This window comes from Topomyia yanbarensis, chromosome 3, assembly GCF_030247195.1.
Source record: "Topomyia yanbarensis strain Yona2022 chromosome 3, ASM3024719v1, whole genome shotgun sequence".
NCBI lineage: Eukaryota > Metazoa > Arthropoda > Insecta > Diptera > Culicidae > Topomyia > Topomyia yanbarensis.
In genome coordinates this window covers 272929265-273073443 of record NC_080672.1, presented here as the reverse complement: position 1 = coordinate 273073443, position 144179 = coordinate 272929265, and the positions used below count along the sequence as shown (strand labels likewise).

General features: G+C 37.4%; 2 protein-coding genes across 4 annotated transcripts in view; one reads left to right on the top strand and one right to left on the bottom strand.

Annotated features, from left to right (window-relative positions):
• The window catches only part of LOC131689906 (facilitated trehalose transporter Tret1-2 homolog), a 64042-nt gene extending 13236 nt beyond the window's left edge, over positions 1-50806 (bottom strand). The window contains exon 1 of one of the 2 annotated variants that reach the window (XM_058975293.1): positions 50771-50806. The gene's annotated coding sequence lies outside the window, so the exon portion shown is untranslated. Of the gene's footprint in view, positions 1-2058; positions 2633-50770 lie in introns of those variants that run through there. The other variant, XM_058975292.1, reaches the window with a different exon arrangement.
• Positions 50807-76415: 25609 nt separating this feature from the next.
• On the top strand, positions 76416-140748 carry LOC131689903 (uncharacterized). 2 transcript variants are annotated; one of them, XM_058975289.1, is made up of 8 exons: positions 76416-76626; positions 76903-77116; positions 115913-116215; positions 126856-127105; positions 134062-134189; positions 134404-134460; positions 134607-134713; positions 139456-140748. In XM_058975289.1, the coding sequence occupies exons 3-8, from the start codon at positions 115925-115927 to the stop codon at positions 140594-140596; spliced, it is 1974 nt and encodes a 657-aa protein (XP_058831272.1). In that variant the 5' UTR covers positions 76416-76626; positions 76903-77116; positions 115913-115924; the 3' UTR covers positions 140597-140748. The 2 variants fall into 2 exon arrangements, with proteins under 2 accessions (XP_058831272.1, XP_058831271.1); XM_058975288.1 differs by having other exon boundaries at positions 76416-76813.
• Positions 140749-144179: the final 3431 nt, after the last annotated feature.

Genomic DNA, 144179 nt, shown 5'->3' with positions numbered 1-144179 from the left:
AGACTGCAGGTTACTGAGATTTGGAACAGTAACCTTGCTGATCTTGCTACCAGTCATACGCGATTGTGGTCACCAATGGTTACATGGGGTGAAGATATTCTTGCTCCCAGCGATATTACACTCACATGTAGTATTCCTTGTAGAACATTCCACGTGAAGATTTCCTCTTGAGAGGAGTGGCTGTCTGGCGAAATGGAAATACAAGAACAAACGCAAGTGATCTGTTACACTGACGGTTCTCTGATGAAGGGACTTGCTGGTGCTGGTGTCTACTGTCGCGAAATGAGATTGGAAAAATCTCACTCTCTAGGTAGATATTGTGTTGCATTCCAAGCTGAAATCTTCGCGATTATGTTCGGGGTGCAATCGGCCCTTCAACTGAGTTTGTCCGGCAGAGTTATAAACTTCTGCTCCGATAGTCAGGCTGCAATCAAGACCCTTAGCTCAAATAAATCACGGTCTAAGCTAGTGCTCGCGTATCAAACCCAAATCGAAGAACTAAGCATTGTCAATATTATCAAACTTGTCTGGGTGCCCGAACATTCCGGTATTACTGGAAATGAATGGGCTGACGAATTGGCCAGGGCAGGTTCAGCGATTGACTTCGTTGGTCCTGAGCCCGCCCTACCAATTTCGACAAGTTGGATAAGAGAAAAAATACGGTCCTGGGCTTCGTCCGAGGACCGCAATTATTTGAGAAATCTACAAACGTGTCGCCAAAACAAAGGCGTTTCTAGAACAACCGTTCCCAGTGGCTTCGAAAAATCTCCCACATTTTTCGAAGTTCCACTGCAGCATGCTGACCAGGGCTGTAACCGGCCACTGCAAACTCAATTATCACATGGCAACTATTCAGCGCGCCGAATCTTTTTCATGTGATCTTTGTGAAACCGACTACGGAACCTCATATCATCTGATATGCAACTGTCCAGCGGTAGCGCAATTGCGATTTCGAGTTTATGGCTGTCCTTACATAGACAACACCATGTTTGGACGACTGAAAATCAGAGACATACTAAAGTTTCTTATCCAATGTGGTAACGAGCTTTAGGCTTACTCGTAGGCGAGTTGAGCTACTTGTGAGTTCAATTTACCTGCTATTTGTTTTGGTTTTTGCGATGTTATTTTTACTACCCTTCCAATTCTACCTTTCCTTCCGCTCAGGAAATGATGAAAAGACACGGCAAGGAACAAATCGCGAACACGTTCAGCTAAAAATTGAAATTAAAATAGTTTTATCCAAAGTTATTTCAACAAATCTTTAGAACTCACGCATGTACTATCAAAGTGCAACCAAAATATAACTCTGATTAAAGAAAAATATGCGAAGAGTTGGGAATGTTAGCATATTATGGCAGAGAATGCAATCCTAACATAAGATTTTGTAAATTCAATTCATCGTAACTTTTACTAAGGTAAAAAAACGATGCATTCTTGAAAATTTCATCTTTCTTTCAGGATATTGTCATAGGATTTTGAAGCATTTCACGCCAATCCATCCGTGTTTCGAGAATGTAGGAAATATTCTGTCTGCTGATTATTATTAAGTTTACCTGGTGGTGGAAATAATTATTTGGATACATTTTATAGTAGATCATCCGACAGTATCTATAAATAGGAATTCACTGAAAAGAACATGTTACGTTTCTTCTGATTGCATCTGAGCCAAACACATTTATGACACAAATAATTACATAAACATTACTTCCATATGGGTAACAAGTCAAAACACGAAGCGACATAAGCTAATTATATTGCAAGCGCAATTTCATACCACTTATGCCACGCGTTATAAGCAACTTATTACGGTATGAACGTTTGACTTCCATTTCCTCATGTTTCTCAGAAAAAACAATCAATCCGAAGCAGGATATACAATCAACATGCAGCATATATCATGCAAACGAAAAGAAAAACTCGAAGTATAAATTTTTTGATTTTGAATCAGTAACCGACACACAGATTCATTCCAATTAAACTCTTACTACTCCTTACTACTTACTCTTTTTGAGTACAACCTTGAACATTACATTCAATTATGATAGAGTTATTGCTCACCGGTGTTTATTCAATACCGCCAATTTCATCCAACTTCAACCGATCTAGGTCAGTCGGTGAATATCTTCCACCAAAACACGTTCCTCAGTTTCTCAGGTATACAACCGGCGCCGCTTCACTATACTATCGTTGTATTTACGATAACATCTCAGCTCACCAAATGCTGTTTCTTCCACGAGGTCATTCAGTGCTACAACCGCACGTTTCGCACGCCGTAACGCAGCGAACCAATTATGCGCCAGACGACCTCTTAAACTGCCCGCAAACTCACACAATTTCAAGGTCACGCAAGAAACCGTTCTTCACACAACATAGCACACGCCGACCTTTACCGAATATTTCAACTGTCTGAATTCACTTGCAGCGGTGCTGATTCTTCACTTTCACTAGACGCTATTTCGTCACTTTCGGTTTGATCGTTTGCATCATTTGCTCACACTGCATAGACATGTTAAATAATCGAAAACTCCCGCTCGCATCTCCGGGGAAGTTAAGGGTGTCCAGAGGGGTGGCTGGCGTCTTGAGCGCGGTAAAGCGACAACCACGATCAGTTGTTATGGTTGCAGCTAGCGCGTGTTCACGACGGTGATTACAGCTACACGCGCGCAGATTTCCAACCGTTCGACCACGCGTTTCTTGAGGTACTGAACGATCGATGCGTTGAACGAACCAACGCACGGGTTGTCTATTTGAGACGGAACCTGCGTGAGCGCAGTGGGCTTTCTCCGAGCATCGACAACTGTACAAGATGCACTGAGTTATGGATGGTCAATATCAATGAAAGAAAGGGGGACTGGACTTGTAAGAAATTTGTGATGCAGTTCTGAGAGATCAAACCTGATAGCTGTAGCCACAAATATATACGGGAAATTTATATTTATCCTGTTTTCTGATGCAATTACGCATCACTAAAAAAAATTACAAAAACGATTTGAAGAAAACGTTTTTGCCTTCCAAATTATGTCAAAGCTATTAGGGACTATATAATATTCATATAGTCGTTAATTATATTCAAATAGAAGCATTTTCTTGAACCTAAACAGTGACAATTGATGATCTTCAAATGTAGGGGAACTGTGCTTAAGACGGACACCTTATGGTTTGTAACTTTTTTCCGTAAGCTTTGAGCTATTTTAGTATCTCTATCACAATGGGATCATGATTCAAACAAACAACAAAGTAGAAATAATTCCTAAAAAGCTAAAAATTCCATGTTACTTTTGATTGGACAGCTACGGTTTGTATAACGGACAATTCAGATTATTCATCTATTTAGAGCAATTTGATCGTAAACTCGGAATTGTTCTATAAAGAAATCCGTCGGGTATCAATTAAAACACAAATATGCCATAGCTTTCAAAATGTTTAGTATTACAACTTAAGTGGTTATAAACAAAGTTGGAACTCAAAACATCGAAAAAAAATTATAAAATATCTGTGCGAAATTTCATCCAGATCGGAACACTAGATTTCAAACTACAGCCATTCGCAGCGCGCTGGTTCTTCCTTGCATGAAGTTAACACAAAAATTTAAAGGCAATTATCTTGGAACCAAGTTGTTTGTATAGTACCGTTGCGGTGAACGTGATATCGCAAAAACTATTCATCCGATCTTCATATTTTTTTTTTAATTGTTTGTATTTACATTCTCGTGTACTTAAACGGTTCCTTTTTCATCCAAAGATTTTTGATTCTTTGCCATGAATTTTTGTTTAAAATTTTAAACAACACAAAACTCAATTTTTTGGTTAATATGTTTTTTGGTTAATATGTTTTTTTTGCAGAAAAAACAATTTTAATTGGGAAACCGTTCTGTTGAAGTACACCACAATGCATTTTTCTTCAATAATCTTTTTACTTTTTTGATTTCAGTTGGCGGTTCGGCTTGGAGAGCGTTCACCGCAAACCTCTACCCAAAAAAACTCGCTTCGGGGGATGGGCCATAACTCCGTCAACCTTCAATATTATTTTAATTCAACTTATTTTTTCGAACTTCGATAGCGCTATCGACGAGCTGTCTTTTGCTTTTTCACAAAAAAAAAACTTAGAATAAAACGCTTTAAAAAAATCACAAACTTTTTCGCCACAACTTTCTATATAACACCCAACCTACTACAGTGAAGACCCGATTTTATCAGCCCCCCATTTTATCAGCATCATATGAAAATTGATACTTGCTAGTTTGATGGGCTCCAGCAGACGAACCACGTTGAATTCGCGTAAATCCTTTCTTAAGCATTTTTTTCTTATCTTAGAGATCCAAAATATGCAAAAAAAATCATTTTTTTTTTAATTTTGCGCTGTCAGACCCCAGACTAAATAATCAGGAAAGGTTATGAGACTATGTCTAGGGACTAAAGAAGAATATTTTAAGAGCTTCGGTTTCTTGAAAAGAAAAAAAAATGTGTCCCCGTTTTAAATTCGCCAAGGAGCTGATAAAACGGGTCTTCACTGTATTAAGTAGAAAATAGGAATACATCATATAGCTAAAATAATAACGCAAAACAGGTATTACCAATGAGTTAATATTATGCATCCAACGATATAAGGGGCCGTTAATATACCACGTGGACAAAAAAAAACCTAAGTTTTTAATTCCCTCCCCTCTTCGTGGACAAGCGCGGACAATTCCTGTACCACTGTCCCCTTTCCACGATGCCCACGTGAACTTCCTAAAAAAAAATTTGGGTAATTTTATTGAAATGGGTTTTTAGAAAATTTTCCAATGTATCAGACTACCATGATACAGAAGTACCTTACGAAAATCGTTCAAACTTCAACCACAGAAATTTTAGCCACAAGCTTTGAAATCCAAAATTAGTAATAATTTACCAAGTTAGTTTTTGATGATAGTTATCGCCAATGTTTTCAATTTTCACACTTGCATTCACACTCTTATACTATGCTATTATGGTCGACAATGACTGGGCAGTGCGCAAGCCTCTTGTACCTGAAGGCATAAAATAGACCCCACTTGCGGTCCTTAGCTTCCTGCCCAGTAACTCCTAGCCCTGGCCTCTTCGTGGCGTCGACTGGGATACGAGTAACCTTAGTGAAGATCGGGTAACCAACTCCGGTGGGAACTTTGGTCGTATGCTGGCAGGGAAGGGGGGGTTACCCTTCTTCGGAAGGTGTAAACCTGTCCTGGTGTCCAGGTGGGACCTTAATCAGTCCTGGCACGACGGCCCACCGGCGAGACAGGTGGTTGGCGTAGGCCCTATAAGCCGCCCCTTAAGAAACCCACATAACGAACAATACAGAAGAGAATACGACCCACAACAATCGGTAACGACCCAGGCGACGAATAAAGGATCACGATTGAAAACTCGGAACATGGAACTGCAGATCGCTCGGCGTCGCAGGATGTGACAGGATAATCTACGACGAGCTACACCCCCGCAACTTCGATATCGTGGCGCTGCAGGAACTTTGCTGGACGGGACAGAAGGTGTGGAAAAGCGGGCATCGAGCGGCTACCTTCTACCAGAGCTGTGGTACAACCAACGAGCTGGGAACCGGCTTCATAGTGCTGGGCAAGATGCGCCAACGTGTGATCTGGTGGCAGCCGATCAACGCAAGGATGTGCAAGTTGAGGATCAAAGGCCGTTTCTTCAACTACAGCATCATCAACGTGCACTGCCTACACGAAGGGAGACCCGACGACGAGAAAGAAGCGTTCTACATGCAGCTGGAGCAGACATACGACGGTTGCCCTCTGCGAGACGTGAAAATTGTCATCGGCGACACGAACGCACAGGTAGGAAGGGAGGCAATGTACAGACCGGTGATCGGGCCTAACAGCCTGCATCCCGTATCAAATGACAACGGCCAACGATGTGTGAACTTCGCAGCCTCCCGTGGAATGGTAATCCGAAGCACCTTCTTCCCTCGCAAAGATATCCACAAAGTCACCTGGAGATCACCGGACCAAGTAACAAAAAATCAAATCGACCACGTTCTAATCGACGGTAGATTCTTCTCGGATATCACAAACGTCCGCACTTATCGCAGTGCGAATATAGATTCGGACCACCACCTGGTTGCAGTATGCTTACGCTCAAAACATTCGACAGTGCATAGCTCTCGTCGAAGCCGAACGCCGTGGCTAAACATCGAGGGGCTACAAGATGGCAGAGTGGCTCAAGAATACGCGCAGCAGCTAGAAGTGGCACTACCAACGGAAGAGCAGCTAGGTGCAGTTGCCCTTGAAGATGGCTGGAGAGATATCCGATCCGCCATAGGTAGCACCGCAGCCACTGCACTAGGTACGGTGGGCCCGGACCGAAGAAGCGACTGGTACGACGGCGAATGCGAGCAGTTAGTCGAAGAGAAGAATGCAGCATGGGCGAGAATGCTGCAACACCGCACGAGGGCGAACGAGGCGCGATATAAACAGGCACGGAACAGGCAGAACTCGGTTTTCCGGACCAAAAAGCGCCAGCAGGAAGACCGAGATCGCGAAGCGATGGAGCAGCTGTACCGCGCTAAAGACACACGGAAATTCTACGAGAAGTTGAACCGCCCGCGCAGGGGCCACGCACCACAGGCCGACATGTGCAGAGATACAAACGGGAATCTTCTCACGGACCAGTGTGAGGTGATCCAGAGGTGGCGGCATCACTACGAAGAACACCTGAACGGCGATGCAGCAGACGACGAGGATGGCACGGTAACGCACCTGGGAGCGCGCGCAAGACACTACACTACCGGCTCCGGATCTCCAAGAAATCCAGGAGGAGATCAGCCGGCTCAAAAATAATAAAGCCGCTGGGGTTGACCAAATACCAAGCGAGCTACTAAAACACGGTGGCGAGCCACTGGCTAAAGCGTGGGTGATTACCAAGATTTGGGAGGAGGAGATTTTACCGGAGGAGTGGATGGAAGGTGTCGTGTGTCCTATCTACAAAAAGGGCGACAAGCTGGATTGCTGTAATTACCGAGCAATCACCCTGCTGAACGCCGCCTACAAGGTACTCTCCCAAATACTATGCCGTCGACTATCACCAATTGCAAGAGAGTTCGTGGGGCAGTACCAGGCGGGTTTCATGAGCGAACGATCTACCACGGACCAGGTGTTCGCTCTTCGTCAAGTACTGCAGAAATGCCGCGAGTACAATGTGCCCACACATAATTTGTTCATCGACTTCAAAGCCGCATACGACACTATCGATCGAGATCAGCTATGGCAGATTATGCACGAGTACGGATTCCCGGACAAACTGACGCGATTAGTGAAGACGACGATGGATCGGGTGATGTGCGTAGTACGTGTCTCAGGGACGCTCTCGAGTCCCTTCGAATCACGCAGAGGGTTACGGCAAGGTGATGGTCTCTCGTGTCTGTTATTCAACATCGCGCTGGAAGGTGTAATAAGAAGAGCAGGGATCGACACGAGTGGTACGATTTTCACAAAGTCCGTTTAGCTACTTGGCTTCGCCGATGACGTTGATATTATTGCACGAAACTTTGAGAAGATGGAGGAAGCCTACATCAGACTGAAAAGAGAAGCCAAGCGCGTCGGACTTGCCATCAACACGTCGAAGACAAAGTACATGATAGGAAGAGGTTCACGAGAAGAGAATGAGGACCGCCCGCTTCGAGTTTGCATCGGTGGCGACGAAATCGAGGTGGTTGAAGAGTTCGTGTACTTGGGCTCACTGGTGACCGCCGACAATGATACCAGCAGAGAGATTCGTAGACGCATCGTGGCAGGAAATCGTGCCTACTTTGGCCTCCGCAAGACACTTCGGTCGAACAGTGTTCGCCGTCGTACGAAATTGACCATCTACAAGACGCTGATTAGACCGGTAGTTCTCTACGGGCACGAGACCTGGACCATGCTCGTGGAGGACCAACGCGCACTTGGTGTCTTCGAACGGAAAGTGCTGCGTACCATCTACGGTGGAGTGCAGATGGAAGACGGCACATGGAGACGGCGAATGAACCATGAGTTGCATCAGCTGTTGGGGGAGCCACCCATCTGTCATACCGCGAAAATCGGACGACTACGGTGGGCCGGGCACGTAGCCAGAATGTCGGACAATAGCCCGGTGAAAACGGTTCTCAATTGCAATGCGACCGGTACAAGAAGACGTGGCGCGCAGCGAGCACGATGGATCGACCAGGTGGAAGACGATTTGCGGACCCTTCGCAGACTGCGTGGCTGGCGACGCGCGGCCATGGACCGAGTGGAATGGAGGAATCTTTTGTATACGGCACAGGCCACTTCGGCCTTAATCTGTTAATAAATTAAAAAAAAACTATGCTATTATAAACACTTTGACTATTTCAATAATTTTTAAAAAAATTGAAGATTCTCAATTGGTTCTGGTCAATAACGGAGTAGCAACCACGAACGATCTCTTATGCTTATGCTAATTTGAAAAAAAAAATGAAGATAAGTAGTCGCACCAATGAGGAGATGAAGCTGCTTGTCATAGTGCACTTGAATGTTTCATTTTATACCCCTGCGATGGTATTTTGTTTTCAACATAACACTCGGGGAGAATCGAGTCGACAAACAAGTCAGCCACGATATGAAAGTAAAAAGCTAGTACTTTCAGCACGTTATAATGCTGTTTGCTCTTGTTTGCTCCTTAACGGGTTATTTAAGGTGGAAGTTACCCTAAAAATATTGCAAAATTTGGAATATCTTTTTGTATACAACAGATCGGAAGTTACTTTGTTCCGCAAAAATATGTGATTCGGCACCGCAACTTTGCTGAAGACACAAAGTTTTTACCTTAATTAGTTCAGGAAATAAAATTCGCATATCATCTATAGGTGAATTTATCACTGAACGATATATTCCTGTGAATGTGCAATCATAAAAGCAAGAACCTCTGCAAACAAACTATACTCCTAAACTTAACGATTTAGACGGTATTAATTTTGCGCACGAAAACAACGTTTTAAAACATCGTGGACAGGGGCTTAATTGCGAAGCATGGAGTAGGCTTCTTTACGAACCCTTTGCTTCAGTTAGTGAAAATTCTGGTTTGCAATTGCATTCAGCACAAATCGAGGTATATAAAAAATCAACTTATTTTCCATCAATCCTCCTTTCGAGCCTTTCGTCGGAACTACTCTTCCAAACTTCGATCTTTTGAACGGGGCTCGTTTACCTGTACGCCTTTTTGAGCCGCGGGGCATGAATTGCCGTCCTTGCATCAATTGGGCCTAGACTTCAACTCCTACGGTATGCCAAGGGGTTGTCTTCACGATGATAAGCGATATATCTTACTACATGATATTTGCGACAATTTCAATATGGCCATCTTGAATACGGTTGACATGAAGCAAATTCTTACTCCTCCATCGCGACCAATCGCGTTAGATTTATCATTGTACTCGACCTCGCTACAAATAGTGTGCCACTGTATCCAAAACAATCGAATCAAAGCGAAAAAATCCTCCAGTGGAAGCGTATAAGGTTTTGGCTGGCTTGATGCTCGGTACTGCGATTAAAGGTCAGACGAAACGAAAGCCCGTCCGTTGTGTTCACAAATTAATCAGAATTGAATGCGAAAAGATCCTATAAGGTCTTTTTGAACAGCGGATCGCCCGAATATTTCCGAGTATACGCGACGTTAGAAACGCAAATAAACTCGATGAAAGTCGAAAAACACGGTTATTGGCACCGGTTCGTCGACGGATTAACGAGAGAAACAATGTTCGCCCTACGTTGTGTATTCGATTCAACCTTTGATCGGAATATACAGAACCACGAATTCTATTTCGGCGATAGCAGCATTCCATGCAGATCCACATTCCAACAATAGACGTTTTGCGATGAAATGATAATACTTTATATAAACGTAATGATTGTTCTTTAAACAAACAAATTTATCTGAGAGCAAAAATGCTCGCGCTAAGCATTTTAGTGCTCATATAACCGTAACGTCTGCCAGTTAATGACAGCTATGCATCGCTTCTATGTTCATTATTATGACGTAGTGGTGAGGGCAATCATAAATGAGGCTGTGCCGCGAACATTCTCCCCACAAAACTGATGGTTTTATATTTACCTATTATATCTACAGTTTCAATTAGGTTCTTCGTTCGATGGAGCATGGAAATCACTTCTTGTATTGCCTGGGGAAAACAGGGGAGTTCCTGAGTGCTTTATTCGAAAAATTATACCAAATTACCTTAGTTTGAGTTCTTTCGAATTGCTCCATTCCAGGTAATGAGAAGGTCGGAGGACGACCGGAAATTGGCAAATTTCGTTGAACAATAGAAGTTTAGGAATCCCAAAAATATCAGCAATATATCTCGGGTCATGTCCAATCTACGTTGAATGTGCATCTTCAGCGTATTGGTGTCGTGTAAAGCGGTCTCTACGGTTGTGGTGATGGTTATCGTGACATTGAACATGTTGTCTGGTCGTACGTCTAGTATTCTAGCACCAGATCTCCGTTGAACGAATCCCTTCGGCCTCGTTCCAAAAGGAGATGTACTGGCTATCCTACCTCCTACAGCTACCTGGTATTCTGGCCCCAAAAGTGTTCCCAGCGGATCGAAGGAAGCCAGCCGTATATTCGGCTTATGATGTCCTGACAGTGATCTTCCGTTTGCCAAAAAGCTGCAAGTTTAATTTAGTTTTTGTTTAAAAATTAAGAATTGTATAATATTATATTAGGGTAAAGTGCCTATTTTCACCATACTAAGCAGGGTGCCTTACTAATTCATTAATTTCTCGGCCTACAATCAATGGAATGCGTAGAAATTGACATCAACAGTTCGTTGTTAATAACCAATATAATAACATTAAAGCGCTGAAAACAGCGAAATGTTTGAGCGCAACGAAAACTCGAATCGAGTGCCCCTATTGTTGTGCTACCATTTAACTCAACGCGTTGAACAAAGGTGGCAGACACTGCTCTAACCAACGGTTTCAAATGGGAAGGGTGATAATAGAAACATGGCGAGAATAGGCTCATCACCCTATCTAGTCTTTAAAAATATTTCTAACTGCATCCTCTAAGCTACTTCTTCTAACGATGTTGCTGTTGCCGCGTTTGAAAAGCTAGATCAAAAACCCGTAGTGAATATGTTTTGTGGCATGTGTCCTGTCGCCTCGTGTACCACCCATTAGGGTGGGACAAAAATAAGATACCTGTCCCGAGTAACTTTTGGGTCCTAGAACAACCGTGCAAGGTCTAGCTCGATCCGTAAAACAATATTTTTGCGCCCGCGTTTTAAAGTTTACTTGGGATTTCGTATGGCGAAATTGTTAATCGTTAGAGCAACAATCGGTTTTTGCTTAATAACTTTTTTCACAAGCCTCAAATCGTTTCGTGTTCTTCAACACTTGGTTTCCTTAAAAAATTTCAGAAAAAAAGCCATGTATCGATATATTTTTAGGAGCCAATGGACGATTTCTGAAGGAATTATTTTGTGAAAGTCGATTTACCCATACACGATCCCATGTAAACTTTAAAACGTGGGCGCAAAAATATAACAACAATCGAGCTCAAAATTTGCACAGTTGTTCTAGGACCCAAATGGTACGCAAAAAGTTTCTCGGAGCAAAATTTTCTTTTTTTTTAACCGTGTCCCACTCTACTACTCATACTACCCACGTGATCCACCGGCCCTAAAAAACTAAACTTAATGTTGTGATGGTACAGGCAATTATTACTCAGGTTGCTATCGTTTTGGTATTTTTAACAGTTAAAATCGAGAGCATTAAAAATGTTCTATGAAATTTATTTCTGCTTTCATTGAGAGTAAATTGAAAACTCATTGTGATGTTGGAAGTTTTCGTTGATAACAAAATGAGTATTCAATTTGATGGTTTCCCGAAGACAAAAAAAGAAGCTCAAAGCATCTTAATGGGGGGTAAGGGTTTCAGAGTAAAAAAACACTTTTTTGGGAATTTATTTAGAACTTTGCGAATTGATCAAACCTTTAGTACATTATAGTGTATCATTTCAATAACATTGTGTAATTTTTCTATGTAAGAATATCGACAAATGACTCGGTAGCGAAGCTTTTTGTCGAACGTCTCTAGAAAAAAACATGATTTGCGGTGGTACCTGCCATTCAAAAAATACTTGGCCGATTTCTTTCAAACTTTGCATACACATTCTATGTAAAAGAATACCTAACCCCTACGTTGAGTTTTCGAGATAAATTTTCAATTTGGGGGTTTTTACTCATTTTAAATAAAAAATTTCATTTTTCACGAAAAATTCCGTCTTTTTATGAGTAAAAACCTCCTTAATACAGCAAAATGAGATTAAAATTTGAAGTCATATTATAATTTTTACTTACTGTAATTTTAATGTTAAATTTTACTCGGGCATCCCTTCCCAATTACTGCGAGCTCTCTACATAAAGTTTGACAAGATTTCGCTACGTTTACTTCGGTTTTCCTTACATCTTTTTTCAAACTTTTGAGTCCCTTAGCATCATGGGACGACCGGAACTTCCCTAAATTTGACCCAGCAAGTGTCTTACAAATGTTTAATTGGCCATAACCTGTCGAAACAAAGTTCTGCTTTATAACGTATATCTTCACCAGCCCGAATCTAAAAAAGAATGGTTACGCGGAAAGTTTTCATAGATTTGAAGTGACTCGAAAACTGTGAAACACGCATGTTCAAGTTAAATGAAAATTTGGGACGAGCTCCCAAATTTTCAGCAGAGCATATTATTTCACATGAACACCTCTAGCAAACTTTTTCGGCTAGCTGCCGAAAACTAGTGGAAACAAATTATTCCGCTCCGCTCACCGCACAATGATCGAACATTTTGAGAAGAGCATATGTATGTACTTCTAGAGAGGCATCTGTCGTTACAGAGTACAACAGGGACAATGCTTCGAAATATCCATAAGTGGCGCTTGATGGCGCACCCGGAGGTCAGTTAGGTTTAGGTTTAGGCTTAGAAAGCAAAGTAGGACGCATTCGGTCATTCGGTAAAACCGAAAATGAGACGAATGACGTTTTTGGGTCAATATGTTGATTAGGTTAAAAACCCAAACAAATAGTTTCGTAACCGAATGAAGTATGATTATGAGACTGTTTGATTGTGTGACTGTTCATGAGCACATTGCTGGAATCATCAATAGGAAGAGCTGCCTTGCAATATTAGGCTCCTGATGTCAGTTTTCACGCCTCGTTCACGATTTTGCACCTGCGAGTGCTGGTCACTTTACACGTTATTTGTGGAGGCGGAAACTCTGCGATTCATGCTATCCGGAAATGATGAGTGAGTGACTGAAAATTACGATACTGTTTCTAATAAAATTGGAATTCCGAGGAATCAAAAAAACGATCGACGCGTGGTATACCCTATGATCACGTTCGAATATCTTTTTGGTGTGGTTTTCTGTGTTTCCGGATTGGCGCTAGCTCTAGAAACGAAAACACTATTTGAGTTTCTGAGCAAACCGCTGGTCCAGCGCGATGTTTCGCAAGAAATGGAGTTCTGATTAAGCTTATGAGAATTTATGGAATCAAAACTTGGTTTGGCTTAGCAGACCAATACAATATGCCTTTTTTTCCTGTTATGGAGAAACGTTTAGTTAAAACTAATTTCTCCGCTAAGGAAAAAAAGACCGTTAAGACTATAACAAGGTTGGTGTCGGATTATGATGATATGAAAGTCGAAATGCAAATTCCATAACTAATTTAAAATTTGGATTTATCAAACTTTTGGATTGTTCTAAATCAGACCCATAAACGATCAATAAGTGGAATCATCGAGACGGCAATATACTCACAGCAAAGGCACATACAATTCGACACCAGTGAAGCGAACGAAGGAATAATTTCCAAACAACTTTCGATATTAATTGCATTTAAAACCTGACTCTATAAAAAGAAAAATTACTAGCTTATGCTGAATCCACATGGTTTCTGAGGCGCATTGATTCCTGTTCATGCAAAATATATGTGCGCAGAATTCCAACAGGTTTTATTGCAAGTGTACACTTTTTATATTGATTTTACACTTGTGATTCACGGTCTATGTATTATGTTCAAGGTGCACTATACATACATAGGTAAATGCATTCCAATAGCCACGAAACCAATCGTTGATACAATTAGGCGTTAAATAAATTCTCTTGTAAGTTGTCACATTTTCAATTTATTTCAAATGTACTTGCAAAACCAGATATTGGTGGTAGGTAGGTTCATTGGCATGTCTACGTACGTAGGTAAACGTGTAAGATGGAAGTCTTCATTAAAAGAGATTATAAACTATAGAGGACGTATACTACTGTTAGCACTGTTTGGTCATCGCCTCGTTGTTTTAGATGATAGGTCGTGGGGAAAGTAGGTAAAGACGGACCTTAAGACTAAATTACAAATTCAACTCATCCATTAACGAATCATAATATAGTAACTCCATTAACGAATCATAATATAGAATCATAATATAGTATAGTAACTAGTTATATAAGAAGAGATTATAACTACTTGAGATCGCATATATCTGATAATCTTGATGGTTTATTATCTCGCTCTTACATATGATAGGCCCATTAATTTGAAAGTTATTGGCCCGGGACACACAGGGCAAAGTAAATTGGGTAGGTGACAATGAATTTTAAATGTATTTACAGTAGCTTTCTACAAAATTATTATTATTATTACTATTTATTACAATTACATGATATTCGATTTTTTTTAGCAAAAATAGGACTTTTGGCTTCAAAGTGGTACGAAAAAATCACAAATTTAAAATTTTAAAACGATTGGTCCAGGAGATCAGCTTTTGAGTTATGATGCACACCGCAACTCAAGTTTTCGACGAAGTACTTCAGGAGATTTACTGTCACTTGTCCAATTATCAGAGTTTGGCAATGTACTATTGAGGAAATATTGTTCAATTGAGGCGTTATTAAATGGAAATTTAAGGAATATACTACCGTCATGTCGCCGTGCGTGCACTTTTCACCGTGCAGTTTCGAAACCACGAAATTTACGGAACTAGTTTCCTTAAAACCACAAACGCTATCATTTTGGCATTTTATTGAAACATTCTAAATAAAGTTGAATCAAAATTTTAAATACACGGTTAATGGATCCCTTCACTCCAGTCACCGTTAATGGTGACATATAACGGTGACTTGAGATTCCCAAGTAACAATTAGAAGGATTTACCATTATTTTATCTTGATTTTAAGAAGGCACTATCGAAGCCGATGATTTTATTATGGTTTTAAATAGGTGCCATTAGATTTGCTCCGTAATTATTCTATAAAGCTTTGTTATGACTTCAACCGTATAACTTGAACTTTAAAGTTTTATTTGTGGTTGTAAAAAGGTTCTGTGCACTATTTTAAACCTAAAATAAAACTAGCATAAAACAAGCAATTAAGTCATAATACAGTTTAATTGTAAACTATTGCAAACCTTAAAGTTGTTCCATTTCTTTAATAAAACTAATAATAATAATTTAAATAATTTATTCAAAATAATTTATATAATTTATTCAAAATAATTATTCTTACGAAAGGTATAAGATGCATTACGGAGTAAGTGAGATAACAAGGATGAGATCAGCATATCGCATTTTATTCTAAGGATTTCATAATGGGACATGAAGATTAGGAATGTGCGTTCCCCTACACACAGAAAAAAAAAATATTGGTAAAAGTAAATGTGTTCCGCTCTTAGCAAAAAACAACCAACGCCTACTATTAGGTTGAAAATAAAACTTTTAAATTAATCAAGAATAATAATCAAAATAAAAGTTTTCCTTTTAAGCTAATAAAGAATAGTAATCAGAATAAAAGTTTTATTTTCAAACCAAGAGTATGCGTTGGTTGTTTTTTGCTAAGAGTGAAAAACTTTTATTTTTACCAACATTTTTTTCTGTGTGTAATAATACTGAATGTGCAGTTAGCAGTATACTGACAGAAATGACAATAGTAATTTTTAGTAATTTACCAGTCGAAATTCGTTGTCTAGCTCTCCAAAGAATTCTTCGTAAACTATTGTAGGCCGTTTCCATAATCAATGCGCACGCTTGTCCCGGTATACAACGGATCCATCCGTTCCGCTTCTAGTCTCCTACCCAGCTCACCTACGGAAGCTTCGTGCGTCGAATCGGGCCTGCTTCGAGATACGAACATCAACCTTTACTTGACTGAAAAGATCAAGGTTGGAGATCCACCTGGCGTATTTCTTGCGGAGTTCAATAAGCTGGCTTGCAAATACGGCAACCATCTAAAACTGTACACCAACGGATCCAAATTGGACGATCAGGTCGATTTCGGAGTACATAGTCTTGATATTGACCTCGCCCGCAAACTTCCAGCGAGCTGCTCAATTTTTTCAGCTGATACAGCCACCATCTTGTAAGCCACTCTCAAGAAGACCCGTGATATTCCAGTAGTCATCTTCTCTGACTCACTTTCAGTGCTTAACGCACTTGACAAAGGGATATCTCGTCATCCCTTCGTTCAGGCAATTGGAAACGCCTTGGATGCGTTAACCACGTTATGTTGGATCCCCGGACACGGCAGGATTAACCGCAACACCCAAGCCGACCGGCTGACATGCCAAGGCCGCAACAGCATAATTTATTTTTCAAAAGAGAAAGGACACCGACTTATTTAAACAGAAAGTTGTATCACCACACCGACGATCTCCTAGTGAGCTCCAGCTCGGCATTATTTTCCTTCAAGCATACCCATTGTTTACTTTTTTACAGCATGGAGATCGATTAATGGAAGTTCTTCCGACCGAAGTTTGAATGATGAACGCAAAAACAATAGCAATATCATTTTTTAATAAAATCATTGTAAATTTGAATGACCCTCGGGGTTAAAACCTAACAATTTACAACAACAACAACTTCTTCAATATTACGACATCTATTATATAACAATATCTATTGGTATTAGATACCAATCTTTATTGATAGATTGACGAACATTACTAGTTTGGAAGTCTATCGCTAAAGTCTCACACTATTCGATACATTAAATGCAAGAATCCGACATTATTCCATCGTGAACATGTAATCGACTCGAGGAAATGCACGCAACGATTTTGAGAGTGTCTGAGACAAATCTAATGCCACAGAAATATACAAACAATGAATAATCCAAAATTGGCCAATAAATCTCTTTTTAGACAAGACTGAAGTTTTACGGTGTTTCGGCCAGATTTGGCATCGTGCCATTATGCGAAATCAGTGTTGGAGTTTCAACACCGCCTCTAGGCGGCCTACTTATTTTAAGGCTTTAATGAAAAATCCATAGCTTACATGAATTATTACAATATTTTCGTTTTTCTTATCACGAAACCCACCTACAAAAGTTTTTTCAAGCCAAATAAAAATTATGGCACTAGAGGGTTAAGGACAGAATAGAAAAAAAAACAACCGTCGAACTAATGTTGTTTACGAAGTACCATGCGGTGTCTGTAAAGATAAGACATACATTGGACAAACAAGTCAATTTTTGAAAAAGCTGTTGGAACACCATATGAACGATATAAAAAATAAAAGCGTAGGAAGTACGGGGCTAGCGCAACATACAATCAATGAAGGCCACCTTTTTGATTTTAAAAATGCTAAAATATTGGACGAGGTACCTAGGACCGATACTCGGTTGATAGTGGAAATGTTCCAAATAAAAATTAAAGGCGAGTCGAACACGTTCAATCTACAACGGGATTCTATTAAGTTTAGGTCTGCATACAACGGCTTAATAGAGAAGCTAAAGTGCACCGTGCGTCCGAAGAAAGCACCAACGGAGATTCCGTGTACAAGACAAGACAGCAGTTGACAATGTGATTGTTCATTGTGTAGACGTTGTTAGCATGTAAGCGATGTTGTTTAAATTTGTGTTTAGTGTTAGATTTTAACAAATATTATATTTTAGTAAGCCGCTGAGGATGACTGAACATGTCAGTAGGTCGAAACTTCCGGTAAAATGCAGTTTGTTTAAATTTTCACCGAAAAAAATCGATGACTAACTAACCCCAAAAAATGACACTAAATCGGCGTAAATGAAAACGTTTTTTTTTTTCTACTACAAAAATAAATTAAATTTATTGAATAGATTATTAAAAACGATTACATAATACAAATTCTTATAGCGTTTCACCGACTACACCGGTGTAGTGCACAATCAAAAACGAAAACGACATTACTTACATAGTGAAACAACTGGCATTTAAACTAGTATTATCGCGAGTCACATTTCCACTGACAGCACGAAACGCTAACGGCAACGGTGCACTGAGGTACAAATGTACCCGACGCCAACTTTGACTCCTGCTTCTACGAAGTCCAAAAACAAACTGGCTTTACTACCGTTTCCAACTCTTACTATGAACTCTAAATCGAATTCTCGTTTTCATACGGCTCCAAAGATGGCGTACCCCAGTACAATGTTCTAGGGTTAAGTGTTTCAAACATCACTCCTCGAGCATCGGGAAAAACTGCCCCATATGACATGTCTAGCTCAATCACCCGATCTAAATACCATCGAGCTTTTTTGGGATACAGACTTATGATCAATGCAAACAATCAACCATAAGCATTTTTCGCAGTGTTCACAAGACATGTGTATAAATGAGAAAACTCTTAAAAAAGCACATACCGTATGCCAAGAGTGTGCAAATTAGTGATCAATGCTGATGTAGTATATTTCAATTAAGCCAAACTATAAATACACCACGAAAAAAAAACAAGTTTCAGCCAATTCAGAATTATCCCAGTGCAATCAACTTAGAAAATAAAAATGATATCAGCTCTTTTAAATTACATTTTCAAAATATTCCTACCTATTCACGTGGTATAAATTGGATGCCAAGGTATTCCAATATTTTCAGGTTTGATGCACTTCATTTCTTGGGGAAAAAACCTTTTAATAGACATTTCAGTATCCTAACCATTTATGTTACATGTACACTAACGCAAAGTCTTTCTATTCTACCTCGCTAAAGGCACGAGTTGTTTATTCAAGTTCTAATGCATTATTTCACATATACACTAACGCCACCGAAATGATAAAGTTTAAAATCAAAATGGTTGTCATCCACATGACCATGTCCTGATGAACAACTTTGCTGAAGACACAATAAAATTTAAACAAGTTGAAGTGCACAACATAATAAGCCCCCGTAATGACAGAGTTTGCTTTTCATAGGGCCTTGGTTTCAAAAACAACTTTACTGAACATACCAACTTTCTAGGTAATCGTGATCAATTCACAATTCAAAAGCCGTGTAGTGTCCGGCGGGCTGAAATCTTTTTGCACTATTTCAACCAAGAATAGAACCTCTGGGAACTGCTCCCATGTCGTAAGAGGCGACTAACAACATGCTAGGAGTTCCTAGGCCGACGTTTTGCTCCGTACCGAAGACTTAATCTGGACGGACCTTAAGGTTTTCCATATTACCCTCTTTCCAGTCTGTATTTAGTGAATCACTGACATATACTCACCTTTTCTGATTCGCCTTTCTTGATTGTGTACCAACGTTTTAAGTTTCTTCTGGCGGTTGTATATTAGCCGTAAATGACGAAATCTAATTCTACACTAAGTAACAGAATATATTAATATACCGGCACTTCCACGCCAAGGTTTAACTTCCAAAGCTTTGGTTTAAAAACCGTTTTTAAAAAATGGAAACTTTCATGTAGGAAATTTATTGAATTGGCCTAAGATGGAGCTGTCGAATTTCACAAAAAGCTTTTTATGTTGCAAGTGATCTGTAGTTGTGTTAAATTAGGTATTTTTCTATTATATTTGGAACCGTCTACTGACAAATCTACATTTACGAATACCTCCAAAAGTGACTCCTTGAGGTCTCATGAAGGCCTGACACTAGCTTTATGATACTTTTGCTTTTCTAAACAGTAATAAAAATCTCAACATTCAAGAACTTCACTTTGTCAGAAAATGTAGGGCCATCGGAAGCTAAAACTTCGTAAAATCGCACTCCTGGTCCTTTTTTCAGTGCAGTACTCTACGTCACTCGTTCAAATTTGCACCGCTCTTATGGTAGTCGGTATTTGCTAGTATTACTGTTCTCCCATCCATTCTGGTAGTCAAACGGTGGGATAGCAAAATTCTTACAAGTTTCCTATCTCATGCCTCCACGCGAGTCTAAGTCTATTGATGATATTTGGTCCTTAGACCGCAGAATGAGAGGGTGCGAACAGAATGAGAGGGTGCGAACAGATCTAGTCGAGAAAACATTGCCGTAAAAATGAATAGTTGATCGGAAATTAGCCCCAATACGACTAATCTGACTAGTATCTATGAACACGGGTCAATACGTATTGAAAATTCGCCACGTCTGTTTTTATGAACCTAATTTAAAGCTCCGTTATTGCTAACAAGCCCGTGCATCAGGTTAACAATCCTTTATATTTCCCTTCAGTGTTCGGTATTATCGCTCGTATACTTGTATTCCACAAACAATCCGATATGGAAAATAAGAAATACTTTCCTTGATTTATAACATCTCTCGCTATTTTTGCCTGTATAATGTGTTATCACTCGGTAGTTTTCAAGCCAATAAATATATCGTAGAGAAGAAGTAGCGAATTCTGTCCAAATACTGTTGCAATAAATAGTGATCCGGCCCATTACGCGGATAAGATTAGCTTTTCTAGGCAATACTCCCACGGTCGGCCGTGTGGAGTTCAAATTGCTTTTGTTTAGGGAACATAGTATACTCTCGGTAGCCGGCTGCCCAGAGTTTAAAAATAACCAAAAACTAAACAAGATCATCTCTTTTTCGAGTGATCGTGCACTCGAAGACTAACTAAACAACTACCTAATAAAACATGCTTTACAGGTCGCATCGTTTGCTTGGAGCGAATCCTAGACCTGATACCCTTCCAAACCACCAACTCCGCGACACCTATGGAAGAGTCTGATGAATCGTCGTCCTTCCGTTAAGTAGGTGGAGCATCAACACTTCCCGTCTACCTTATCCTTTATCCTTCCCCGTGAACGATGGAGATGGGGGCGGCCGGCAATGATGGCTATCATGCTGTTGAGGTTTTAATATGGGTCGGATTGGTACGAATTCCTACTTACCACTTCCTAAGCAACTCTTATTAGATAATCAGCAGTCAAACATGATGAAGTCAGTGTGCAATCCGCCAAAATCATCGTCACAACGCAACGCAACGCAAATCGTGATCAATTCACAATTCAATTTCAAAATCCATTATTTGGTATGTAGATATACTAGCGCTACGGGATGACAGAGTTCCGAATTAAACCGATCTTGTCACTCTATACAACTTCGCCGAGGGCACGAATTTTCTAGGGCATTAGAATCCTCAGATAAAACACATCCAAAAATGTATTATTTCACATATACACTAGATTTCCAAATTACAACAATTATCATGCTATATGCTGGAGCGGGAAAGCATAATTTGACCAGTTAATGCATAGGGACACTACCGCTTTACTCCTTCTAGAACTCAAAGCTGTACTTCAGTATGTCGTACTAATGCATAACCAACGGCGTACAAACAAGGATGCCATATGATTCGGTGAGATGTCGGTTAAAGTTTATTGAAAATTGCCAGGTGGTAATGTAAATCCTAGTACACATTAGACTATTACTTATAACGTACATCGAAATATACACACCAAAAATAAGAATTTAATTGTTGGCATAATTTTAAACATAACACAATTTAACAAATTGAAATGGCGAATTAGAACCGTGCTCCGTTTGACTTTACATGAAAAATGTAATTTCCATGTACAGTGACATAAAATTACACTTATTAACTATCAGAACAAATGCCATGTCTTTTTTTATGTTAGTATGTGTCAGGGTCGAAAGACATAAATTTACACGATTTTTTCTAGGTGTGTAATACAATATTGAAGAGTAATGTTATTCAATTAGGTGTTATACCACTAATGTATAAATTACTTTCATCCAAAATTTCTCTTTAGGAAATAAATTAGCATAGCGCTTTGTGTTAATTCGCTAAACGAATACAAATTTCTATATGTCACCAGCAAACTAGAACTTCAGTACTTCTCGAGTCGTTAGTTGTTTAAGTGTTCACACAAGTCGGTTCCCCTTTGGATAAGTGACTAGCCAGCAAAAAGAACAACCTCTATTATGCTGTCGATAAGAAGAAGTCGAAACACGAAATCTGATTTTATATAACTATTCGCGTGCTGAGAGTATTGTATGGAAATTTAAGTGCTTTTGGAGTTACCTTTTTAAAAATCTTTAATGTCTGAATACAACTACATTATCAAAAGACTGCAAATGGAGCTATATCTGCAAATCTGGGATCCCTGTGTACAACCAACATTATTTGTATGCAAACAACTTGCAAGCAATGTCAGTTCCGTTGTGCCATCTAGTGCGGAGTGGCAAAACTGCTTTGTATGCAATTTTTGAAAGCAATTTTTCCTGTGACGTTCCAACATTCATCGGTGCACCGACATGTAACCAGACCTGCCGACAATCTGAGATTGCTGAGCGTTAAGGAATCTTGTACGCAGAACTTCTTATTTTATGAAGGCTATAATTTGGCAATCACGCATTTCAGGAATATGCCAAGCAAACCAATATCCTAAGAGAATGTGAACAGATCTTCATGATATTTGCGAAGTAGAGGTCTTTGGATTAATAAGAGAGAAGCCGGGACAGGATATGCACGGAAGTGAAGTAAGATTAAAGGAATCTCTCATGAGTCATAACTGTATTTTATCAAAATTTGGGCCATCCCTGCAATTCACTCTTGTATGAATGCTTGAATGTCAGGACAAGTTTCTTCCAACAAATTGCATACAAAGCAATCACATCACATGTTATGCTATTCGTTGGATCTGCCCAAACTAGAACCGTAAGCAGTGAAACAATTTTGTATTGCTATTTTTATTTTTCTGTTATTGTGTTAGGAGGTTGATAAGCGAAAGATCAGATGATGCTAACAAAAATTGATAATAAAGGAATTGTTGACATATCGTCGCTGTTGTGCTATCTTATGAAAAGCGCCATTTTGGGGTAAACTAGAAATGCCACATTACTTGTCTAAAAAATCTCTACAAAGTGGCGTTTACATAATTTTGATATGCTACTTAGTTACTGAGATATAGCGGGAAACGTTCTGAGAAATTTATAATTTTTGGCTTCAAATGACTGTGTCTGGGTGTAAGGAGTTTTATATGTAAAACTATCTGAGAAACACAATGGCATAATCATTTTCAAAACAAAAATGCAAGAATCGTGAGAAAAATGCAATTTAAGTTATAAACTGAAGTGTTGATTAAATATTCTAGATGAAAACGAAGATCGAATTGAAATGCTTTTTAACATTGTTTTTTAAAGAGCGTTGGAAGTAGAAATCGCTGTTAATTGACCGGTAGATGGGTCTTGCACGGTAGATTCTTAAGAATATATCTGAAATTTTTATAGAGGTCTAAGCAGTAGAAGCAAAGTTATGGCGCTGTTCACCGTGAGCGGAGGGCGTGGCGCGAAGCTTTAAACGTGAATAATCTCAAAATCATGTTTTACCAAAAACCTTGTTGCAATGACTAGGATAGCCGAAACATCTTTCGGATGATTCCAATTTTTGTTTTAAATTCTGCGTAACTTATTTACCGTGTCCTTAAAAAGGCGTCTGGTGCAGCGGGTAAAAAACGACTTCTTGTTTATTCGCTTAATTGTTAGTTATCCGCAGGAAAATCTAACAAAATAATGAGAAAGCAAGTTACGCAAGATATGGTTTCTTTTGGAAGGACAACATCAACGATTGGATATGGGACTATTTCTATGGATGTTGAAACAACGAAAACTGAATCGTAAGCCCTTCGAATACACTGATTTTAATAGTCAAGATATTTGCCCAAAACCTTAACGTGACAGATTCTTTCAAGTTTAGTTTTGGGTGGTTCAACAATTTTAATAAACAGTACGGGTTACGTAAAGTGAAACTGTGTGGGGAAAAATTATCCATTTGACCCAATGCGTTGAACAAAGATGGCGGACGCTGCTCTAACCAACGGTTTCAAATAGGTAGTGTGATAATAGAAACATGGCAAAAATAGGCTCATTACCCTACTATGATTTATTCTTTTTGACTAACTTTAACTTTTTAATACGTTTTGTTAATATAAATACATGGATTAATCCTTAGATGTAATTTTTTGTTTTGTTTTGAATATATCACGCTCCAAATATATCACGCTAAAATACAGACCGAGTGTGATATAATCGAAACATTACTGTACAGCCAAATAATAAAATTTCATAAATTTGGACGTAAAACTTTACGTTATATACACGGCATTTACGAAAAACAGCGATATTCCCAACCTAAACTTAAAATAAATACTCTGTAGCTTTATTAACAAGAATCGAATTAATTTCCCAGCTATTCACTACATAAAAGTAACACCCCACAAAGTAAATAATCATTAGTTCGCTAAAGAAAATATTTACCCTTCGTGACTTGGCCCCTTTTCCAACACTACCCCCGACTCTACCTTATTCCAAACATTTTCCATCCAACACGGCAACGACGACAATAATCGTATGGTTGACAGCATTTGTTACTCCTTCGCACACCGATCCTAAAGCTAAATGCACAAATATCGTGCACATGATGGATATAGCTTCTACCTCAGAATCGTACGAAATGTCACCTAAATTATGCAGATTAATAATTTATCCGGGTAGCGCGAGTTAATCACCACCCTTGAAGTATATGTACTTTTGCATATCTCTGCTGCGGCGAGGAATTTTTATGGATAATATGCAAGTTATGAACCAGTGTCGTCATTAGACTGACTAACCGGGATTTCATATGGAATCTTTCGCAGTAGCTCGCCAAGGGTTCACCCATAGGAGATTTTTTTTGCAAAATTCAGTGGCCCAGGTTTATGTGGCTTCGATCAACTTTTGAATTCCAGGTGTTGACTAAATGACAAACTAAATAAATGAGAACATTATTTAAATTTGCTCAGTTTTTGGCTACGTTTTCATAAGAATTTTTATCTTTATTCACTAACTTGATAAAATTTGTTTTTTTTTTCGGTTTTCCCTGTAAATTGTAAATTGAGGTATTTGAAATAAAATAGGTTTAAACGATAGTGCAAAATAGTTATAGAGAAACAATTAAATTAGGTCACCCCGGTCTTGTAGGACAAATGAACTGATTTTAGTCGGAAGTTTATAATGTTTACAGCATTTTTTAAAACACATAATCTAGACGTGAACGTTAAATGCATCAAATGAAAAAGTGTGGTAATGCAAATATCAGTGATCGTTATATGATAATCATCGTCAAAACGGTATGTCAGAAACCCACGTTTCCTATGTAATCTTCCATAGAAGTGGTGACAGCATACAACCTTGTGGATATCCGCAGACACTCAGTTTCCTTATTTCTACTTGTCTTAACGATGAGCACAAATGTCAGTTGCTAAGCATTGGATGTATTCAGTTCATATATATGAAGATACTCCATGACCTCGAGCTGCTTGCAAAATGGATTCGAAAGACACGTTGTCAAAAGCACCTTCAATATCAAGAAAAAACTCCTAAACTTGATTGCTTTTGCGAAAAAGCTTTATCAATGTTGTCGATAGCACTGCGCTGATATGAATGCTGCGGCGCATGCAGCGGGTGCTCATCCAAGCTAACATTGTGAATTTGGTGGCTAATTAAACGCTCCATTGTTTTGAGAAGGATGGAGGTCAGACTAATCGGCCTAAAGCTTTTTGCCTCCTCATAAGTGACACGGCCACCTTTGGGAATGAATTTTACAGTTATTTCCCACTACGTCCTATTTTTGTAGTATGCGCGATGCATGGTTCTTCCAGCAACTGATGCAACTCATGGTTCATTCGCCTGCGCCACGTTCCGTCTTGCATCTGCACGCTACCATAGATGGTACGCAACACCTTTCGTTCGAAAACTCCAAGGGCGCGTTGGTCCTCGACGAGTATAGTACAGGTCTCGTGGCCCTAGATGACCACCGGTCTAATCAGCGTCTTGTAGATAATCAATTCCGAGCGGCGGAGAATATGTTTCGACCGGAGCGTCCTCCGGTCTCCAAAGAAGGCACGATTTCCCGCCAAGATCCGTCTCTGAATTTCTCTGCTGGTATCATTGTCGGCGGTTACCAGCCCAAATACACGAATTCGTCGACCGACTCGATTTTGTCATCGTCAATTCGAACTCGGGATGGAAGGTTCACATTGTCGTCTCTAGAACCTCTTCCTCTCATGTATTTTGTCTTCGAAACGTTGATGGCAAGTCCAATCCTACTGGCTTCAACTTTTAGCCTGATGTACGTTTTCGACATCGCCTCAAAGTTTCGTGCCATTACGTCAATGTCGAAGATCGATCGTGCCACTCGTGTCTATCCCCGGTCTCCTTATTACACCTCCTAACGCAACGTTGAACAGCAGGTACGATAGATCATCACCTTGCCGTAAACCTCTTCGAGATTCAAAGGGACTCTAGCGTGTCCCTGATACTCGAACAACTCACATAACCCGATCCATCGTCACTTTGACTAATAATGTTAGCTTATCCGGAAAACCGCACTCGTGCATTATCTGCCACAGCTGATCTCGATCGATTGTGTCATACGCCGATTTGAAATCGATGAACAAATGATGTGTGGGCAGGTTGTATTCGCGGCACTTCTGCAGAACCTGCCGAATCGCGAATATTTGGTCCGTGGTGGCGCGGGAGCCCATAAATCCCGCTTGGTAGTGCCCCACGAACTCCCTTGCAAATGGAGGCAATCGCCGGCAATGAATTTGGGAGAGGACCTTGTAAGTTGCGCTAAATAGTGTGATCGCGCGGTAGTTGCAGCAATCCAACTTGTCACCCTTTTTGTAGATTGGGCAAACGACACCCACCATCCACTCCTCCGGAAGAATCTCCTCCTCCCAAATTTTGGTGATTACCCAGTGCAGCGCTCTAGCCAGTGTTTCACCACCGTATTTTAATAGCTCGCTGGGTAGTTGATCTACACCGGCAGCTTTGTTGTTTTTCAGCCGACCGATCTCCTCCTTGACTTCTTGGAGCTCAGGGGCCGGCAGCCTATCATCTTCTGCGCGTGCTCTTAGATCCGTTGCCATACCACCTTCGTCCTCCGCTGCTTCGCCGTTGAGGTGCTCGTCATAGTACTGCTTCCCCCTCTCAATCACCTCACTCGCGTTCGTAAGAAGGTTGCCGTCTAAGTAAGTTCATTATTCAACTAAGGTGTTACTCTAAAAGCACGCATAACTCGAAGCGGATAACCTCTTGGTATGCTACTATTATGAGTGAGTTTGTTTTATCCACGACCTCATCCAAGTCACTTGGAGATTCAATCGACGGAAGAGACCCAACCGCTCGTTGGATACTAGCCAGTTGGCCAACTCATGCAAACCGTCTGAGCAAAGAGTTACATCTAACACCTCTTCTCTGCCAGCTCGTGCAAATGTTGGGCGGTTTCCTACATGAAGTATGTGCAGATTTGTACTACGTAAGTATTCCATCAATTCAGTACCTCTCAAATTGATATCTGAGCTTCCCCAATTATTAAAATGAACAATTGCATCATCGCCGATTATAAAGGGAAGCCCATTTCTGCCACCCTTTTGAAATCATCAGAAGGTGATGGTTTATTATGAGGCAAATATACCGAACAATAGAGGCAGTTCCTGTTTTTGTTATCAACACTCATATTGGCCGTGACAGCACGAATATCGCGAGTTGGGGTTCGGATTTAAGACATGCGCTACTAGGACTAATCGCAACAATACACGCACGAGGCGTTTCACGTGAATTTTTCATGACATCTTTGTTGAAAGCTACAAAGACGGAGTTAAGCACCTTTCCAACATAGAAGTTTTCTTTATGACAATACTGCTCCTGAACCAAAGCTATGAAAGCATTTCCTTCCTACACAAGGCGGGATAGATTCATAGTTGCTGTACGTTTATACTGAAGATTAATTTGTGCTACTCTAACCATACTCGATCACAGCACAACACATTTCATCATCAGCACTTGTTGTACAGCAGCTAGAAGATACCAAACATTTTGGCTTATAATCGCATATAGCGAACCTCGAAAAGGGTATTAGGGACATGACCATCATTTGAATCTCACAATTTGCGAAGAAACAAACATCCACTGTGTCAGAGATTCGCTTAACACAGCAACGGTAAGATCCACGACACTCCGTGCGTGACTGGCATATTTTAGTCCTGCCAGACATTCGTTCTTGGTACGGAGAAACACCTTGACTTGAGGACTCCTATTGTCAGTCGCCTCTTACGACATGGGAGCAGAAACATGGTGGATCGATTCTTGGTTGAGATACTTTAACCCGCCGGATGCCACACGCCCTCTAGGCCGTTTTTATCCGTTTTTTTTAAATCGGACAGAAATCCTTCAGCATAAGAATCACTTGAAAAGTTTTCACCCATAAAACTCGGCAAGGATGAACCTCCAGTATAAAAATCGTATTAAAATAAATAAATCGCTCATAGGAGCATCCGTATATTTGATGTTCAAGATTGAAAGTCAATTAACAAAAACTACTTTGTAAGAATCGGATATATTTCTTTCCGGTTTTTTACTGAAGGTTTTTTTATCCGACTCTTACAAAGAAATATCCCAGCCCGATTTTTATGCTTGAAGTTTATATCCGGTTTTTATATTCTAATATATTTGAAACGGGTTTTAAGAAGCATGTTTTGTCCTTGCGACTTTTATTTTCGGTCGCTCAATTGAGGTTTTATGGTAGTTTATACCCTCTCATAAAACCTAGATTGTACTTGTAGTGTGCTATAAAACTTCAATTGTTACTTGGGTAGAACATAAATGTTATTAAAAATAGAGGATTTTAGGGATAAAACGTTCCAAAATCTAAACTTACATTAAATGTAATTTTTCCTCATATTTCAACCGAAGCGGACGGAGATCAACATGCAAAGCCCAAATGATGTGAAATTTGGCATATGAGTTCGCTTTGACATTTGTTTACAATATGAAGAAGCCTTTGAGAATTATGTTTTAAAAATATCCGAACCTGTTACTGTGTGAACCGATCCGGAGATGGCGCCCAACTTAACCTACATACCTTCACATCCACCCTCGCAGGGTTTCTCCTCTGTCTTTGCGCTACTCAATTCTATGTTTCTGGTTGTTGGTCGCCACTTTCACGTGAGTTCTGACAGTACCGGGACGTCCAGGCAAAGATCGTCACATTTTATGGTGGGTTATCTGCAAGTTTGTTCCTTGCATTCAATTAACAATCGTGTCAAACGACTCAATTTCCAACATTTCCATGTCCTTTAAATAAGCTTATAAAATGAAATCAAATTTACATAATCGTGATATTCTCGAAACCCTACGAAAAGATGAGAATGGCATAGTTTTTCATCAAATAATTTTTTGAGAACTTTTCAACAATTTAAACAATACGTCTAAATGGCGCCAATTTCCATAAAATTAAAAAAAAACAAGAAAATCTATTAAGCAATTAAAACATTACCCCTTTATTAGAGCATAATGATTTGGATTGAAAATTTTTAATGAATATATTCAATTTTTATAATTCAAAAATTAAGGAACCTGAAACCCGATCTTCTCTAGTCAATATGTTGAGTAGGTGTTTTACTCACACCAAGTTTCTCATCGATTCCATTCCTATTTGTTAAATCTTGTGCTCTTTGTAAACTATCATCGCCAGTATCGCGAATCCACTGGTTGATGTTACTTGTTAGTTCATCGAAGCTACACTGCAGGATTATTTACGCTGTGTTACGATAAACCCGTCAATCCGTGGGAACTTCCTCCTGTTTGGGTAGACTACATCACCAGTTACGTAACGTAATACAAAACCTTTATACTACACAGTGATTTATTTTCTCCAAAAAGTCAATTATTTTCCTAAAATCGAACTTTTGTCCGTCTCGGCATGGTAATGGCGAACAAAAGCACATTCTCCATGTAGATTTTCCTTCTTTCGTTCCTGCGATTCGTTTGCTAGAAGCTTTTGACCGAAAATTACCCCCACAAAAGACCGCCGAGTACATAGGTATAATAGCGTGCACAGATTGGTGCCCGGTTGCCGCGAGAGGCTAAATATCAAATTGATTTATTCCACGTATAAATAACATGAATTTATTCTAGAAGGAGCTAAATTTTATGCATTCTAATCACGGAATATACATGTTACCATGAATTTGCATAAAAATGGGCGCCTATTGCTAGGGGGCCTATGTATAATTGTATACCAACACTAAACTGGTAGGCAGACCAGCTATAACGTATATTGGCTGATGAATACAGCAAACGGATAAGGTTCTAAAACGGAAAATTGGAGAAAAAGCTTATTTCACTAGCGCCTTCGAGACTAGTACGGCAGTACCCAAGACGTCGATATAGAAAGGTGGTGATATTTTTACGAGCATGAGTTGGATCATAAGATTTTTTTTCTTTTTCCGCGAAAAATGAAGATGTGAAAGAGAAACCATAAATAAGTGAACACTCAATGCACCTCCGCAATTTCTTTACTATGGTGTAGTTCGCGTAGATATTTTGAAACTTACTTTTTTGTTAATCTCTCACCTCTCTCACTCATTCAAAAAATTAAGATTGGATTGAAGTGTGTTGTGCTCTACTTCATTCTGAAAAATTAAGCAGCTTTTGTGGCTGCCATATTTATATGCACTACGTATTATAAACTTAAGATTGGACAGAGAATGGGTAAAAAATCGAAAACGAAAAAAGCAGTTTTTTCCACACCATGTGTTAGATCTTCAAAAAATCAATCAGCTTATGTAAAATGTTGTTACAGTACTGCTGATTGATTTTTATGAAGATCTAACACACGGTGTGGAAAAAACTGCTTTTTTCGTTTTCGATTTTCGCGCTTTCTCTGTTCAACCTTAAGGGGTTATATACAAAGTTGTGGCAAAAACAGTAATCTAAGTTCGTGATTTTTTTAAAGCGTTTTATGCAATTTTTTTTAAAGCAAAAGACAGCTCGTTGGTAGTGCTATCGAAGTTCGAAAAAACAAGTTGAATTAAAAAAATATTGAAGGTTGTGGAGTAATGGCCTCCCCCGTAGCTAGTTTTTTTGGCAGAGGTTTGCGGTGAAAGCTCTCCAAGCCGAACCGCTCAACTGAAATCAAAATAAGGAAAAAGATTATTGAAGAAAAATGTATTGGATGTAATGGATCGGTTTCCCAATAAAAAACGTGTTTAATCCACCTAACAGTGTGATGAGACATTTCTTATAACTCTTATCACTCTTCGGATATTATATCGTTTGAGAGCATTTAGAACTTGATGCTTCGCGATGTTTTTGATAACACATACTACATGGGATAGTGGCAGGACTCAGAGAATCGCTCAAATCAGCATAGGACAACATCAGTGCTAGAAATCTCAAACCAAATCAATGGGAAAGTGAAAAAATGGCCCTTAAAATAGACATACCAACGAATTATTGTTAATGCTCTGTTAATAAAATATCTAAATTGTGGTGGGAAAACTGAATTTTCCTAAAGGGGTTATATATTGTACTGAAACAAAAAAAACATTTTTTTTTTGAATCGATTTGAAGTATATATTTTACTCAAATTTCCAACGCGACTGAGAACTAAGAAATCAACGCTTTTTCTTGAAAAGGGCGATACTAGCAGTGATACCATTCAAAGAAAATCAACAGTGTATATTTCCAGACTTGGTTTTATTTCCTATTTAAGAACTATTGTATTTTTTTGCATCCTAGATTGCATGATTCAGTGATCGAAACCCAAAACTATATAAAGTATTTGAAATTATTAAATTAAAATTTGTTTTTGCTATTGAAATTGACAAAATGCCCCTTTGGCGATTGTTTACTTTTTCGGTCCCATCTATCAGCATTGAAGTATCGCCCTTACGTTTTTTTACAATAACTACCGTTTTACACCACCGATTTCGTCCGGCTTTTTTCAATAGAGATCATTGTTACTATTTACAGCTGGTATCAGTTTGATAATCCTAAAAAATACGAAAATAACAGTTTCGCCTCTAAACTGCTAGCAAAAAAAGTATCGCCCTGTTTGTTTGCATGGAGCATGGAGGGCGAAACTTTAAATAAACAAACAAAAATACAGTTTCGCCTGTTGTACTTTTTGCTGTAGTTTAAGAAAGCAGTATCGTAGAATCCAAATTTTTAGGTTAATTTGTTGCGTTTCAAAGCCCTCATTCGCATGTAAGAAAAAAGCCCTATGTTTACATTTGTAAGTATCGCCCTTTTCACAAAAAAAAGCGTTGAAATGAAATCGCAGCTCCTGATATCACGCTATCTCTGAAGTACATGCGTGCATAGTTTCAAATTTTACTTCGACATCGACTTTTTCTAAAGGTGACTTCCCAGTAGTATTCTTGATTTGAATTATTATCGCTAATCCTAATGCAAAAGAACAAATAAAAACCTCACGAAAACGAACCGTTTGCGAAAATCATCATCATTACTGGAATTTTCATTTTCACGAAACTTTTCGATAACCTTCCGTCACTTGCGTTAATGCACTGGGTGCACAGTAGGGTGACAGGAAAAAAATAGCCCCTATCGGCCCACCTCTGCGTCGATTCCTAGTCCCACCAGGAGTACTTGCACCAAATTTGAAGCAAATCGGACAAGTCTAACTACCGGACCAACGGGCCTGAAGTTTGTATGGGAATTTTCAATAATAACCCATCAGCACGCATTTTCGCCGCTAGGTGGCACTGTATGCATCGTATTATCACTGTAAGTGAAAATAAGAAGGATAATTGAATTGTCTACAACTTAGTCGAAGACTGCAAGTAAATCCGACTTTGTTAAAAGAAGTTATTAAACTTTTAACGAAGTGATGTCTGAGTCAGTTTTGCATGGGGCCTAATAGCGCATGGTTGTGTATCAGTACTCGATTCACACGAACTTTTTGTGAAATAATCGTTAGGTTTAGCTCAATGGTATGTTCAGAAGAATTATAGTAAATATTACGAGTCATGCTTTGATTAGAAAATTTTAGTTCCACCTGTTACCGCATAGAGGGCGCCAACACTAACTTTTCAACGGAGAGAGATAGAAATTTGGTGTCTTCTACAAAGTTATAGAATAGGCATTTTTCAGTATTTCTTCTGAACATCTTGATACTCTATCTCTCTTCTATGAAAAGTTAGTAGTGGCGCCCTCTATGCGGTCACAGATGGAACTAAAATTTTCTAACCAAAACATAACTCGTATTATTTACTATAATTCTTGTAAACATACTATTCGGCTAAATCTAACCATTATTTCACAAAAATATATAGTTCGCGGGACTCGAGTGCTGATACACAACCATGCATTGCTAGGCCCCATGCAAAACTGACTCAGACATCACTTCGTTAAAAGTTTAATAACTTCTTTTAACATAGCCGGATTTACTAGCAGTCTTCGACTAAGTTGTAGATAATTAAAATATATTTCTTATTTTCACTTACAGTGATAATACGATGTATACAGTGCCCCCTAGCGGCGAAAATACGAGCTAGTGAGTTTTCTTCATGTAAATTGTTGAAAAATCCAATCAGGCACGTTGGTCCGGTAGTTAGACTTGTCCGATTTGCTTCAAATTTGGTACAAGTACTCCTGGTGGGACTAGGAATCGACTCAGGGGTGGGCCGGAGTTTTCAAAAATTCATCATTTTTCTGGGCAGTCTAGTGCACAGTGCTCTAAAAATCTAGCGAAATCGTCTTGGGGCACCAGCGGGTCTGTAAAGAATACTAAAAATTAATTTCTATTCCATAATTTTCAGTTCAGCAATTCGAGAGATCGTGCTCACCGCAAGCCATGAAAAATAGACTACGTTGTGAAGCGATGGTCACTATTTATTAAAAAATCACGGTTGAATAAAAAATAAAACTATTAAAAAATTTCAAATAGTTTATAATTTTCACAAACTTATTAGGAAAAATTGTTTAATAAGCTTTCGTAATATTGCGTAGGAAAAAAGCTGAAAATTTGAAAATCAATCTGAGGATTATGATTGATTACAGAACTCTGGAATTTTCTATTGGAATGTTTTCAGGCAGGAATTTGATATTGATGCTATTAGACAACTGTGAAATCAAGATCAATAGATTAGTTACATATCAGGACCCCATTCCGACAATTTATCAAAAGTCCTCATGATGTTTACAACAACAGGTTATCAATCTACGGATCAGATAATTGTTATTGTAATATTGAATTAAATCAGTCAGCATCAATAAATTTTCAACTCCAATCCAATATTTTTTTTGGTGTGGTGGGGGGGGGGGCTGTATGGTGTTAAACCCCAAAACCTTCTCTTGGCTACGCCGTTGCTTGGAGTTATTTATTTCGCTTTTCATTTTCCGAAAGGTTTCAGATCGATCCGATGGTCATAAGTTAGAAAAATTGCAGTCAGAAGGTTCGCACAAATGAACATTTTTGCACTGATAAGTTATCAAGTTCCTTCCAGACAACTTGGAAATGTTCGGTGATTATTTCTAGCGGTTGTAGATAGAAAAATGAAATACAAAATTCGATTTATCGAAATAATGTTTGGCTTATTTCAATGGATTATTACTATATTGAACAATAAATAGGCGACGAAGAGTAATCCACAAACAACAAGCCATAACTTTTAAAGTATTCAAAATAGATATTTGAAGTCTTCAGTAAAGTTATTCGCAAAAGTAAGAGCTACAAATTTGCTGAAGGCATCATTTCGATATAATCACTTCCAAGAAAATTTGTGAAAATATCTCACTCATAGGGGGATTAATCAGCAACAGCACAATACCAAAAGAAAGGGCATATTACCTCCATTAAATTCTCCGAAGATACTGTTGACCTAAAATAAGCCGTTTTGGCGTTAATAATAGATTACATGTTTTTGGTCATATTTCTGGCAATGGAAAATGATAAAAATCTTTCGTCCGTATTTAATGTTTAATATCTCTTTTGATAATAGTCCGATTTCAACAATCTATAGCTTGTTCGAAAGGTATTCGTTAAAGCTGTCTAAAAACATATAAATTGGTAATCTGTATTGTCAATTCCGGCAGATAATTTAAAAAAACTGCAAAAAACGCCATTTTTACGCATTCAAACATTCATATCTTAAAAACTAAACATCAGAATCAAAAACAAATTAATAGCGTTCATACTGTTTTTTAGTTCTTTCATTTAAAATTGGTTTGGATAAGATCGGTTCAGCCATTGCTGAGAAACACGAATGAGAATTTGTCCGTTACATACACACACACACAGACACACACACACACACACAGACATTGTCCCAAATCGTCGAGCTGAGTCGATTGGTATATAAGACTCGGCCCTCCGGGCCTCGGAAAAAATCTTGAAAGTTTGAGCGAATTCTATACATTTCTTTTATAAGAAATGTAAAAAATCGTGGAAAAAAGACGTGTTAACCAAAAAATTGAGTTTTGTGGTGTTCAAAATTTTAAACAAAGATTCATGGCAAGAATAAAAAGATTTTGGATGAAAAAGGAACCATTCAAGTACACGAGAATGTAAATACAAACAATACAAACAAAAAAAATATGAAAATCGGTTGAATAGTTTTTGCGATATCACGTTCACCGCAACGGTACTTTTCAAACAAATTAGTTCCGAGATAATTGCGTTTGAAGTTTTGTGTTAACTTCATACGCGGAAGAACCAACGCGCTGCGAACGGCTGAAATTTCGCACAGATATTTTCAAAAGTATGTACTTTCAGAATATTCAATAATTTTTTTTTAGATTTTTTGAGTTCCAACTTTGTATATAACCTCTTAAAACAATAAACGTTTCAGCCTTTCCATTGCTACATCTTGGGTAGTATCCTTCGTATACATAATGGAAGTCAGTCGTTTTAATTATTTTGTTTGAAAATGTCTTACTTTTCATAACTTATTTTGTATCAACCCAAAACTTGACACTACAACCAGTCACGAAACTTTTGTTTGCTGATAATTTAACGACCAGCACAACGATACTGTAGTTCAAATGACACAAACCCTGATCAATTATTTCCAATCAAACTAAAATATTGCACAGTTTTCAGTGGCGCAGCCAGAATTTTTTTTTTTTTTGTCGGGGGGCAGGGGGTAGGGCCTTAGGTTGATTAAAATGTTGATTTTTTTTTAAATGATGAAATTTAATGAGTTTCATCAATTATTGAAAATTCAGAAGCATAAATAGACTAACAGATGCCATTCCAGTCTACAAATAAGGAAAACCAATATAGAACATTGTTCATACCTCCATAGATTGTTTTCTTGTACAATATATCAATGAAGTCAAAGTCAAATTTTCGAAAACTTTCTCATCAGTGAAGATAATATTATTTCGAAATCATCAACTTTGAAGGTTTAACAACTTTTCCAACTTAAACAGCGAATCTTTTGATATACAAATTCTAGTGATTAATTCTCATAGAAGTAATCGTGAAAAATTACCTCTTTAAAACTGGTTAGTGAGCAAAGTTCTTGATAATATCATTTAAAGAATTTTGTCGAAAATATGAAGGCTATATGGATGTAGCATATCGAGATATAAAACAATATTTAGGAAATGTTTTTAAAGCCAGTTCTCTTCAATACATCTTTTTTTGAAAGCTTTAGGGACTCATACCTTGAATGCAATGTGACTTTTTTTGTTTGTAACCCGCGGAAGAGATTTATCAAATCCAGTAATATCAGAATAACTTGTTTAAAAGGTTTTCTTTTATATATAGTCTATTTCGATACTCTGAATATGTAAAGCATTCCTGTCTTCAACAAAGTTGTTTGAAATAGCATTTTCGAAAACTTTGCTGAAGACATTAAGTTTCGAGCTCAATTTTTTTGAAGATTAAATTCTCTAAACGATTAACCACCATAATTATTATATCAGAAGATGTGCTCTTTTACGTTGTAAAATGCTTCAATGCTACTTAACATCGAAATTTGACGAATAAAAATGATCGTGACCGCAAAAAAGCTATCGAGCATTTATTACACTTTTCTTCACTATTCAAGCTCACAACTTGACAACGAGCCCGAGTACATAGTACACAAGCTTGAAATACTTATATTGAAATTTTTATTAATTCCAATTTTGCTTAGCGGCTATCGTGACTACTCAATAGATTTTCAGTGTCGTTTGTGAAATATACATCGATTGTTGTTGTACGAGTGGGGGCATGAAGTTCATGTTTTCTGTCAACGCGCTACGAACGCCGCGCGGGTTTTCTGTTCTGTTGGATTGTATTTTTAAGAGTTTTTTGACTCTATGTTCCGTACTACTTAACCGATTTCGATAATTTTCTCTATCATTATTTCAGAGAGCGAGTAAAAGCGCTATAACCTTGGCTCATTAGCCAGGACAGAGCTAATAACCTCTACCCCATCCCAGGAACTTAGTACAAAAGGAGTGACATTAACCCTCCTAGCCAAGTCACTCCCAACGATTTATCAAACCCCCATCAAATTGAAACGATCGGTACGGTTGTCCACGTTTCTTCCTTATTCGAGGTTCAAAATAATACGTTGATTAAATCATTCATTAAACGAATAATTTGAATCCCGTATAATTTTGAATCATCTTCATTTTTTACGCTGCACGGTTGGCCTGGCCGCTTTAATGAGTGTGTTACATACCATATGTACCACAAGCAATAATATCGACAAGTAAAATTGTACGCGAACGCCTGCAATTTTCCAGGATCCCTACATGTATTGGCTGTGTATGTGTAGACTAGACTAGACTAGACTAGAGTAGACTAGACTAGACTAGACTAGACTAGACTAGACTAGACTAGACTAGACTCCAATTTTGCTTAGCGGCTATTCATATAATATATAATACAACTACAATCAAATGTTTATAAAGCCAATACTAACCTGCTAGAGACAAACTGTTAACGTCAAATATTTTTTATAATATTTAATTAAATTAGTCATTAATATACATATGCAATACTATGATAGTGTACCTACATTACAAGCAGGATTTTTTTTAAAACTGGCTTCTTAAAAAGAAAGAATGTGTTTGTCCCTATTTTATTGGCCGTCGCGGGGGCACAGTGCAATAAGTTGTGCTATCTTCTCGACCATGGTGTTAGACTCATAGGGTCATGAGCCTATTTTCGCCATGTTTCTATTATCACCTTACCCAATTGAAGCCCATTGGTTAGAGCAGCGTCTGCCATCTTTATTCATCGCATTGGGTCAAATGATACGACAACAATTGGGGCCCTCGATTCGAGCATTCATTGCTTTCAAACGCTGTTAATTCACTGTTCTTCAGGCCATTTGTGTTATTAGATTGGTTCTTGACAACGGAGCAAAGCTGTTTATACCAATTTGTACGCATTCCATAGATGGTAGGCCGAGCAATTAATTAGTTTGTAAGAAATTTCATGTCTTTCATCTCTCTCAACATTCACGACTAATAGTAATCGATACAAAAACTGTTTGGTTTGCGTATCGATATTGTTTGCCCAAAATACACCATAAAATGGAAAATAGCTGGTCATTACTGCATTAGTCATCAAAGATTAATTTTTTTTGAACTGCGGTGTTATAAAAATAACGTTTTTTGTGACGTGAGAGCTGGTTTTAATCTCTGTTATTTTATTTTTTAATTATCGATCAGTTTCTGTATTATTCAATGTTTTAGTAAAATTGGTACTGGCGACTTAACGATTCCAACTTGAAAAGAACTGTAGCGACCGCTTTGTTTCACGAAATGAAAGATGCTTTTGGTCACGGATTTTTGGCAAAAATATTTATTTTGCGTCAAATGGCCATAAGTGTGGTCATCATAGTTATGGCTCTAACCCAGATAGGCTGGAAATTTTCACGGTTTGCCGTTTTGGATTTTTTTAAATCAGTTTCAATATTGAAACAACTCTTACATACTTCAAAATTTAATACATGGGTGAGCATTACCACAAAATAACGGGAAAAATGATTAATGCCATTCAGTAAATCAAAAGATATAAACGTTCAAAAACGTCCACACCTGTTTTTCTGAAAATTCAAAAAGGGGCCTCTAGAAGGAACTGTTTTAGATAATGTCTCACTGTGTGGTGGGTTACTCTTTTCATACTAGTTTATCGCTGAAACTCCGCTAGCACTGTATATCGGTCCGCATACCAGTGTATTTAGTACGACGTATATTAAACAACATGCAGCACCAGGTCTATCAATTATCACGCGAGAAATCACTGAATAGCATGCAAATTCGTAGGTATATTGCCAAGGGAACCAGATTCACACACATGTACTCCTAGCATGCGTCGTCGTTTGACCTTTACTTAAAGGCATTAGATCCTTTGTTAATTTAGCTGATAATTGCGAATACAGTTGCTATTACTTCCATTGTGACAAGAGTTGATTCGTGTCGGCAGAAACTTTAACAAAAGCCTACATCACTAGCCTAACAGTTAAAATATTCGTGTTATCCAAAACTTGAAACAAGAGAATTCAATCAGGTTCAACAGATGGCTGCTCAAGCGCCATCAAACAATATCCCACTAAAAAAATGGTGAATGTAAATAAATTGACATGGAAATATTCTTGGTATGGCCCTGTTTGTTTAAGAAACAGTAATTCAGGAACTTTACGAAATGTCAAAAAATTAATCATTTTCTAAACTTTTTTTACTTTACTTATTATCGTTTAAAAACTAAAATAATACAAGTCAAAATATTATAAATTTATAATTTACTTCCGATTAATTTAGAATCGAAAGTTTCTCTTTGAACTTAAGGAATCTACATTTGTGGGAATAAAGATGTCAAAATGATGGCCAGGATTAGTGTATGTCGCTTAGTCTATACCCATATATTCAAAAGGCGGATCAAGAATTGTGAATAAACAATCATTTGTCTTCTTAGGGGCCGTTCATATACCACGTGGACAATAAACCTTCATTTTTAACACTCTCCTCCCCCTCCGTGGACAAGTGTGGACAATTCTTGTACCCCTACCCCCTCCCTACGATGTCCTCGTGGATTTTCATAAAAAAGGGGGTTTTCAAAAAAATTTCGTTTGTATTAGACTACTATGGCGAAGAAGACCAATTGGCGATTTGCGACAAAACTAAAATTAGTCATGCGACACCTATGATTCAATTCATGAACTTGCAAAGTGATACAGTTTGTGTTTTTTCACTCGCAAGTGAGTCATAGCTTCCAACAAAAACTTTCTATTTCTCGGAAAAAGCTTACCAGTACCAAAATATGAATGAAACGGGTAAGAAAATTTGTTTTATTTGCAATTATTCTGAAATTACTGGCATTTGAAGCTATTTGGTTCATACATTTCGGCGAAATGAAATGGGGGTATTATGGTGGTTATAAACATACTTTCCATAAATAAAGTTTCTACTGGAAACCGAGACCCAATTAGTGCCAATATTTTGGACTACGTAGGAGATTCTGTTAAGCCTATCAGAGAGAAGGATCGGCTGTTTATGATCCAATTAGCCGGATATAGGGTGATGAGCCTATTTTGGCACCATTATGGAGAGGGTCGCACTATTTTTTGAACAACTTAAAAAGAAGCCATATTACCTATAACCTTTTTCAGAATAAAGTATCAGTGCACTGTTTCTTAAACATCTGTATAATGCTTATTTGGCAGAATTGTCTCAATTTTCAGCATAAATGAAAATAAATGTTCTATTCTGTGCATCTATTCCCACCTGAACGTTCCAATTATCGCATCATGTGTGTGCCGATTTCCACCTCATCGAAAAACAATCTAGTTGAAACGCAATGCCTCATATTTCATTTGCGTCGATTCTAACTAGGTATCCAGATCATGGACGCCAACGCGATATTTGTAAAACGAATTATTCTGCTTTTTTCAGCCGATCAAAACAAACGTCAACATTACGCACACGAAAGAAACTCATCAGCTGTTAGTAGAAGAGCGCCCAGAACTGCGCATGCAGGAAATAACCATGCGAAAGTTAACAACTGGAATATAAAGTTCACATCACACATTACTTCCTCCCGATCCAAATTGTATGTGCAGATGAAAATAAAATATCTGCGATCAACAATTAGTTGAATAACTTGAAATAATTGATTACTTATACCTGAAATTGCATAACATTATGTTTTCAAGTTCATGTTTTGGTTTGGCCGCACTGGTGATTCTTTTCTGTATGATGGATGCAAAAAGTTGGTTTTGATTGTGGTAGTGTATCAGCAAAACATGCCAATAATAGGAACCCCTGTATTTAGTTTTATCCTATTATAACACTAGGCCTATTCTAGTGTTTGACGAGTGCTTTTAAAGTGAAATAATCGTAAAAAGGTTCTCCAGCTAAAATAAAGGTATGTATCAGTGCAATATTTAATATATTTGTGCCGGAATAACGAGATATGAGGCGGTAAATGCTGGCTCGAAAGTGTTTATTTTGCTAAGCGCCGTTGCGTCCTGTTTCGGTTCACTACGCGAGTGAGGCGGATCAGCAGATATTTCAATAAGGTGATTTTGTTTTAATTAAAAGTTGGATTTAGTGGATAGTTCTTAATACGTATGTGCACAACAAATAAAGAATATAACTTGAGCTTTTTTTGCACACCTGTTTTAGCCAAATCGATATTGTCATTATCTCATATGCTTGGTTCGAAACCAAGGGATACGAAATAGGGTCACAATAGGCTCTACTGCCATAATAGGCACATCACCCTATTCTTTCCTCGCGTGATCCGGAGAGTTTCATGAATTTACACCATCTCATGAAGGTTTAGCTTAACTTAGGAGGAACGTGAAATGATGTTGTGGCGGCTACCCGATCAGAAACGCATAACAAGAATATTTCAAAACTATATCTCCCGTTGTTACTTGTAATAATTTTCTGTTATTTTAACTACTAACGAGACCAAATTTATAACACGATATGTTACGAAGTTTGCATTCTGTTATAATCTTGTTATTTCATTCTGATCGGGTACGGTGCTGAACAAATCACATTTCGGGACAGCACACATATAGCTCTGCGAATAATATTAGAAACCACTATGTTTTACACCCTTGTCGCAAGATGTTAACTCATCATCTTATAAAATGATGGGTTTCCTTCATTGTCATAAACAATTATCAACAAATTGATCGGTGATTTGGTGTTTAAAAGTCATTTTTTTACCAATGTTTACAGAAAATATATGCACTATGACAAAACAGAATCAAATCAACAACACTTCCAGCGCTATCTGTGGGCGGTTTCAACGTAGAATCGCCAATGAAAAACGTTCAAACTTCAACCACAAAATATCATCCACTTCTTTCGTCTTTCACGAAATTGTCATGGAAATATCTCATCTCTGAACGAAATTATAATCATTTATATTTACGTTTTAAAGATTCATCATAATCACATAAAATTGAAGTAACCTATGAATTTATGAATTGGCTCGTAATTTTAACCACAAGCTTTCAAATGCAAAATAAGTAGTATTTAGTATTAATTACAGAATATTGAATCAAATGATTCCGATAGAATTTTATTCTCGAATTTCGTTTCGCACGATTTCTTCTGATTTTTTTTAATGATAGTTGCCATGTTATAGGCACTTTGACCAAAGATAAACCAACTACAAATATATTTGTATTTGGATAAACTCAAGACTACTATGTCCCATACCAGTGGCGGATCCAGAAGGAGGGTCCTGGGGGTCCGGACCCCCTCCCCCCCCCCCGAAAATTTTTAACTTCTTGAGAAATTTTAAAATAGTTTCTATTTTAAATTGGTTCTAAATTCAAAATCATTCCAAACCAGATTCAACCACCGAAACTGATTTGCATTAAATGAGGGTATTAAACATTACGTATCGTACAAAGAACATTTCAACATCAAAATTTCGGACCCCCTCCGAATTTTTTTTTCTGGATCCGCTCCTGTCCCATACAAAATATTTAGAAAACATGGTTCAGTAACCGTGAACCGGTGAACTCAATAATAGTATGCTTTTGCTGGCCCCTCGTTAATAGGCATCAGTGATTATTTGATGGCTACACAATGCTATGGTTACAACAAGGTTGGAAAAATTCTTGTGCAGTATGTAAACATGGTGTGGAATCGTTACGCAGAATGCATAATATGATCACTGAATAGACTGAATAAATAGTACAACTGAATCGCTTTTTTTGGGATAACCAGAACTGTTGCAGATCGGTTTGTATCCTAAATAGGTAATTTACGTTGCAATTGAAAATAAAAGGTGCGCTGAATTGAACCTTCACTTGATTCGTACGCAAAATATAGTGCAAAGCCCTTGTACAAGATTCCATAGAACACGATGGATCATATAGCAGTCGTTATAGATATTCTAATTTTTTTTAATTATCCATATTAGGGGCCATACACTAATTACGTAAGGGCATATGGGGGGAGGGGGAGTTTCAAAATATCTTACAAATTCTTATCTGAGGGGGAAGAGTTTGTCCTTTCTTACGTAGTTTCATAAAGCAAGTTTAAAAAATTAAATCCATAAGGAAAATATTCTTTTTAATAAGAAAAGGGAACTATTTTCATTTGTACCATATAATCCTTGTATATCAAACAATATGAGTAATTTTTTGGCTCTTGGTTGTACATTGTTCTGTTCGGGAACTGGAGTCACAATATGCCTTACAAGTTAAGAAGTGTTCATACCCTTCGTGTTGTTAAACCGACTTTGTTCTTTTCAAGCGTTCGATTCAAACCCGCAAGGTATCTGGAAAATGTCCCAACATGCGTTTGTCAAAGATCTTCAGTGTCGAATATTTCCAGAGTGTGAACTGTATTTTAATTCAAGAAAATTCGAAGATGGTTAACTCGGAGCTATGCGTACGATAAGCATCATAGCTGGAACTCAGAATAAATTCATGCCAGAAGAAATTATAAACTCTTTTAAATTCTACATCACAAGAAAATAGATTCAAAGGAAGTGGAATATAGCAAAGCAGATCATGTGGATCAAATTGCAGTTACTGAACATCTGACAACAGTTATTCTTTCTACTGGGCGAGATTGGCATGCAATTAAAATTCTGCAGATGATTACAGTTAAATTTTGTCATGAGTTTTCTTGTAATAATTCTATACATATCGTTTTCACTATCTTATCATTTGATGAATTAACAATTTGATTTTTTAATTACGATAATCATGATAAGATCTTATGTAGGGGGAGGGGGAGTTCACCCAAATCTTACGAACTCTTATCTGGGGGGAGGTTGAAAAGCTCTAAAAAGCCTTACGTAATTAGTGTACGGCCCCTTAGTGAAAAAAATAAATTATCTATTCACTTACTATCGACTACTTACTACTATAAGTACTTCAAGGTTTGTTATTTTACAGCTGTAAAATCGATTAATATTTTCACAGTAACATATCGTCATAGATACGACGCAAAGATCGACGGCGGTCTTACTCAAAGTCTCGCTTTGATTTTTATTATAGAGCTGACACTCTGACTGTGAACCAGCTTTAACGAGGGGTCTTATTTGGATGGTACATAGGAAAACTCTGACCACTCTAAGCGCACTCACTAATGACAATACACATTTATTTCATTTTCTTATAAAAGACAAAAATATAATGGTAAGTCCACGTGGACATTTCCAACATGACCACCCCCCTCCCCATAGACAAGCGTGGACTTTCTCGTGACCCCTACCCTTCCTTAAATTGTCCACGTGGTATATGAATGGCCTCTTATTAGTATCATCACATATGTAAATACAAGAAACAACGAACAGTTCATCCCGACCCAGTTTAATACACAAAAGAAAACAAACAACAATAATAGGAAAAACTATAAACTATTCCTCAGTGTCATCCTCACAGCAGCGAAAATGTTCCATTTCAGAAGAGGCATCTTTTGATACCTGAAGTATGTGCAAGCGCATTTCCGGATGTCAATCATCTGATTATTCCACACCGGGCACAGAGGAGTAAATAGAATACATTCTTGGCCAAAACTAAAAATTCTAAAATTTGATTTTTGATGTAATTTCTTATTTAGTATATTTAGTTTTTGATTTAATATATTTAGGATAAGCTCACTTTTTCACGATTTTTTGATTTTCCATATAAAATCAGCAAGAATTTTTTTTTTCAGATTTTGCGCAAGCTATAGTAACTTTTTTTGTAATTGTTGGCTTAATGTGCAATTATAAGCATTATTTTCACTTATACTGTGATTATTTCCGATTTTGTGAACGTTGGAACGAAAATAAAAAGTTTTTAATGTCACTGGGGATCCAATACTGATATATGCTCAAATGTACATGTTACAATGAATTTAACGCTTAAAAATGAACGTTATACTATTAATTACTCAATTTTACGAAAAAAAATCTGTGTGACAAACGTGGTGCCCCGCTTTCCACACTAGCAAATTCCCTGCCAATCGTGTATTTTGTAGCAAACTAAGAGTTTTTCTGCTTTCTAGCTTTCTCAGGAACGTCGAACCTTTGACGAGCAATGAAGGCAATGAGCCCAGAAAGTTGCCGAAAATCGGCTTTTACATCAATCTCGTCATCCATGACGAGACAGTGCGATTTCGTCAAGAGCTGAATGTATTTTGGGGTTCATCGCGATTCGGAGGCTTTTGAACTTTGTCAGTGGCGTAGCCAGGGGGTTATACTTCGAATATGAAGCGAAGTTTGATTAGGTTGATTGTCTTTAAAACAAACTTCCTCACCGATAAAAATCGGATAATTTTAAATTTTTGCTTAAATGTATATTTATGAGAATGCGTAGAGTTGACATAAAACCTCAATGTGATTTACAGCGATAATAATATTGTTAAAATAGAAGGAAAATGACGGAAAATTACTATTTTGCGTTTGGTCAGGATCGGATTTTAGGAGCATTTGAGTTTTGTTGTGTAATTTCAAAATATTTGTGAAATTTCAAAATATTTGAGTGTTCAATTACATGGTGTAATAAAATGTTGTATACGAGGACTCGTTTTGGATTTGCGAGCTTTGATAGCGAAGAAAAGTAAAATTGCTGCTCAAAAAAAATTGTTTACGGTCACGATCACATTATTTTGGAACTGTCAACTTGGGAAGTTTAGTATCTTCTAATAAAATAATTTTGTAGGTTAATCATCCTAGAAGTAATTATGAAGTATATTTTCTTCAAACAAATTTAGCTCGAGAGTCAATGCCTTCAGCAAAATTTTCGAAAATGCTATTTCAAACAACTTTGTTGAATGTGGCAAAATATATTAGACTATATGGTCGGTGTTAAGTCAGACCAAACTAAGTGACATTGTATTGGTTTCGAGAAAAACGAGTTTAAAGTTTGAATCGCAGCATCCTTTATATTATCATTTGAAATTAATTTTCGCTATATTTCTTGCTCATTGCAACATATTTCAAATCAGCTAAAAGTTGAATGTAGCTGAAGAAATTATTTATCCAGCGCTATGTTATTTCATTTTTTGAGTTTTTGCGACTCGGTCCGGTCTGACTTAACACCGACTATATGTGAAACAAAACTTTAAAAATGAGTTATTCTGATCTTACTGTAATTGATAAATCTCTTCTGCTGTGTATAAGCAATAAAATTCACATTGCTTACAAGGTCTCTAAAGTTTTATTGAAAAGAACAGGCTTTAAGAAAATTTCTTGAATATTGTTTTGTATATCGATATATTCCCAAGTAACAAATGAAGTTTTATAACATGCTACAAGTGCAATCTAAGTTTTATGAGTGGCTGTAAAACTACCATAAAACCTCAATTGTTACTAGGGTTGCATTTATGTAGCCTTCATATTTTCTACAAAGTTTTTTTTTAAAATGACATTATAAACAACTTTGCTGAAGGCACCAAATCTCTTACTATTTTTAAAGAATTACTTATCCCTAATCACTCATAGGAGTTTTCATCACCAAAATTATTATATAAAAATATGAGCTTTTGATGTTGGAAAGCTTCTTCGAAGTTGTTAAACCTTCAAGCTGATGATTTCGAAATTATGTGATCTTGACCGTTAGAAAAGTTTTTGAGCATTTAAAATTGCACTTTGTATTTCTTTGACTTTATTGATATATTTTGTTTCTGAACTTTCACTAATATATCCAACTTACATTAACTTTTAGCTTAATTTAGTTTTCGAAAAAACAACGATTATCACCCCCCTCCCAGGCCCGTAGCCAGGATTTTGTTTCGGGAGGGGCTTAAAAATTATTGCATAAATGTATTAATTCTGATGACTTGAGATAGTCACTGGAAACTGAACGTAATTATGAAAAGTGAAAACTATTCCAAAACTAAGGCAATAGACACTAAAAAACCCTAAAAGTATGTTGTCTGTTGCAAGAAAGGCTATAGTGCATCGACGAATTTGATTATTATTAATTTAGAAATTTCTCTCGTTACAAAAATGAATTTTCAAGAGTTCAAAGTATTTAGGGCTGCTTGAAAATGCTACGTCTAGATTACACGTTTACAAGGTGTAGAAAAATATCCAAAAACCCGTCTCACGAAACTTTACACGCATTTGCTAATCAGGAGAACGAAACCAACGTCAAGGTTATCTCCATGGATAGGAATATATCAATGTGAAATCCAAATTTACGGTTGCAAAGGATGTCCGCACAAAGTAAATGTCGGAATTTGCTTCAAACCTTCTGATAAGGCAGGCGATTTGTGGATGCGGAAAATAGGTTTAACTCATATTTTCATGATCAGGCGTCTTGCTACTATTACTAGTTCTGTGACTTCATCCGAAGTTTGCGTTAACTCAACTTTATGAAATTTTTAATTTAAATGATACTGATTAGGTTGTAATCATAACAATCCTGAGAAAAACACATGTTTTGCCTTTCTGATATAGAAAGTTGCAATCACTCTAAAAATCGTCAACCTAATCCCGGCCGAGAGAGCCGAGTGTCATATGCCATTCGACTCAGTTCGTCGAGATCGGAAAATGTCTGTGTGTATGTAAGTGTGAGTGTATGTGTGTATGTGGAAAAAATGTCACCTCTGTTTCTCAGAGATGGCTGGACCGATTTGCACAAACTTAGTCTCAAATGAAAGGTACAACCTTCCCATCGGCCGCCATTGAATTTTTTATTGATTGGACTTCCGGTTCCGGAGTTACGGGTTGAAGAGTGCGACCACACAGCAAATTCCCATATAAACTGAAATGAAAATTTCTCAAAGGGGGGAGTAAGGGAAAATTTCAAAATCGAATTTGCATTTTAGATGCCAAATGGCTTTAAGATGCATAAAACGTTGAGATTTGATGAAAGCTCGAAACGAAAATTTTGACAAAAATTGACTTTTTTAGACTGGCATATTTTGCCTTTTTCATATAGAAAGGTTATGCAATCACTCTAAAAATCGTCAACCTAATTTTTTTGACCTATAAAGGCTTAGGTAGGAGTTGCTACTTTAAAATTAAAACTATTTTAAAATTTCTTAACGCGTTGAAAATTTTCGACAGGGTCCGGACCCCCCGGATCTTCCTCCTTGATCCGCCATGCCATGAAATCGTAGTTTGGACAAATGAGAAAGACACAATTGCACCACTAGGTGGATTAAACCAGGTTTTTTTTCATTTTACTCTCATGGAGAATGGGTTAAAGACTGTCTTCGACAATATTATCTGGCAAATGAGAATAACTATCTATTTATTTATCTATATAAGTAGATTCTTTTTAGATACTTTTTATATCATTAGACTTACGAATTAAAAATATCGTAGACTGATTTTCCTAGGTCCCTGAATCTATAGTTAAAGTCAAAATGTAAAGTGAGTGCAAAAAACTACTGATTTCACTACGAAGCAAGAATAAGAACCTTAGCTTTATTGACTTTCAGCGATCTTGCAAAACCGTTGGAACTTGAGAAGAATTTAAAGAGAAGACCTAAATTAAGTTTATATTATTGAACATTTGAAGGTTTTATTTCGGAAATTTCATTGGAATTCATTGGTTTATGGACAATGTAATATATATATATATATATATATATATATATATATATATATATATATATATATATATATATATATATATATATATATATATATATATATATATATATATATATATATATATATATATATATATATATATATATATATATATATATATATATATATATATATATATATATATATATATATATATATATATATATATATATATATATATATATATATATATATATATATATATATATATATCAGAGTGACAGAAAAAAATTACCCCCATCGGCCCACCCCTGAGTCGATTCCTAGTCCCACCAGGAGTGTCTGCTCCAAATTTGAGCCAAATCGAACAAGTCTAGCTACCGGACCAACGTGCTTGAAGTTTGTATGGGATTTTTCGACAATTTACATGGAGAAAACCCTCTTGCTCACATTTTCGCCGCTAGGTGGCACTGTATACATCAGATTATCACCAAAAACTTAAACTTAAGAAGATAATTTTATTGTCTATCAAAACCTAGGAAAATTAGTAGTATTTTTTCTTGGTTTCGGTATTCTTTTCTATATAAAAATCCAGTTAACAAATTTTCTATTGCGATTAGAGCTATGTTCACCTGTTAAAACATGTTAAGATATGTCTAAGGATCAACCTTTGATGATATGTGGGCATGTAGGGCCTATTAAATCAGAGTGTAAGTGATCTTCCTACGGAAACATAGCAAAAACACGATTTTTGATTGGAGACACCTCTAAATCATGTCCAAATTAAGCCATTTTTGGCGAAAGTTCTTAAATTCACACCTAGCACAAAAATTTGAGCTGACCGATGTATATTTCAAAACTTTTTCAAAGTGTGGAGAGGTCTAATATATATATATATATATATATATATATATATATATATATATATATATATATATATATATATATATATATATATATATATATATATATATATATATATATATATATATATATATATATATATATATATATATATATATATATATATATATATATATATATATATATATATATATATATATATATATATATATATATATATATATATATATATATTTCAATGATTTAATCTACTAATGGAAACTACCCAGAATTCAATCTACTAAGCGAAACTGCTCAGAACTTGTTCACAAATCGAAAGAAAATTAGTTTGCACTGATTAACGAATGCTTCTAATTTACGTAAAATTTGGTAAATATAACATTGATGACACCACCAAAATAACTAGAAATTTTAAACTTATAAGCTTAATAATTTCAGCATCACTTGCTTCCGACACATGGAAGAGAACACATCGCACTTACATCTAATTTGCCGAAGAGGCTTTCTTTTAGAGTTGTCAATCATCATCAAAATGGGAAGAGATGTATAACTTCTTGAAGAAAGTTGTAATGTTTGTCTGATTACAGGTTTGTTTTACCACTATTTGGGAAAAAATTTCAATTAAAGTTGTTGCACCTAACGCATCAAAGTTGTACGGATAACGAAGACGAAATGAGAAGATCGGAGCGCAATTCCGAAAGCACTCGTGGTGAGTGTATAAAAGATAAAAGATAGAAAAGTGATCTTGAATCGATTTCGATTGGTTGATTTTTTTCCTCTCTTTTCTCACTTATTTAAGAATATCTCTCTCATTTTATTCCATGACGAGCAAAAACAGAATGAAAGACTGTCACATACTGAAGACATGAAATCGAAACACTTATCCAAACTTATTGGCTTGTAGATTCCATCAGTCCCAACATTTTAGCCGCCCTTTGTGATTGCTTACTGTTTTACCACTTTTTGACCGGTTCACTTTTAAAAGAATTTTCTTTTACACGTTTTTTGCAGATATCACGGATTTATGGATTAACAGTGTATTAGTACGGAACGAATTACTCGTAAATTGAAATGAAGCGTCAATAAAAATGGTATTGCGGTTTAATGACGCGAAAAAAACTGTCTTCTCGGCTTAATCGTTCTCAGACAAATTGAAATACTTTTTGTGTAGCACAATACAGAGTGCACAGTGTGCGCTGTCCTAATACAGAAATTCAAAATTGTGTGTAATTCAAAAACTTATCGTTTAAAAATAACAAACGGGGTCGTGGGTCTGTTATATATTTCCTTATGTAAACAACAAAATTAATATAACGAGTTTAAATATTTGTCTGGCAGATCTCGCGCAAGCGCTTAGTCATTGCACGTGGACACCTGTTTACGAGGCGAGGAAATATTTTTTTTCCTCACCAACTATGTCTTGGGGGGGAGTTGTTCATTTCTATCTCGCTATTGTACATTTCCGTGTCATCATCGTAGTTGCTGTCTTTATGTTCGCGAATATCTGATTCCTTGCTTCTCGCCCTCAATAATTGCCCATCCGAATGGATTCCATTTCTCCCAAATGTGACATTAATCTGCGAGTAAGCGGTATCCGATCTTGTAGAGGAACATTGATTTTCTTATCGTCCATATATAGGAGGATTTCAATTATAGCATTCTCACACACAACCATGTGTTTTAAGTTGATCGAAATGAATGGTTTCGTCTGTGCTAATTTGTTGAGCGCTAAATGCCTGACATCGTAGAACTCGATAAAGGCGGCTTCCGAAAGTCTAACCTCCATTTACACCTTTAGGAAATGTTCCACATTATGAATGCTCGGTCCTATGCGAATCATCAATAATTTTATAATCACCGTATTTGGCTGGAGCAACACTTCTTGCTTCTGCTACTCACTGATCTCGATAGATTACTACAGCAACAATTATAGTAACAGTTTATTTTATTCTTCAGACACAATATAAAAGTTACTATTTTTGTCGTTCGCTTCGCACTGGCTCGAGCAAAAGCATAAAGTACACTGAATTACGTGACCATTGGCTTTGGTGGTTATAAATAGCCTTCTTCAACTTTTTCTCAATAATTTGTTCAAACCAAATCAGCAACAAATTTTGTTAAAAGTAGCCGGTTTTATAAATTTATTTTTGAAAAATTTCGGGAGGGGCTTTAGCCCCCTAGCCCCCCCTCTGGCTACGTGCCTGCCCCCTCCCCGTCTGCTACTAAATTTCTGGCTACGCCACTGAACTTTGTACGTATGTAGCCCGAAAAAGTTACGTGGAGCGCCAAGCCTCAAAATTAATCGTAAAGCCAATTTAATCTCGTAGCATCTAAACATATCTACAAACTAGGGGCTACCCATACGTGTCAAAAAATTTCCGATCTATTGGAGAACAGTGGAGATATAGAAACTCATAATAGCGCTACGAATAATTATGAGGCTTGGGGTTAGGGGTGTTAATCAATCGCTCAATGAACTGTTGCAATTCGGGGAAACAAAATGATGACTTTATTAAACTGCACACCAGAGAGCTCTAAAGTGCTCCGGCACCAGCTAAGTCGTTTTAAAAATACAGTTGAAGCTCTTGTAAATGTTTACAAAACTACACATGAAATTTTAATCATTACAAATGATCAATTACAATCAATCATTACAATTTAATCATTACTATAAATGAAATTTTATTGATTCATAATATTAGTTGAATATTAGTTTCGGTTACAAATAAATAATTAAATAATTTCGGACAGATTTTGCGATCTATTACTCCTATGTGCGACGGTCAAACGTTAGTTGTATCATTTTAAAACACGATTTACCATAGATTGGTAGGTGAGTAGATTCCAAATTGTACCCAGATCTAATTATTATTATATATTTTAGTTCATATCACGGCAAAGTAACACCAATAGAAGTAATAAATAATTATGGCCAAGATTCGATCCCAGTTATTCCCGTGTGCGTCGGCTTGCTTCTGCAGTAAGTGATTGTTCTAAATGTATTTCTGTTCGGTCATATTTTTATTTGCCGGTGTCACCGGCAAAGTTTTTCCAACTTGAAAGTGACTCATCAAATGTCGTTTATGAAACAGTGTTTCGCCACTAGACCGTACAATCTCCGCTTCAAAGCACGAGCAACCTGAGCAGTCAAGAAAGAACACTACACTAGATGTGAATGATCCTGAAATCGTGTGAATAAATTTCATGTTTTTCTTTTCCTGCTGAAATGAGGTTGGCGTTTTGTGATGGATTATATGAGTGTTTCCATTTATTTGGCAATTCGCGATGTATAGCACAGTTATTTGCAAATATATCCAAATCAGTTCCATGAAGCAGGACTGATTCGATTCAAATTAATTTGAATAGATATTTTATTTATTACTCATGCAAACATTACTTTCAATGTCAGCGTTCTCAATTGAAACCTTTTTAAAACCTATCTGTTTCTAATAAATGTTTCCAACTGTTTCAAATTTCTTTTTTCATTCGTCAAATTATACATCCTTGTAGAATTTATCCTAACTACACTGCAGAGCAATTTTTAGCCTCCTTATTGTACATAACAACAATTTTCTGTTTTACATAACATCCCGTAATAACCCATCACTACCGTCTACGAAGAACACGGCGTTGCTTTCTGATGTGATGCCCATTAGTCTGGAGGCATGAAGGTGGTTTGGTTTAATGCCAAAACCAAAAGGGTGCTTGTTGGCTACCAACTAACGGGTCGAATCGAAGGAACGATCAACGGGGTTGCATGGAAATTCTACTCATATCTGAAATTACAATCAAACTTGTTACCGGTTACTAACTTTCTGTTCTTAAACCATTGGCCTAGCTACGTTCTCATTCCAGTTCTTCCTTTTCCACCAGGGAAATGTTTGTGATTATGGTAGCAACATTATAATAGACTTATAGCTAACATTTTTTTCTATTTTTACTGGCTCTGGCTTTGTAAACTAAGGTAAACTATTCGGTATGAATTCGAACTCCGACTAACTTGGTGTGGCCCAAGCTGAAAAATGTATCCTTCTACTTCCCGATCCCGCCATAGGATGAGTTAAGGGAAATTCGTTATAGAATATTCAAAACACGTTGATATGTTATTACTTCAAAACTCTCTTCACAACATTCCCACCAATCATACAAAACATTTATTACTTGTTGGAATCAGTAAGCTGAATAAATATTCCATTAAAAGTTGAAAATTCTAGAAAAACTAAAAAACGGCTTGGCAGTGCCGTTCGGTTGAAGAATTATTGCGACTTAACCTACCTGGCAGTGAGATGAAACATTTTTTACACATATCACTGTGGGATTCATTAGTTTGCAGCACAGCGCTCGTTCATTTGTATTTCAAAATACAAGTTCGTTGAAACTAGAGAACTGTAACTAGCCGGGGATCTGAGACCCCTTGCCTCTTTTAGGGTAAAAAAGAAAAAAATAAACAAAATAAGAAAAAATAAACAAAATAAAAATCAAAAATTAAAATAAATGAATAAAACGAATTAGACGAATATGAAGAATGGCTAACTAATTTGTATGTAATGCAATTTTTAATATTTCCATTCTTTTCGTTTCCGTTATTCTTTTCTTGGCACCACCGTTTAAGATTATCTGGTATTTCTATTTTATTGATTGAACTTTTATGTTAAGTGGTAAGCTGTAGGGTGCTTCGCATTAAAGACAATATAAATAAATAAATAGTTAACAGAAAACTGGAACATTTAATTTGATTTAGAAATGAAAGATGTATATTTGGTGACAAATTTCTATTTATATGTTTTATATTAAATGGTCCACGCGCGCTGGGAAGGTTTAATATAAGCAGACGACTACAATATTTTGTATCATATTTTTGAGAAAAAAATCTGTTTGAATTGATAATGATGTACGACACTCATAAATGGATATTTAAACACGACAGAACTAAATGTTTAAGACTTTTGTATATAATTTTCAGATCCACTATTTTAACGTGTAATTGGAAATAGCAAACACATGTGCTTTCAAGCCCCTTGAACAGAAAGCGACAGAGAGACAACGTGAATTGTGAATGAGACAAATAGACATTTAAAGGTATTCGTATGCAAAGTGAATAGAAAGGAGTATCAAGTATCTAGGCTATGTTGGCAATTATTTTGTTGTCGATAGCACAAAATCCGTGCATTCAATCGATTACAAATGCAGCCTCTTTCCAGCTTGCGAATTGTTTCGTTCTGAATTCTCGTTGTGAAGATTTGGAGAAATGCGTAATTACAATTCTTGAAAAAGTAAGTGGCCAAAGATAGTGTCCCTGGACATATCAACTGCTTTTGAGGCATGAACATTCGTGAAAATACAAGTATTATTTTTTTGCAAATAAATATGTTTAATCACATTGTTCATGAAAACGGTACCTTGGGGTTTTCCGTAACATTGTTGCTACACAATAATGTATATGGCAACTATCTGACCAATTTACAAATTTTGATTGAAACCCTCGCCAATATACTTGAAGAATGCGGAGCACTCAATCGAAACGTGTACTGAATTATACGCCCTTTTCTATACTAATTGTAACTTCCATTGAAACCTCAATTGAAACGTTCTCATCATAGGGCAAATATGGGCAACTGAAACCTTCGCTATAAGTTAGATAAATATTATACTTGCACCCCCCATCGGAAGTTCAGGGAGTCTTTGGCAGACTTTTTGCCGAATCTAATTTGTGCATATTTTTGGACTTTGTTCTGTTATTTTTCATAAAAGTTCATACCAGTACAATGAATATGCATTTTTATTTATACTACCGCAAAACAGGCATTCCTAGTTTCCAAACGACATACTGAAGCAAAGGTTTCATTCAAAATTCAATCAAGATACAAAGAGTTTAAAAAACACAAGTTAAATATCTCTTTTTCAAAATTTTCCTGTTCAAACATTCACCTTACCCAGTAAAGTCATATATTTTTCTGAGATACACAAGGATTTCCTTAACTAAATATTGTGTAAACACTCAGTATAGCAACACTATTGGAGTTGACGAAGTTTACGATTTTTGGTCAAATTCCTCCCCATAGTGCAACGTTTCGAAGGGTTATCCTTTCGTCTTCAGGGAAACCAGGGTTTGAACATAAATTAGTTATAGTTTTCTCATAATACAAACATTTTGCAATTTTTCTCGGAATAAGTTTTCAAAGTTTGATCGAATTCTATATTGCCCTTTTAAGCAATTGTGACGTTAGCGCCAGCCAATAGGAATATTTTCCAGGAAATCAATTTTGTGTTTTGTATTATTTTCAAAAGCACGATAAATGTTACAACTCTCTGTTCTACACAAAAAGTGTACAATTCATCGTAGAATATAGCCAATTGCTTTACCTTTTACTTTTTTGCGAAAACGTTGTAAATTTTAACAATCGTCACTTTTGCAAAAACAGCGATTCCATTTCACTGTTCCTATGCAACTCTGACGAATGTATACAAACCAGCAGTGCCGAATAAAGTTGTGTCGTGTATTCTCAACCATTTAACCCTAATTACCTGTGAATGATCATGAATTCGTTCAAGTTCATAGGCTGTATGTGGTGGTCTGGCCAGAGGTCGATTCTGGATTTATACGGATGATCCATGGGTTATGTCCGATGACCATTTAATACATTTTCATAAATTTTCCAAAGTTTAACATTATTATAATCTGGTATCATTATAAAATTTATTGTATATATCGTACATCTGAAAACTATGGCACCATTTTAATGTCATGTAGGCCTGAGGCGACATTGTAGCGATGAAGCGGTTCTGGGCTTGAGGATCTAGTGAATCCGAAATGCGCTACTCATGTCTGTGAAAATTTATACTTGAAGATATCTGCCATGCGCCACTTTAGCGATGATCTGTGAACAACGCAAATATGTAAAATCTTCCGAAAACTCGAAGAAACTTTACAACTCATTCTGGTGATTCCGGATTCCGTTCTATAGGACGAAATTTTAAATGAATATTCCTGTCATGCGGCACATCAAAGTACACCAACTTGGTTTTCTTGGAACGATACCATAAAATGTAAAGTCCAGTTTTTTGGATGAAATTTTTTGTTGAATGTTTCTGTCATGTGACATGTGAAACCAGATTTCGCTTCTTTGGAATTTTTTTTGTGAATATTCCTGTTACACGGCATATCAAAATACCTCATCTCGGGTGTCTATAAATTATTCAAGCACATTTGGAGTCTTTCGAGCATGCGATTATTCTGCAATCGGTCATAATATGCCCCAGGTGATCTGATGACGTCATATCTGATTGCATTGATTGTAGATCGAGTGTGTCGAATGACAGGTTTATTCAGGTACAAAAGTTTCGCTGGTATGGTTCATACGTCTCTCAGATAGTTTCAAAATTAATTTAGAACCATTATAGATATACAATTTATTTATTTTCATGTTATATTAATACCAGTCTTTAAGTTAAACTTGCGAAAATTAATGAAAATGTCTTAAATTTGCATTGGACAGACACTATGAAATTTCGCATTAATTCGGAGCCGGATATCTGAACATATTAACTCGTACGATATATGTAACTTCAATAAATTCCGGATCATTTGCAGGTGGTTTGATTGGAATTGGTTTAGGAAATTAATAATTGAAGCCAATTTTGCACCAAAATGATTAGAAATAGAACAACAACGATCAAGGTTTTAAAGAAAAGTTTTCACCAAAATACGTTCTAATTTGCACAGGAAGCTTCGTAATAAAATATAAATGGATAAAAGATAAACTTCTATCGACAAATTGCTGGAATTTGATCGTACTCAAAAGTTAATTTGAATAATAGCCTAATTAGAATACCACCCTAGCTGTTTGCATCACAAGATTGCGCTTACCCACAACATTACTTGTGATACAACAGAGTCAACTGTTTTGCCTTGCAAAATACACGTTCCAGACTGTATTGCATTGAACTAATTCATTTTGGTGAAAAAATGATATTTAAGTAACTTTTCGTGTTTTAAAAAGCCATTTTTTAAGACAATTACTCTGGAAGACGTCGTTTTTCAGAAATACGGGAAATCAAATTTGACCAAGGTGGTTCATGCGTCACTTTAGCATATAAGGGCAGTATTCATTTCAGTAGTAGTAAGTAATGTAAAACGGCATGAGAATAGTGAAATAATTCTGTTTGAGCGCAACGAAAACTCGCTTCGGATACCTCAATTAAACAAAGATAGCAGATGCTGCTCTAACCAATAGGTTCAATTTAATAGAGTAATGATAGAAACATTGAGAAAATAGAATCAATACCCTAGGTTAGATCATGTTTGTTCTGACTATTTCACGTGAAGTCGTGTATTCAAACAGACAGTTGATCTCGGTGACACCGCCAGTGTAATATGGATATGAACTATACTGCCCATGAAAGTATAATGTCGTTTTCGATTGAGAATCTGGACACTAACCTAGGTTAGCTGCTCGAAACAAACGTTTTTAATGGAACTGAGTTGGGTTCTCGCAAAACAGCGGTGGCGTGAGCGAACCCGAAATATATTTCAGGTTGGAACCCAACTCGGTTTTCAGTTCAGTGGCGCATAACCTAGGTTCGAAACTGGCTTCAAACAAACGGTTTGACAGCACTTAGGTTCGAAACTGAGTAAATTTCTGCCTCAAGCAAAAACGACATAAGAGTCCCATATGTACTTTAGTCAAAAATGAGTTGTTTGCTGGGTTAAATTACGTAGCACCACTGAACCACAATTTACACATAAGATTACCAGATTTGTTAAGAAAATATCGAGAAAAAAATACCAAAACATGGTTGTCCCATCCATGTTCATCCATATAAATGGTGAATGACGTTTTTCTCGGCTTGCTGTTTTCAATATGGGACTCTTATGCTTCAATGGGCAGTACATGAAAAAGAAGGACTACTAGGAGGATCATATTATAATCTGTGTATTGGTATACATTCAAACATCAAATTCACGGTTAATCGCAATACCTAATGCACGGGTCAAACCAAGGAGTTTTTATTCTCAGGTGATACGATCCTCAAATACGCCGATCAGCCATGTTCGTTTTAGAAACGACAGCTAATAACATTGTTTACTAGTTCTCTTCATATGCTTGCTTGAATTTCAGTGGGTAAACAAAGTTGTTCGCTGTCATTTTTCTTCCCGCAGTCTGCTGTATGCTTGCCTCAGTCCTCACCTAGTTACTGGCAAAGACGAATACCTTAGAACTCTAAGCACCTTGGGTCAAACATTTTAACTTTGGAAAAGGCGTACTCTTTATCTTTGTAGTGAACTTACATATCAATTTTTGAGAAACAGCTCTCATTCATTATTGAGTACATTCTCAAAATGTTTCCGGAAACACGCACGCATCTATTTCATACCACGATATCAAAATCATTTTGTCCTTAAAATACCAGTAAAGAAATATTTTGTATGTAACAGTCTCATTATAGTTATTGAAAATTGGTAAGTTTGAAATATAAATAGAAAATGTTGAATATTTCCGACATTCGAGAACAAATTTTGACAATCTATAGCTTGTTAAAAACGTATAAGGTATAAGCTTTAGAATAATAAATAAGAATAAACACATAGTGTTTTGGCAAAATAATTATATATATATATATATATATATATATATATATATATATATATATATATATATATATATATATATATATATATATATATATATATATATATATATATATATATATATATATATATATATATATATATATATATATATATATATATATATATATATATATATATATATATATATATATATATATATATATATATATATATATATATAGTTTAAAAACATTAAAATGTAAAACAAAGAAATGGACAACGTCAAGCTAACGTAACGGGTGGTAAGATAAACAAACTGAATAAAAAATAACTAAAGTCAAAGATGCAAGTCTCAAATCAGCTAATTAGTCGAGTTTAGATCAGAGGATTAGTTTTGTGAAGTGTGCATAATTCGGAAAATTGAACTTACACTACCCGCGCAATCGCAACCTCCAAAGGTTAGCATCACCTTAAAAGGGTGAATTCAGGATGCCGTCGCTGTTGTGCTATCTTATGACAAGCGCCATTCAGCACATTTCGAGAAAAACGATTTTTAAAGTTTGAGATATAATATCATGAAACTTATAAATGATAAAAACAATTCAAATAAGACGTTGATGCTTCTATTTATTCGGTATTAATGTCTCAAATATTACGGCTGGGATCAGAATTTAGTAACTATGTTTAGTAGTATCTAACTAAGCTCAACTCCTACCAGCAGAAGACAAAAGATTAATCCGTAAGATTACAAGCCTGTTTTAATGACCCTGTCACTACTAGTTTTCCGGTCTGTATATTTGTCATCCTTGCTGTCACTTGAGTACTACGGCTCCAAATTTTCATAACTTTCCCTACATAGTAATCTCTATCCAACTGAATGTTGTTAAAAAATTAAAAAATAAAAATGTGACTACATACTAGTCGAAATACAAAAAGAACTTCACGTTTTGCGGGGCATCGCAAATTAGAAGTCGTTTACAAACGAGGAAGTAGAAATACACAAACGACGACGCTGACTTACACTACCAGTCAAAAGTTTAAGTTCATCCTGCAATGTTAATGTAATATTCAAAAAGCTATGGTTTTCTTCATTTATTGTTATTAATTATAATTATTTATAATTATTTTTCGATTCAATTCTCTACGGTAGACACATAAAATATGTAGTTTTCTTCACTTGGTAATAATGAGATGATAATCTTCGAATTAGGTCAATTTAAATAGATATTTTTTCGACAGTAACGATTTTCAACATAAAAATTTTTCTACTTAACTTTTAATAAAGAAAAATATAAAAAAAAAACAATTAGGAATATAATTTTTGGAGTGACTTCTCGTAGCACTAAGATGTTACGCGTATTATGTACTCGACGAATCAAAAGAATACAACCTGTCATAACAAGATTGTTTGTGATTTACGCGTCACCCAAAGGCGTCAAAACCCCTCCTACAATCTGACCAGTAGCGTGTAGCAACATGATATAGGGAAGATGCACGTGCTTGACAAAGTTTACTGAGAAACCCACTCAATTATGTAAAAGTAAAAAAAAGCAAGTTAACTTAAACTTTTGACTGTTAGTGTATCTACATTTAGAATTACATTAAAGGTCTTGTAACACTGTTAGGTGTACTGAACGCGAGTTTTTTTTGTTTTCATTATCCAGTAACATTTTCCCACGATCTACTTTTAACTGATCCTGTTAAAAGGCAAACTGTCACTGGAGACTGCAACATTTTCCCACTAAAAATTACCATCTGACGTTAGTTCCGAGCCAGTTCAACCTGCAGCGAGGATAACGTGTCCTTGCTATGACCAAAAGGTGCATAATAACGAGGGGGTTAACGCTAGCTGAAAAAAAAATTCAACCATATGTCGGCTGTGTGTGTAGGAATGGCGCGAAACCAACTTCGACTAACTGCGTGAAATTCCCTTACACACCGACATCAGGTAAGAACCAGGAGGGAGACATGAATTAGACACAAGAATTTATGCTACTTTGGTTGCGTGAACGGTATTTAGGGTATCAATTCGAAGTAAATGTTACGCTACAGGTTCCTGTTATTACGATTGAAGTAAAATCAATCGATGACTTGTGCAAGCTTATATATATATATATATATATATATATATATATATATATATATATATATATATATATATATATATATATATATATATATATATATATATATATATATATATATATATATATATATATATATATATATATATATATATATATATATATATATATATATATATATATATATATATATATATATATATATATATATATATATATATATATATATATATATATATATATATATAGTTGCATGCTGATTGATCTTAGCACTGATCAATCACAAACGCTTCTATATTAGATAACTTCAACCTAAAATAACAACACCTTACATACGATTATTACTACATAGAACAGCTGTGTCACGCTCAACACGTGTCGCATATCAAAATTATGGTATGATGATCACCACTACCTGTCTCAAGGAACTTTCCGCCTTTTAAAACCTGTTCGTATTTCTTTTATTTTTGACCACATCCTTTGCGCGCGATCCTTCCTCATCAGTTGGTCCGTCTTTCGTTGTTTCTGCTTACTTTTCCTGTAGCCATGCCCCTATACGATATTTCCGATCGAAGCGGGTTGTTTCCCTCGAGCGACACGCATGAGAAACAAAATTACTGAAAAATAATACCAAGAAAGACAGCCAATCAGTCAATAAGTCAGGTGCATCTTGGAAGCCACCGACTTTTACGCAAGGTGTTTTCCGCTACCATCAATCGGTTAGACGAAGGGGACGAGATACATATGGATACGAAAAATGATGACCTATGCAACAGATCGTAACAATTCTTGGTCATATGAAGATAAGAAGCAGGTGGAAAATGGTAATACAAAAATTTACTATTACTATTTTTAAACAACGTTTTTGTCACTTCAATCGTATGTGAGAAATGAACATGCAAAACTTGACTACTGCTCGTTTCAGGTACATAATATAATAAGAATTAATTCTAGATTCCAAAAGTAGAACATTTGATATTATAAGTCTGATTTTCATACAATAACGAATACTATTCCGCTTCAGAACGTGTATTGAGTTCTTTCCAGTCGAGTTCTCATCCGCATCGGTGGACTTGCAGCCGCCTGGTGAACGTTGAATTCCAACGGACAAAATTTTAATTTTTCGTTGCGCTTCGTTGATTCCTTGCTTGGATCTAGAACGATTAACCTTCAAGCCAATAACAAAAAACGACAATGCCGGTTGCATAGTTGACCGAAATTCCGGCAGCGGATCGCCAACAAGTTGTTATCTATGACTGTTACGGAAGCTAGATCACTGATCGATTCTTGGTGTTTAAGACGTTTATTGTATACTTTTAGGTTTTTGTCAAATCTCATATGGTCGGTGGCAAAACATTTTGGACAACGTTTCATTTATATTTTCCATGGATGTAGAAAGATATAACGGTTTACAAAATGTATAAATTTCTAATGTTTGTACATGAGTTAGGCAACTGTTGCAAAAGAATTATATGGAGAAAGGACGTTCCACAGCATTCTGAACAGTGTCTTTGCAGGATATATCATTGATGAGCATTGGGCAACAAAGCTACTAACAGAGTGTATTATTAATTCTGCGCTAGTCGCGTGAATGGCTCCCTAAATGAGCAGCCGCTGATCCTCATAGAATATTTCGTTGGAGTTTTTGAAGGTATCGTACTATATACAACGGCGCGAGTGCTGAGGGTAAAATCTTTTTTCTTGTTTTAATACTTTGCTTAACATAGTATTGGACAGTACATGATCGCAGAATAAATAAACACTAGCCCATGTACGATACGACATTCACGCATCACACTTTTTCAAGATATATCAACATTTTCATTTCATAATCCGTCATATTTATCATGCCACGCAGTTAATGTCCTCTGAAGTCATCAAAAGTTAGACCTTGTCGTCGTTGCTTTCTTATTGGCTCAAGTCATTAGTAGTAGGTATTGTTTCTGGTAGTACCAGACGACGACATAAAAATCACAACACACAGCATAACACGTCTACACAAGAAAAAGTCTACAAATACGTATTCGGTTGTAAAAGCACTAGAACCGATTTAGATTAACGCCAAGCATATTAAAACTAAACACAAACCGCATTCTATTTACTAGAATGTATATAACTAACAGCTACATTCCACTTCGATAAAGGTAGCTTATAGCGGAGCATGGGGCCGTTCACGATTGGTATCTTTGACAAATGGAAAAATCCATAAGGCCTTTAAGTAGTTGTATACAATTGTACTCGGTGAAACTCATTATTTTTTCGAGATTTTTTTAAAGAGCGCAGCAACAAAAGCGAGTTTATGGTATAGTTGAACAAGACTAGTTCCTTAAAATCGAACAAAAAACCCCTAATCAACAAAACAGCCATGTGAGTTAGGGCATCACAATTTTTTTTTGTATTCTCAAAGCCCCCCCCCCCCAATATGAGATATGACAAATGTCAAAGTAAGCTCAGATGCCAAATTTCACATCATTTGGACAATTCTAGACTCCCGCCCACTTCTCTTGAAATTTTTGAAATTGGTACTATGGGAAAATGTGGAGGAAAAATATATGAAATGCTATAACTTTTGAAGTAGCAATCAGAAAATTACAATTTATACCTCTTTTTAAAAGAAATAATCCTAGTATTAGAATGGAGATACTCCTGTTTCTGGAAAAATACGGGAAAGTGTGGTACTGGGACATTTTGGCCCCAAAACCCCCTATTTTTTTAATTTTTCTGCTTCGTGGTGCAAACCATACATATTTTGCAGTTTTTCTAATGTGAAAAGATCTCAGAAATCGGACGGATTCTTTTGGACCTTTGTCCGAATACGAGAAGTTGAGGTTATAGGGCCTTTCGTCATTTATATTAAATTTTATCATTTTGCCGTGCATATATCTCTATTATTCTTCATTCAATTTTAATAACTTGTACCTTGTTGAACGTGAAAAATTCTTAGGAATTCAACAAAAATAAATTCGATTGCGTTAAAATTCAAAAAAAAGGGCGGGAAAGGGGAGGTGAGGTATGAAGCTGGATTTGCCATTAGTGAAGCAGGTTTTAGCAATCTTTTCCACTTAAGACACCAATCAAACCAGACGTACGAAGTAATCAGAGCTATTTAGCAGTTTAAGTTTTAGTCACTAGTGAAACGTTTCTAAACTAGCGACTGAAGGTACAGTGGAGAATATTTAATTGTAGTTACAATCGAGTCAGGTAACCTAATTGGGAACAACATTCCGGTGGCATCAAAAACCGTAATACCTCCCACATTGTTAACCTCAGAACCCATTAAGTTTCGGCTGGAAGTTTGTCTGGCCAAGTCCCAACATTATATCCGAAAATACCCTACCTGTAAATCACAGTTCATGACACCACGAGTCAGCAAGGTTCGTGAGTCAAACCTAGGCCACGACCACATTTCTGCCGGGAGTCGTCGGCCACGTGTAAAACCTTCTGCCTCCCGCAGCCCAGCAAGCCATCCGGTAACCACATGCTATTGCCACCCAGCGCGGAAAACCGACAAAAGCCTTCAACCGTCACCCAGTGAGCGAACCAGGAATCGTATGTGACCATCCCCCCGCGCGCATGCCTTCAGCAGTCTACTATCGTCACCCGACGTACGCCCAACACAACTACACCACACCCTGCAAGCAAATAAAGTTAAGTAAAAGCAAAAATCAGTGTTTTTGGACTTTTGATCAGTGCTAACAGCCGACCCTGTAAACCAGAGAAAATCCCTGGAAGAAAAGCCTGTTTGGTTTCGTCCGCAGCTATCTCCTTGGCATGCAACATTGTATCACAGCATTGACATCCTTAATCGTTAAACTACAAAAATAATAATATAGTCTCATAATTTTTCCGATTCCTCACTCCCAAACAGTGATTAAAATGCAAGATACAGCAAGGTCGCTGGCATTAGAGTCCCTCTAAACAAGGTGCGTCGAAATTATTAGTGGTAGTGACCAGAGACAGCCTATAAAACGGGGTATTGATGACGTAGACGCTACCATTTGCCGAAGCAACTGTCACACAACTCAGACTTACAAACATAGAAACTTAAGAAATTATGACGAACAGTATTATAAGCACTTTCCGACAAAAATCGTTGCAATCACCAATTGCAACGATTAGCACTCTTTATAGTTTATAAGTTAGTTTATAAGATTTGTTTAGCCCCTTATGCACATGACAAGTAGACAAAATCACTTAACTGCGAAAGACACAGCAAAGTTCCGTTGCACCTAACAGCGAGTGCAATGAATGAACCACAAAATAAATTTCGTCCATTACGGGAGGATACAATCACGATTGACTTTTCGCATAAACGTCTCAGACCTTCAGTGCGCGAGGTGGAACAGTTGATCAAGGTGAAAATGGAACTTAATCTTACAGAAGACACACACATCTAGCTACACCATACGAGACAAGTAGTACTAACAACGTTCAACTCCTTAGTCGAGGCAGAAAGCTTCGTAGCAAGGAACAACATGCAACAACGTCGAATATGGAAACGTCAAAACCAAAATCTCCGTGTATATGGATCTTGATCTAACGAAGATACGCCAGACAAAGTTCCCGATTTTGCGCATGTGATTTCTTTGAAATCGGTTAGTAACTGTGAAAACAATAGACAATTCTGAAAACAATAGCCAATTTGAGCAATTAAATTGATTATTGAAAAGAACCTCGGGGACGCAAAATCGAAACTAACTACACTCAGGCTTTTTTGCGCGGTACTTTTTTACGCGGTTTTTTTACGCGGATTTTGAAATTTACGCGTTCTTCATTTACGCGGATTTTGAAATTTACGCAGTTTTCATTTAAGACTAGCTAGACTGCCGATAAAAATTTATCATCTCTCAGGGTAAAAGGAGAAGTTCAAGGCAAGTATGAACAGCAATAGGAATAGTTAGAATCGTGCCTCCATCAATACAGTAAAAAAATCACGTATGCTATGCTCACGATAGACACTGAAGAGGTATACGGAATTCTCCCAACACACATGTTTTCCAATATATATCATTACTAATAATAAGGGCTGCTTATCCTCTTCGCGAGAAGATAAATGTAATGCCTGTTCCCAAAGGAATAGTGAACCCTACAGATAAAGCCTATATCTCTTCAGGGACCGTCCATAAATAACGTAGCATTTTTTGAGTGATTTTTAATACCCCCTCCCCCAATTTAGCATTTCGTCACAAACCTCTAAGTACCCCCCCCCCCTGGTAATTACGTAGCTTGACTACCGTCTCCCCCCCCCCCTTGTCCCCGGAAAATTTAAGAAAAAATAAAAAACGATGTTAGTTTTTCCCCTTTAAAAAAGCTACGTAGCATGCACATGACCCCCTACCCCCAGTCATCACGCATCATCATAAAATACAAAACTCCCCCCTCCCCCATATAATGCTACGTCATTTATGGATGATCCCTTACCACACTGGACTAGTCACAATATTATATCCTTGGCTTTTAGTTTCCTTGTAGATACGTGCGTCTAGAGATGGAGAAATAAAAATCCATTATCTTTCCAATTGCACTATTGAAAGGCACGCCATCATCAGATCCACAAAGATCGCACAAATAATGCTCAGCACAGCACGTTGAATAGTAACCATGTGATAGTTGCGTTTACTATGTCCAGGCAGTGCCCTGATTAAAATACTGCAATTGTTATAGTAAAATGCAACAAACTCTTCAACATTTTCGGATTCACATCCGTCAGAAACAATTTTGTTTGAGCGTAAGTTAGTAAGTTACGCCAATGGTCGGTAAGTTCGGATGCACCCCAAGAGTGAATCGTGTGTTGTATCTATATTTTCTGAAGACTTATACGCAACAAAACTTTCAGGCGCCGGCGGTTGTCATAATACTACGCCCAAGAATCAGAACTACCAGAAAAGAACTGAAGGTCAGCCGTCAGTGATGGTTCTGTACAACCTGGAAACTGCACACAGAAAAATAATTATTAATCTCAAATAATATGAGGGTTACACCAACAAATTTATCAAGTTGTTCTGTGTTCAATAAAATATGTATGTTGATATAAATAAAACAATTGTTGAAATAACTCTGAATAATTTATTGGATCAAACATGGAAAAAGTTGAATCAAAAAAGGATTTTGTGGATCTCATCATAACCATAATCGAAACAAAAATACAATTTTGTTGTTTTAATAAACTCATTTTGTTGCTTTAAACGCTACAAATATTTAAATCAATGCATATCGAACAATTTTGTCAATTCAAATTGTACATTTTATTGTTTTAAATGCAATAAATGTTCAAAATAACGCATTTAGAATGTTAAATCAAAACCAATTTTGTTTTGTTAACGCAATTTTATTTTTTGCAGGATATCCTGTACTACTGGAACTGTGCATTCCCTAAAGCTTCTATGGGTGCGATCGTCCCTGTTGAATTCATTCGCGCGTCGAAAAATCCAACTGATTTGTCGTAGCATCCGTTGTACCTTCAAACAAATGAATTGTCCTCAACTTATTACAAAAGATCACATTATTAGTGACTTACCACTGAAGAATTTTGTTTTGTTTAGAAGCTTCTTGATTTAAGGTAGAACCACTGTAGACGTACCGGCGCATTCTCGAATAGTCGGCATAGCGACAGTCAACTCACGTAAACCAGCACTTCTCCATGACTTTTCCGCTAGGTTCGTTCCTCGGTCATAGGCTCGCTTGACGTCGAACTCGAACGACCTTTGCTACTTTGGAACTAGTCCACATATCGCTGGAGGGGTACTTGTTCAATATTGTTTTTTTTTAGATTTTTTGTCAAAGTAGCACATCAAAAAAGTAATTCGATTACTTACGATCGTTTGAACACTTCAGAATTTGATCCTCCGGATCTTGACAAGGCAAGCGACCGTAAAGTTTTCCAGTTTTGCCGCACGCGTAATCAACTTTCTTATTGGTTGGAACAAACTTTTATGTCTATGTTTCAATCCAACAAGATTTGTCGAGTTAATGTAGGAAAACCCTTGTAATCAATTAGTAGCATATTTTTGCTTTAATCACTGATTTTTTTGAAATAAATAATAATTTTGTCGCTCTTCGAAAATCACAAAAATCACAAATAACAAAACCTGTAAGATTAATTTAATAAATATTTTTGTTGATCTAACCCAAAAATCCATTTTAGTTCAATAAATGCCTTGATTTAAAATAAATATTTAATCGTGCTTGAAAATAAAGAAATAATTTGTAGAATCAAACATAGATAATTCTTTTGCGTGTGTGTCATGAAGACAATTGAGACTTCATCTTCATCAAACGAGTACACTCAAGTTTTTTTTACGCGGTTTTTTTTCGCGCGGTATTTTTTTACGTGGTTTTTTTACGCGGATTTTGAAATTTACGCGGTTTTCATTTACGCGGATTTTGAAATTTACGCGGTTTTCATTTACGCGAATTTTGAAATTTACGCGGTTTTCATTTACGCGGTTTTTGAAATTTACGCGGTTTTCATTCACGCGGTTTTTGAAATTTACGCGGTTTTCATTTTCGCGGATTTTGGAATTTACGCGGTATCCATCAATGAGGTTCCCTTTATCGCGGATTCTTAAATTTAAGTGGTCTTCATTTACGCGGATTTTGAAATTTACGCGGTTTTCATTTACGCGGATTTTGAAATTTACGCGGTTTTCATTTACGCGGATTTTGAAATTTACGCGGTTTTCATTTACGCGGATTTTGAAATTTACGCGGTTTTCATTTACGCGGTTTTCATTTACGCGGCTCGTATCCCCCGCGTAAAAAAACCTGAGTGTATTCACAAAACTTTTTGAGTGTAACAATTTCGGCATTCCATCAATAGGTTCCTCTAGAATCTCGCATAACTTGAAGCGAACCAGCCTCTTGATATGCTGTCCCAAGATCCAAGTAGTTAAGTTCCTTTTTACGTAACCATCAATAAGCTGATGAATTGAAAATATATCCCGAATCAGTTTCACTTCCATCGTCTTGTTCATAATTGCAGCAACTCAGTCTCAAAAAATTCACAGTTTGGACGAAATTCGTAACATTATTCAAAGATGTAATATTACTCTTAGGTAGGTCATAGTGTATTGATCACACATGATCCCATATACAAGCTCGTAAAATAGTTCGCCAAACCATAATATGATCTAGTTTATATATTGTGCAGTTTCGTACATGATCTTAATATTTCCATTTGAACTTTATCACGAACTTCAGAATATTGTTTGTGGATACATTCCTGCCCGATTAACTGGTTCATAATTCAAAGTATATTAGTTACGGTTCACCATTCTTTCTCGTAAAATAAAATTTCATTAAACCATGAAATTTGTTTTATAATACAGGAAAACAATGATACCCATGATTCCAACCAAACGTTTGATGGCACCGCCATATAAGTAAGGGTGAACTAGTTTTGTAGAAACATAAATAGTTTTATGAACACGAAGTGAATTATTCGTGATGTGAGGAGCTTTATAAACTATGTTTATTTTTTGTTTAATGGCGAATTTTCCATCCATTTTTTTCATGTAAAAATCCCTGAAAAGATTCGTGTCCCCACTGAAGTGACAAAGTCCCTAAATTAAATGACCTGCGTTAAGCCAAAGCGAACTGAGCGCCATAATTTTTTCCTGGTATTTTTAATGAAAAAAATAATTTTTCGATTATTTACCATTATCATAGAAAGTTTAAGGGTACTTATTTGCTATCGATTACTATTTCAGTTCTCAAAAATAAATTGATGTAGGGTGATGAGCCTATTCGCGCCATGTTTCTATTATCACCCTACCCATTTGAAGCCGTTGGTTAGAGCAGTGTCTGCCATCTTTGTTCAACGCATTGAGTCAAATGGTAGCGCAACAATAGGGGCACTCGATTTGAGTTTTCATTGTGCTCAAACACGAGAATTTTACTGTTTTCAACGCATTTGTGTTATAATATTGGTTCTTCACAACGAAGCAAAGCGGTTGATTTCAATTTTTACGCATTCCGTTGATTGTAAGACAAGAAATTACCGAATTAGTGAGACACCTTGCTTAGTATGGTGAAAATAGGCTCATCACCCTAGGTGTTTATAGTGCTACATTAGCTGCGATAGCGATTTTAATGAAGGTACCTCCAAATGGCGCTTGGTCCTCTTTGGCTTAACACAGGCCAAATACACATCTCTTTCTCCGTGATGGCTGATTTATTAGCGGCTGCGGAATTTCATTTGGATCAAATGCATGGTTCTTGTTATGACTCGACTGATTAGCACAAACTTAATCTCAAATAAAGCTACAAGCCAAGTAACAATTGCAACATGATTTAGGTTTGGGATAATTCATAATCACAACATAACACATTTTCTTATTTGATATATTCCAAAAATAATTTCAAGCGCATTTCAATTGGTTATGCGATGTACGAATAAATGAGAAATGCTTAAGTTCACCTCTAGATGAATTAAAACAGGTTTTTAGATTCAACATTTATACATGATTTGGTGGGATAATTAAAGATGGTCATTATCATTGGTATCTTTTGTATTGAACATCCCTAGTTCTCGATACAAACTTTGTAAAACCCTTTAATTTTTTTTTAATTCTTTTACCACTGGTTTTGGGGACCCCAAGCTCAAAGTAGTTTTTGTATTTGTTCTAACTTATTTTTTTGTTTAATGTATTTCGTTTTGTTAATATTCAATAAAAGAAAAAATCAAAAGATGAGGAAATGAAAGGAGAAAAACATTGAAAAAAATCCTTTCGTATTAGGTTCGAGCAAAGTGTTTGAATCTGACGTTTGTTCAAATCTATGAATCTGGCAGCGAGTCACATAGTCACATATTAATTAGTAAACAAATTTCAAGTGCAACGCTTGCAAGAACGGTCGCCCGCTCAGTCGCCCTAACGCGCCAAGTCATTCCAATCGTACTTGACAGTGAGCGGCTAGGTGTCCATGCGTCTTGGCTCATTGTAAAGAGGAAAAACTTATTCGTGATCATATCTATCTCCACATCAAATCGCACATGTCAGTCCGCACACCGCACTCTGCTACATTTCTGTTGTTTTATCAACCCTCTAAATTAAAAAAATACATATATATATGTATCTATATATTGCAGCTCTACTCTTTCTCTCATTCTCTTGTTTTTCAGCTATGTATTCTGGACAGGCCACGCTGAAAAAAAACACACAGGTGAATACATAAAGGAAAACTATGCAGCATAATGGCACAGGTGAATTTTACATAGGCACCTCCGCAACTCAACCATGCACCGGCAACAATCAAACCATCAAAATACAAACACAATCGTCACGTTACACCATTTCTTTGGCGCGAGCCGGCTTAGGGTGGTTCTGCCGGCTCTTTTTTCACTAGTAGCAATCGTTGAGGGCAGAAATAGAAAAGAATAAAAACACACCTGTGAATGAAAGCGCAATTTATACGCGATTGCTGGATGATTTGGGTTGTATCATCGAATACACAAAAACTCGTGTTATTTCGAAGAAATGCGTAAAATAATTTTGATATTTGAAGAAGTCGTGCAAAAAATCTGTAATGTTTTGAGAAACCGACGCGTTATTCCGAGAAACCGCGAAAAGGGATTTTTACTAATAAGCATTCCGATATGGTAGTTGAACATCGATACATTTTCAATGCACATGAAGGTCCGTCAATGTGCTAAAATGGGAAAAATTCACCGTTGATTGTTAAAAATATTTTCAATGGGAGTCTGCCAATGTGTCAAAATTTACTATTTAAAATTTTTCCACTGTAAAAATTTACTATTTAAAATTTTTCCACTGCTGGAAATTTCAAAGCCAAGTTATTGGCAGTTCAAAATCAATAGTAAAAATAATCAATTTTTTAAACTAGGGAATTTTCAATTTGTTGTAGCCTTATTCAGTTTACCTTTACATTGTAACTGTAGAGACCAAGGATTTTTGTTTTCTTTCTTTAGACGCTTGACAAACGCATAACCGATTGAACGGTAAATAATTCAGGATAGAATTATAACCATAGCATAAATTTTCCATATTTCACTCCAATATTTATCATTAAATATACTGCCAATGAAAGCATAAGAATCCCATATGGATTTTTGCCTAAAATGGGTTATCTGGGGTATTGTATTCTGTATCTCCACTGAATCACAATGCACAAATAAGATTACCAGGTTTTTTATAAAGTATCGAAAAGAATATCAAAACATGGTTGTCCCATCCATAAGGCGCAATGAAAATGTAAATCTTGAACAGCGTTTTTCTCGGTTTGCTGTTTTTCAATAGCGGTTGTCGAAAAACTTATGTCTGGTAGACATTGTTTTACTAACACTACTTGAATATCTAGAAGCGTTGTTGGAAAATTAATTGCTGTCATGATCTTCATTTACATACAAAATCCCGGTTTATCTACAGCAATGAAAAAATAAGCCAGGCGTTACATTGAACGGTTCTTTGCTTGGGCGGGTATAGCGTAGTTGGTAAATCGATTACCTTGTAGGCAGCTCACCTGGATTCGATTCCCAGGGTCAGTAATTTTTCTAATCCGAATACAGAGGCGAATGACCAGAGGTTAAAACCTCTATAAACGAAATAAAAAAGATTGGTCTTTGTTAATATTAATGAACGAATTCGACTTTATACTGGAAAATTACGGTGGAAGGGTACTTTTACTTGGTGTGTTGTTAATTGATTATCAGTAAATTGGAATGTTCAATTTGTTTTGATATTAAAAGATGTCTGTTTGACCACAGATTGCTCAAAAAAAAATGAAGATAATTTGAGATAAGATCACATGTGCTTTCAAACCCTTTTAAATAGAGAGCGATAGAGAGTGACTACTGATGAATGAGATACGTAAATATTTCAAGTATTCATATGCATTGAAGTAAATAGAAGGGATGTCAGCAGTTATATATGAGCGACCGAAAATAAAAGTCGCAAGGATAGAACATGCTTTGCAAAACCCGTTTCAAACATATTAGAATATAAAAATCGGAAATAAACTTATAAAGATCATAGCATAAAGATCGGACAGAAATCCTTCAGCATAAGAATCGCTTAAAAAGTTCTAACCCGTGAAACTCGGCAGGAATGGACCCTCCAGTATAAAAATCGTTTAAAAATAAATAAATCGCTCGAGGGAGCATCCGTATATCTTGATGTTCAAGATTAAAAGTTGGCTAACAAAAACTACTTTGTAAGAATCGGATGTATTTCTTTCCGGTTATTTTACTGAAGGTTTTTTACCCGACTCTTACAAAGAAATGTCCCAGTCCGATTTTTATCCTTGAAGTTTATATCCGGTTTTTATATTCTAATATATTTTAAACGGGTTTTACGAAGCATGTTCTGTCTTTGCGATTTTTATTTTTGGTCGCTCAATATGTCGATAGCATAAAAACCGTGTATTCAGTCGATTACAATTTCCAGTAATCCTTATAGCTTACGAATTTTTTCGTTCGGAATTCTCGTTCCGAAGATATGGATTATTGAGTGCTACACAAACCAAAACCACGAAAAACGACTTCTAATTGTGACTGCCATTGAAACTCTAACTAAAGCGTTCTCAGCTTGACGGAGAAATGCGAATAACTTATGAAAACGTCATAGTGAAACAAAACAATTAAGTTGTTGAAACAAAATAAAATAATATCTCGAGAACTACTTCTTACATTTCATAATCATTTCGTTATGAGCATCTTGATTTGAAATGGTGTTTAGAATCATTTTCAAAAAGAAAATTGTATATTTGACTGCAAATAGTTTGAATTATAAAAATATGTCAAAAGTTGTTGCTAGGAAAACATTTTCATTTAAAGCTTATCCATGGTCCAAATAGGGGACTTGTAGCTAAAATTAATAGGGGGTAAAATGAACAGGTAGCCAAATCAAGTCAATGTTGTTAAATTTATAACAAACTACACAGAAACCTGGCCTTCAAGTATTCAAAGGATATTGAGACCATTTCTTTTAATAAAAAGCTGTCGAATGTGAAATAAACAAGATAAAAACCAAAATCGGCACTCATGTCTGTTGCTGAAATTCGGCATGTAGAATATAAGGTCTTTTGAGGTGAAATTTTAATTTTATTCTGAAAATGGTGTTACATCATAGTAATTGAACTTCTTGCAGATATTTAACCACAATAAGCAGTGATCAGGACAAAATGGCTCAATCGGAAAGGATGTTCGAATATAAAATGTCTAAAGGGTAAAATGAACAGGTTGTAGAGGGGGAAATATGAACCATCTTGCCACTCCAAGTACCAAGCCTCAAAAATCAGTCGCAACACTAACCTCAAATTGCTATATCTTCACTGTTCTCCAACAAATCCTAAAAGGTTAATCACCCATGGATAACTGCAAGTTTGTAGATGTTTTTCGATGCCACAGGATTGTAAATTGGTTAATATTACGTGATGAAAATTCATTTTTTTCATGACAAGTTACAAAGGGACATCAGCATTGCTCGGAAAATGCTATGTTTTAAAATCAGAATGTTTGAAAAAATGTGTTTATCTCGAATTATTTTTACCGAATTTGTACAAACATGCCTAACAAGAAACATATAAGGTGATTGAAGTATCTCAATCACTTATTAGTTAGAAAATAATAACTTTGCGTATCGTGTTCATTTTATCACCAGTTCCCTACAATAAAAAAGTTTCATTTACGTCTTTAAAATGATAAACATTAGATTGTTGATATTTTATGATGGGAAAACGCGAATAACTTTAAAAAAGGCATAATTACACGAATAAATTGTTATTGCTGGAGAAAAATTCCAGGTATCTCGACAACTATCACATTTTGGAAGATTTTTATTGAATGCATTTCGATTTAAAATTATACTTAGAATCATATTCTGTAATAAAATTACAGTTTTGTAGGTCAATTAGTATGAAATTTAAAAACATAGATAAAGTTATTGTTGGAAAAACTTTTTTACCAATAAGTTCTCCCTCATGTAATCACATTCAAAATATTTCTTTTCTCTTTCGGTTTTTGTTGACAAAATATAAAAAAATTAAAGAATGTTTTTTTTTTTTGCAATTTAAAATTTTAACATGAAGTTTTGTTTTCGTGGAAAACGACACATTTTAATCGTGCAAAAGTATTCATTTCCAGTAAGTCGTTCTCTGATAGTTTCGTTGCATAAAATACGGTAATCGAACTTTTTTTTTTTTCGAAAATGGCACATCGTCGCTGTTGTACTATCTATAAGCGCCGTTTGCACATTTCGAGAAAAATGATTTTTAAAGTTTGAGATTGAATATGGTAGAAACAATTCAGAGAAGACAATTGATGCTTCTATCTATTCTGTATTGATCTCTCAATTTTTACTAAGATCGGTTGACTATATTCAGAGTTTTTGTCAAAAATGTAGACAAAAGTCGCACTTACACTCATAAAAAAAGGAGAAGTTCGTATGTCTTTTCATTTTTCGACAAAAAATTCTCAAATATTGCTTTGATTTTGCGCCGAATCCAGGAAAAGGTCCCCTTAATGTTTACCATCCTAATTGTCAACACAAAATTTGAAAAAATAATAGCCATTCCATTTAAACTATTGTTTTTAGATACCTTATTCAACTCCTCAAAAAGACTTTAAGCTCTACTAGTTTCTCGCAATGTAGATTTGGTTGTAGATGGCACGTACCTACAACATAAGATTCAAATAAATCATTTTCACTCGAGATCCACCCCACCGATCATGATGTGCTTTTTGTTAGCCCGCTCGCACACTCTCCCGCTTCTTTTGCCGCTACCGGCCGTTTTTTATATTCTTTTTATTCGCTCTGCTTATAGCTGTGTATAGGTAAAGTTTTATTTTCTCCATCCAAGCCCGTCACGCGGACCTCGCGGTACATAAGCTACTTAAATAGTTTTTTAGTTGTTCGTTTGTTGTCAAGGATACTACACATCGCGGTTACCGAAGTAACGCAAAATACAAAACAGTACCAGTCCGTTCGTCTGCTCGTTCGCAAGGATCTACACGGTACTGCTGCCCGTCTCGTGTGTGTTCCGTGCACCGCTAGTATATCAAGTGTTTGAATACCCCTCATTCCATATTCGCTCACCACTAGACTAATCCGGAAGGGGGTGGCCGAGTAGCGCCCTTCGCCAAAGTCCAAGTGCCAGCCGTTTACTGCCCGAACTAGCGAGCGAGTGAGTGAGAAAGTGAGTAGGTAGACTTTAAACCGAGCTCATGACCAATAATCATTTGATTTTGTGAATTACCAAGATTTGGTTCGGATTCTAGCTTTAAAGGATAACGAGCGCTCACCGGTGCCACACACGCCAGGACGAGCCAGAATCGCTAGTGCGCTGGAAAGACCTGCTACTTGCCAGTCTCGCTTCGGAGATGGTAGACTTGAGTGTTCAGCACGTTGCTTCAGTTTCCTAGTTTTTTGAGTGTTCTTTATTGGTTTAGTGTACAGTTAATTTATATTTCAGTTTACCGTAATTTTTGTTTGATATAGAAGAAAGGCAATCAGAAAGAAAACAAAGAAAAGGTTCTACAACCTTAGAAGTGGTAAAGTGTTATAAAAAGAATTAAGAATCCGTAATAACAAGTTCATTCCGGCAAAGTTCACAACGTCTTTGGTGCTCTTCAAAGCAGAACGTTCCCTGCAAGACATAAATTCTTCCGTCACGGTGCTATGATTTCGTAAGTATTCCTTTTACCTTCACACTGGTGAATTGGCCGAGCCAACCATAAATTATTAATGAAAGGAGAATTAATTCGTTTTGCCAAGAGCTTTAACAGTATTATTCAGAATGTATCAGTGCAAGAGAGATCGTAACTTGATTAAGAACACTTCAAAAATTGTTCACCATTAATTTGCATTCGGTCAGACAGAACTGATTATTTCAAGACTAAGGACTTGTACCGTTTCCAAGTGTTCGGACTCCATACGCTAGCCAATATCGTACCTACATGTGCGGCCCATCACGGTTCAGTAAGCCATTCGCCGGTAAACACTAGCAGCAGCACAAAACCCCAAGAGACCGGCCTTACGTGATTCAGTAAATTCGCACCAGATACACTCCATTAACCTAACAAGACAATTTAAAAGTCAGAATAATAAACTCCATTAGAAATCTACTATACGAACGAATTCGATGCTATGGTGTTCTACAACCACCACATGAAACAGTCGTGTCATATACGCGAAGTTTGGTTATTCATCAAAAGGCACCAAATCGAACTAATCTCGACTGTCTTCCGGTTAAATGTTGGCCTGACTGAGCTCCATTAATATTTAATAAGATCAATATATATTTCTACGTCGGACGGATGCAATGTTCATTTTCAATTCAGTTCCGTAAAATTCTCCAAGCATCTCAATTAGGCGAAACCTATTAATATTATTAATATTAATTATAAATTGATATCAACGTCATTTGAGTCCAATGCATTTGATTGTCATGTTTAACCTTTTACTACTTATATTCTACCCACAAAGAACAACATAAACTACGAAAAATCAATGAAAGGTATGCATTAAGTATGAGTAGGAGTTTTCCTCTAGTTTTTATGATAAATACTACCCGTTTCGTGTCGTTATTGACAATCTAAGTGCTACACTTTGAGAGACAGGAAACTTTAGCAAAAAGAATCAGTAGCTGTGTGCTTTTTGAGCATACTACAATACAAGATATTCGTTCATTTTTTCATAATTACTCTTGATTGTCAGCTGTCAGTTTACATTTATAAAACATCTATTTGTTACCACCATTCATGATGTGTATAGCATCCTTACTATCGTTTGCCATGTGACATTTATTTGACCTTTTCCAATATCTTTTTATCGTGAAGCTTAGAATATTCTCCAGCCCTATAAAACTTTAGGATGCGAGGATTCCTAGTAACTCGTGTTCAATTCTCAACCCCCGCACATGGAATTAGAGAACACTAATCTGAAAAGAAGTGAACCATGCCCCCTATAGACAGTAAAGCAACAACCAATGTTCCTTAGCGCGATTTGGAGACTAGTAGCAAAAGTGGCATCACATATAGACATCCGGTTCAATTCGGACCCCCAGCTGTTTCTCAGTCATGATCATCTGGGCATCATTACCTACCTAACCAATCAGTCTAAATCCGTATGCCCATTGCTGTATCAGGATGTCTCCAATTCACTCGGTGTTTTCCACCAGCCTCTCAGAGCTTGAAGAATCCGGTCAAACGTAAGAAGCCAGACGACTTTTTAAACTCGTTTATTTGGCAAATGTTATCAATTATCTATTGGATCTTGGCGATGATGATGATGATTGCAACTTTCTATTGCGCGCGGAGACCTTCTTCCGCGGCGGGGAAACATTCATCTGCTCGCATACTGCGACATGGGGATCACTCGATCCTCTCGTGTCTTCTATTTTTTTAATTCGTTTATTTGACACGGCTCAGAGTTTATAATATGTAAAAATTAAAAATAAAAATATTGAACATTCGTTGGATCTCGTACGCGCAACATATTGTTGCGAGCGGAGAGCTTCTTTCGCGGGGGAGAAACATTCATCTGCTCGCGAACTGCGTCAGGGGAGTCATATAATTATCTCTCGTTTTTCACGTCCAGGTCATCATCGTTGAAACTTTCTTGGTACCCGCGATGAGATGTTCTTCCCCGCATCTTGCACTCACGGTTGACCAGGGTGAACCCGTTGTCATCGTTATAACTATCCTTGCCGATGTTAGTTATAGTTGGTTTTGGGGTGCTAAATGCTTCTTTTGCGGTTTTCTTTATGGTCTGAACAGCTGCCACAAATTTGGCCACGGTTTGTGATTCAGGCATTTGTATTGAAAACTCTGTTTTGAGCTAGCTTGGCGTAGATCAGTTGGCGAACGGCGCAAGGCTGTCTATGATGTGCTGTCTGATTACAGTAGTTAAGCGTAGAAGTTTGACCCTCATGAATGCGTAGCTTAGTTTATTTAATTGTAGTTCCGTAAGTTTCGAGTTTTAAAACCAAGTAACAGTAAGATCTTTCAACTCGCATCTTCACCACAAGAACACCGTTAGGAATACCAGGGAAGAAGTTTATACAAGTTTCAGGTTTTTTTTACTTTACTCATGATGGCAAGAAGCAATACAATGTTTCCTTTGTTCTCGAGTCTTGGTAGCCAATTTCAATTTCTCCGGGTATAGATAGTTTTAACTGCTTTAGTAAAAAACGCATAACTTTGAAAATCCGCATAAAAAACAGCATAACTTTGAAAATCCGCATAAAATAAAACCGCATAACTTTGAAAATCCGCATAAAAACTGCATAACTTTGAAAATCCGCATAAAAAAACCACATAACGTGTGAAATATTTTTCAATATTACCAGTCATAGTACTCAAAGAAGAGCAAGGATTTGAAGTAAGAAAGTTTAGAAAAGCGTGGAGTAGGGTCATATGAGCAAGCTTAGAGTTTCCCGGCTACTTAACTCTTTTTCTTCTGCAACACAGGAGTCAGTATCTTTTGGCATTAAATGCGAATCACCTGAGTCTGCGGCAAGAGTAAAGTCACTTAATGACTTATGCTGTCGGAACCGTGACTCCCCGGAATCGCAAGACTGACCTCGGCACCTAACCAACCAGCATCGAGATAACGATTTCGAGAGAAATTTCAACATCGGGAAATTTCTACGTCGGAGTAGACTAGGCCCATCGGCGGGGACTAGTTCGAGTATATCGGGAAGTAGCTCCGGCAGATGCTCGTCGGGGCGCCTGTCAACTGGAAGTCACCCTCCACCCAGAATCGCAGGACCGACCTCGGTATCTGCCCGGGTAGCATCGGTTTCGGAAGATCTTCCACTGCCGGGGAACTCTTCGTCGGAGTAGGTAAGCTCCACCGTCGGGCACTATTTCGAGTAGTCCGTAGCGAATCGCCGGCTTGAATCATCGGGACACCAGTGAACTGGACGCAATCCTCCACCGGTAATCGCTGGACTGACCCCGGCATTCTCCCGGACTGCATCTAAGGAAGAATAACGTGTCCGTCAACGGTTGCAGCAGACATTCTTTCGTCGGTGAACTCTCCGCCGAGATAGGCTAGCTCCCTCGTCGGAGACTACGCCGAGTAGCACCGAACGCGACAAACCACCATGGTATTTGGGGCACCAGTGAACCGGAAGCCACCCTCCAACCGGAATTGTCGGGCCGACCACGGCATCCAACTGGTCAACGTAGAGAGGAAGGCATGTAGAATATCATGCCGTGCAGAACTGATATGGCGGTTACGAGACAAGCGAAATCTAGCACGACCAGCTAGACCTGGAATCAAGTGAACTACATTAGCAGGCCCCTCCCTAAGTAGTCATTTCAAATGGAATCCGGGGGATCAGGCAAATGTCGGACTTCTTGGTGGAGTTTAAAGGAATAGGGTTCAGAGTTATCTTCTCTGTTCAGAGTCCCTTACTTTGGCACACGATGGACGAAATCGGTAGTATGGCCTAACTACTGAACGTGTGCCGGGTCGGCCACCACAAAGTAAAAAATATGCACGCTCTGGGACTTTTTTCCGATTTCGCCAAACTGAGTCGAATGGTATGAGAGATTCGGCTCTGCGGGCCTCGGTTAAAAAGTTGAAATTTTGACCGATTGCGTAAGTTCTAGTATAAGAAAGGTAAAAAGGTAATTAGTCATTTTCTGTTTTTATTTTCACTGCATCAAGAATGCTTCTCATATCCTTAACCCAAAGACTAGTAATTTATAATCTAAAATAAAAATATGAACATTTTATGTCTTTTGTTTAAGCATGTGCAATCACGAGGATCTATCTTCCGATAAAAGTCGCTTCAGGCGATGCCCTAAAAATTAAAAGGAAGCTGCATAAAAAGAATCGCATAACTTTGAAAATCCGCATAAAAAACCCGCATAACTTTGAAAATCCGCATAAAAAACCGCAGAACTTTGAAAATCCGCATTAAAAAGTCACATAAAAAACCGCATAAAAAGGCTTCAGTGTATATTTAAAAGGTGTAAATAGTCTTTTGAATCCTTTTGGTGTCAAATTTATTTTGCCTGACTGACCCTACGTTTAAAGGTGACCAGAACGCGACTACCTAGTACTTCGAACTTCGTAGACAAAACAATGACGAACACAACAAATCAAATTTATTACAACTTGGAAAATATATTCCGCTATTTGCCAAATCCAATTTTTACATTTCACATTGGTGTTAACATTGGCTGCTCTTGCAGCGATTTTTAACCGTTTTTAACTCAGTTGTTGCAACATTCCTAGCGACTGTGTTGACGGAAACACCGGCATACCGCAGTGTGCTTTCCAGGAGATGATAACGATCTTACTTGCTGCACGTTGGCTGCGCTCTCCCTCTCTTGTTAGCTATGAAGGAGAACAATGCTCGTTCAGGTTATCTTTCACAGCGAGAGTGGCTGGTGTCTGTGATTTCTTTGCGGTTGATCGAAGAAGTGAAATTCTACACCTAACTAAACTGACCCAGCTGCTCATAAACACGCAAAATTTCCAGCTTAATGTAAACTGTGTAAAACAGTATACGTATTAGGCTTTGCAAAAACACTCTTCCGTAAATGTGAATCAATTATGATAAATATCAAACCAATGCCACATTGATACCCTAACGAGTTATAGAAGGGATGAAATAGTGCATACTCTCTTTTGTAATTCATTAGCTAAAAAAGACGAGCAATCGCTTTGATTCGAATTTCTATTCACTCTTGATTCTTTTAAAGCCTACTCATAGATCTGTAAAATTCTCCGGGTCAAAATCTCACCAGAGGTGGCAACCCTATCTCGAGACAATGCACGATGGATCGAAAGGCTGCTAGCTGTCGTTCACTTGGCTCGATTGTAGGTCTACCTCCGGCAGAGGTAGAAAGTAGACTGTAGCCAAACGACTTGCCGTTCCATACTGTAAATTTCCAATTTTTGTCACGTTGATTTTGACCAATTGTTCCAAACCATATTTCTTCCATAATTATTCGTATCGTTAAGGTAGCTTGTTGGCCCTAGGTTACCGGACAAATTGGTACGATTGGTCAACGCGACAATGGATCGAGTTTTGTGCTGTGTCCGAGTACCTCTGGGATACTCTCTAATCCTATTGAATCTCGGAAAGGGTTACGGCAAGGTAATTGACCTTTTTGTACACTGATCACTATCGCTTTGGAAGGTATGTTAAGAAGAATAAGATGGACATTAGTACGATTTTCCGAGAGTCTGTCCAACTTTTTGGCTTCACCAACGATTATAGTATTGTAGCACGTAACTTTGAGACGATAGTGAAGACATACAACCGACTGAAGGTTGAAGCAAAGAGGATCCGACTGCGTCATTGACAGAATACATGAAAGCAAGAGGTTTGAAGGCAGAACCATTACGCCTTCCACCGAGAATATCGCTTGATAATGACTATATGGTCAAGGCTCCGAAAATGGCAACCACAGGCGAAATTATTTTTTATCAAATTTTGCGTCAAACTGTTTGTTTCCCGTATGTATATAACCTCTAATATTAAAAAATATGACTGGTGATCCCAGAAAAAAATTTCATGTCTGTCATTTATGAAAGTTTGTTGATGCTACTTGCATGACCTGAAAATGAATAAAAGACCGTAAGGAGATAAAAAGATAAACAAAATCCACATTTTCACCTTTTTGCTTGCAACCACATTTTTCTAACGTAGTCTAATTTAAATTTGATGATATTGCTGTAAAAAGTTTGATGAATATGGATTATTGCTTATTTTCAGTTGTGAAGTAATGGAAACCAAATAACTTGTAACGTGACAGATCAAAAATTCAAAAAAGTTTTGTGGACCACACCAACAGCATACATACAATGTCTAACCTGCATTTTTTCTTACTACTTAAAGTCTACTTTTTGAAACTGTATTGTGAAAACTTTAAAGTTTTATTAATTTTTAAGAAAACACAGTTTATCTTATGTAACGTGACAGATTTTTTCTGCTGTTAAGCAATTCTATCAAGTTTGATTCAATAACGTCAATATTGGTGACCATCTTTGATTCTGATGAAACCTTCTACGTTTCATGTATATGAGAGACTAAGTATTTTTCAATATTAAACAAACAATTTTTATTCAAGAGTAATATTTAAAAAGGGCGTATGAGATCTTGAATGCACGCTGCTTTCAATATATATTGTTCTAAAATCGCCATTTGGGCAGCAAAACTATATGATAGCGAGTTCTAGGGAATTAATTGTTCTGTGTGAATATTTTTTGGTGAAACTTTCCAAAAAAATTCGAAAAAATGTTAAAAATACAAATACATTGTTTAAAAAACAAAAAAAAGAAAATATTTCCGAAATATTTTGATTTTTTTTTCAACAGGAATATCTAGTAGTGAAAATACGCCCTTTTAATAAATTACTCACAAATACCAAACGCAAAAAAACATAACACGTTTAAAATTTAACCGCAAATAAAAAAACTTTAAAATATAATTTCGTCGTAGAAAAAATAACAATAAAATTTTTTAACATATTTCAATAATTCTTTTAATTTTGAATTGTTATTTAATTATTTTTCTTTAAATAATTTAGTTATAACAATGTATTTCAAAACGGGTTTTCAATGCAAAATGCTCACGGAAAATTATCCTTCAAAATGCAGATGTTTTTGAGTTATTTTGGATTTTCTTTCGACATAATATGTTACTTCGTGAAATTCCGACCTTTTCAAAAGTTTTTCACGTTTGTTCATCAAAACCAATATGTTTTTCAAAATAAACATGAAATTTCCCGTTAAAACTCAGTTCCTAGATTAAGGATGATACGATTGTCTTAATATCCTTGCATCAATGAAAATGCAGAACTGTAACGTGACAGATTCTGGTTGTAACGTGACAGATCATTGAGAATACTCCATAAAATCAAAAAAAAAGTTTTTCTTCAGAAAAACTATATTTCAAACTCTTCCTTGCTTTCTAAGCTTCAACTTAAAACTATTTTCATGCAAATTTGGGGGCCAACGGAACAGACTTTTTCTATTGAGACGGGCAACCTCCAAGCTAACTGCGAAAATTGTGTAACGTGACAGACGTCTCCAAATGACAATAAAGTGAAAACGGTTCACGATAGAAAAAAACTTTCTGTAGAAAAAATATGCGGTTTAGTGACCTTAATAATGTGCAGTTGTGATAGAATATGGTTTTATTGTTTTTGCTGACTTATCTTATGAAATATGTGTAAAAATGTAACGTGACAGACAGAAGCCTTGACCATATCGAGGTGGTCAATAAGTTCGTGTATTTGGGCTTACTGATGAACGCCATTAATGACACCATTAGAGAAATTAAGAGACGAAAAATATTTCGGTCGAAGAAAATACGCTAGAGAACAAAGCAGCCATGAAACCGGTTACCCTCTATGGCCACAAAATCTGAACTATGCTGACAGTGGGCGACCGTGCACTTAGTATTTTCGAACGGAAGGCCGTGCCGATTAAAGACGAAATTTGGAGACGAATTGCAAACGGCTGCTTTGGGAATCGTGCATTATTCGCACTGCGAAAATTGGATGGCTGCGGTGGAATGGACATGTCGCCAGAATGGCGGACGACAACCCGGTAAAGATGGTTCTCGACACTAACCAGACCGGTACTGGAAGCAAATATGCGCAGCAAATAAGATCGACCCAGCTGAACAGCACCGAAGGAATCATTGCGACCGTGATATGGTTGGCGACAAACAGCCATGTATCAAGAAAACTGGAAACGATGACTTGATACAGCAACGGACATCACGACTATAGACTGAATGGTAAGCTAAGGACACTGAACTGAGACTGAATGGTAAAGCAAGTCGTTGGACCTGTTAACTGTCTCGTCGGAAAATCAGTTTTCTTTGTTGTCTTCCAATCATTTCGTTTTTACCGTAGAAGACACTAGTCAGAGCTCAGAAATATTGGCATCCTCAGGTGAGCTTAAAAGAGAAACGAATTTCCATTGATGCTTGTAGTGCTGAAGAGTATGTTTCGGTTGTTCGCCTCGTCATTCATTCATTGTTTACGGTTAATTCACGCAGAAAGGCGACAGAATTTGATATTTCACACCACTGGCAGTAGCACCCAGTCGACTGCGATATACAGAATAAATGTCGTTGATAGATGCACGGGTAGAATTGTTCACTGCTTAACAACCTAGCATTAAATGTGTATTGGTCCTTTTGCTATCAAATAGCTCCAACTTACCAGAATGTAACACTGGTCAATTGTCTTGTTTATTCGACTGGGATATCATTTTCATAAGATTTACTTGCTAATTGCCTTTAATTTTGTTTGCTACCACTACAAATTGCATTATATGGAGTTGATGGATATTATTTTACACCTGATATATTGCTTTTTATGAGCAAATGTGAATCTATTGCCTTAACAAAACCGACAAATAGGGTGACCCGAATTGGTTATTACATACAATTAATTCAAGGGATTTAAATCGGATAATTAATAAAATGAATGTGAAATGTTTATTTGTACCGATATGACTAGTGTCATCAAAGCCATTTAGACAAAACAATACGTATTTTCCACGACTAATCAACGCCCCATTGTTCCTAGTTGGTCAAATATACTTCCGGAAGTCAGATTAGAACACATATTACTCCATGTTCAGAAACTTCATATGAGAATTAAAAGCTGCTTGTCAATAACATGATTTCCGGAGGAAAACACGAAACAAACAAATCAAATATAGTTAGTTTAGTCGAAAGTTATGCCAGCTCGATGAATGTTCTTCGTGTATGCCAATGCTTCTCTCTTATAAATGCAAAGGCTTATGCTTCACAAATATCTGAAGAAATTATAGCCTTTTTAAAATAAGGAGTTCTGCGTACAAGATTTCTTAGCGCTCAAACATCTCGGATTGCCAGCTTCTCTGGTTTCATACCGGGGCACATCTCTTCCGTACACAACAGTGCTACACAGATACTGCGGCGTCATTCCATTTATTACTCTGAAGATCAAAACAAGTGTGTTATGTTCAATACGTTGCTGAACTGACATCCATTGTAAACAATTGAGCATAAAATGTCGCGGAGTTAGTCTGTCACATCGTAGTAACTGTTGCATTACCTTGTTTTGGAGGATCCGCATTCGCTTACGCTGTTTCTTAAATGCTAAGAACAGAATAATCAAAATGAGGAGCTAAGATGGTCTTATAAACAGTTATCTCTGAGAAAATTTTTGAGAAATCTCTTAATCCTACAAAGTACGCAAAACTTTCTGGCAACTTTCCGGTTTGTATAGTGCACGTTCTCATCAAAACTCAGTTTTTCGTTCAATGTGACGCCAAGATATTCGATAGTTGCAACTCGTTCAACCATCTCTCCAGCTATTTCAAGTGTTGCAGAAGTTTAACTCATCTGACGCGTAGTTTCTGTCATATGTTTGGTTTTGGAAATAATCAGTTCGGTTTTTTTTTTACTTGAACCACGGAATTTTGTCAGATCAATAGCCTTATTTACGAAACTATTACCGATGATAAATAAAATTGTGTCATCAACAATAAGCGACATTTTCCACATCAAAAAAAAAACATTTAAAAATTAATAGGAAAACCCGAGGCTATTCGGACCTACCTAAGCGAATCGCCCTTTTTGGTTAATTAATGTGAATGAATTTATTGGTTAAAGGTCCTAATTATTTGTTTGGAACCTCAGCTACATTTTGGTGCCATAAATGTTCCTATGCACCACTCCATGGCAGCGCTAGGCGACGATTTGCAAAACTCTACGTTTTTCGATTCTTTTACAATTCGAACCTCCCTACGCGGTAATTAAAACCGCCATTTTTTTAATTTTTTTGCAAAGGAATTATATACACCTACGAAATATTTATTGGAGAAACTCCTTACGAAGCAAAAAAAGTTTTTGTGTTACAAAAACTTAATCTGGTTGGTCACAGCTGTCGATTCATGTATATTCATTACTGTGGCGTGTGCAATCATGTACATAGCCGCAAGCCACTGAACGGTGGTTGATGGAATAGGGGGTCCGAATAGCCCCGTACACTCGTTTCGCAGAAAAGTGGTAAGCGAAAATATCTATGTTTTCACCCAAACAAAAATCATTCCATAAACCTCCAGCTTTCTTAAACATATACGTGGTATTTTTTCACTTTTATAGCCAGAAATTTATTACGGTTTAACCATTGTAATAATTTTTGTTTTGAGGATGACAAATAAATGATATCGTTGTATATCCTTTCTAAAAAAAACAAAGAATTAGATTCAGCTGTCAAAACTAATGTTTTAGGATAACGGTTCCACGAACATGTACGACAGTCTGAAAGTCTTAGGATTTTCTGATAAATCGAAGGGGTCTGAATTACCCCCACTGTCTTAATAGCTCCGGGTCCCCCTATAATTTGAGCAAATCGCTGTGATACAGAACTACAAATAAACGAAATTTCTTATCACGTTTCTCGGTATATCTCAGTAGCCAAGCAGAATTTTAAAATTCAGAAAACGATTTTTAGACAAGAAATGTGGCATATCTAACTAAGTTTACCCCAAAATGGCGTTTGTCATAAGATAGCACAACAGCGACGATATAGTACCGATAAAAAATCTGATCGTGGCTGAAAAACTCAATTATTCGACTTTTAATTCGTTTAATTTTTAATGATCCTAACATGCTTCCAAACAGTGTATGAGAGATTTCAAAATGAAACATGAAGGATTTTTAAAAATACTGGTTCATTTGCGCAATTACACGATTTGAACCCGATTCAATTTCTTTGGGATGGACTCGATAGAGATGTCCGAAAACTGCAATCAAAAAATCAAACCGATCTCTGGAACTGTCTTAAATCAGCATGACAATCTCAAACTGCGAAAAATGTTGAAACCTATCGATTGTGTGTAGCAAAAACTGGACCAATGATAAAAAAAATCAAGTTTTTGACAATATAGTCACATTTCATGTATACACCTTTCTAGTTTTCTTATACCTACTAGTTTTCTTACATATCTACTAAACCGGCAACAATTTTGACTTGTTTTCGGAAGACTGTTAAATCAAACGGAAATTGGCTTCACATACCATTTGTCAAATATGAGCTTTTTTCGAAAACTCTAATTCACTCACAAAAGTTTTTAAGTTTGTATGTGAAAATATATGAAGAATAGGCAATTGAAACAATAAATTTAGTAGAAAATGCCAGTATCGTCTTGTGCATACCAAAATCTGCAAATATATAGCTTAAAGTGTAAGGATCAACATCGGTGAAGACTGGAAATTGATTCGATTTTGCAGTAAAAAGATATTCTCATATAAAGTTATATGTCGCCTCTCTTTCTCGCACATGCTGAGAATAGGAAATTTTGTTTTACCGAATCTCAATTTTTATCGCTTCTTCAACCGAGTTCTAGAGAGCCGAGTAGTCAGCAAACAAAGCTTTTGTCGAGATATCTGTAGAGATGACGTTTGTTTTGCTCAACCCAATTTGATTCCAAATCTACCGAATTTGTGTTACTTGTACAGATTAATCCAATAACTTAAGGTTCAACTGAGAAAGCCTATTGATTGATTTTCATGAAACTTCTGCTGACGATATGCAATAAACGGCTTTTTTCGTTTTCAAATATGGTCGCTTTCCGATGCTTTCTCAGTAGAACCTTAACACTCTTTTCTCGTAAATGACCGCTTAAGATATGATGTCATGCACATTAAGTCCTCTACCGTGCACCGAAAACGAATTTCGCTGAAATCCATGAATTAAAACATAGAATTTTTATAGATCCGAATAATCTTTTCGTTTCGTCGTGAAAGCAATTATTTATCTTGAACGTTGTACTAGTTGTACGTAGCGAACAATATACCAGAAATTAGCATGATATTTTTTTAGTATATTTGATACAGTAAAACACAGTTTGGCAGAGTTAATGTTAATTTCAAAGTATTCCCCGTTTTAAACAGTTTTAAAAGTCATGCCAGTATAGATATAGAAGACGTAATCAAGTCAGTACTACACAATGTTATTCCATCCTGTACTACCAGAGCAAAACTACATTAAATACTCCACGCTCACCCTCTGTGGATTTCGTGCCGACAAACTCCTGATTTATTTATATTATGACAACCTTCCCGCCTGACTGTCGTGACCACCTATGTACAAGCTTTTATTCCGAAAGGGGAGGATGTCACCTCATCCTTAGAACCTCGACCGCGCCAGACCACACCTTTCCAAGTCATCGAGTTATCGCTCTCATACGGCACAGCCAGTTCCAGTGAACGATTACGTTTCACGAAAGGTAAAAGCGCTTTCACTAGCCCACCCTTCCGTGAACGGCGACATCAACAATCAAGATCCATCAAATAGTCAAACTTAGAAAGAAAAAAAAGGAAAAACCCCAAAACTCATTCAGATCATAACGAAGATAAACGACCGCACGCAACACTACTCCCTGCTGCAGTCGCAATCAACCCGACTCAGTCAGTGCGTACTTTATGATCCACGCGACAGTGATAATGCGTCATTAGGGTAAGGTAACTTGAAGCAGTCGCTTCCCGCCGGCGGCGCCCCAGCGGATCACCCCTATAGAACAGTAATGTGCTCAAACCGGCCACGTCGCGCCAGTCTGCGAAAGAAATACCGAACCAATTATGGACCTTGGCACTGGGAGAATTCACAGTCGCTACTCGCTATCATTCTGTGGATCTTTTCGTGCCATCGTTTAAATTTGGCCAAAATCAGCGACGCGTGCAAATGCCACCTACCTACCGGCTGCCATCAACAACAGTGACATCCCCTGCTAAATATATGATGGAAACCCAATTCTACACGAATGAGTGCAAATGTGGTAGAAGTGACGCTGCTATATAAAATAAGTATAATGGCAAGCTCAGATTAGTTAACCGTAAACACCTAATACGAATAACAATGAAGTGACGTATGAAAAAACTTACCAGAATGTAATTCCCGGAGGAGGATGAAAAAAATGTGTAGTCGAATGCATGTTCCATATGCATAAAATTGAACAATTGAGTAAACAGAAATTCAACGGGAAATTAGGAAGTGCAGGCAAACATTTTTTTGATTGTCCGACGTTGACCTAGTTTTTGAATCCAATATCCGTGCTAAGAAATTAACTTCGAATATACATATCTCAAAAAGTTACGAATATAGCCTCGATTTTTTTTGCAAAGTTTACAGTTAATATTCTAAAATGTAATATCAAGGAATTCCTTCGGTTTACATTTTCATCGAATCATTTAAAATATAAATAGTTACAAGTCTTAGCTATGCCAGATATGTTCACTAGAGTGGCTCGACAAATATCATTTTTCAGCATAGCACTTTTTGAGTTCCTTTTATGGTACCAAATGCCTCTGAAAATTTTTCACTCAATATGGAAAACAAGCGATCTTTAGGTAAATACAAAATAATTCCCATATTAAATCCCATCCAAACTTTGAACGCAATGCGCAAACTCGGGGAGCAACCAACCGCTCCCAACTTTTGCAGAGGCATTTGGGACCACAAAATGACTCAAAAAGTTATGTGCCCGCTGGTTTAAATCATTTTCAAAGTTTTCCCATACAACCGCGGGCCACTCTAACGTTCATAAAACATGTAAGACTAATAAACGATTATTTGAGCACTGATGTTAGTACTATAAGTAGAACTTAAGTTATTGCAATTAGTCGGATTGAATTTCGGTAGTACAGTGCTACCAGGGATAGGTTCAGTAAATGATATATCTTCAGGCCCGATGAGAGGGAGGGTCAGCCAGGGCAATTGCCCTGGGGCCCGAGTCGAATTTGGGGTCCCGCGTTTTTACCCGGAAGATGGTCGAACACGTCCAGTATTCATAGAAGAGCAATAAAAATAGTATTATTAATATCTTTGTAATCATTCGCCTTATTAAATTGTTATGTGATGAAAGTGTAAAAAATGAAAACTTTATTTGGTGGTTGAAATTTGTTAAAACAAACGTTCTTAAGGGAGTTGTCTAGTTTATGTACAAGTTAAAAAATGAGTTTTATTGCTTGAATCGACGGAATACACTGTAAAATATTGAGAAACCAATTCAAAGAAAGCAATGGAGCGTTAAACAGAAATGTGACGGCACGGACAAACACATCCGTTCACTTGTACGTTCGCTTATTTGCTGGTGCTATCGGTTGTTGGCTTGGAGACACTGGGCGCGATTGTTGTTGAGTGAATATTTGTTCCTGTTAGATCCGTAGATATTGGTTTTGAAGCCGATTGTGGTTTGGCATAAGATAACGGTGTACTGTTTACAGTTACAGTAGGCGGGCTTTTTCTAGCTGCTTTTACACAATGTTTTCCGTGGTGCAGTGTCTTTTCGCAGAATTCGCGCCTATGAATCTACCATGGGTGCATAAGCAATGTTGTCTGATGAATCGTCCCATTTTCGGTTGATCTGCATAAAAGGTTACGTATGAAGGAGCAGGTTTGTACGGAAGTATTCTCACCACAAGAACAACGTTAGGGACACGAGGGAAAATGCGGAGTTTCATCTTTTATGGCAACCACTTCACAATTAGGCGAAGAGAATTTTGCGAATACCACGATAAAACTGCTGATATCATGAACATTAGTCATATTACTTTTCGTGTCAAATTTGGAAGTAAGTTCTAAAATAAAATATTACGATAACATGAACAGAAATTACGAAAATCATGACTAAGATCCAGAAATTATGAACATGAATTACTCTATTTATGACTCAAATATTACGATAACATAAACAGCAGTTACAAAAATCGTGATTAAGATCCTAAATTATGAACACAAATCGCACAACTCGTTACAAAAATACGAAAATCATGACTAATACCATGTTCACACTACAGAGTTAAAACATGTTATAATAATTAGCAACAAGAAAAATGTCATCAAGATAGCGTTAAAACACGTTTTAACTCGTAGTGTGAACTTAGTATAAGATCCTGAAATCATGAACATGAATCACTCTACTCATAACTAAAATACCATGATAACGTGAATGTAATTACAAAATTCGCGACTAAGATCCTGAAATCATGAATCTTGATCCCGCTAAACTCATGAATAAGATAGCACAATAAAGTAATGAGAAATCATAAGAATCAACATTTGACTGTCGGCTGTGTGTTCCCAAATCATGAACTAGAATCACAACAAAAACTAAAAATGTCCAGGGAACAACAACAGTAACCTAACCAAGCATTCTAATGTAACGCCATGTATATATTCGGGGCGAACTAGTTCTTTGAAAACACAAATAGTTTCATGAATTCGAGGTTTATTATTCATAATTTCAGGAACTTGGTCATGGTTCTCGTAAATCGTTCAGTTCATGCAATCGTGACCTTTTGTCCCTTTTGTTCTCCGTGTACGATTGCATGGCTGGTTATGTCCAACATAATGGTGGTAATGTCCATTACATATTCAGTACGATTTGCACATACATACAATGGATTGACAGCCACGAACTTGAGAAGCTATGTATCGAAGCTGAAACACTTGAACCCAGCAGTGGATCCAGGAGGATGGTTCGGGGGCTCCGGACTTCGCCAAAAAATTTCAACTTGTTAACAAATTTTAAATTAGTTTCAATGTTAAAGTAGTTTTCAAACTCAAAATCATTTCAAACCTAGTTTTCACTGGTTTAACAGACCCACTAAGAAAGCTTATTTTGGAGGAACTAAAAAATTTTCTTCGGGGGAGGGAATTGATGAGGGAAGGTGGGATTAGAGAATGGTGGTGTGTGATTGGGGGGAGGGTGATGGTAACCCCTCACCGCATGCCCCTACCTACATCTCTGTTAAACTACAGAAAACCTATATTAGTCAAAAAAATTAGACCGGGATTAGGTTGACGATGTTCTGAGTGATTGCATAGCATATCTATATGAGAAAGGAATAAAAGTAAGCTGAACTTATAAATATGGGATATCACTTTTTTCACCTTAACGACTATAACAAACGAACAAAACACCCAGGGCTTTTAAATTTCGAGAAACATTGTTAATTAAGCTTCAAAACAAATGCTAAAAATTTGGTGCAATTTGTTTAAATAGAAAAAAAATTATTCTGAAAAATTAGGGTGATCGTATAAATGTGGGACACACTGTATTTTCCCATGGAACCAATGTCAAAAACTTCAAGTAAAGTGGGCGGAGGTCTAAATTTGACCAAATGATATGAAATTTGGCACCTGAGCTTACTTTGCTATTTGTCACAAGAGGAGGCCATTGAGATTTCAAAAATGAGTGTTTTTTTGCAATGCCCTAATGGGGGTGCGAGGGTTGCCAAGGAGGAGGGGGTTAATGAAAGATGGAGGTGTTAGGGTAAGTAGTGGGAGGCGATACTACACCCATCTCCGAGTAACTGATGCGTAATTGTTGGTCACACACATACACACAGAAATAGACATATACAAATACACACGTTTTCCGAACGCAACGAAGTGAGTCGAATGGTATAAGGGTTTCGGCCAACAATTTCAAGCAATTTGTAACTCACTTTAATTATTTTTGCATCATTTATACAGATACTGATTACCGGTTTATATGGGAATTTCGCTTATGGCCGCATACCCGTAACACAGAAACCAGAACTCCGATTCAAAGGAAATTTAATAGCATTCAATAGGGATGCTCTAACTTTCATTTGAGACTAATTTTGTAAAAATCGAGTTAGACATTTCTGAGAAGCAGATATGAATTCAACTCAGGAACATAACTACTTTCCCGAAGCTTCCGGTTCCGCCGAAGTTGTCCAATGTAGTCAACGTGGACTTGATTGGGCATCAGTGAGCTGAAACTATAAATCCAAACATTTCCGAACACATTTTATGAAGTTTTGTATCTATTAGATACAATGCTGATTTCGATTTATATGGGGATTTTATGCGTGACCCAACTCTTTAACCTGTAACTCCGGAACCGGAAGTCGGAATTAAATAAATTCAATAGCAGCCTATGGAAACGTTGTACCTTTCATTTGAGACTAAGTTTAAAAAAATCAGTTCAACCATCTCTGAGTAACCGATGTACATATTTTTGGTCACATACATACATACATACACACACATACGCACACACATACGCACACGCATACGCACACACACATGCACATACGCACAGACAATTGCCTAAATCGACGAACTGAGTCGACTCAGCCCTCCGTGCCTCGATTAAAAAATCGGTTTTCAAAGTGATTGCATAGCCTTTATATCGGAGAAAGGCAAAACGTGAATATCTCCATACATACCAGCGATAGCAAATTTTCGTATATGGGCAAAGTAATGCAGTTTAACAGTCCAAACAATGTTCTGGAACATTTATATAATGGAAAAAAGTCTAAAAGAAAACTTATGATGAAAAAACTGTTTTAGGGGGGCCTTTCACAAATAATGCCCCATATCTAAAAAAGCTTAAAATATAGAGAGTTTAAGTCTTTAGGTAAATTATTTGTAACAACTCTACTACTTTGCTGAAGAAAGTATTTGTCTATCTGAATCATTGAAGAAAATAAATTTCGGAACTCACTATTAGGGGGATTAATCATTAATCCGATAAAATGGAAAGAAGGGGAGTTCTATTCCAACAAACTTTCTCGAAGACACCACATTGCTAAAGTCAACAGTTTTGACGCAATCCAAAAAAACCCCTTTTTTGCTCTTTGGGACCATTGTGCCATGGCGTGATAAAAAAAAATCCGTATCTTCCACAATCTTTCAGATTTCGCCCTAAAATCTTATATGCGAATTTCTGACTGTATCAACTATAAAATACTGAAAAGAAAAAAGTCGATTTTTTAACCGGCGAACCTCCTCTTAAGCTTTCTTAAACCTTTCATTATACAAAATCAAAACTAAACCATGCCAATGAGATTATCTCCCAGTATGCTTAAATAGCATGGCAACATTGTTTCCCACAACTATTGTTGCATAACACTAAACTTTTCACAACTATTAAACCATAACCAGCTGCACCTCCGACAGAGCCATGCCGTACTTATCACTAGACAATGGTCGCAAAGATAATTCAAACATTTCACCTAGTAAACGACACAGTAGTATCCCATTCGTGCAGTATAAATATCTTTACGTGCTATGAGTAGGTGATGATGCTCCAATCTGCGAGGTGCCACAAGCAACAATACAGGTGGACAGTACGCTGCTGATGGGAACGAAAAAATAGCAACTCCGAGAAGTCAATGGCAATACAAATGAAAAGTGTGTAATTTCATTTTCTCGGTGCGCTCTTCTGAGGCTGGGCGTTATTAGACTGCGGCGATCTTTCTGCAAACAAGTAATTTCCAGAGCAAACATGCTTCTCTCGTGCAAGCAAAAATAAAAACAAATTGAGAAAAAAATTGTGAAATTTTTGCGCGGTTCCCAGAGAAAGATGTGATACAGCTAGCGAATAAGAGGCAAATGCACCGCCAATTACTATCTTGCACATTTTGTCGTATCATTTCAGAAGCAAAAACATCTCTTAGCATACATACATATAGGCAGATCTCCGCCCTAGAAATCTCAGCGAAGCAATTTTCCAATCATATATCATATACGAAGCGTTTAATTAAAGTCCGCGCCGCACTTTTGAAATCGATCGCAATTAGTTGCATCAATACATTAGCTGCCAAACAGCGAACACGTGCGGTCGAAGAGGGAGGAGATGATGAAGATTTAATTTGAATGCTTACTCGTTTTAACTCGTAGTTATACAATATCGATCAAACTAACGTCCTACCTACCCTGCCGTGCCACGACGTGAGCTGTTCAGATTCACTTTTCAAAGCCTAGTAAACAATTTTATGCTTACACAAAGTTCGTCGTTTTTCCCCATTTCTACTCTTTATACCGTTGCATATAATAGCTTTGTGGCCTATGGATGCGAAGGGCGATTTCGCCATTTGGATTTGGGTACGACTTTTTTCCACACAGAATGGTTACTATAACCGAGTGAATTAAATGCAAGATTAATTAATTCACTCGTCTAGTAATTAACAAGATTATAATCATAATCCTTTTTCAACTTAAATTATCCAATATAGGATGTTAGAGATCTATTAGGGATTTTACCGTGTTATTTAACACGGTAAAAAAAGATTCCCAAATTCGTCAATAGATTGCCATAAATTCTGGAGCAGTAGTTCTCCAAATCATCAAAGCGTATTTCTGTCCGTGAACTAATTCTCTATTTTATGAACATTATTTATGAACCCAATGTTGCAGCGTTTATTCATGGTTTTATGAACATTGTTTGTGATCCGACACCTTGGTTATGTTACAATTTTCCTGGTTGCGATTCGTTATTTTCTTAATATTTTCTCGTGAACTATTTCTCTAAGTGCAGTATATTGTTCATAAATCCATGTCAGCCTCGTGAACTTTTGTTACAATTCATCATTCATGTATGTGACATATTTCATAAAACCATGAAATAGGCTATCACTTTCATGATCTAGTTCATATAATATTCAATTTTATGTATGATCCTGATATTTTCAAGTTAAAATTTTAAAATATGTCTCCACTTTCATTACATAGGACATAAAATATACGATTTTGTACATGATCTTAACATTTTCATGTGAACAATTTCACAAACCTCAGAATATTATTCATTGATTCATGTTTGGTACGTGAACTGGTTCTTGATTCATAAGATAACAATCACGATCTATCTAGTAACTAGTGCTAAAATGTGTCAAGGAAGTTTTTATATTTTCACGGTACGGGGTACGGATGTGGCAAACTAAGTGAATGTTGTATGATCAGCATCCAAATTGAACGGGTGCATTCATGGACGATAAATCGTCAAATTTGACTTCAAACAATATCAGCGACCGAAGTTTTATGTATCCAGGGATCGCGAAAAAGAAATTAGGTTTTGGGCACAAGTTTGGCGTAAACTAATGATTTGGCAGGGAATCTGTAGCTGTGACTGGAAAGCTCTGATTTTTATTACAACCAACAATATGTACAAATAGTTATAAATCAAGGAATGTCCGAAAAACGTTTATTGCCGTTCATTATGTTCCACCGGGGCATCGTTCAATTTGGCCTTGTTTGGTAAGTTGCTAACACCGTGTGAATGGGTAATAGCGATAATGTCCATAGCAGAGAGAAATAAATATTTTTTTCGGAAATGCGACTATACTGTTGCGACTGGTTGCATAATTAAGTTAGTATGTGAGTACCTACCTGTCCACCTCTTTAAGTTACTCGTGCGAACGCGGCCTTAGAGAGGAATGATACGTTTCGAAACGTAGCATTGTCTTTTTGGTGTAAGTTGTAGAGAGAGATGGACAGAAATCAGAAAGAAAATTATAGTAAAAGAATCAATCAATGGGATTTAACCAAAACGCGCTTCATTCATCTTTTCCATACCCTCCTGCTTTCGAAATTGTACTCTCCTCTCCTCTCCCTCCTCAGAACCACTTTTAATAAACCCCACAAACCCCAAAGATATCAAGACTGGATAAACTAATGAATATGAGTCCAGCAACGCTTAAGACATGAGTTTTTCACTAAAAACTCCTGCTGGGGAGAGATAGTTCTAGTTTTAAAATTTTCAGTTTTATGTTATAGAACTATCTAAATTACAAAATTAACCATAGCATTTTCGTTTTGACGAACGAATCGTCGCATTTTCGTACTCGTTCGTGTTTGCAAAGCTTCGCATGATAAATTTTGCACGTAGCAAGGAAACGGATGCATATAGTACATCGTTTAACAGTGTACAGGCCACCACTGCTGAAAATTTATAGCGTCTACGGCTTATTGTATTGTCCGAACGATATAGTCATGATGTTGCTCGTTCGGCATGCGAGCATCGAATGATTGAAACACGCGACACCTCTATTTACAATTACACGTGTTGGATTGCATAACTTAGATGCTCCCTATTGACGGATGTGCCCGGAATAGACTGATAAGTATAAGACATGTATAAGAATTTTCCCGTTCTTCGAGATTTATTTATTTTTACGGGATCTTCAATAGTGTACTAATGAAATATATGAAATAACTGTTGCAATATTCCGATTCATGTAAAATCATTTCACCATTTTATAGGGAATAACATGATATATGAGCACTTCAAAAAATTAATTACTCATGCAGATATGTCCTTGTCCATACAAAGTTTGAAAAAAAAATTACACCATTAACCTCAAATTTATAAATTACAAAATATTTTTTATGAGAAAAAGGATTTTTCATTCCAAACTTTTAAAATTACCTTAAGTGATCGAAACAAGTATAACAATATTTCTTACAAAATTCTAAGAACCGAATAGCAGACGTTGTTCCTAATTGTATGTTCCCTTATATACTTTTACCAAAATTGTTCATTTGTTAAGTGTCCGTAAATAGTTACTTTATTGTAGTACTTCACGAAGTTTAAGTAATAATTCGATTGACCATCTTTTTCCAATGGCAATTTTTCACATTACCATTGATTCAGTAAAATCACCAAGACGCGCTACAAGGACGTTTACAGTGGTTGTTTTCGTTATGCAAGGTTTAGGGTTAAAATAGACGGACAAGCGAATTATTGGTTATGAATGAAATATGTACCTAAATTCTTTAATCAGTAACAATTTAACCGAACCAAAACAATTCACACAAAATCGCGAGTGGCTGAAAGTTCACGTGGAAACATATCCAGCCAATAGTCAATCCATTCAGTAAGAATAAGCTGCAGCACAACCTCAAATCGCTACACACTTGATTCAACAAGACCCTGAGCTGAATATAGGAAATGTTCTTTCTCGCAATCACCACAAAAAGTGTTAGCAAATTCCGGTTGAAAATTCTACAATGATTAACGCTCGCTCCGGCACAACAAGTCGATGAATCATCATTTGCTTCTGTTGCCACTTAAATGAACAGGCTTTTTAACACGTGCATAAACAACGCCGCCGCCGGTTAATCCAACACCTACTGCTCCACAGATCAACTAGAGCGGAAAAGTGCATATGTTTTCTTTACTTCCATCCGGTTAATGTGTTCATTGCTATCGCAACCACGCGTTGCGTTGTCTGAAACATCCGAGCGCTAAAATCAGCCAGAGAAACTTTCATCTATCAACAAATCGAAACTTCCCACATTCAGCGGTGGAAGTGGAAAGCCCATAATGCACATTGGGCGCGGTGGGTGAATTTATTACAAGTCTCTTTGCGCTTCAGCTAACCAAAGATAAGCAACATTAATTGCACGGCTTGCATAACGCTTTACTTCCGCGCTACTCCTAACTAAAATCGAAAGAAAAAGGTTGATCTCGTGTTTCATTTTTGACTGGGCTCGTCGCTTACTTATGAGTAATGCATCACAAGTCTTTTAATCGCTATGCTGTGTTAATAAGCTTTTTCAATTGACTCGGTCCATGAGGCGCTGTGGTAGAAAGCACTTATCTCAAATTCCACACCCTATCTTCCTTGTGTCCAAATTCCCCGTGATTGAAAGGGAGAAAGGCAGAAATGTCCAATATTGTTACTAAACTTCATGCGAAATCAAATAAGTATTTTATTCTGTATACACGATAAAGTTTATTCGTAATTTATCACGATAATTGTCTGTGTATGAATAAATTCGAACGACTAGTGCATATATGATTATATGATTGTCTCAGCAAAAGTTGAACTGACCCATGCCGTTTAAATAATATTAAAGTAAATTTGTGCTAGATTCTGGAATTTCCATAGTTCCTAAGCTATTGGAGGTTTTGTCTAAAACTGCCTGTACTCGCGAAAGCGTCAGATGGATGTTAAATTTAAAATTTTAAACTTCGCGCAATGGAAAATTATGATACTACATTAATTTAAAGCGTCGCGTAAAATGAGATTTGAGTGTGTTTACCATTTTCAACAGCAAGAAATGTTACCATTCCATGCAACTTCAACGATTCTCGATGTTGTGTGATTTTTTTTTTCAAATGCTGGAGAATTTTAAAAATCCAAACCCGACTAGAAGATATTTGGATAGACAAAGCTTTCAATGAAACATTTTGATTTTCACACGATATTGAGGTTGTTCTCGCTACAGTAATATGCCATATTCATAGAAACAATATATGAGTGCAAAATATTATACAATATTTGCAGTACGAAAGAGTAGAGGCGATGGGAGAATGATGCAGCGTTTGCGAAAAAATGAATAACTGAATAAAAAAATAGTCCAACAATTTTATTTAGATAATATAATGATACAGTTAGGAGTGTTAGTAAAACCTAAACCCTCTGTTTGTTTATTTATTTATTTATTTATTTATTTATTTATTTATATATTTATACATTTATTTATTTATTTATTCATTTATTTATTTGTTTATTTATTTGTTTATTTATTTATTTATTTATTTATTTATTTATTTATTTATTTATTTATTTATTTATTTAGGTATATATTTATTCCTTCTTGTTTGACACTTTGTGCCATACAGACTGTTTCTTAAAATAGTCTAACTCAACTTGATTATAAATAATAATAACACAAATGAAGAAACAACATACAACACTAAGCAATATATCATAACAAAGATTTATAACAAGCATTGCGGCAGCTCTCAAACTTCGAATTGCTCGTAAAATTCTCGGAAACAGATTCCTATTGGCCACGTCGATGGAGAAAGTGCAGCGTCTCTCAATCTCGCGTCGATTCCTACCTTGAATGAAATATATGGCATCGATGACTGATCCTTCCATTCAGGTACGAGCATTTTCACGATTGCAGTATTTGTCCCAAGTGATTTGGCGACCAAGGTAGAAATTAAAGGCTTTAACGTTCAACCTTGAAAAGAGAAAAAAGAGTGATTTACATTGGATTTTTTTTTAAATTATTGTTATTGTTTTGTTGTAGTCCGGAAGATGCCTCGTTTGTTGTGGGTTTGCAGTCGAATGGAATATTGTTTAGCCGACTCATATTGTTCTGCCTAGGCCGCGGAGAAACCTCCCCAGCACTCTCCAGAGTGCGGTGGCGGGCCCGCGGTAATGGTATTGCAACAGTGTGTAACTGCACATTTCTCTGCCGCAATGTTGAAGCCGATTCCACCCAAATGCCAACAGCTCTGACGGCAGCTTTAAGTTAGATTCGTACGCACGTCTTATGGTTCCCGGTGACTACCAAGACAATGTCATCCACATATACAAAACGCCCTTCGGTAAGGTGGCAAACAATGAGTTCATCCCGATGAGAAAGAGCGGCACCAGCAGGACGGAGCCTTGGTGCTTCTTAGACAGAGCTAGATCGACTTCCACCTCTAACATGAGCATGAAAACGTCTGCTACTCAGGAATTGTTGCACGAAGAACCCTAAGTTACTTTCAATGCCCCATTTTCTGAGTTGCCGGAGGACTCCTTCGTGCCATATAGTGTTGTAGGCCTTGGAAAGGTCTAGAACAGCGATGTCGATGCGGTGACCTTCGTTTGGGGCCTGGGTTGCCACTTCGCCGAAGGATCCCAAATGTACTCCTGCACCGAGGCCTTTGCGAAAATCAAATTGTCTGAGATCAAGCAGTTTACGATCCTCCGGAAGCGTGGTAAGTGTTCGGTATACCATCCTTTCCGTCACCTCAGATGTGCACGAGAGAAAACTTATTGGGCGGAAATCACTTGCTACCGTGTCGTTTCGCTTTTGGGATTCACGCTGGTTAGCTGGGAAGAGCCCACCTTCCCAGATTCTGTCGAAGCTGAGAAGTAGTGCACCCTTTCCGCTTAGTGGAAGGTGCTACAACACATCAATTAAGATCAACACAGCTAGTAAGAATATTCCTCGACACCGAGGAATATTCTTACTAGCTACTCTAAATATGATGTCGGTGAGTTCATCAGTATCATAGTTACGATCAAAGTCTAGGCTTTTCGAAATTTATTCTGCAAAGACCGGGCAGTCGACGAGATCTAAAATGCATTGTCTTCGGCGTGTGGTTGCTGATGATAAGTGTTTATACGATATAACGACTGGAAAGTGGTCACTTTTACCCATATCCGACGATACCTTCCAGCCGAGTGTTCCGGCGAGAATGCTAGAACAAATAGTCAGATCTATGACCGACGACGTACGGCCACGAAGAAATGTGGGACTGCCGTCATTTAGTATGATGGTGTTGGTATCCTCGGTTACCTCGAGGTGGCAACATTTTTCTGAACCCCAAGAAATGTGGTGCGCGTTAGAATCGTGGTAGGTATATACTATATACATTAGCTACCGTACAATTGAAAGGATAAGTGATGCGACTAGCCGTGGCAATCAATTTGGTTGTCAAAGGAATGGGTTCCAAAGGTATATCTGCTCTGATGCCTACGGCTTCTTGGTAGAGATTAGATCCTCCAATTGTTTCCTAGTGATAACGATTGCTGAAGCTTGGGACTCAATCTACATCGCTGTTGGTGTGGGTTTCTTGGATCGCGAGACAAATAGGGGAATTTCAAGCAATAATAATCTCTAGCTCACCTAGAACTCCGTTGGTATTCCTTTGAAATGCTAGAGTAGAATCCTTTTCGTTTGGTCTAGATGGTGGTGTGCTGAGGCTAGAGTATCTCCGGCGGGATGCGGTATTTGTTGGACTTGGCGGTATGTTAATTTCGGACACAACTGGACATACCCGGGAGACTGAAGAAGTGTCCACTGGACTTGTTATGCTGTGTCTTTTGTCCATTGGGCTTCTATGGAGTTACGGCGGACTAACGGACGGGCTTCCCAGGGGTCGTAGAGAGTTGCTGTGTTCAGTTTTATTGGCTGAAAAGTAGGTCAGGGCACTCAACTGGTCCTGGTTAGGGAATATTGTGAGGTGAATTACCCGGGTGGGAGCCGGGCGCTCTGAGCCAGCAGCCGCCGAAGGCTAAACGACTAGGTACGGAGCATTCACACACGAGGCCGCTGCAAGGCAGAAGGCTTTTTCCCTGGCAGATCTGGTTATGTATTTGTCAGTACTGGCTATGCTGTATCTTCGATCCGTCAAGCTGCTGTAAGGTGGCATCGATCTAAAGGATTGCCTTTCCGAGAACATCAAGAGGTTTGGCGAGAGGACCACGCTGGTTGGGACTTCGAGGTTTATTTGGCGAGTTCTGCAGTTATCGGTGAGCCATGAGCCCGCAATAGGGCTTGGGAATGGAAGTGTTAGTGTCAGCGTAGTGATGGCAAGGTTGTATTTCGTCGTCTCTTTGCTGAGTGTTGTGGAAGTTGCTGTATTTTGCGTCGAAATTGTTTTAACTGATGAAAAATAGTATAAAGTGCCGAAGCGGGTGAAGGAGACAAAAAAAAATCTCGTTGTTTAGATTGCTCCTTAGTTGAGGTGAGGTGCATGAGGCACGGAGGACCTTTTTCTGTCCCGGAGCCCGCTGGATAATTGTCGAGGTGTCTGCTGTGTTATTTAGTTCAGTATCAGAGGCTGAAAAGTAGACCGGGGAAAACGTCTGGTCTTGGTTAGGGATTATTGTTTGGAGACTTACCCGGGCCGTGCCCCTGCATTGGCAGCCGCCGGAGGTTCATCGAATGGGCGCGGGACATCCACGAACGAGGCCGGTGCAGGGGAGAAGGCTTTTCCCCTAGCAAATCTGATTACGTGTTTGTTCTTGCTGGCTGTGCTGTGTCTTTTGTTCTTCGGGCGTGTGTGTGGTGGCGTCGGACTAACGGATAGTCCTCCCAGAGATATCAACGAGTTTGGCGAGGGGTCCGCGGCGCTTAGGGCTATGAGCGCCCGGTAGCGGGCCGAAGGAATAGGGATGGAAGTATTGTTGCCGACGAAGTTGTAGTTCGTGGCCTTTCCGCTCGGTGGTGTGTAGTATGCTCGGCACTGCATCGGTGTTAGTCTAGTTGGATGTGGGTTGTACTGTCTGCTGAAGCGAGTGAAGCTGCCTGTAGAGATGGATCTTGTGCACGATTTGTCTGTGTCGTTTGCTTTGCTTCTCTCTTTGTCGTTCTTGTGATCAGGGTGGCCAGATAATCTACTAACAATCCGATATGACGAATGCAAAATACATACCCCGATCTATAACATTTCTCGCTATTATAACTATTGGACCACTCTGCGTGTTGTCATACGGCGAATTCCAACCCAATAAATATATCGTGCTCCCAAAAAATCCTCCGGAGCACAAATACATCTGTTTTTTCGCTCTCGAACTGTGAGCGAAACGCTCTTAAATGTTTCCATGCACTCATACTTGCACATTACAATATCAAACTCAATAGCTAAACTCGAAATATCATCAATGCCGACTACAAGGTTTGCTCTCTTGTTCTGTTTAGCAAACTGCGGTCGTTTCTGGCTCGTTTCTCGGCGAATACCAAAGAGGGTTTCGAGAGAGAAAACCAATGACTGTCGAACTGTTTACTCTGCGTCCGATTCTGGAGAAATTCCGGGAATACAAGTTGCGGACCAACTCAGTATCTGTTTATGAATTTTAAGGCGGTATACAATTTGGTGAAACAAAGCGGACTATGGCAGATAATGTTTGAACAGGGCCTTCCGACAAAACTGATTAAGCTGATTCGTATGATGCTGGAGAATCATCCCACTCGTTTGTGGCGTAAGATGAATTGAAGTAGGACCATGCACTCTATCCATTGTTCAGCATAGTGGTTTAAGGTACGATATTAAGATCGGATGTGTAAAGGAACAGAATAGTTATCACATGCTTCTTAGATTCACGGACGAAACCGACATCATTGGAGTTGATCGTAGAGCAGTGGAAAAAAGGGAGGCTTCGAGAGTCGGACTGACTATAAACTAAGTACATGATAACTGGTAGAGAGCGAGGCAATCCGAGTGGAGTTGGTTCTGAGGTGGAAATTGATGGGATACGGTACAAAGTTATCGACGAATTCATATATCGTGCACCACTAGTGACATGTGATAACAATGTTTCCGGACAAAACTAGTGTAGATGCCGCGTGGCGTGCGGCACCAGAAACCAAAAACTAGTTTCTGATTCCATGTTGCAAAAGACGAGTAGATTCTTCTTCATTTCTTGAATCTACTCAAACACTTCCTTATCTACCAGTAATATATATTGTTTTGTTACCACCAATATGAGCATGAGCATGAGAATGATGACCGTACAATTCGTAGTTGCTACTCCGTGATTGACCAGAACAAGCGAAATTGCACAGAGAATCAACGAATGGGCCTGGGAGTACCTATCCATTATCAATGTGCACGTTTCGAGAGCTCTATACTTTGCAATATCAATAACGACGCCGGCCACGTCCTTATAGTCATCGGGGAAGGAAAGGAATGTTAGTGCAGCAAACGTTGTTATGGAGACCGTGTATACTTGTTTGTTTGTTTGTTTGTTTATTAAGGTTTTAACCCCAAGGGTCATTCGCCTTTTTGATTTCGTATGCAATTCAAAAATAATAGATTATAATTCATAAAATAATAGTAAAAAATAATCAAGTATTATTGCTACCTTTCTGGGCGCACTGCTTTCCGCTTCTCGTGTTTATCTTCTTTCTTGGTGGTGAGCTTGCTGCTCAGTCCGTCTGCCCTCTCCCTCGCTCATGTTTACGTCCATGTCTTCATCGTTGGAGCTTTGTTCGTCGCTGTTAGATTCTTAGTGCTTTTTGTGTTTTCGTGTGACTCTGGTATAGCTGTCTTCCTTCTTGTTTATTTCTTCCTTGCGTGCGTTAACTATTGGCTTTGTGATACCGTGAAATATTGTTTGTCCGGCATGCATTTTTTGACCGGCTGTCTGTGGTGTATCAGTAGATGTCCAAGACTGTTTGGTGGTGTGGGATGTAGTAGATGACTATTCTTTAGTTGTTTTGGCACATGGCTTTCCGTAGTGTGCCGTTTTGTTACAGAACTGGCACGTGGGCGTCTGTCCAGGGTGTGTGCAAAGGGTTCTTTGTATGTAGTTAACACCTTGCGATGATCTGGCCTCGAAAGTTAAATAAGACGGTATAGGTTGGTTCAGTCGCATTCGCACAACCCGAACACCGCACAGTGGGGCGAAACTGAATAAAGACGGTCAAAAGTCTTTCCTGAGTTTCACAGATGTTTTCATGATTTGATGTCTTCAGGAAAGTTTCCTAGGACTACATCCCACATCTTTTAGGATAAGCACTTTAATTTTTCTTAAGGTGCAAGTGTCACCTAAAAAATTTTTTTTTTAGCTCGGCAACCAAAAAATTTTTTTTGTGCGGAATCTTGTAGAGCAATTTATTTTGAACAACTTTGAAGAACATATCTGCCATCTATATATTTTTGCTTAAGTGATATGTACGTTGCACCTTAAAATCAATTTTTCAACTTTCTCTTCTACAACTTAATTTTTTCTACATTCATATATTCTAGAAAGTTTTAGATGCCATCGAAACACACAACTTTTCTGAAGACTCCAATGATGTATGACATGTGTATCGGGATATAAATCGATTTTTCTTTAAAAAATACTCTTTTTCATTATAAAATTTCTCAAAATTGTGAAACTTTGTGAACCAAAGCATGATTAAATTCGCCATGTTATGTAGTAAATATAAGCGAAGTATAACAATCCGGACATTTCGGGTTTTTTAGTTTTCCTACATTTTTATACTGTATAATGCATGGATATTTTACAGTATCTATAGAGCGGGCGTTAGTAAATCAACACGTCATAATACAGAATACTAAACTCAATGCAAAATATTTCTTCTATTATCAACAATCAACATGTAAAAACAATGAAGTGTATGAAGCACTAATTATACATTAGAAGGACGCCTAAATTGCTTTTTACGCGGGTACATTACACGCTTAACAGTAATCCAATTATTTATAGCATTAGTAATATTTTATTGTGAATTATTGAAAATAAAAGAAAACACACATCAAAGCAAATATCATTCTGAATCACTCTCAGAGCTTGCGTTTTGTGGATTTTTGAGTAACTGGAACGAAGAATGAGAGGGATAATACCAAAATTATGTAATCTTTCCAAGATTAATCATTTTAGTCATCTTCTTCTATATATATAAAAGTGAATGTCTGTATGTATGTGATTTATGGACTCCCAAAAGGCCAATTGCCCTAAAAATTTATACGTAGTAGACATTTGTCATGGAGCGTGTTTGTGTGCTATTGATTGGGGATTATCTGCCATGGCGCTTCGGAACAAATTGTGTTTAATGCTATTTCGTTGAAAGTCGCAGCAACACGCGGCGGGTATTGGCTAGTTCAATATAAAATACTTCTATTGTATAATAAATGCTTCATACACTTTCATTGTTTTTACATGTTGATTGTTGATAATAGAAGATATACTTTGCATTGAGTGTAGTATTCTGTATTATTACGTGTTGATTTACTAACGCCCGCTCTATAGATACTGTAAAATATCCATGCATTATACAGTATAAAAATGTAGGAAAACTAAAAAACCCGAAATGTCCGGATTGTTATACTTCGCTTATATTTACTACATAACATGGCGAATTTAATCATGCTGAGTTTTGGTTCACAAAGTTTCACAATTTTGAGAAATTTTATAATGAAAAAGAGTATTTTTTTAAGAAAAATCGATTTATATCCCGATACACATGTCATACATCATTGGAGTCTTCAGAAAAGTTGTGTGTTTCGATGGTATCTAAAACTTTCTAGAATATATGAATGTAGAAAAAATTAAGTTGTAGAAGAGAAAGTTGAAAAATTGATTTTAAGGTGCAACGTACATATCACTTAAGGAAAAATATATAGATGGCAGATATGTTCTTCAAAGTTGTTCAAAATAAATTGCTCTACAAGATTCCGCACAAAAAAAATTTTTTGGTTGCCGAGCTAAAAAAAAAATTTTTTAGGTGACACTTGCACCTTAAGAAAAATTAAAGTGCTTATCCTAAAAGATGTGGGATATAGTCCTAGGAAACTTTCCTGAAGACATAAAAGCATGAAAACATCTGTGAAACTCAGGAAAGACTTTTGACCGTCTGTTTTCAGTTTCGCCCCACTGTGCACCGTTGGGAATGCCAGGGAAAAAGTTTCTCTATGTGTCGTTAGAGACTGATTCCACTTCTCCATACTTCGACATGAATCTTTTAATATATTCCGTGCGTAGTACGAGGTACCAGATCATGGAGTTTTATTTCAGTTAGATCGACATCCATATACACGGGGATCTTGGTTTTGACGTTTTCATATTCGACGTCATGTTGCATGTTGTTCTTTGCTACGAAGCTTTCTGCCTCGGCTAAGGAGTTGAACGTTATTAGTACTACATTCCTGGTGTGGTGAAGCTGGACGTGTGAAACCTCTGTAAGATCAAGTTCCATTTTCACCTTGACCAACTGTTCCACCTCGCGCACTGAAGGTCTAAGACGGGTTTGCGAAAAATCAATCGCGATTGTGTTCTCCCGTAATGGGCGAAATTTATTTTGTTGTTCACTCATTTCGCTCGAAGTTAAGTGCAACGGAACTTTTCTGTGTCTATATGTTACACGTACACGTTAGAACAGCGCGACGCGGATAGTATTTTTTGTTTGGGTGCTGTTCGCAAGCGGTACGCTATTTGGCTTCTGATCTGTACGAGATGAGGAAGCAGAGTGTGTTACGTATCGGTTTCGTAACGTTTACTTGTGGTGGTGGGGCCACACTGTACTCACCAGCAATTAGGGTCGTTTCACGGTTGTCTCCTTGAGAAATTCACACTGGGCGGACTTTTCTTCCCACACTATGGTCACTGAGCGAATCGTAATTAATTTTCGGCGGAAACAAGTACCTAAAGGAATGCACTGTAAGCAAAATGGACGACACAACTTGTATATACAGACCATACACTTTTTATTTAACACTACTATTCTTTTTTTTTGATTTCTTGACTTGAGCCAGAAGGGCTATTAATAAAAACAAACAAATTTATTACTTGCTTTTTATTCGACGAAAACTTTCTTCTGTCGATACCGTTGCGATCGTGATGACGTTGGTCGACTTGCAGCTGGCTCGATGAGGCGCGGGCTTCGACGGTGGTGCAGTAACGTACTGACGATAGCGACGGGGGACTCCTGAAGAAGCAGCAACTCGGCCTATTTGTAGCGGAGGCCTGCGTTTCACTTTTGGGCCCGGAGAGTGGTACAATGCGCACTTTATCTTCTACACGAGTGTCTAACACTAAGTCGAGTGGGATTTACAACGTTTTCGGTCTAGTAGAGCCTACCCTCCGGTACTTGGGTACTAGCCTCTACAATGGCGTAAAAATCTTGCCAATCACTGATCGTTCTTGCACTCGCGTCGTACTAGTACACTACACAGAAACCGGTAACCACACTTATCCCACTCGACTGGCCGGACAGAACCTTAACGTTCGTGTGGTGGTTCTGAACGGCGAAAACAAGATCCTACGGATCAGCTTATATCACAAGACTTTTCTTACGATGGAAACGCGCGGTCAAGTATCTAGTGACTCGCTGCTGCTAGTCTTCACTCCTCCGGGCCGGTTAACTATTAGAGACCGCATTACTTTTTCGCGGTAGATTTTATCCTTGCCCTGTCCGTTTTCCAAAATATACCCACCGCGCCTCCTCGCATCCCACCCCGCATTTGATGACGGTGATGATGAGATGACAGGACGATGACGGTTGACATTTACAAAAATTTTATCGTTTTGGTTGGTGTCACGAAATATTTTTGGTACAAAAGCTATCAAGAATATTTAATGTGCGGTACTTTTTTTCTTTGATTTTTTTTTAAATATTGAACAATTATAACAAAAAAATATAATAACAAAATGAATAATAAACAAGCAAAATAAATAACAAATATAAATAAATAAATAAGCAAATAAATAAACATATGAATAAATAAGTATATAAATAAATAGATATAAAAATAAATAAATAAATAGACAAAAAATAAATAAATCTCTGAACAAAAAAATAACAAAACCTACGTTTGACACCAACCTGGGCTATTAAGCAGAACTTAAACGCGACTCAAACATGCAAGCACGGAGTAGTAACGGTTTGACGTTTAAATTCTACTTAGACATTTACGAACAATAATTTCAAAGTATAAACAAAGAACAGGCGTCGTCAAATACACGAGATAGACCGTACACTGTTATTTATTTATACGACAAAAAAATAACAATATTTACAAATATATACAAGCTGGGCTCAGTGACCAAAGCGACGATATTGTGACCTAAGAAATCACAGGTCACAAGTGTATACCTCTGCATCTCCACGATTGCCACGGGAAGGACTTTTTGGTAGTAGAATGGGTTAGAGGAACACAAATCTAGATTTACCTTGATAGATGATACAATCTATGCAACTCTCAGAAGTATTATCATGTGTTTATTGCTCTGGGCAGCCGGCGGCCGAAAATTTATGATAGATTTATCGTTTGTTAGAATAATTTGGAAATGATCGGTTTGTGAAAAAGCAACTTCAGCTCCTGACTGCCGACAGTCGGGAGTGTTGCTCATGTTTAATTGAATCTAACGGTATGTTCACGATTCCATTATTCCTTGTTCCTTTATTCTAGCGAACCACGACATTCTAAAAACTATACAATACCATGAAAAGCGATTACCTTTAGTGTTTTGAGACATTGATCGATATGGATATGGTAATACCTATATAATTAAAGATTTCGTAATACAAGTATTATTCATCGTGTATAAACTTTGATATTTATATAGCAAATAAAATGACAATTATATATTGGTTTCCTTTTCCGCGAACAATTGAATAAGGTGCCGATTGTTATGTAATCATCATAAGCTACCTGAAGCGCATTTTAAACGGTATAAAATAAGCACAACCGAAATACCTGAAACGACTAGCTTTGTATATCGAATATACAACCGGTGACGCTAATTTTTACACTAATTACTAGTACAAAATTGGAGACGATAAGAACGAAAAGAAAGTCACCTGTCACCTTTTACGTCAATAATCAAGCTAGCATATTTTATACTCATGAAGAAATAACATGACAAGTTGAAAGTATACAATACAATGAGAACAATTAATTAATTTGATTTCATTAAATTAATTAATGAGACTAAAAGTAAGTCAATGAATATAACAATGAAACATACGGTGAGTGTTAAGTCAGACCGGACTAAGTGGCATTGTATTGATTTCGAGTTTAAAGAGCTTGAATCGCAGCATCCGTAATTTAAAATTTATTTTTACTATAATTCTTGCTTATTGTAGCATATTTCAAATCAGCTCAAAGTCGAATGCAGCTGAAGAAATTCTTTATCCAGTGCTATGATTATCTCATTTTTTAAGGTTTTGCGACTTAGTCCGGTCTGACCCAACACCGACTATATATTTTTAGTGCTGATATAACTGCCGCAAATTGGTAAATAGCTTCTGATTCTTCTCATTAACCGCCAAGTCTCAACCCCTAATATATGAATCTACAGTCATCATTTCACTCAGACAAGACCATGCGTATTCCCCACGCACATTAAATGACCCATGGATTAGTTTCAGAGTTGGTCAAATACACACAAAACAACCAAAGAAATTAGTTTGATCAGTCCAAAGAAATGTCAGCTCGATTAGCATCAACCGGCGGATACGTGTTCCCTTACAATGCCATCAAATTAAAGAACATTTAAAATTACATACGCAAAATATGTACAATTCTGAATATAATAAAATAAAACCTACTTCATTATTTGCAATAAATAAGATCAGAGAATTTAGTTCCCTAACCAAGATGGTTCATTTTCAAAGATAGCACTGTTGATGAATCACCTTATAAAATAGGTGATAAGGGACGCGAACGAACATAGCTGACCACCGCTTTTTGTTTATTTTACACTACCAATATACTTTTAAACAGATGTCGCGAATGTAATATACATTTCTTGTTGTCGCCTCAGATTGTTTATTTCTACAAGAAAATGGCTTCCAGACATTTTCTTGCACCTCGCCGTTACCAGACAATAAACTCCGTTGAGCTAACGGGTTGAGCAGTGTCAATTAAATGATATAAAAATGGTTTGATTTAAAAGGTTAAATCCGTGCAATTCCTCTAATCGATCTTCAAATAAGAACTAATCTATAGTATGGCCCATCAATATTTTTATTGTCGAAGCCTGGTACGGTTCTCTGCGGTTCTGTGACTGGTATACGGCATTCAGCTCTTTGAAACAATTTCTTAACTGTTGAAACAATTTCCTAACTGTTCTGTGTAAGAAAAGCCAAAATTGAAGTGTTACATTTTATGAATCATAGCAAAAATGTTCAATCAAACCAGCAGGGGGTGGGCAGGGCATAGCATAGTTGGTAAATCGATTACCTTATATGCAGTTCAACTGGGTTCGATTCCCACCACGCACATAGGGTTAGATATTATTCTAAAGAGATTTTCAAACCCGAAAAGAGGCGAATGACTTTAAGGTAACAACCTCTAAAATTTAAAAAAAATCAAACCAACAGTTGTTAAATTACTACCCTGATAGTTTCATGCACCATGATGAAACTACTTTGAACAACAAATCTGTCTACTAAAGCCATGCCCATAGGTATATATAAAGTCAGATGTTTCGCGTTTTTTGAATTATTCCCAATTCCTCTCAACGTCTCCACCCAAAGTATAAAAGTACCCCTCGTGCGAACAGAATAGTTCTGCGCTATTAAATTGATTACATTCGTACCTATTATACGAAATGGGCCTTTCCATATGTTCCTGCCGAGCGCCTGCTAGAATATGTACCTAATGTCTGCACGTACCTATATTTAAGTGCGCGAGCTTTTTGTGCTAGGAAACCTTAGCGAACAACACAAAACCGAGCGAACCACCCACGTTTCGACCTTTCAACATTCACCATGTAGTCGGACGTATTCCGAAGGATATTTATTCAAATTCGACTCGAATTGCGGAACTTCCTGCACAGCCGGCCATTATGGTGTAAGGTTTCCTGTTACTCCTGAACCGAAAACATCGAAAGCACATTGAAGCTCTTCACGAAGAAGGGTTGGACGATTCAAAATCAAATCAGGCCTTAGCGTGAGGCAGGAGAAAGTCTCCGTCACAAAAACAAGTATCAAGCTTTATCAGTGGCTCTCAATCGGTATTTTTAATTAGTTTTTTCTGTGTGGCTTAGTTATTTGCATGAAAGAATAATACACATACCAGAACGGAAACAATAACAACATGTGCTGCTGCTCCCATTTTCTAAAAACCACCCATTCACAGTACATGTACCTCATTTCATTCAGTCTATTATGCTAATATAGCTTTGATTACAGGCCGAAATCACCAACCGACGGTTATGTACATAAGGGAAATATCCAACTAACAAACCTGGCCATAAATCAGTAGCTACTGGTTTGTTTTCTCTTAATGCACCTGAAGAAGTATACTAGTAGCGTTGTACGCGAGCCCTCGGCTTAATTTTTTTATCATTCTGAAGAAATCTCTGCTACTTTCCACGGTTGGTAACTTATGTTTTTCGGTGGACTTTAGCTACTAACCTTAACTAGGAAACATTTGGCCCTCTTCACGGGAGGCGTTTCATTTGATGAATTGTTTATGGAAATTGCTTTGCGGTGCTGTCATGAATCATTGCATGTGGAAATTGAACCAGAAAATTTTCTCATGCCAGAATGTCAACAAACATAGTGGATTGTTCATAACTGCGCATTTACAAAGCCCAATAATCAAGCCAACATAAATGAAGTAAACTTTTCAAAAGATTTTTGGTTATGTTAAACAGAAAAACAGATCGAAACATGAATGAGTGAAACGAACGAGCAAATATTGTGAAACATTAATGAAAGAGCCAGTGTTCGAAACTGCAGCCTTAAGGACTTCTATCTACTAATCATAACGCATTCTTTGGAAAGTAATAACAAAGACAATTGATAAAAACGTAAAACATCCGAAGAGCGTCTCGAAAATATATGCCTCATTTTGGTCTTATAATGAGTGTCTTCTGCCCCTTCGGCTTTTACAGCACACACGCCTGAAGACAGAATCGTCCGCAAAGGTGAAGACATACTCTTTTATAAACATATTACCCGAACTTACAGTAGAGCGAAATATAGGGTTCCAAAACTATTTTTCTTTGAAAATGATGGGGTCAAAAAACCCGAAAAAACGTTTTTTCATAAAGATAGGTGCTTTCCTCTCAGTGTTAGAAGCTGCTCAATTTTTGCCTTCCAATATAATTCTAGAATATTTACAATGGTCCAATTGCGTGGAAAACGTAGTAGAAGTTGGTAGGTTCTATCAGTTATCAATAATATTGCAAATTAACGAAGATATCTCCAAATTTCATTTATCGTCATCAACGTAAACTGCTCTACTGCTCCATTGGAATCCAATCAAATTAATTACAAAAGCTTCAATTCTTGAACTTATACTTGGAACTGTTAGTGCTTAAAAAGAAAGTAATAATCACAATTATTCGCGTTACTTATTTTTGTGAACCAATCTTGCCTAAACCAAAAGTTATAGCTGTTCGAAAACGTTATTGTTTATAAAAAACATGGACATGAAAGGGTTACAAAGATATGGATAGTACCTCAATATTTACAATTATTATTTACAATACTATGCAGTTACGCATCTCTTCTGTCTTCCAAGTTTGGGCTGTTCCCAATTCTGTTATGGGCCCGAACGTGTACCACCAAGCGACAAAATTCGTGTATATCTGTTCGAAAGTCTACAAAGAATTGATGTTTTAGCTGAGATAACTGGAAAACGCTAAACCTACAATTTTAAATTTCTTGCTAAAATTTTAAATTTCTCGTTAAATGAAAAATATGACAGATAGAGCTTATATGTATTCAGCATTTTTTTTTTTTTTCTAAAATTTGTTATTCCACAATTTCACTGAAGGTCATACGGTTCAATCTAGACTGATAAAAAAGTCAAGTTTATTGAATAAACTATAACCACCAAAACTGTTGTTTTAACAAAAAGTAGTGGCTCACAAACTATGTAAACGTTTCCAAAGACATAATAAGGCTAAGTAATTTAGTTATAGCAAAACTTAAAATTCCTGCCAAATTTGCATTCTGGACCACTGTTTTATGGTTTGGCGGAATTTTGTAAATGAAGCTTTGACGTTCCGTCAGTGTTGTACTCTTAGTTGTCGGCCTATAGGACTATGAAGGTGGTGTCACGAAATTTGCTCACGCACTTCAGATGTTAAGCAGCTTTTCCCTAGAGCAAGAAAAACACGTCAAAATAAAAAAAAACTTATTTTATCATAAACTAGTTTTATACCAAATCGAACAGTTTTGCAATAACAAATCTTTATTTAAACTTTACCCATCGAATATGATAACGATATTTCCCCCGGTTATATACCAACTAAAAATGTTAATGGTTCAAAAAATTTCGTGTAAACTTATGTTCTCTCAATCATACCCTAAATTTGTAGACATAAAAGCAAGCATTTATTATGGTGTGTATTCAGCGAACCGCAAACACGCGGGCAGAGCTACAACTATTTCCATGTCACTTGAAATAAGAAACGAGACAGAAAACTTTCTCCATTCCACCAAGTATTGATTAAATATCCTTTTATTTCCTTTGTATTTTCCCCACAGATTGGAAGTTAAATGGCGCCGCAAAATTCTACACTAATTCACGGAAACGCTGCGGGTACCTCAGCCGATTCCGCCGACGAGGAGTTGAGCAGTTACAGTCCGATTCTTCCTACCAGAACAAGCCACCGACGACGTGCGTCTCCAGGGCCCATTTGTGTTACCGCTCCACCACCCCCACCACCGAACGGAGGAAAATCGATCGGTCCCCGGAACGGCTGCACCAAACCGGATGCACAAACCTCCTACCGAAGGAAAGGTGGCATCCGCGAAGGAACTGAAAAGGGTGCGGTGAAACGTGAATCGGTATGTAATAAATCCTTCTCTGCCCAAGTCTAACCTGCATATACCGCTCTGGTAGCGTAACTTCGGTGCTGTTTATCAGTAGTCCACATGAAAGCCTCAAGTTTCCGATTACTAAATTATCCAAAGTTTTTAAAAATTTTAAAAATAAATCCTATAGGCCGAGGGAAAAAAACTTTCCACAAGAAGACTGGTTTTTATGTGCAACCCAAAAGTTATCAAACGGGGCACCCCTTATTGAAACCAAGGAAAACAAACTCCCGTTGCTAGCGGATGAATACCATCCCCCGGGTCTCTGTTTGATCGATGCGAGCTCGAATCAAGCTGATATATATATAAAACAAAAATCACCTCACGAATAGCATAAACCTATGTATCTTTCACCCTTTGCCTATTGAACTTATTGAGCTGTCTGACGATACCGTGTTGTTTTCCTTCACCTTTTCGACGTAACCGTCAGGCCGCCTAGATGATTTTCATGTATTTTCCCTACCCGCACCGTTAAATCAGAGACTCCATATTGACAAATTAAACACCCTATAAAGCACTATAAATATGCCATTGTCACTTTCGTTTCTTGCTGAGGAGGTCGTGCCATGAGTTAACCTGGTGACCGTCCACAAACAATTCCCCACCCTCACAACCGGTGGAGAAATTTCACTTTTAATCGTTCCCAAAACCTCGCGATTGATAATGAAATTTCATATCCCATCCTACATCGCATCGGGGAACGCTGAATAGACTATTGATTGTGGTAAAATACATGCGATGTTTCCACAGATTTAGCTTTAGCTGGCTCGGATCGGTTCGGTAATTAGTGAAAAGAGAGCGTTCTGCATGGCACAACTCTTCGTCCACCCCATCAGATGCCACTGTCCGGCGTGATGGAACCAGGGCGAACCGCATTAAACTTTTACGACTTTTACGGATTTATTGCTTGGTTCCGCGACTCACACGAAGCTTTCGCCATAATAAATCAGCAGATACGCAGGTGCCAGCTTTCTTATTTAGCTTTCCCGGTGATCTGGAAAATGAATGCAATGTTTAGAGCCATGAATTTGCTCACCGCTCGTGGTTTCTGGAACATAGATATGATAAACTATTTTACTAAAAATTGAAATTAAAGAACTAGTAACAGACAGCGTCTATAATACGGGAATTGACACTCTGAATATGGTGCCACACATGAACACTTATTTTTTTCTGCCAAATCTCAGTTTTTCGCATCTTTTGCCGAAATCTCAACAGCTGAGATCCTAGTAAAAGTACATTTCATAGCTGATACTCTGAAAATCTTTCACCGAAAATTAGCAAACAAATCTCATTTTTTATATATTCCTTGTTTGGACGTTTGGACAAAAGTTCCTTTCTTAAGGATTTTTATGAACGTGTCCACTGGAAAACAGACAGAGAAAGTATGACCGGAACGGTGAGAATGAAGAAACGGTGAAAATTCATCTTTATTGGAAACACTTAGAAAAGATATGTCCTCAAGCAGGAATCGAACCTGCGATCTCCCAGTCTCTAGTTGGGTGCGTTAACCATTCCGCCATTGATGAACTGTGATGATTTTCACCGTTTCTTCATTCCCACCGTTCCGGACATTGTTTCTCTTTCTGTTTTCCAGTGAACACGTTCATAAAAATCCTTAAACAAATCTCACTTTACTGAGATATCAGTTTCTAAATTTGCTGACTACATGGCTGTAGGGCAATTGCCGAGCAAAATTGAGTATGTACAGGGTGGCTACAAAACACGGTCCCCTACAGATCAATTCATCAAAAAAAAATCTGAAAATTAATTTACTTTAAACTTATTCCAAATGGGAGCCTTTCGACTTAATTATTTGCAATAGGACACTGAAATAGCTGACTCATAACCGAATCCGATTTTTGCGTCCTATATCTGGGGCGGGTCCAGAAAAAAAATCGGGAGGGTCTGAAATTTCGATTTTGAAATGAACATTATACAATTCGTAATACGTAATAACCTTATTAAATGAATATAAGTTTTGTTGGTCAAATTTGGTTTGCAATGATTTTGAATTTGAAACTAATCTAAACTGCCCATAAAAGCATAAGAGTCCCCTATGGATGTCCCCTATGGATGGTCGAAATCGAGTTATCTGTTGGATTGTTCTGTATCACAACACAATGCACAAATAAGACTACCAGGTTTGTTTAGAAAATATCGAAAAATACCAAAATATGGATGTCCCATCCATAACGCTTAATGAAAATGTAAATCTTGAACAGTGCTTTTCTCGGCTTGCTGTTTTTTCATATGGGACTCTTATGTTTTTATGGGTAGTAAACTTGAAACTAATTTAAAATTTCTCTGCAAGTAAAAAAGTTTCGGAGGGGGTCCGACATTACATCTTTCCAGTCTCTTTTTTTTCGTCGTATCAGAAAGAAGCTGGTTGTGTTGTCAGAATTTGTATGGATATAGACCACGATCTCTTTGCCACAGTTTAAATTGTCTTGCGTGATGCATTGTAGTCGTTAGCCATTTGGTTCATCGATCTGGCCAGATTGCGACATATTTTGTGGCCCACAACCCACCAAACAAATTTTCGATTCACACCGGGTAAACTCATCGTGTCTCCAACAGACTTCTGTTTCCTTAATAGTTCCACAACTGCATAGCGCACAGTGGGAAAACAGTATCGTTACTCAATAGCTTGATAGTAGGCTAAGTGTTGTAATCGAAAATGCATAATCCTTATATAAAAATGTCTGAGAAATCCATTGCAGGCATTTGAAATGACCGTAAAATACACTATCATGCTCGTTATGCCCTAATTCTCCTTTTTGTTAGTGTCTATTTTTATTACTGACTATAAAACGTGGAACGAGTCCTAGGGATTTCAGATAGTCCGCATGAAATGTGTAAACCCGTTTTACCCGGTATTCTTCCTATAATTCGAGATTGACGTTAAACCAGGTTTTAAATTTAGGCAAGAAGTCGAATACGGCTCATCGAAAGTAATTATTTTTATGTAAAAAAGTCCGGGACATCAATTGAAAACAGTTATTTTGGCAGTTGGCCAATGATGTTGGCCTAAATACTAATCTTATTTCTAATAATCAAGTCGCACATAAAAACAATTATCATACAATAATTACAAACAAAGAATAAAAAGGTCAAGTGTTGTTAACGAAATGATTAAGCAATCTGGAGAAACGTATATGCAGAGTATGTCGAGAAACGTTGAAATCAAATGCTGAAGCCACCTGATTGAAAATTGTTTGCAGACCAGTGATGGCTCCATACATACTATAATTTGTGCGTCGGAATGGCAACCGGAACATATTGTTGTTACGTAGTGCTCGAAGTGCGACGTTTATGTTGATTTGTTCCAAAATAGCTGGGGCATCTATACGGCCTTGCAGAGTGTCAGCGATGAACAAAGCTCTTGCGGTATTCCTTCGAACATGTAGGTGCTCTAGTTGAATCAGCTGACATCGGTTTTCATAGCTAGGTAGTCGGACAGGATCTCTCCACGGCAATCTACGGAGCGCGAAACGTAAAAAGCGTCGCTGCACACTTTCAATTCTTTCAACGCCATTATTATAGTTCGGGCTCCACACTTCAGGGCAATATTCTAGAATTGATCGGGATAAAGAGCAGTACCGCGATTTGAGACAATAAACATCCGTAAAGTTTTTGTCTATCCTGAATATGCATCCCAGAGCTCGAGACGCTTCACCAACTGCATAGGATACGTGTTGTTTAAACGTAAGTTGAGAATCCAGAATCACTCCCAGATCCTTCACGTGACTGACATGTTCGATTTCTGTCTCTAGTAGACGGTAATTAAAATAAATCGAATCCTTCTTCCGTGAAAAAGATATTACCGAGCACTTCTTCGGGTTTACATACATGCGGTTCGTATTGCACCAATCAGCAAGGACTTGAAGCTGCTGTTGGAGAACTCTGCAATCTTCAATTGAACGAATTAGGCGCAAAATCTTGAGGTCATCTGCGAAGGATAATCGTGGAGTCTTCAAAATTAGATGTACATCATTGAAGTATATCAGAAACATCAACGGTCCCAAGTGGCTTCCTTGAGGTATTCCAGATGTAGAAGAGAATGTAGGGGCCTGGCATTCTCCTATGACAACCGCTATCTCTCGGTCAGTGAGGTAGGATCGAAACTATTGCAAAATACTACCATTAATTCCAAATCTCTCCATTTTTGCTATTGCGATATCGTGGTTTATCTTGTCAAAAGCGGCAGATAAGTCGGTGTAAACAATGTCGGTTTGAGCGCGACTTTCTGTTATGAAGGATGTTAAACATAATAGGTTAGACGCAGTTGACCGTCCAGACGTGAAGCCGTGTTTATCGTCACTTAGGTACTGCTTACAGTGAGCCTGAAGAGGTTCCATAATCACAAGCTCGAACAACTTCGAGACAGCACTCAATGAAGTTATTCCACGGTAGTTATTGACGTCTTGCTTATTTCCCTTTTTATGTACTGGGAACATGTTCGCTGATTTCCAGCAAGATGGAAAAATACCTCTGTCAATAGATGTTCGAAAGATGTGAAGAAGCGGATTAATCAAAACTTCAATGTGCCTTATCAGAAAAGCGGAGGGGAACCCGTCGGGTCCCGGATTGAAGGATGATTTAAGTCGAGAGGAAGCTCTGGTAATCATCGTTGCGTTGACATCGATAGCACTCAGAGTTTGATCCACAAGTGGAGCTCTGCCAGCAGCGAGTTTGATTTGCTCAATAGTTAATTCCTCATCGGTGAACACGTTCGCGAATTTTTCCGAAAAAAAGTGCACATATATCTCGTGATGTGGAAGCTGTGTTGCCATTGAAAGTCATAGACGACGGCAGTCCAGATTCCTTGCGCTGCTCGTTCACATATTTCCAGAAACGTTTAGGATGCGACTTGAGATTACGCTGAATATTTTGCTGAAGAAACAGTTTTGACTGGCTCGTTTGTACGCATGGTTGAGACTGACGTAATAGTCTCTGAGTGATATTGTACGATACTTGGTAAACCTCCGCAGGGCAGCTCTCTTAATAGACTTCAACCGTCACAATGTACTCGTTTGCCGTACCTACCTGTCAATAACGTACGTCAGAATGTTGGAAAAAGTTTGAACTGCGGATTCGACATCTTCGAGGTCCAAAATATTTTCCCAATCGATGGTGGAAAAAGGTCTGCGATACTGCGAAGGTCGGCTTTACGGAAATCGTAGTTAGAAGGACCGGACGAAACTTGTGTATCCGTTTGATCCCAATTCTTCTCTTAACTTAAGTGTGAAGTTAAATCTGGCTCTTCGTTGCAGAAAGAGGCTGAATGCGACTGATCAAATGTCTTATATAAAAAGGCACGGGTCATCGGTTGAAGAAAAATAAAACGACAGTAAGAAATATGTGTACACCAATTTTCAGAACCCAAGTTTGAAGTTAATTCTAACTCCACATTGAAGAACAACGCTGAGCGCGGCATATCAAAAGTAATATTTCTTATTAATGATAACCCGAGAAATTGATTACAAATAGTTAGAAACCTGCAGGGGGTGGGCGTAGCGTAGTTGGTAAATCGATTGCCTTGTACGCAGCGCACCTGGGTTCGAATCCCGACCCCGCACATAGGGTTAGAAATTTTTCATAAGAGATTTTCTAACCCGAAGGGGCGAATGACCTTAAGGTTAAAACCTCTATAATCGAAATAAAAAAAAAGTTAGAAACCTGCAAACCCGTTTTACCCCACTTTCTCAAATATATCGTGTTTTCAGTTAACCCTTAAATGCGCAATGTTGTTTTAAAACAACATTGCGAAAACCATCTCAAAATTATCATAGTAACGTATTAAAACTGTTAGACAATTTTCAGAAAATTTGAAAAAAATTGCTTTGCGCCTTTAAGGGTTAAACCTGACTATATTTCAAAAACAGGCTGAAGGGGATTTTTTTGTCCATACGAATTACTACTTTTCATCCACTGCATTCAGCCCCTTTCCGAGAAATATAGCCAGGATTAACTTCGCACTTCAGCTATGAGAGGAACTTAGGATAAAACGGGTTCACATGTTTCGTGCGGACATTCTAGCTACCTTCAATTTATACTCTGGGCTATTTAACATTAAAAATTATTTTTTATCTGCCGCTTTCATCCTCTTTCTGAAATGTGGGCTGAGTATAATTCCACACTTGTACATATAAGCGAAAGAATTTGGATAAAACAGGTAAACACGTGACCGCACGAAATCTGTTCAATCGATTCCCTGATCTGTTTTACATAAGAAAAACTACTTCGGTGAGCCACCTTCAGCCTCTTTCTGATGAGTAAGGTATAACTTCACAGATACATTGTGTGAAGAATCGAGGTGTTTCGTGCGATCATTCTAACTACCTTCGATCGCTTTTCCGGAATTTTTTACATGAGAATTACTACTTTTCATCAGCCGCATTCAGCGTCTTTCTGAGAAGTACAGCTAGGTTTAACTCCACTGTTGAGCTATGAGAGGAATTTGGGGTAAAACGGGTACACATGTTTCGTCCGGTCATTCTAACTGTATTCAATGGATTCCCTGAAGCATTTAACATAAAATAATATTTTTGATAGGCCACTTTCAGCTCTTTCTGAAATTTTGATTTTGGTATATGTTCACACTTGTATTAGGGTAATTTGGGGAGAGATGTCGCACATTTCTTAAAATCACTCCTGCGTCAAAGTATACCATACAATAATTGATAAAATCATTTTCCTCAATTACGACAGTTACAAGTATCTAAAATACACTAAAATTGTTCTTGTCTTAAAAAAAATCATCAAATTTCCACGCACATTTAAAAAAAAGTTCATTGCGGGAGAGTTGCAGCATGTGCGGGTGAGGGGCGTCTCATTATCGCAAACTAAAAAATGACGAACAAAAGTATTTTTAGCTCTTATTTATGTTTTTGTGTTCTGATTAAGTGTCATCAGCTAAGTTTCATGAAGATTGATAACGATCATAAATCGCTAGCACATTCACTTTTCCATTTCATGAAACACCTTATTAAAAACCTATATCTGACGCAAATGTTAATTTAATAGCATTCTGCCGTGAAAAAAATACATTTTAGCTACGCATCCTCCGTCATCGTGTGCGGCATCTCACCCTACAGCTATACAAACGGATAACTATCTACAATCGATCCCCCCAATTTTTCTACTAAGGAATTACTACTTTTCATCAGCTTCATTCAACCACTTTCCGAGAACCACAGCCAGGTTTAAATTCCCACTTGAGATATGGAAATAGTTGGGGTAAAACGGATACACATATTTCGCGCGGTCATTATAACCATCTTCAATCGCTTCCCCAGAATTTTCGCAAAATATCGGCAACAATTTTTGAAAAACTGACAACGATAAAAATACAGTGTAAATAATACACCCTAAACTACTTCTACCCAAATTTTGAAGAGAAAATACCCAATGAGTTATTTTTACAGCGTTTTTCCCATGAAGGAATTTGATATGGCACAACCTTTTAATAGCGTTTTTCTCGAATCTTGGCGAACACGATAACTCAAAACTATACATCGAATTGACTTAATTTTTTATAAGTATACACAATATGCATAGTAGGGTGTCCCAAAATGACATCATCTTAAAAAAGTCATCGGGCTCACTTCTTAAATGAAAGGTTAAGGTATCAGGACCACTTTCTTCTTCGGAGTGAATTTGCTAAAACGCTCCCTACTGGTGGCAAATTTTGATTATTCGAAAAATGGGCTGATTTTGGGTAAAATTTCAAATTCATGCTTGTTGAAGTGCTTCTGAACTGTCTTAGATTTTTTTTAGCATTTTTTTATTTTTCTGGAGATCAAAATGGAAAAGTTTGGTTAGTTTGTTTGAACAAATTTTGAAGTACAAGAGCGGCTGAGCCATTAAAACTAAAAAGAGTAATTTTTGGTGTTTTTCATTATTTTTTCTTCAAAACTGGGTATCTACAAATTTTTAAAAGTATAGGGAACACTTCAAACAGTTGAGCCGAATAAAGGGGCGTGATTTTGTTGAAGAAAATGTATAGCCGCGGTAAAAGGGGTATGAGTTATATAAGTTTTTGTTATATTACCTTCGACATTTTTAGCAATTCATCAAAAATAATAATGTTCCAAAAAATAAAACAATTCAAATGTGCTTGGACCACATATCGTTTTCTGGAAAATAGAAGGAAAATGATTTAAAACGGCGTTTTCTGTTTGTCTTTAGTTCGTCAGGATCGGGTTTGATGATGAATTCGATGATTCTTGTACCATCAATTATAAAAATAACGATAACTTTACTAATGATGCCAAGTCTCTAATTATTTTTAGAAAAGTTAATTTTTCATAATTACTTCTTGGAGGTTTATTCACCAAAATTATTGTACTAGAAGATGCGTTGTGTTCTGTCGTAAAACTTTTTCGAAAACACAAACCCTTCAAAATTGACTATTTCGGAAATGTGTGATCTAAAACGTAAGGATCAATTTTTCAACATTCACCCCACCCTTCTACATTTTTCTTCACTCTAAGGTACCTAACATGGGAATGAGACTTTATATACAAAATCTGAATGAGTTAATCAATTCGGCATACAAATATACGCCATAACTTGCCACTAACTCGACATATTTGTTTAATTTTCATGATTTTCAACCCCATTAGGGTGTTATTAATATACTAAATAATTTTAAAAAAAAGTCGTTAAAAGCTCATAAAAACCGATTCTAATGTACTAGAGACAAGAACCCGCTATTTTTCATCATTTTCCTCCTATTTTACGAAAAACCAAATGCGGACTAAGCACACGGAAATTGTTTTACTTTGTAGAACAGTGTTATTTTTTATGAATAGCATACAATGTCAAAAGGTTATCAAACGAAAACTTATATAACTCATACCCCTTTTACCGTGGCTATACACTTTCTTCAACAAAATTACGCCCCTTTATTAGGCTCAACTATTTGAAGTGTTCTCTATACTTTTAAAAATTTGTAGATACCCAGTTTTGAAGAAAAACTAATGAAAAACACCGAAAATTACACTTTTTACTAAGTTTTAAAGGCTCTGTAGCTCTTATAATCCACAATTTGTACTAACTAACTAACCAAACTTCTCCATTTTGATCTCCAGAAAAATAAGAAAAGGTGAAAAAAATCTAAGACAGTTCAGAAGTACTTCAACAAGCATGAATTTGAAATTTTACCCAAAATCGGCCCATTTTTCTAAAAATCAAAATTCGCCACCAATAGGGAGCGTTTTAGCAAATTCATTCCGAAGAAGAAAATGGTCCTGATACCCTAACCTTTCATTTAAGAAGTGAGCCCGATGACTTTTTTAACATGATATCATTTTGGGACACCCTAATGTATAGCCTGTCGACAAACCACAGTGAACTGAATGAAACATCCTGTGTCAGACAATTTTATCAAAAGTTATCGTAATCGCCGCAGCGCTTCTCGACGTGAAAATGGTGTGGCTCTGCGTAACTGAAAACATTTTTTTCGTACACAATGAATGTATAAATAAATCTTAACATTACACAAAAGATCCATTGTTGCCTTGAAGGCAAATCATAAAACAAAATAACTTTCGGTTTAATGCACTTTACACCAGACACCCCCTTAAATTTTACCACTTACTTTTCCGCTAGCTCAGACAACGTCCTTAGAGAACTAAAATAATGAGTCACCTAAACATTGCTGTTCTCTAATAGTATATAAATTTGGCCTCTTCAATGCAACGCAGACATACGGTAAATGACCAAGATTCTTCGACATCTCGATAGCTACGTCCCATTGTCAAAAAATATTAACAATGATCCACCAACTCGCACATAATGTCAACAATGTACTCGTCCCCGCTGCTGCGGCTACATTGCAATTCGAATTACGGCGTTCATTTTTCGTTTTACTATACCACAGGCAGCCAGCACAATCTCCACTTATCGAATCAATTCGCGGTACCACACCTCTCGGAGCTAATTAAATATGTTGAAAAACAATTTAGCGCGCCAAGCACGTGCATTCTTCATCATCGGACGCCGGTCAGCAGATTCGAATTTTCCCAGCACTGCACCACCTCGACCACCCACCGGTACTCGATTTATACCGGTTACTTCCACGGCGGGTGATTTATTATTACAGCAACCGAAAACCTTCAAACTATTCGGTGGAAGAAAATATGCATCAAGTTAGATTACGTGTTTGATCTCAAGTGCACTCAGCCGGCTCAACTCCTCTCGTTGTACATCTTATGACGCTCGTTTTGTGGACAATATTCGGACAAAACCGATACGATTTATGACGATGCACGATAATGCAACAAAGAAGGGTGGCTAGCTAGGTTTATGGATGCTTGATTTCCAAGAGGTCCATTTTTTTGCTCTCTGATGTTAATTGAGAAAATATAAATATTAGATAAATGCAGCTTACTCTTTTTGGGGAGAGCTACGCAGTGACTGTTGATGAGTGTCGTAACTGTAACAATCACTTTTTCAGTTATTGCTGCTTGAACAATGGTTATTTCATCTGTGGTCAGCGAATTGCGCTATGAGTACGGTGTTGCATCGGTTGGCAGCCTGTTTTATATGCCAGCACAGTGACTTTCTATTCATCTGTTACATATTTTCCTGCTGTTTATTTCCAGCAAAATCCCATCACGTACTACAGAGACTCTGCCAACGATACGGAGAATGAAGAGCAAGAAAATGCAACTGCAACGGGACAAGGAAGTGCCAACAGCAACGACGAGGAGGAGGACGATATCGAAATTCCTATCTGGATTCGGGGAGAACCGCGATTTGTGGCGGGAATCAATGACGGGACGACATGCTGCAACATCATTCAAGCTCTGATCGAAGATGAACTGCAGAATGGCAACTATGAGAAAAATACCGGTACGTATAGGGATGTTGGCATTATTGCTATTGCTGGGTTCCAATATTCAAGTAAAATCTACAAAAAACAAACAAGAGTAAAAAAAATGTCTCTATACGTATAAGGAACACAGTTCATAGATACATTTTAAACATTAGTTTAGTGATTAAGAACAAACATTCTTAGTACACTTTGCAGCTATAAACAATGGCTCGCCAGCCAGGAACTTGAAGAGCTACATGTCGAAACTGAGCTGAGGCTTGAAACAAAAAATATCGTTATTAATTACCTTAATCCGCATTAGTACAGTGTTGGCTTATTTTGGTATGCGGGGAGTGAAAAACCCACAACCGAACCACCCCCTAGCTTATTTTGGTATATCTGGTGGGTGAAGGCGTTGGGAATGAGAGAGGCGTAGATCTGTGAGAGGTGGGATGGGGTGGTGGTCTAAGGGGTATGCTGGGAGGGATCTGAACAGGGTTTGATGAGAAAGAGGGTGGGGATGGTTGGATGATATGAAGGGGAGACCCTCGTCGAACACCCCTAGCTACACCCATGTTAAAATCTATCAAACCTATTTTAGTCAGGAATCCTATACTTTTCTTCTGTTTATTTGTTCATTTGTTGTACCTACACCAACACACCCCTTGGCCCAAATGGCGGTTGCATAACTATTTACATTTCAGGATAGCAAATATTTTAGCTTTTGTCGAATTCCTTGTCAGGTCGAAGTCAAAAGCCGTCGGCACACTTTTGGAAATACGCTGAAGTCCGGTGACAGCGCTCTGGCGCCCATAGTTGATTCTCCTGAACGGTAATCGCAAAAGAGAGTTATTGCGAAGAGCTTGAAGATACAGGCGTTCGAGTATTGTACGGCAATCCACCCTGGCAGACAGTTAGTCTGAGATAAATAGGACTCGAGAGCAGTCCCTCCGGATACCTAGAGTGACAAGCTGTGTTAACTGACAACGGTTTTCGTAGCGCGGTAGCTGAAATCTCTTTTGCCAAGGAAGATATCGAAGTGCAAAGCGTATGAACCGGCGTTGGACGGCCTCGATTCTGTCAACGCCGTTCTGCTAGTATGGATTCCATACAACAGAACAATATTCTAGTGTTGAGCGAACCAACACGCAATAGAGTGCTTTTAACAGTATTCGTCCCTAAAGTTTTTCTCTGTTCGAAAGATGAACCCCAGCTGTTTTGATGCCTCATCTACGATGTATGAAGTATGTGGTTGAAACGTTAGTGCCCGAATCCACGATAACTCCAACATCCTTGACGTGAGAGTGTCTTGGAATGTTCGAAGCAAATAATTGATAGTTAAACTGAGTCAGATGGCGTTTCTGCGTGAACGTAACGATTGAGTATTTACTCGGGTTAAAAACCATTCTGTTTAGATCACCTCACGTACTAAAGCTCTTCAGTCCACTATGAGAAAAATACTGAATTTGTTCAGCTTCGCTATTGCGACATCATAGTTGATTTTGTCGAAGGCCGCAGATGTGAACGAGAGCAAGTTGGTCGATGTCGATCGTTTAGGCATAGCATCGTGTTGGTCGTCTGCAATGTAATGTTTACAGTAAAAGAAAATAGGGTCTAAAACAACCAGCTCGAATAGTTTTGATACGGTACTTAAACACGAGATTCCCCGATGATTATCAATATTCGATTTGTTTCCTTTTTATGAGCTGGAAACATGTGCGCTGCTTTCCAGCAGTAAAGGAATGTTCCAGTAGTGAGTGGTAGCGCAAAGACTCGCCGAAGTGGTTCAAGAAGCCCGCTGATGCACTTTTTGACAAAAATCGAGGAAACGCCATCTGGGCTCGGGGAACTAGATGCTTTCAGCTTCGAATTTGCTGCAAGAAAGGTTGCATTATCGACGCAAATTCGGTGGATGGTTCGTCATAGAGGAGTTAGATTGGCGGCGGCAGCAACTTGTTGTGATGGTAGGCTCGCGTCGGAAAAGAAAACGCTTAAAAATTTGTCGGAGAACAGTTGGCAAATTTCCTTAGTGTCGGTGCCTAAAACTCCATTAAATGACATACAAAATGGCAAACCGAATTCATTTCCCTGCTCGTGCACATATTTTTAGAACGACTTCGGCTTAGATTTCAGTTGACGCTCGATGTTTTGCTGGTATCTGAAGGGGAACTTACACGCACAATAAAAGTGTCATTACTAAGGGACCATTCATAAATTACGTAACGCTTTTAGGGGGGAGGGGTACGACAAGTTGTGACAAGTTGTGACATAGGGGGGAGGGGGTGTTAACTAGATCGTTACGTAACATGTTTTCATAGAAGAAAAAAAAATTTCTTGGAATTTGTTACGTAACAGGGGAGAGGGATGGAAAAATTTGTGACAATTTGTTACATAGGGGGAAGGGGAGTCAATTTTCGGCAATTTTTGCGTTACGTAATTTATGAATGGTCCCTAAGCAATGACATGAGTGGAATTGTATGGAATTCCTTACACGATCATTAAAAGGGACATTACTGTTCAGTAATGATATTACTAACACCCCGTGTAAGGAGCCCTTAAAAAAGTGCATCTACTTTGCTGTTGGTATTGGTGGCCTAGTTAAAAGTAGTGGTTCGTAATGCAAGTGCCTTATGTTTCGAAAACTTTTTAAATGCAGCTCATTTGGCAGTTTTGATTGATTGGTACTAATTGTTCGTTTTGTCACATGGCAGTCGAATAGGTAGTTAAGAATATTAGAAAACGTTATCGCTGCTTGGTTCGCGTCGTCATTGCTAAGATTTTCATCCCAGTTTATATCTAACAGCGTGCTAAAGATGCTGTCGTAGTCAGCATTTTCAAAATCGTAGACTATAGAGCTTGTGATGCCTTCAAAGTTCACTCCTAGATTATCAGCGAGTGCAAAAGGTAGTCGGCGGAGTTGACGCATATCCTGGACTAAACGATACAGTACAGGAGTACGGAACGTAGTTCCGAACACAAACAAAGCAGAGGTCAAATGTACGTTAATTCTCGTTGATGACATTATTGATCTGCCGAAGAGTTGCGCAGCTGTTGCCGTCCAGAATACAACTGGCATGGTTGATAGCACAGATTTTTCGATATTTAATCGCAGAAATCCATTACTTGCCTGACACTACGTCAAGCCTGGTGAAGTCGCCCAGTATAACAATATCATCAGACGGGGCGGCGATCGGGGTGATGAAAGAAAAGGAGGAAATATTTACATCGTTCAGGCTGAAACCACGAATTCTGTCAGGAGAAAAATACACGACACACAGAAACAGATTGCGATCGGCAGGTTTCACTGACATCCGCACTTGCTCGGACCCGCCCACCGGTCATCTTTGATCACTTCGGGTTTTATGCCATGGTGAACCACGAAACCCCCATCTGGACCCCCGGTCTTATGACTGGTCAGGGCGTTGCGGTCACAGCAGTAGACATCAAATGTTGAACCAAACACCTGACGAGACAGAGTGCAGTTGTCGAGCCACGTCTCGGTGAAGACGATAACGTCATAATAGCAGGTCGCGAGCAAATAGCTGGTTCGTTGATGAATTTAAACCACCAACATTCTGGTAGTAAACCTCGATGTTGTTAGAAAACGGATCAGGTTCAGCAGAGAGCGAAGCAATGTTGCCGGGGCATATGAGGTATCTCGAATCAACTGCGTTGCCCCTTAGACTATCGTCGTCGACGAAAAAAAATGGTTGACTTCTGGTAACAAGAGGCAAATTACTGGAAGCGAAGAGTACATAAGCGCTTTCACCCATCCCACATACATGACCAGGACGACTGATGATCGCTGGCTGCAATTGCGCGACTCTGGCGGCGGGATCGAGGGCTTCCATATTGCCAACTGCGGTGCGTCCCAGTATGCGTTGAACCCCAACAGCGTGATGTGGAGAGCAGGAACGCGATGGTAATGGCTTACGGCAAGAGTCAGACGATGAGCTAGTAGCGAGAATCGGCTCAACCTCTGTATCGTTACGAAGACTCCTTCTACACCCACACATACAGGACGAGGCCGACTGATAAACGCTGGTGACAAGGGATCGACTGTAGAGGGATAATCGAGAGCTTCCGTAGTACCCACTGGGTTACGTCCCAGTATGCGATCAGCATCGACACTTCTTCACAATGGCGGTGTAGCTTGGTATAGTGACGTTACCAATCGTTGCGGAGTGCTCTGCAGGGTAGTTGATGGGCCGGGTTGCATTAGTGGAGTACATGCTACTTCTGCAGGCGGAGAAAAATCAGTCAGCAGGCATCTAATGTTCTGGGTACGGCTATCCTTAAATTCCCTGAACAGTATGCCCTGCGGTCATGTGTGACCTGCATCACGGTACGTTGGGTCAACTCCAACTTTGAGGGATATGACGTTCAAAGTACTGACGTCTATATCTTTTTTAACAAGCGGAGTAACCTTTATCTCCTCGTTGCAATTTAATCCTTCTTTGGACATTTTTTGACGGTCTCCTTGCTAACACTGGGATGAAAGCGGGAAAGATGCAACCAGAGCATCGCCGTGGGAGGGGGAACCGTGATAATGTTGCTATTATCGACTAGCTTTCGACCGCCAACAAAAATATCGCTCAGACCACGGTCATCTTCGCAACGACGCTTCTGAGGTGGTCGAGAGGTACCGGAATTCGGCCGGACTGGAGTAGTTGTTGAACCTATCTAGCGAGGCGCCAAATTTGCTGGTTATTTTTGGATAACTCGATCTTTAGTTCAACACAGACATACTCCGTTTTCACAGCGATAGCAACAATAACACATCCAAGTGGAGAAACGGTACGAAAGCGAGCAAACTGCATCACTTGGCACATTTAGCGTAAGGGGAGGCTGATTCGAAAACCACCTTACTTATTTTGGTACGCGGGTGGCTAAAGGGAATGAGGGTGATCTGAGGGGAAGGAGTTAAGGGCCGGGGAGAGGAAGTAAGGAGAAGGGAGATGGTGGTGAAACTCCCAACCGCAGACTAGGTTGGTGAAAATTGGTTCAGTCAGCACCGAATTGACTAGTTCTAGAATATGCCCGGGTACACGAATTTTCGGAATTATCGGCAGTGGACAATATACTCAATGAATATTTTATCAGCCATCAGTGGTCTAGACCTGCAAACTGAAGTAATTTGATTTCCATTTCGATAGACTTGAACCTCTGAAGCATTACGATGTTCCGGCATACATGGGAAATTTCTAAAACCAAAGTCAAAGTAAATTCAATATCAGTCAAGGAGAGTATTTTTTTTAAACAACTATTTCATTTGGAATCAAGTTTGTCATAATCAGTCAATAAATTTCTGAGACATAGCCTTGACATCAACTTTGGAATATGGCAAGTTCCCCGTGAGTATTAAGAACCGTCATAGGTTACTAATGTGGTCAAAGCTACTTTGATTGCTCATTGAAGATCTAGAACCACTAATCCAAGTAATGGTGCATGTATTATTCCATGATTTGCGAACCATGGTGGTATCCGTTTATATGGAAATTTGCTGTGTTACCGCACTTTTCAACCCGTAACTCCGGAACCGGAAGCCCGATCGACTTAAAATTCAGTAGCCGCTTATGGGAGCGTTGTAACACTAAGTTTGTGCAAATCGGTTCAGCTATCTCTGAGAAACTCGTTAATTCCACAATGCAAACGCAGCCTTGGGTGGGGTTGTCATGAAAGAATGTCATTACCAAGGGGTGGTTGTAATCTTGTGACAAAATACTCCGATATAGGAGGGGGTTTCTCAAACAATGCTACGTCATTTATGCATGAAGTCTATACAGTATTTAAGCATTTCCTCTATATATTCGAAAATATTCCATCGATGGAAGTAAAATATCATGTGTCTGAATACTCCAACTCGTTTATGACAATGCACTATCGAATTTATTGTTCAACATAACACTCGAAGATGCAATACTGAGATCTGGATGTCTGTATACCTTACGGACGACGTCGAAATCACTGACGTCGATCGCAGAGCAGCGGGAGAGGCGTGTTTTTTGTCTTAAAAGTGGAACTACGATGATCAGACCAACTACAAACTCTAACGAGATTAATTACATGATAGCTTTTAGAGATCGGTCTTGATAGAGAGATGAAAATCGATGGAGTACGGTACGCGGTTGTTGATGAGTTCATATATATATATATATATATATATATATATATATATATATATATATATATATATATATATATATATATATATATATATATATATATATATATATATATATATATATATATATATATATATATATATATATATATATATATATATATATATATATATATATATATATATATATATATATATATATATATATATATATATATATATATATATATATATATATATATATATATATATATATATATATATATATATATATATATATATATATATATATATATATATATATATATTCACTAGTGACATGCGATAACTATGTTGAACTCGAAGTATGAAGACTTGTTCCAGCCACGAATCAGGATTTCTACGGCTGAGCATTTTCGTTTTAGCCATTGATTTTTTGTTATTATCCCCAACCAAACCGATGGTTTAACATTCCTTGCATCTAATCGAAAAAATATGTTGTTGCCTGAACCATACCCAAACTCGATTTGTTGATAACAATGCATCTACAATTCGATTATCTTGACACGTTTGGTAATACTCGAGAGTCGGCCAATATCAGAGGTGACATTTATTGAATTGAGTCCTGAAAAATAGATAGTTTTCGGTACCCAAGGATTTACCAATACACTAAAGCGATTTTGATAGACTATGCATCTGCACTACGTCGAGTTTTGTAGTGATTGCATTGTCTATCTGAACGAACAAGCATTACTCGCCAATCCAAACAGCGACTCAATTATGCGTCACTTATAAACGCTCACGAAATATGACTCATTAGAAGGAATTAATTATTTTTCTTTTTCTCATTCTTTTCCACCATCCACAATCCCGCTTCTCCGTACACGGTAGATGTCGCAGTGTCGCGTGATGTCAACGATTACGTGATAACGGAACGATGGCGTGAAGTAGAGCAAGTGCTGGCCGGCGACACACGAGTACTTTCCATCTGGAACGCATGGGGCGATGCCAAAAACGAGGTAGCTTGAACTTAAATAACTACTCTAGACTAACTAACAGTGCACCTTCATATTGTCGCCATCACAATCCATCCCCATTCCTCCACCCCAACCTCGCTCAGTTCGTTCTGGGCATGTCTAACTTTATATAACGATCAAATGAAACTCATAAATTTTTTTTTTACAAATAATGAAATGTCACCGTTCTATGTTCGTGTTTCCTCTTTATTTTCAGGTACAATTTCGCCTGAAAATCAATAAAACTAACCTGGAAAATGCCAAATCAAGCAAGGTTCGTATGCATTTAAACTTTTTATGTGTAGTATTTCCAAAAAGCAATCATTATTTTTTTTTTCTTTGGCCTTCTTCTGTTTCAAACAACTTTTCAATAGTCGATATACCTATATGTTTTCTTCAATTCGGTTTTTCCTTATCTAGGAACATAAATCAAAGAAGCAGAAGGAAAAAATTGGACTAATAAATCGCATGATGAGAAAAGTGCTCAAGCAGGGCGAGGCCATCCAAAACCACCTCTCAATGATAAGGTAAAACAAAACACCGGGTATTACATGGCGCCTAATAGCATCGTTTTACTGCTCATTACCAATTGAGCTATATGAAAGCTATATCCAATCAATCGATAATAATAAATATCCATCAGAATTGGAAGTTTATGGAATTTTCGTTTTTGACATTACACCACAGACTAACAGACATAAAACAATGAGGGAATTTCCTCAAAAAACATCGATCCAGCAATTTTCACACTTGCTCCACCTTTTATTCACGGTCCCAAACACTCATTTGCTGGTGGGTTACTCCTCAGGTTTGGGAATAATTTTTCACTAGTGGTCTATGCTTGCTCATATATCAGTGGCGCCATAATTGCAAATGTGCCCCAGGTCCCAACTACAAATATATTTAAAATGACCGTTTAAACGGGCGAAGCACTGTTTTCGAGTGTTATGTCTGTTGGTCTGTGATTACACTACTTCGGTATTGTCGTTGTTATACTCTTTCAAACTGCTTTTAAATAGCAATGATTTTTATCAACCACTTTGGTGAAAGCACCCCTATTTTTGAGGAGTTAATTCTAACATGAGGAGACTTCGTCGCTGTTGTGCTATCTTATGACAAGGGCCATTTAGCACATTACGATAAAAACGATTTTTGAAATTTGAGATTGAATATCTTGAAACTTATAAATGGTAAAAACAATTCAAAGAAGACAATTAATGCTTCAATCTATTCTGTATTAAACTTAAATATCACGAAGCTCGGTTGACTATGTTGCGAGTTTTCACTATAAATGTAAACAAAAGTCGCACTCACACGTGTCGTAGGCGTGTATTGATGGCAAAATTTGTATGGCGTGTCATAATTGTGCATGGAAAATTTTCCATAGAAAAAAAGCCTCAATTATTAACTTTTATTAATATCTTCGGCTTTATTCGGCCTAGAAACAATCGATGAGACGCATTTTGAAGGAAATTGAGCAAGCAATCTAGAAAAATAGTAATTTTTAATTACAGTGTTGCCAAACATGAAATATTGCCAATTTAAAAGTACAACTGCATATTTCTCGCAATGCATGTATTTTATTTTAAAAATTATTATGCCATCACTGAAAAAAATCCAAACGTTAATTCTATTTGCTTCAAACCGCTTAAAATTCATATGAAGAAGAAATGCTATTGTTATCACGCGCACACATACCTTCTATGTGTCAACTGTATAAACTATGTATGCACACACATAAGTTATATGTGCATATTGTTATAGAATGGGGTTTTATGTGCCTAATAGTTATGGAATGTGAATGTAAGATTAATATTTCTTGTAAATACACACATTAGGTTTATGTGCCAGCAAATAGTGTCTATATGCCTCCGTTAATTGCAAAAATCTATGTGTAAAATCAATAGGCATAACGTTTACTTTTTTCTGAGTGATTGTGTTCCTCAGACATTTTTACATATAAAACATCTAAAACTTCTACATTACTTAAGCGAATCCCAAGATACAGTGATTTAAAGCAAAAAACTGACAATTGCTCATCACTTTTTTCGCTATACCTAAGTAACCAAGCAAAATTTCAAAATTCTGAAAACGCCATTTTGTAGAGAATTTTCATATTAGTAATGTCGCCTATCTAACTCAGTTTACATCTTATGACAACCCCCCCCCCCCCCCCCCCGTTTGTCTTAAGATAGCACAACAGCGACGACTTGACCAAGAGCGAGGTTCTACAATTGGGAATAACAGCCCGGGGACAACTTGACAGATAGTGCTTGTTTCATATATGTACCACCGTTTTGATGGTGGCGCTAGTATGCCTTCTCTGTACGAGTACCATGAACAACGAAACGAAATAGTTTCAAGAGAAAAGCGTATTTCGTTACGTGTGTTATAAACGCCGTCAATGCAGCAAGAACAACATTTAGAAAAAACGTATTCCAAAATGTGGATAAAGAAAACAATTATTAGAGAATAAATTTATTCCTAACTGGAAACTATCAGCAAGGTACATACATTTAATTGGATGTTGTTTTTTTAGTTTTATTGTTGTGTGAAGTGTGTAATCGATAAATCATTGGTGCTTTTTGCCCGAGAAATATGAATGAAAAACATTTTGGCCAATGAAATCAAATCACCAAGCCTAACAATTCGTGAACCTATGACATCTTGTTTCAAATTAATTTAGAACGTCAAGAATTCTAGAATTTTGTTTGGGATATGTAGAATTTTCTACACTGTTAGCAAAATTGGCTTTGGATAGAATTTGTGCGCTTTTACCAGAATTCTGGCAGTAAACCGGTAGTGCCTGGTTTTAGCAAGAATGCTGTCAGGAATGTACAATTATGCTCGACTCTTGCCAGAATTTTGTTCGGCTTTTGCACTAATTCTGTCCGGTAGATTTTGCGATGGTTTTGGTACGGATTCCTTCAGAATTCATTTCGCATTTTACTGAGCTCTAGCTCGACAGAAAACTAATGGAACGGCTTCTACCGGAAGATTTCATGTTGGTTCGATCTCGAAGATTTTCGGAAATTTCAATATAAGTGGAAGTGGCTCGATTTTGAAAGCCATCTTCTTGTATTTCTAAAAATCGACTTATTTTTTTTTTGGATTTTTTAGATCCAAAATGGAATCTATGTTTCTGTTAAGGTATGGTGGAACTAGGACAGTTTCTAATTTGAACAGCGAATAAGTTCGGTGAAATGCTTAAATTGTTCATTTTTTACAGATATAGAAAATAATAGATGGGATGAGCCTTTTTTAAATTTTGTTCCATTCGAGCCGCCATGACATCACCAAATCACCACAAAATTTGCTTATACACTTATCCAGCTGCGTTGGTATTGTGCCGTTTTGACGTTTAAATTGGGAGGAAAACAAATCATTTGCACTGCGAATTGGGAGGAAAACAAACCGCTTGTGGGCTTAAGGGGAGTCCGGTAGTATAAAAATGCGAGATCTTAGTGTGCGTATTTTAAACGTCAGATATCTCAATGAGTTCAATATATGGGAGCTGTCAAGTTGTCCCCGGGCTGGGGAATAACGTGTTCTATTCGGTTCTCAAATTTTTACATTTCTTACAAAAGGAATGTATAGGCACAGAGAACAGACGTCCATCTTCAGCATTCAACTTGTGTAAAATCTCTAACGGTTTCGAACGTAGTTTGGATATCTAAACCAGGTGCGCTACTGTCGTCAAGTTTTTTTGTGGCTGAGTTCAACAGAATTGACAGCGGTTATTCATCTACCCAGTCAAACTAGTCCGGAACCGATTCGGACTTCCAGCATAATTTCCAGCTCAAATGCGTCAAGCGATAGAGTCGGAATCAGTTGTTTTCTTTGAGCTAGATTCCATGCTGAATCCATCCAGGATTTCGAACCGGTTCCGGAATCGATTTGACGGATAGTTGGGATAGATTGGTGTGACGGCGCTAGTGTTTATCGTATATTAATTCAAATGTTTACACACGTTTTTTAAATATTTTTGTTCGATCATGGATGTCTGTTCTCTGTGGTATAGGATTCGCTCATACTTTGAAAACTTTTTCCGTGACATGAAGGACCGAGTCTCATATACCAATCGACTCAGCTCGACAAATTGGGACAATGTCTTTATGTATGTGTGTGTTTGTTTGTATGTACACTAATGTCATGTAATTATCTCAGCAATGGCTGAACCAATTTTAATGAAACTAGTTTCAAATGAAAGGCATAACGTGACAATTTGACACTATTTTTGTTTTTTGATATGTTGTTTCCTTTCTGAGATATAGGTAGTTTTATGGAACCACAACAGATTTTAAGCAAATAACTTTCAAACAAAGCGACCACGTCACGTTAACCAGCCGTTCACGAGCGGCGGAGATATTAAACATTTTGCATTTTTATTCCCCGCTACCAATTTTCACTAACTAAAAATAAGACCGACACATGCGTTATTTAAACTCTTCGTATCTCTATTGAATTTTGAATGAAACATGCTTAAATATGTCATGTGAAAAGTAAGAACACCTTTTTGTGGTGATATTATTGAAAATACATATTCATTGTATTGGTACACTGAAAAAAATCCAAACGTTAATTCTATTTGCTTCAAACCGCTTAAAATTCATATGAAGAAGAAATGCTATTGTTATCACGCGCACACATACCTTCTATGTGTCAACTGTATAAACTATGTATGCACACACATAAGTTATATGTGCATATTGTTATAGAATGGGGTTTTATGTGCCTAATAGTTATGGAATGTGAATGTAAGATTAATATTTCTTGTAAATACACACATTAGGTTTATGTGCCAGCAAATAGTGTCTATATGCCTCCGTTAATTGCAAAAATCTATGTGTAAAATCAATAGGCATAACGTTTACTTTTTTCTGAGTGTATAAACTATTATGAAAAATAACGGATCAAAGCCCAAAAAAATCCACGAACTAGATCCCCCCCCCCCCTAAACACATGTTCCATTGATTTTATTTCACCGGTACGGATATGCGTAGAACTTTTGCGAAAGAACAAATTAACTCGATATTTTGTATATATTTATAACGTTTTCGAATTCCTATACTACCTATACTAAGTCTCTTGAAAAATACAAAACCACTGTAACACCACGTTATGCATAGCCTTCGTTGGTTGAATATGAGTCCGCTGCATTTATTTTTATATTTTCCTAGATTTATTAGAACTAAATCATATCGTAAAAAGTCCTTGTATGAGAATGAATGTATAATTAACCAACATTCAATATTTTCTTTTTTTTCAGTCAAAAATCTGCCGAGAAACGAAACCAAGACAAATTCCGCAAATACGTCCGGAAAAATTACGGAAAAACAGCCCTAATGGAAAACTTTCTCGAAGACGCCACAACGCTGTATGACATCTCTCTTCCGAAGGAGGAAACCGATGATGCTTGCAAGTGCAAGGACAACACACGAAGAAGCACATTCCCCAGTAAGCTATTTTCCGCCAAAAAAGGCAAAGAAGCCAAGATGCAACGACCAAAACTCTACGAATCTACCGATCAACTGAACGATCCGAAAAACGAAGACGAACTGTTGTTGGTGATCGAACACACCTCCGACAGCGATAGTGGTATTTTCACCAACAACCAGCTGGGCCGAAAGAGTACGCTTTCGAAAAAGCCCAGTTTTGGTTCGATGGTAGAAATTGACAAGCTCGTTAAGGAACCTGCAGAGGAATTAATGCTTGATACTACTCCAAAGCGAAAGTTCCGCTGTAAGCGTCGTACGGGTTCGTTCCGCAGCCGCAACACCAACCGACGCAAGCTGGATTACGATAGTGATGATGTTACACCACCAATCGATGACTTCGAAAACATCAATCTTGAGTTGCGGAAAGCAACATTCAACCGAACTTCATTTCGTTTTGATCTAATACGACAGGAAATCTCGACTAAAATGCAGGAAATGCAAAATCTACTCGAACAGGAAGATGATCTTCTCCGTCGCTTAAAACTGAAGAGTGCCAAATTCCAGGCGGAGAACCAAATCTACCGATCTCACATTGGTCTGGATTTTCACGTTGAACGTCTGCAGGATTCCATCGATAACTGCGCCAAAGAGATAATCGAAATCGAGCAGGAACTGCTAAAAACGAAAACAGAGATAGAAGAAAAGTCTCCTCTGATTGACAACCTCAAGTCGCTGCTTGAGTCGCAGGAATCCAAGCAGTTTAGACGATATTATTCATCATACTCTCCTTCAGGTTCAACGGCGGATAGTTTGAACTCATCAACTGCGATGGGAGCGATGGCCCTTCCCAGAAGTGACAGTGCGACCACGTCATCAAAGGCCAGCCTGTCCTCCCGCCGCAACTATAGAGAAACTGAGTTCGTTGATAATATTTATGAATTTTGTGATAATAATCAAAGTTTTGTGGTCTAACCGAAAAAAACCTTAAGCTTGTGGTTCTAATCTTACCAAGCAGATACGTTACTATATGAAAATAGTGCTCAAAAACTGTTTATACATATTCAAAAGCAAATATTTTAACTGTTATTCCATATATTTTATTACTCATTCCAATAAAGTTTACATTATGCAATAATTCGAAAAATGATTTTTTTTTTTGCGAGAGAAACGCATTTATTTTAATACATCAAGTAGTGCAATTGTGCCTCTCTTATTTACAGAAACTATGATTCGATGGCAGTATGGGTTTATGGAAGAGCGCTCGACAATCACGAACCCAATTAGCTAATAATTATACACATTTGCATCGTGTTAAACTCAATATATTACGTGTATTTTACTTATTTGTGTATCTGTAATCAAGAAATAACAATTTTTGGTATCTGGTATCGTTTCTCTAAACACTCTTCCTGACACATATTCGTCCCTGTTACAAAGTTTTAGCTGCAAAGCATCCACTGTTGCAGATGACCTGCCACACTAAATATTTCTCACGAAACTTAGACCTCTCTATCGTTCAGAATTACTCGGTCATTTCGTTGCACTAAAATACAGAAAGACATATCATTAGACGGCGCTGGTGGTTGAGTGGTAAGCGTGACCGCCATCCAGCCCAGTTGGTCTGGGTTCAATCCCAGCCGAGGTCGTTGAAATTTTTCTGAGGCGATCTGTGGTCTTCCTTCGGAAGGGTAGTAAAGCCATTGCTCCCTGGTCCAAGAGTTAATGTGTTAATATCTAGTGCAGATAGTGTAGTCCCCTCCCTGGCACCCCTATACTAACTAGTAAATATCCTCCTCTCGCGATATTCGTGGAGTGCGCAGTAGTATACACGGCCTCTAGCAAAAGCATGTATCGGACTAACATTCCTTCGCTTTCCTTCCGCGATCTACGTTCCGGCCTGGCCAGTGCCGGTATTGATCAATAAACACTTCAGGATTACCGGGAGTTGCACATTGAAAGATATTTCGCTCCTCCCAAACATAATTATCTACTGATTCCCTGTGCAACTTCAGCTAGTTCAGATCGATAACGGAGTAGCAGCCAGGGGTGGTCAAACAAGCTCAAGCCCAAGCTAGAATACAGGAACACATGTCATTGATCTGGTTGAAGTCTCCTATGTCCTGTTTTGTCATCCTTTGCCACGCACAATGGTCCAGATCTGGGAAAAGCTGGTCAAAAGTCAATATCTCGCGAGTGTTGCATTTTAGGTTAGTGATGTCTTCAAGAAAGTTTCTGTACATAATTAGCCCTTGTTTTTGCCATTGACAGACAATGATTTATCGCCCTAGATGTGAGATCCGAATTACATTTTTTCAAATATTTCATATTCAACATTGGCATCTTCGGCAAAGTTTTAGCAAATATCATCACAAGAAATTTTTTTGAAGACACCAAGTGACTCCTTTTGAACTTACACAACGGTTTTTACTTAATAATTATTTTTTCTTTAACATTTACATATTTGAAATGCTCTACAAAATTGTTCCATAGGCTATAATACGCAGAAAATCTCTTAACATTTTAGTGTACTAGTTCGTGAATCTGACAACTTATTATTTGTTCTATTTGAAAAACTATTTTTGCCACAAAATTATGATTACTATAGAATTGTTAAAGTATATTTTATTACAAAAATTTAACATTTCATGCAGAAATATGCAGCCACGCGAATTATATGTGCAAACAACATAAATCAGATGGTTTTCAATAGAAACCATATGATAGCGAGTTTATTTCTTTATTATACAATATTTGAACAAATAACACTTTAAAGTAGTGTAATGAATAGGGCGACCACAATTACAGAAAATACTTTCACAACCTTTTTTGTCGGATCCAGTGGAATGTGCTACTACGGAAAAATTACCAAAGAATTGTCCAACGTTGGTAGTTCCACTCCCTGGCTTGACAACTTTGACGATCAATCCCAATTCCTTCTTTATTTTTTTCTGGATCATTTCACCGTTCTTTAGTTAATTGTTGGTTTATGTTCCACTTCACTAGTACAAGCTAATAAGAAACATCCAATGCTAACTTCCCAAAGCATATTTTTCGCATGAGGAACTCCATACTTGAATGTGGAAGTATTGATTGCTCGCAACATCATTTTATCTAGAGCCATTACGGATGGAATTGCCCAACACACTGATAATATAAATTCTTAAATATAATGAAATCGATCATAAAATGCACGAATTCAATCGTCGTTTTCTGCAACGAAGTATTTTCGTGCATTCTAAATAGTAGGTTTCGTTAATTTCATGAAGAAGAATGGCCGCTAGGCGAACGAAATCTTTCGTAAATTTTACACGTTTAATGTATACTGCACAAATGTTATCGTTGATAACGACATTATTTTTCGTGAATGAAACGAAATGTTTTGTTTATTTTAATAAACCTGTGTGTATATTACGAACGATTTCGTTGGTCGCACGAATTCATTTCGTTTGTCTTAGAAAAGTGTTCGTATTTATTATCCTCTTATTGTTTTCAGTCGATCTTTTGGGATCGATGTTTGACAACATAGATTTTTTTTATTTAAAAAAATCGATGTGGCCAAATCGATTTTATTGTGGTACGAAGACATGGCCGCTTGATGAACAAAAGTTTTCGTAAATTTTATTTATTTAGTTTACATTGCACGAATGTAATCGTTTATAACGACATTATTTTTCGTGAACGAAACGAAATGTTTCGTGTATTTCAATAAATGTTTATGTATATGATGATCGATTTCGTTGGTCGCACGATTTCATTTCGTTCATCTTAGGAAAGTTTTCGCATTCATTAGCATATTATTTTTTCAATCGATATTTTAGGATCGATGTTTGACAACGACGATTTTTCAACTAACTAAAAGGATCGATCTGGCAAAATCGATTTTAACTCAACCTGCTCCCTTCTATCGATGACTAAAAAGATTGTGGTGTGAAGTAATGGCCGCTTGATGAACGAAAGTTTTCGTAAATATTAGGGTAAGGTGGGGCAAATCCGACCGTTGGGTAAACCCGACCCTCTTCTGTTATCGAAAGTCGGAAGCGCTACGCGAACTAATATCAATGTGGTCGTGTAGAGCATCGAAAATAACGGTAATGGTGGTATGACAGCATTTTATGAGTCTACATTGAGATGCTCGTACGACAAAAAGTGTGTTTTTACAAGTTTTTATTTGACTTTTGTGCATCATTGACTACAGGATATTTCTGATTGTTAAAGTGATTGCATAATAATTGTAAGAGGATTTAAATTCTTTGATTTAAAGTCTACATGTGCATAGATGAATTTAGTTCAACCTATATTTTTTAATTGCATCGTAATGAAAAATTACGCGGTGGGGTAAATCCGACCGCTTTTTTGCTAAGAAAATTTTTATTTATCAAATTGAAATATATTTTTGATGTTATTATTTATTATTTTTATGCAAAATTGTTCATAATTACAAACGAAAGACACAAAAACGTGACGATTATAGTATTCGTCGAGCAATTGCTCCGATGCAAATGGGAATATCATTACGTGTATACTACTCGTAGTTTTAGCATTCCAAGATTGATAT

Excerpts from the sequence above, each read along its gene's own strand:
- LOC131689903 (XM_058975289.1), top strand. The coding sequence starts at position 115,925 with ATGGCGCCGCAAAATTCTACACTAATTCACGGAAACGCTGCGGGTACC. Across the intron at positions 134,461-134,606 it reads AAAATGCCAAATCAAGCAAG|GAACATAAATCAAAGAAGCA; the intron begins GTTCGTATGCAT and ends TTCCTTATCTAG. Across the intron at positions 134,714-139,455 it reads AACCACCTCTCAATGATAAG|TCAAAAATCTGCCGAGAAAC; the intron begins GTAAAACAAAAC and ends CTTTTTTTTCAG.